The sequence below is a fragment of the Misgurnus anguillicaudatus genome, chromosome 5 (genome assembly GCF_027580225.2).
Source record: "Misgurnus anguillicaudatus chromosome 5, ASM2758022v2, whole genome shotgun sequence".
NCBI lineage: Eukaryota > Metazoa > Chordata > Actinopteri > Cypriniformes > Cobitidae > Misgurnus > Misgurnus anguillicaudatus.
The window spans coordinates 12,500,477-12,644,655 of record NC_073341.2 but is presented as its reverse complement, the minus strand read 5'-3'; the positions used below and the strand labels follow the sequence as shown (position 1 = coordinate 12,644,655).

Below are 144,179 nucleotides of genomic sequence, written 5' to 3'. Positions count from 1 at the left end.
TGTCAAAAATTACAATAATAATCAATTTTACTTGGGTAATATTCCTAGGTACCAAAAACGTATTTAAAAGAACAAAACGGTAGATTGGGGATTAATTTGATGTATTCTGCCCTACAAAGGCAAAGTGCAGTAACTATGCAAACATTGAATCTGAGAAAAAATACTTTACAGTTTATACACCAGCCCGTCAAACATGTTACTACAATTTTGACACACTTGTTTCTCTGAAAAAGGACAAAATTTAACCAGGGGACTTTGTCACAAAACAGAACAGATGTCACAAAGCCCATTTCAAGCCTTAAAGGGGACAAATCATGAAAATCTGACTTTTTCCAAGTGCTATGATTGGGTCCCCAGTGCTTTTATCAACCTAGAAAATGTGAAAAAGATCAACCCAGTAACTTAGCTTGGTAAACCATTCTCTACAAGCATGTGGAAAAATACCTCATTGAAATTTGGCTCCCCTTGTGATGTCAGAAGGGGATAATACCGCCCCATAATCTGCACTATCCAACCATGGCACTGCCATTTAGTGCAGAGATCAGCGCATTTGCATTTTAAAGGACACACCCACAATGGCACATTTTTGCTCACACCTACAAAGTGTACATTTTAACATGCTATAATAAATTATCTATATGATATTTTGAGCTAAAACTTCACATACGTACTCTGGGGACAACAAAGATTTATTTGACATCTTTAAAAAGTCTTGTGAAATGTCCCCTTTAACTCAATTTCGAACAAATTTGTAAGCAATACAATTTGGTAAAATACAGTATTACAAAGACTAGAAAGACAATCAATGTGTATAAAGAAAATAAATAAGGTCATTTTTTGCTAACATTAGTCCTGAGAGCACTAAAAAATCTAGACCGTAAGGACCAGCAGTTTCACATTAGATCAGTAAGGCTGTAGCCCTGCCATGCTGTACCCTGCGGGTGGATGCCAGAGCGGTAATGGGTAAGTATACGAAGGCAAAGCGGCCTCATATGGACCAGGAAAAGATGTTCCCACTGGTGGGCAATGCATGGAATGCGTAGCTGGAGGGATGGTTAGATGGGTAGGAAGAAGTACAGGTTGTAGTGGTAGACCTTTCAACTGTTCATTCAAGTCTCCCCGAGGTCTCTCTAAGGCTGGGAGGTAAGGCATTGTCAGACCACTATGGTGGTGGAAAAGGTACTGCTGAGTTGGCAGGGGCTTGGGCAACATTGACTTTGACTTCTCCTTGTCCGTAATACGAAGTGAAGGTGCCACTGGCATCTTCCTCAAGTAGGCTTCATCCGTAGTGGGCCTTTTAAGGAGGTGCTGGTGGTAAGGCATGTGCTGTTTAAATCCAGGCTGTAGTGACAAACGTGGGTCACGTGGCAAGACTTTGGAGAAGCTAGAGACATGAGGGACCCAGTAGGCTTTGGTGTTGTATGAGGCAGGTGAGGGTAGCCTGAGGGAAGCAAGTCTGGTGCTGGTTTTCCACGCCGAAAGACTCCTCCGGGCCTTTTCGGAATGTGCTTCAGCTGACAGGAATTCCTGGTAATGATGGCGGTGGTAGTTGGGGAGTTCTTTGCTGTTGGGGTAAAAGCTGAGGGGTTTGCAAACTCCGGTGCTACTAGCTTCTGACGTGGGGACAGTGGATACACGGGATGGTGTCTTATTCTCTGTCTCTTTGACGGGGGACTTTTGGGTTGTCACAGCTATGCAGTCTTCAGAAGAGACTGAGTAAGGAGAGGGGCTACGGGAAAAGGAAGAAGATGGAGATGAGACAGGAAGAGGTGAGCCATCGGAAGAGTGCCGGGTACGAGTCGAGGATGGGCAAGTAGGGGATTGGGAGGAGTGGGAAAGCTGAATCACAGAAGGTCTCTCTAGTTCTGTCCCATCATCTGTACTTCCAGATAAAGGTACTGAAAGACTGGCCTGAGCCAGTCTCTTCTTCTTCTCCAAAGGGGAGATGACCTCGGACGGAGTCGGAGTCTGAAGGAAGGGGTTCTCCCTTGAGCACGTGCTAGGGTGGGTACCATGGACCGGGGCTGTTGGGGACTGGTCAGCATCTGGACGATCGGAGAATGTTGCCCACTGACTAAGATGGGAACATATCCCTCTATCACTGCAATGTTCGGATCCTACCTTATCCTATGAACCAAAGCAAAACAGACACGTATTTGTTATTCATTCTTTCATTATATCACCCAGCCCTCATTTTATATCTGCAAGAGGTTTTACCGAAAGTTTGCCCACCTCACATTCTTCTCTCTCCATTTTTCTCTTCTTCTTGTTCTCTGTCTTACTCCCCCTGTTCTCAGGGCTTCTCTTGTATTGTTTGCGAGGTTTGGCGGGTGGGAGCGGTTTGTCCTCCTCTCCCCTCAGTTGTCGCTCAAAAGGCAACACCAACCTGCACAAAGAAAGTTTCACTGTAGGAGTCTTGGCTAACACTGAGTCAAGATGCTCATATGGTTAATGTGGGTTACAGTCGGGTGCTTGCCTATGCAAACATCAGCACCATGATGCAAATGTGTTTTGATTGGCAGTCTGAACATTGCAAAACAGTTGCAAAGGTGTTCCGAGTGGTTGCCAAAGCATTCGAAAGCAGTTGCTAAGGTGTTCTGGTTGGTTGTTTCTGTAGGGTATTTCTAATAGTTCCCTTTCTGACCAATTTCGAAAGAGCTAGTAAGCTAATAATTAAGTAAGTTTACCTTTCATAATGTCTGCGTGTACAGGTGGCTGCGCTAGTACTGCCTGGACTCCCACCCAGCTCATCATACACATTCTTCCATAGCCTACGGGCTGTGACCTGCGAAAAACAAAGTTGTTAGTATGCTCCCTCAGTCACCATGTTTCTACAATGTGAACCAAAATGTGTTTTATGGGGATTTGAAGCATCTTGGGCCAGATTTACTAAACGGGGCAATTTAGCGTGAAAAATTCCAAAAAGGACCAATGGGAGTGGTAATATCTTCGGGTTTTTTACAAAAAAAAGCAAATTAAATAACACAAGCGCAACAGCTGATTTCCATAATGACCAACACTATCTACAAACAGCAGTGCAAATTAGTTCAGGGTCAAAAATAAGCTTGAGTTTAGGACATCGCAGCAAAAAATTTGGGGTGTGTAATCCCAACTAACGAAGCCATAGTACACGGAAAAGAATGTGTCCTCTGCTCTCTGTGATGCCTCTTTTTTTTGTTGCAATAATTGCAGTCATTTCGAGCGCAAAGTAATTAAGACATGCTTTTTTCGGCGTTAAATAATGGCGCAAATAGCAGTCATAACACATGCACAACATTAGTAAATTGCGTTGCGTGAATCATTTAAATAATCTCCTCCCTCGAACTCCAACAAATGCATACTCAATAAGGTCAGTCGCAAAAATAACTAGACCACACCTTTTCAGCGCTAATTATACACTGCGCGTCTTTAGTAAATCCTGACAGTTATTATTTAACGCTAAATGATGGTTTGCGCTGGCGCAAGCTGTTAGTAAATCTGGCCCTTAGTAAATCAGGCAACTTCCTAAGAGGCTAAATGACTGATGGGTAATGCAACCAATTACATTTCGTTTTGTGCCCTGTTATATTTAGGGATGCAGAAATGTCCCCACAGTAACAGACAGGTGTGCATGACTGAAGTTTACAAAAACGTTTAAGCCGTGAACCTTGCATACTTTTAGGAATTCAGAATTTAGTCGACCAATGAATTGTCATTGTCACCGATTCAGACATGATAGCTTTTTTTCCGATCAGACAGCTTTGTGTTGTTTCCAAAGCGGACTGTTTTGAGAACTGTTCATGCACGTTTCCCGTAAATCCAGTAGGATTTAACCAATCAGGGGACGGCTTTGAATCTGCTGAAGTGTTTCCAGTTAAGTGCGTCGTAGGTATCAGACATTCAGCTAATGGCTGATGGGCGTATAAGGTCTAAGGCTTAGATTGGGCTGTATTTAGTTCACAATTGCTTGCTTACTGGTCAACTCTCATGTCTCTTCAGTGTAACTTTATGGGCAAATGATGCAAAGGAAAAAATAATACAAAATATCATACTTGGGGAAAAACATATTATGTTGCAAGTGTGTATTGCGTGCATTGCGTTATCAGTCTGATCAGCTTTTGTCATTGTGGAACTTCAGATTAGTCACTAGTTAGTTTCAGAGGTTGCCTCTTATGTGTCGAAGAACATACCCTAAATTAACTTTCACAGGCCTATAAAGGTTTTCACTCTTAATATGCTAATACCGCCCTGACTGTTTGCTAAATTCAGATAATGGCGAGGTACTTTTCTCAACTTTTAGTTTGACTTTGTTTACAGAAACCAACGATTATCGGTTATTCAGTTATGTTACTAAAATAAAGTCTGAGTTATGCAATAATGCATTTTTAGCCCGACTCTTTTTAGTGCATTGGGTCAGACTTTCCACTCCCAGACCTAGAAAACAAAAAGAAAAAACAGAGATGCAAACTGCTTCGGACTATAATCGCACGTGGACGGATAGGCATTGTTTTGTCTGACCACACGCACGCTCACAAAAAATACAAAGACTTTAGCACCTCGCACTGAATGGAAACTTGAGTGTGAGAGAACAAAGCTTTGTAGTAGCAGGTTTGGGCAAAGAGCGCTATATGAAAGATGGACCCTCTGTTCTCATTGTGGTCATAACGGTCACTGCTATAAACAATGGTGTGAGCTAAAACCATTCATAGTTTCCACTGTGCAAGAGCAATGAGGCAAAAGCATGACCTTCTTCTCAACTTCCTCATAGGGGGCTGAAGTGTTGGGCAGTTGGCGGAAGGTGTGGCATACCCGTGCTAGGTATCGGTAAGATATACATGAGAGACCTATTTTTGCCATAGGTTAGATAGCCTAGCGGTAGATTGTGAAAGAAGCAGCTGGAGGTTTGCATGCTCGAGATTGCGTGAGGATACCTACTGCATCATATCCTCCCAGCGTCTCCACAGCTTTGTAGATTTTCCACAGGTTGACTGAAAATGAGAAAGAGAGCCATGCATATGTCAACACACATCTTTTAGGGTAAAATCCAAGCGATATATATATATAGATGGTATGTTTTTTTTAAATCAGTGGTTCTTGACTGGCAAGTCACACAAGAATGGTTTCAGCGTGAGACAATGGTCAAAAAATAAAGCTATACGCTGTTACGTTGTTTCATCACTTGGTAAACGCTAAACAAATTGCGCACATCATGCATTTTTACTTAAGAACCATAAATGCAAAGTCATTCAAAATACTCAGACGGCATTAAATATGGATTTACTCGCAACGGGGGTCCCGACCGCAATGCATTCCGTGTGTTGAATCACTGGCTGCCAAGCAGATGAAATCATTACAGGCATTTTGAAATCGAATACATATGGGTTTACTTGCGACGAAGAACCACTGGTTTAGATGGTGTAATGCTGCATGAAACTTTATGGACTTACTTTGTTTAAAACCAAGGTGAGGAATTCTCTCGATAGGCGTCCCTCTGTCCTTCATAAAACGGTAGAGATTGCTCACAAATGTCCTCTCTTCACTCTCTGATTGGTCGGTTCTGGATGCCTCCTCACTGTTATTAGTAGATACTGAATTCTCCATCTCCTTGCTGGTCTGGTGATAAAAAAGTTTCACGGTTACATTTTTATTCACCTGTAGTTAATTTAAACAACTGAGGTTATGATATATGATGTTCACATTACTATTACGATATTGAGCAGCTTTAGCCTGACAAGCATGAACATTTGGTTGTAATGAAAAAAGCACTATTTAAAATTAATCTCAAGCTAAAGAGGTAAACAAGTTTAAGAGATAAACAACACCAAAAATCTAATAATTTTCAGAACATACTCATAAAAAAATATATAGGAAATTCATATTCTTATTAATATACTGCAAGCAAATATACGAGATGCACATATATAAATAGCGATTATTCAGACGGTCGATACGATAGTTTCGTTTTTATATTAACTTAATTTTCTAAATGTTATTAATTCATATAATAACCATTAATATTGAACATTAAACTAATGATGTACTAATGTAGTCTTTACATTTTCTATACACAGAGCTCAAATTTTTTGCATTTTCCTGTTCTCTTTTGATTGAGAGGATATATCATCCATGACTATCGGTAATATATAAATATATTACAATTATTTAAATGTATTATCTAGATCTAGATTGTAAACTTTTTATACATCTTGGTAATATTTATTGCACTGCCTTTAAATTATGCTATAAAATCACAATCAGTTATGACATTAATTTTCTTGAATTCAGTAAATATTGTTAATATTAATATTTTAATACTGAATATCATTATTAGGAATTATAAGAATAAAAAAACATGATCTCACATATTTTACGAGTTGGCTAATTTGTATAAGGTGAAAAATGTACGATTATTATATAAAAAAAAAAAACAATAATAATACCCCACCCTAAACCCAATGTCACGGGGCGAAAGCAAAATATATTGAAATGTATGACGTTTGTTTTACGAATTCATACATATTAGCCAATTTGTATTAAAAATTGTTAAAAGAAGATAAATAACATATTTGGGTGCATTACGGTACTAATAAATCAGGAGGAGTGCAAAATAATTTTTATTTTATTTTAATCTCCTAAGACCTGGATGTCCACATACGTGGACATCACATTATTTTGTTGTTTGCACCATAATACTTAATTCTGTGTAACGTGTACCTGTTGTACACAAACGTGGACAATTGCACTGCTTCATGTTCTAAGAAAAATATTTGGTTTTTATTTTTATTGGTTCTTCCTAACCCCAAAATAGCTGGAAGAAATCTGAACAAAAAAGACAAACCAAATCTCGGGTCTTAGGAGGTTAAATGTATTATCTAGATCTAGATTGTAAACTTTTTATACATCATGATAATATTTCTTGTACTGCCTTTAAATTATGCTACAAAATCACAATCAGTTATGACATTTATTTTCTTTAATTCAGTAAATATTTTTAATATTAATATTTTAATACTGAAAATCATCATTAGGAATTATAAGAATTAAAAAAACCTAATCTCACAGGAATTTGTACATATTTTACGAGTTGGCTAATTTGTATAAGGTGAAAAATGTACGATTATTATAAGAAAAAAAACAATAATAATACCCCACCCTAAACCCAATGTCACGGGGCGAAAGCAAAATATGTTAAAATGTATGACGTTTGTTTTATGAATTCATACATATTAGCCAATTTGTATTAAAAAAAATTATTAAAAATTGTTAAAAAAAGAAATAACATATCTGGGTGCATTACTGTACTAATATATCAGGAGGAGGAGTGTAAAAGATATATTTTTTATTTGAACCTCCTAAGACCTGGATGTCCACATACGTGGACATCACATTTTTTGTTGTATGCACCATAATACTTAATTCGGTGTAACCTGAACCTGTTATACACAAACATGAACAAATATACTGCTTCATGTTTAAAGAAAAATATATTTGGTTATTATATTTATTGGTTCTTTCTAACCCCAAAATAGCTGGAAGAAATCTGGAAAAAAAGACAAACCAAATCTTTGGACTAATGAGGTTAAATGTATTATCTAGATCTAGAGTGTAAACTTTTTATACATCTTGGTAATATTTATTGTACTTCCTTTAAATGATGCTATAAAATCACAATCAGTTATGACATGAATTTTCTTTAATTCAGTAAATATTTTTTTAATATTAATATTTGAATACTGAAAATCACCATTAGGAATTATAAGAATGAATAAAAACCTAATCTTACAGGAATTTGTACATATTTTACGAGTTGGCTAATTTGTATAAGGTGAAAAATGTACGATTATTATTTTTTTTAAAAAACAACAATAATAATACCCCACCCTAAACCTAATGTCACAGGGCAAAATCAAAATATATTGAAATGTATGACGTTTGTTTTACGAATTCATACATATTAGCCAATTTTTATTAAAAATGTTAAAAGAAGATGAATAACATATCTGGGTGCATTACGGTACTAATAAATCAGGAGGACTAATAAATCATACGTGGACATCAAATATTTTTGTTGTTTGCACCATAATACTTAATTCTGTGTAACTTGAACCTGTTGTACACAAACGTGGACAATTACACTGCTCATGTTCAAAGAAAAATATTTGGTTATTATATTTATTGGTTCTTTCTAACCCCAAAAAAGCTGGTAGCTAAAAGACAAACCAAAGCTCGGGACTTACGAGGTTAAGATATAAAATGACCTGGATATGTTATCTCACATAATCCCATGTTCACACAGATATTACAATAATTTCTGTTGTGTTGCTTTTGCTCAATTGGGTTGGCACCACAAAAGGTTGTGGGTTTGATGCGAACACACGGATAAAAACACATATATGTTTTGCACATAATATCAGTTTCTTCATTTCTGTCCGATTTGGGAGTTCCCATCATAATAGTTAAGCGACAAATAAATGTACTCACGTACACAATATAGCTAGTCAATATATGAATACATGTGGGTAAGTTTGTGTCATTTACAGGAAGCAGTGTAAATCGAATTTCACTTTCACACAAACAGTCCTATAAATCTCTCTCACTGATTCATTTTCTCAGAGCCTCATGCAAAATTGCAGGTGAAATATGTGTTCATGCACCTCCGTAGCGAGCGCAGTCATATTGAGACTGTGTGACACTGAAAACACAACAGCTTTGGCTTTCACCACCACTTTCAATAAGTAACCAGACATCCTGTTTGAAGGGAAACCGAACCACTGGTGGGGTTTTCACAAAGGACAGGCTGCACCGGTGCTGTACTACACGCTGTGATAAAAAAAATCGAGTGATGCAAACATGAGAAACTTTGCAGTTACTGCAAGACAGGCAGGGGATGGGTGAGAGTTGCGGGGTGCCCGCAAATCTTGACATTTTCCGTTGAACCGCGACTTCAAATAGGAATGCTGGGAAAAATTTGAGCGATGAACTGCTTCCTTATCTACATCATAGTTAAAAAAGTGAAGTGGGATTAACAGTGCCACACTGTAAAAAATAATATCAAATCAACATATTAAGCTAGAACTATTTTTAACCTTTATTAGCTATGTCAACTTATCATAAATCAAAACTGCATGCTGCATTTTTTTTTTTTACAGTGAACTGCATAACAAGAAAAGGACCAAAGCTCATAGAAAGAGGAAAATTAATAAACGTTATTCAGAGAAAAAGCATATTCACCCTTTGTGGCAAAGTGGAAGTGCTAACATCTAACACGTCGGCACAGAGGACAATGACCCATGGTTAAATGCATGCCACAAGTGGGAAATGAAAGACACAATGTATGCAAAAAACGAATGCCAGCCGTCACAGGATTGACCACTCGGTAACAATACATATGATTTATGAATGACAGAGAAGCTGGTAAACCACGGTAAATATGTTTATGTAATCAAAGGATCATTATTTCAAAACTTTGTACAAAGATCCACAGTGCAGTACTAAGGAAAAACAGGATTCGCGTTGCAAACTTTTCACCGCAGTCCATTTACTGAAACTGACATTGAAACCACAACACTATGAGCGCTTTAAGACCTGACCTCTCATTTTTATTAAAATCGCTTTTCACCAAAATCGGTCCGACGTCCAATGTATAATACTGGAGGTTAGGCAGTTTTTTGTATGTAATAGAAAATAATAACGTAAACCTAAATCATCTGATATTATAAAACTACTTAAAGTGAAAAACATGAGTGAGTGTTTGTGGGAATCGTTTATGTGATGCATAATACACCCACCATACCAAAAAAGCAACGAAGACACAAAGATAAAACAATTTCTGCAGATGAGAAGCGAAATTCCCCACACAGAAAGCTTTGGATTTCCATTTGACTTGAGCGGTTGTGCTGGCTACGAGCCATCTGCTGCCAAAGCAACGTTCAGTTTGTAAGTTTCAGACTGAATCGAGTTCCACAGACTGGGTAACTTCTTCCAAGAATAAAGCCTTTACAATGACTAATATTGAACATATCAGGCTTTATTCTTACCGCTGAGTAATACAGAAGATAAGAAGGCCCCTTTTCAGTCTACTGAAATGAGTAAACATCAAGGCCTAAGTGTAAATCTCTCTTCTCTAAAGGGAATAATATTGTGCACGTTGGTCCAAAAGCCGGGGCGATCTAAAAGTCGACGCGTGATTCATATTTTCCCTCGCTTCGCCGGTGAATACTGAAGGAGATCTGACACATTTTTCTTTTGCTGTGGGCACTGCTGATCTTCAATCTTCATCTTCGTGTCATCTTCACTGAAATTTCATATAGAGGCTTATCTGATTGGCATCTAGCCAAACACTTCCTGTTATATTGACAACACAGATAAGCGGCTTCGAGGAACGACGTGTTAGAAAATCTTCTTGGAATACATTTTTTTAATAACTAAATATCAAGAACGGAAACTTTCCCATCATAGCAAAAAGACATATTTGTATATTCTGTAAAATACATCAATACGCATCTCATGACATTGTTCAGATATTTAATTATTGAAGAGATTTAAAGATGTAGTTCACTCAAAAAAATTTGAAAACAGATCTGGGGCACCATTCACTTCCATTGTAGGGAAAGTGAATGGTGCCCCAGATCTTTTTTTTTTTTTAAATACCTTACTTTGTATTCAGCAGAACAAGTATACAAGTTTGACAACTTGAGGGTGAGTAAAAAGGACAGAATAAAAATTTTTAGGTGAACTATCCCTTTAAAAGTGAATGTAAATCTAATTTAAGATTTCAAGCACTCGATACATAACAAACGATATTACAATTTTATGTGTTACGATCAATTTCAATTATTCATACAGTATGAAGACCGCAACAGGGAAGAGCTTAGCTCTTAAACGTTACACTTAAGTTTCAAACAGGAAGAGTTGTTTGCGTCTCTTAACCATGGCTATAAGTACCTCAGACCCCCATGTGAGAGACTTTGTGTGAGCTGTAGCTCTAAAATTTCCGCCTCATTCAAATTTCGGAAAAGTGCGTGGGTTGCTGTGCTGAGGATTTGTCAATAACACTCTCAGAATGAGAGTTGATACGCGCTGATGAAGTCGCAGTGGTATGGCCAGCGCTCGCCACCAAAACCACATGGCTTTCAACTTCTGACGCCACCCTGGAAATATGATGCATCTTCGCACCAGCAAACAAAGGCTGTTTTCAATTACCAGAAGTGTGAGAAAAAAGCTATCTGTGATTGTTTATTTGCGCATCCGTGCACAAAGAAATGACTATACGTGATGCTCTTTACCAACCCTTTACAATGCTCAAAACTCCCTTATTCACTTGCTATTTTGGCACACGCCATTATGTAGAACTGAAAAGCGTAAGCACCGAAGTGATAAAACTGATCTGAGTCAATGCATGTAAATATACTGGAATATGGATTTTCCTGCACACATTGGTAAAAAAAAAACATACTTCTTGCTAAATGAATGTTAAATGAACAATCTAACCACAGACTGGCACTGTCATGTGTCAAGTGACAAGCTGTTACTGACATAAGCATTTCTCTGTAACTGAAATATTGCAACAATACCAAAAAACAATTTGGCAACAGTCATTATATCGAAACGGGATGTAAGAAGTTATTTTTATGAATTCAAAAGGATGAGATTAAGAAAAGCTTAGTTTCATCTACACACACACACAAAAACTCATGATAAAGCATATCTATTTTACGTGTTAGCGATTTTGTTGAAATGTGTACAGTGCGAATCGTAAAAAAACGAGCATAAATGAAACCCCGCCCCTATCCCCAACGTCAGAGCAGATCGGATTAAAACGTACGAATGAGATTGATACAAATTAGCCATCTCAAATAATAGGTATTCCCATAAGGTTGTGTTGGATGAACTTAAAATAAGCATATTATATATTGTGCATAAAAAAACCTATTTAATTCTTTTAGATAGTTAAAGTAAAGCACACTTGGAATGATACGACAGTGAGTAAATAATGAATAATCAGTTTCATTTTTCAGTTTTCAAGAATTTCCCACGCTGCTAAATGTCCCACCAGATATCTGCTCTTACCAGGTTTGGTGAATTCAGCTCCTGGATTTTCTTATCACACTCCTCTATTTGCTCTCCGCACACATCGACTTCTCCACGTGGGTCCAACACTAAAACAAAAGCACTCAGATCAGTTACGCACGAACACAGTACTTCAAAAGACAACTACACATGCACACACTGATATACATTTTCCATTACTGCTTGTCGGTTTTTTTGTGGCTGACCAGATAATGCAAACATTTATCGATAAAGCAAATAAGACCACAAATATGCAGAAGATTTACTTTAAGTATACTTGCGTATACCTTAGCAGTATATTTAGGTACTGAGAGTAGTATATATTTTTTTAAAGAATATAAATCTGTTTCTATAAACTTCAATGTCTTAAAACAACTTTATAGAGCCGCAAGACCATATACTGTACTTTTTAAATGACATCATATCTAATCTGACATACTGTTTTATTGATGACATCTAACATTCTAGCAATGCATTCAAGCTATATGAAGCTCCCATCATCGTGATGCCCACCGATGTCTGACCAGCGACCACTTCCCTTTATTTCAAACATTTAAATTTTTAATAAATCTTAACGTATAACATTTTCTTTTTTTAATGGATCACCCAACCTCTTCCTTTACCTTTAATTTTAAATTATTAAAATGTTTAATTCCCATACATTTTTATAATATGGTACTCAATATAAAAGCACATTTGTTTTAATTGTGCTATACAAATAAATTGTCATTGTCAAAATTGTCATCATATATCTCCTATACTATAGGATCAGCTATGTTTGGGTTTTTTCTCCCAAGGACTTTTCCCCACAGGGTTTTTTTAAACCCTTGACATTACGTTACATTACATATACATTGCATTACTCCGCTCGCTAAATTAATGTACTTTTCTGTTTTGTTGTCCTAGGATTTATCTGTTTCTCTGTATGTTTTCATTGTGAAAGCGCTATAGAAATCAAATTGAATTGAATTTTAGTAAACCGACTTTCGCTTACCTTAATTCAATCAATGGCCTAGCATTAAAGACTTAAGCATAAATATCTCTGTTTAGAAAACAAGTGCAGTCTTGACTCTGTATTTCCTTATTAAACATTGAATTAAATAAGGTGTGAGTGAGTGAGAGAGAGAGAGAGAATGAGAGAGAACATTCTAATATGAAACCACATGATTACAACACTATTTCCTGTCTGTATGCATAAACCACAGCTATGTGATATGAATATAAAAAGACATACGTGATCTATCTAACAGTATGGACATTTCAGTCCTCTCGTCATTACACATGAATGTGTTAGGTTTATGCATTTGACAGATGCATTTATCCAAAGTGACTTGCGATGAATTTTATCAGTATGTATGTGCATGTATGCCCGGGCATCGAACCCATGACACTGTGCGCTGCTAACACAATAACTGTGCTACTTGAATTCGTCACCTATTGCTCTAAAAATTCAATGATTTCACAATCATTTAATCCTCCTTTCATTTCTTTAAAACCTGCAGAACAACACTGTATTATTAAACTTCACTTTGCAGATGGTCTAGAAACAATTCACAAAAGAAACCATCTACTGTTCGGGCGTTTGGTTTAAACACGAACAGAATCGGCACAATGTGCTCAGCACCTGACAGCTTTCTTATTTACAAAAACCACACAAGCATTGAATTATATACTGTCCCCGGGCAGCCTCTACCTCAAAGTCTCCACTTCCCTTTCTCATCACTCTTTACACTCACATCTCTGTCTGTAACATCCAGCTACGCTTCGCTTTCGAGATCAGACATTTCCTGTGCCAGGGCACAAAACAGTCTTCTGTTATTTTACTTCCCTTTCTGAGCCACAGTGCAGAAAGGTTGTGACAAGTTTGACTGATATTATCACCGGTGTGATAGCTGACTTCTGCATTGTCCTTCAGTGTCTCTTTCAGGCATTTCGGGTTGATTCAAAGTCCATTCAAACCAAAAATCCTTAACCACCAAGCTCTTACATCCTGAATCATCTTTGCATGCTTGAAACATAGGACCATAATATAATATAAGTATCATAAAGGCATTGAATTGGACACGTGCGGGTATAAAATAGGCTAGATAGTCATTGACAAACTAATAAAGGCGCATATTAGATATTATTTCTCGATCAATGTGTGATGTTTTGTCATTATCTGCCCCAGTAAATTTATCAGATGAGGGGTTTTACGCTTTAACAGCAATGTGTTGCTATTTCTCTAAACCACTTCCTTAACCAGCACGACTTGTTAGGGTTACTCATATCTAACCCTTATTACTGTCACTTAAATGACTGCAGTAACAGAAATATGTCCCTATTGCTATTTTTATACCTTATTTGCCACAACTGTATATAGCTTTATAATGAAATAAGTTTGAATACAAAATGTTATCGCTGTATTACACGTATAGCCTATACACGAATTTGGAAGTCAATTTGATGTAAACATGAACGAATTTCTAGTCACAATCTTCACGAAGTTTCTAAAGTGACTAAAACAACTTCATAGAGACGCATCATTTTGTCTTAGCCATACCATACAGCATATCTAGAATAAGCTTTTAATGATTATCTTGATACACAGGTATATTATTGTTAGAAAAGAGACTCACCCATCATTTCAGAAATGCGCGAAGAGTTTATCGCGCGTCCCGCGCGTGTGACAGCGCGATCTCGCCTGATTGACCGTTGAGTGTTTTGTCTCGCGCTTTCGTGAGATTCAGCTTTCTGTCTCTCATTGGACAAACAATTTTTGTATGACTTCCTCATTGTGTTAAACGAGGAACCTTGGGACTTTGAGTTTTGTAGCTATAAGCGCTACTTTTGAATTATTAATCTTCATTATTGATCGCTCATTGGCACATATTGCAACGTATTTATATTCACATGTAAGTTACTCTATTAATATGTCCTTATATACTATTGGTTTTAAAAGTTTAAGGTCATTTTCTTTTTATGTTTCTTCGTGTTTTAGAGTAGTAGTATATTATGGAATTGTATTAGGAATTCTGTTGTGAGTAAAAATACGAAATAAGTCAAAACTAGATATTTTCGAAGTAATCATCAAAGTATTTGCCTAAAATGTATACAAATGTTCTCTTGTCATTTTATCAAGCTTTTCAGTTTAGAAAGCTTTTTAATCTACTGGAGTTTTTTTAGTCTGATTTATCTTCAATATTTGGCGCAAGTCATTCATAAAAATAATAATAATATGCAAATAATTAATTGAAAATTAATTTAAAGGGGACATTTCACAATTTTTTTAGGATGTCCAATAAATCTTTGGTGTCCCCACAGTACGTAGCATATGTAAAGTTCTAGATCAAAACACCATATAGATAATTTATTATAGCATGTTTAAATTGCCACTTAGGTATGAACAAAAATGTGTAGTTTTGTGTGTCCTTTTAAATTCAAATGAGCTGATCTCTGCACTAAATGGCAGTGCCGTGGTTGGATAGTGCAGATTAAGAGACCATTATCCCCTTTTGACATCACAAGTGGGAGCCAAATTTCAACTACATATTTTTCACATGCTTACAGAGAATGGTTTACCAAAACTAAGTTACTATGTTGATCTTTTTCACATTTAAGCACATGGTACCCAATTATAGCACTTAAACATGGAAAAAGTCAGATTTTCATGATATGTCCCCTTTAAGATCATGAAAACATTTCAGGCAAGTGACCCTAAACTGTCCTGAAGTTTTGTATTGTATCCTTGAATATTATTATGTTTAGCTACATTAACTTTTACCCTGCAGAAATAAAGGTCCAAGAAAGTTGGTGTGGAACTTTTTTAAAAATGACACGTTTAAACCTAAAGGGTGCATATTGGTACCTCAAATGTACACAATGGTACATTTAGAGCAGGGGTGCGCCCAACCCTGCTCATGGAGGGCTACCGTCCTGCAGACTTCAGTTCCAACCCAGCTTCTACACACCTGTCTGTAATTATCAAGTAACCCTAAACACATTGATTAGCTGCTTCAGCTGTGTTTGATTGGGGTTGGAGCTAAAATCTGCAGGACGGTAGCTCTCCAGGAACAGGGTTGGGCACCCCTGCTTTAGAGGTTCATAGTGGTACCTCAAAGGTACCAAAATGGTACATATTAGGACCTTTTTGAAAGGTACCGTCAAAGTGACAACTTTTGTACCTTATTTCTGAGAGTGTGCAATTAAACATTTATTATCATTCATGTTGCTGTAGTTGTGCAGCTGTTTGCCAGTAACTTACTGTAGATTTAAATTGATGTTAATTACTGGCAACAGTTTGTTCAAAGTTAAATGAACATGAAACTTTATCAAGTCTTTATCTTTACAGAATGAAACTAAAACAGCCTCATGCAAAGCGTTCTGGGAAACAGAAATCTTCATCAACTTTTTTTGTTTTTTCCTTCAGATTTTGGTTCCCAGAATGCTTTGCATGAGGCTATTATTTTAGTTTTATTCTGTACAGATATAGACTTGTTAATGGTTAATATTCATTTAACTTTTTACATTTAAGAAATTATTTTGCAGTGCACAATATACCAGTATGTTTTTGTTTATGTATTTATTAATTAATTTATCGATTTATTGTTTTTAATAAATGTAGTATTTTTTTGTAGTAAAAAGTGAAAGTTGGATCTACTTAACCAATTAACTGTCACCCACCCTTTTTGAGTGGGGGGGTAAAAAGTTGATGCGCACATTCAAATGAATATAACTCTGGCATTTTTTGGTCAATAAGCCTATCATTGGTATTCTGGAGGTGACAATATGAAACAGAAAAATTGTTATAGCAGTTGACATTTATTTTTGTAATTAAAAATAATGCAATAACATATACATTTTATTAATAAAATTATAAAAATGATCGAAATTCAAGTTAAAATCACAAAAAAATGAGGTTTGTGTTACACTTTTAGTGGTTTTTCCAACAGCGGCCACTAGGTGTCAACGGTTTCCTGCATAGTGCATACTCTTGTCACAAATTAATAAATTACTGTCACTGCATTATTATTACTGCAAAAACGTTTTTAAAACTACATTCTTAGAGCTTTTCAATTATATATAATTTGCCAACATTTCTGTAGATTAATACTAGGATATAGTGTTATATGAAAATATACAATTAATATGCATTCCTATGCGGGGGAGGTCATCTAACAATTAAACGGTCACTACATTTTTTCTATCATCAGATGACCTTGAAATATGAAAACTACATTCTGAGAGCTTTTAGTGATATATAGTTTATCAAGATTTTTGGGGTTTAGAGCAGGGGTTTAGTATTAGAAATATGTAAAAACAAATTGAGCCTACATATGGGCTCTTGACCTTTTAGATATAGACTTTCACTACGTCATTTCTTTCCCAAAATGGTGATGATAAAAACTACCCACTTAGAGCTTTCCAGTGATCTATAGTTTGTCAAGATTGTTAAGGTTTAGAATAGGGCAGTGCTATACATATGTAACAACAAATTGTGTCCACCTGTGCCCCCGTGACATTTTAGAAACTGACTCTCACTACATCATAATTTTAGAGCTTTCTAATGATATATAGTTTGTCATCATTCAATAAGAATTTATATGCAAAACAGTGAAGTAATTGTAGGCATCCTGCTGGTGGGACTGGAGTGGTACCTTTAGCAGGATTATCAATGTTTTGAGGCACACTCTTATCATAAATGAAGCGCTTAATCTCCAACCATAATTTATGAAACACTGATTGTATATGCATTCTACAGGCTTAGATCTTTCCAACGATATAAAGTTTCACATGATTCAATAAACATTTACATCCCAAATATTCAAGTAAACCTAGGTGTTCCTAGTGACACTTAAGTGTTAAACAAATTACTTCAATATAACACTTAAAAATTCTGTTTTGTCAACTTAATCCAAAAAAGTTTTGTCAACTAAGTTATTCCAACTTTCACTTTTTACAGTGTATGGTTTAGTCTTGTATAGGCAATATTTTAAAATGATGAATTTGTCATCAGACTCACAGTCTACTGGAAATGAACAACAGGGGTTTGCCCTGCTGTAGACTCAGAGTGCTGGTGAAAGTATTTCCCCCTTTATGTTTATTATGAAAATGATAAGCATGTAGAGAGTTGTACTGAGCAAAACCTCAGAAACTGTGAAAGGGGATATAACTAGTTATATTTTAGCATGAGTGAACACCTCTGTTGAGCACAAACAAAGACAATGACATTAACAGCAACAACACTGTAAAACATCTGATAAGTTTTAACATCAACCAATAAAACTAAAAGAAGGCTTAGCAGATATTTGGATATATATACATTTTCTGTGTTTTAAAATATATATTCTGTATTTAAATTTCCTATATTTTCTGTTTGTATTCTAATGAAGAGAAATAATTATATACGATCACTATACCACTGCAAAAACAACTTGTATAATTGTGGCATGGTGGCCTAAGATTTCTTTGTTACATGCATATATAACATTTAGGAGCACTGCATTTATAACACACTAAAAGTGAAAGCTGCTCTCACTGTAAAAAATTGCTGTAATTTTGCAGCTGGTTGCCAGTAACTTACTGTAGAAGATAAAGACGGAAAATATTTCACGTTCATTTAACTTTGAACAAACTGGTGTCAGTAAATAATTGTAAAAATAAATGTAAAATCTACAGTAAGTTACTGGCAGCTAGTTGCCAGTAATACCCAGTAATACTGTAATTTCTACAAATTTTTTACAGTTGAAAACACTTCATTTTTAACAGTAAGTTTTAAGTTGATTCAACTTTTATTTTTTACAGTGCAGTGATGATGAATGATATGCAGTATGTGATGATGTAGTGATGAATGTGATTTGTGGTGGAATGCCCCTGTTAAACTCAAAACACCAACATTACACCTATCAATTTGTCATGAATTGATTGTGATTATATAGCCTAGTATGTGCGTTCATCATATTAAATATGAGTTATGAAAAAGAACAGTGGAAAGCCCCACTTCATGATTTTTGAGATGAGAAAACATGTGTCTTTGTTTTGAAGCTGTCAGATGTTATGTACTGGTATTATATTCTAAGGTTGACGATTAGCAGAGTTTTTCTCTTGAAGTTTCGGATGTCTCGTCTATGGATGGGGCCTCACTGTCTCTTTCACCTGCCCGGATAGTCCCTGACATTTAATCGTATTTAACCTTTAAATGTCACAATAACAGTGTTCAGCCCGGAGCCAATCGCTCGGAGGGAGTTTCTCAGGTAAAATATTAGACAAAACATCCGTCCTGCATGCGTGCTGTTGGGAGCGAGAGTACGAACATCTCTGCGCCGCGTGCATCCGTTTTTCAAGTAACACTCATTCGGCGCGTGTCACGAAATTCAATTCGTTTTAGGAGTGCTACGAAATTGCCTGTGTTGATATCAGAAATGGAAATTAGGGAATTTATGATGCCTCGTATTCAGTTTGAGAGGTTTATGTTTTACTCAATCTGAGATCACACCACAGTTTCACAATACATCAGATGGTTACCAGTTCTGTATTAGGTGGACTAATCCGCCTCAAAGGGTTTGACCAGCTGTCCATAACAAGATATACTGTATGAATGCCAAAAATACAGTTTTGGCTATACATTTATGGTATATAGGCTATATGTTTTTATACTTTTTTTTTTGAGTTTGAGTTTGAACCCATGATCTTTTGCACTGCTAATGAAATGCTCTACCACTGAGCTATTTAGAAAACTCAAACAAGGTTAAAGTCAAAGGTTCTTCTTCAAAGAATCAATAACCAGTCCTTCTAGAGTAGATTATTTCTGATAACAAGCTAAATAAATAACCATTAAATTACCTTCAAGTTCTAACAAGTATCAACCATCATACTGAGGTAACCTACTGTGTAGGGTTAGATTTAATGTATAGACGGTTTCATCGGACGCACGTGCATTGTCCCGGTTACGCGTCTGGTCAGAACTTTACATCCTGTTTCTGTTTGTTTAATGGTCTGACTGCTGGCTAAAATAAACTCTGGAACAAATACCTCAACAAAAATAACAAATGTTTTGGTTTCCTAAAGACGGGGAGACAGCGATCATGTATCAACACTATGTGAAGTGAGGTTTAGCAGCCGGTATGTAGTTAACATTGTATACATTATAGTACACATTTTACACAGCAATGTTAGCTCGGTGTTTTTTACACTTTAGCTATGAAATATAAACTAAGGTAATCTACTTGTTATTTATTTTGCTTGTTAGAAATAAACTACTCAAAAAGGATCTTGTTGTTATTGATTCTTAGTGGAGTTTACCGGATGTTATGTTTGTTCCACGAAAGTTGTTTGTTTATGTTGTTACTGCTGAAACTGTCTAAAGATGCTTTTATGGACCGCACGTGCGTTGTCGCGGTTACGCGTCTGGTCAGAACTTTACATCTGGTTTTTGTTTGTTTAATGGTCTAACTGCTGGCTAAAATGAACTCTGGAACAAATACCTCGACAAAAATAACAAATGTTTTAGTTTCCTAAAAAGACAGGGGGAGACGGCAATCATGTATCAGCACTATGTGAAGGGAGGTTTGGCAGCTGGTTTGTAGTTAACATTGTATACATTTTACACAGTATAAATATGGTGGTATAAATATGAACATATTAACAACTTTGCCTCTGAAAGAACAAACATAATGCATGGTGTGCCACAGGGCTCTATACTGGGGCAAAAGCTGTTTATAATGTACATAAATGATATTCCGTATAAGTTAAGGTATAAGTTAAATTGTATCTTGTTTGCCGATGATACTAGTCTCTATTTCTCTGTACTATATTTAGATTTTCTTTTGAAGATAGTGGAAAAAGAGCTTTCCAAATTAAAAACTTGCTTTGACTATAACAAACCAATGTATTTAAATAAAACTAAATATATTATTTTTGGAAATAGAAAAATTGAGGAACCAATCAAAATTAAAATGAATCATATACAAATTGAGAGTGTGTAATACAAAATTTTTGGGTATCCATGTTGATGATAAACTCAATTGGAAATTACACATAAATTATTTAAAGACAAAAATATCTAAAACTATTGGTATAATGTGTAAAATTAAATCATTGATAAATCAAAATTCATTATATTTATTATACAATTTGCTCATTCTTACTTACTTAAACTATTGTGTGGAAATATGGTGGAATAATTATAAATCTATTATCAAACCTATATTGCAGAAGAAGGCTATTAAAATTGTTAACAGATTTGATTATTACGCCCCAACTAACCTATTGCTTATTAAAATGAATGCATTGAAATTACAGGATTTGATTGATCTAAGCACAGCTGTAATGATGTATAAGGTTCACAATCTTAAGCTCCCAGTCTATAGCCAGGAGAGGTTTAAGCCAAGAGAGACTCGATATAATTTGAGAGGAATCGCGGTCTATCAAAAAAATAAAGTTATGACCAATACTAAAGAGAGATGTCATTCTAATGCAATATAACTACCAATCACTTTTAATTTGAAGTTAGAGGAGTCAAGATGACAAAATAAAACAATCTATATCAATAAAGGTGTTAAAAAAATTCAAATTAAAAGTGATTGGTATTTATATTGCATTAGAATGATATTGTTTAGTTTAGTTTAAAGACCATTAAAACTAGTAGAAGGCCGGTGTATTATGTAATGATGCACGGCAGTATTAGGGTAATGGAATGTTTAGAGGATAATAGACAAGGTGATTTGTGTAATGTTATTTGTAATAGCTTATATTTGAAAAATATTTTTATTAATATGTTATCTGTATGCGCTGTTCATATATAGCTGGTAATATTCTTATATCTGTTTTCACTTTGCTGCTTTCTGATTATGGTTGCCACATGTTGGGTATTTAAAATTGGTTGTAAATAGGGTTACGCATCAAAAGTGTTTCACTTCAGCCTAAACCACTTCAGTCATTGCTGTACTATAAAACTTCTGCTTGTGTTTGTTGTTATGTTTGAATGATTGAAGAAAAAAATAAACTACCACTAAAAAAACTACACAGCAACGTTAGCTCAGTGTCGTTTTTTATACCCTTTAGCTATGAAATATGAACTAAGGTAATCTACCTGTTGTTTATTTAGCTTATTATCAGAAATAAACTAGCCTACTCTAAAAGGATTTTATTGTTATTGATTCTTAGCGTAGTTTACCAGAAGTTACGTTTGTTCCACGGAAGCCGTTTGTTTATGTTGTTACTGCTGAAATGGTCTATAGACGCTTTTATGGACCGCACGTGCGTCGTCACCGTTACGCGTCTGGACAGAACTCATTCTCATGAAATGCGTATAAATAGCATGCAGTGTGAATATTGTGCAATATATACATACGCCATCTTCTCGTTCACTTATATGGCATCTTTTCGTGTCATTTTATTTATTGGTTTCTTATTTGTTTTCTGTTTTATAAACCATTGTCGTTTGTGGTTAGATTTGGGTTATGCTTTAGGATGTCATTTAATTTACCCAGTCTAACAAAATTATGTACCTCACGTAATTTTTTTATTCTTTTCGTGATACTGTCACGAATTTCCGCGTTTTAAGTGATCGTTTCACGAATTTCTGTTTATGTGTCATTGTCACGTATTGGTTACTCAACTGCTTTTTCCTATTTCCAAACCATTTTCGCTTCGGTTTTGATTTGGTGTTTGCGTTAGGATGTCACTTTAAGTATTGGTTTATAAAAAAATGTCTGATTTATTTTTTATATTTTCTAAATTTTAAAACATTGTCCCCTGGCGTTAGGGTTATATTTGGGTTTGGGTAAGGACGTCATTTTATGTAAATCTAACCCTAAACCTTAGCGACAATGGTAAGAAGACAAAACAGTTGAGTAACCAATACGTGACAATGACACATAAACAGAAATTCATGATACGATCACGAAGAAAGGGGGAAATTCGTGACAGTATTACGAAAAAGAATAAAAAAAATTATGTGACTATAGGTACGTAATTTCATGTGACTGGGCTGCATTTAATATATAGGTTTCTCCATATTTTGTCTATTTTTAAACCATGGTCATGCATTTCATGAGAATGGGCTGCAGAACTTTACTTTGCACTTCACTTCCAGTCTCTGTTTGTTTAATGGTTTGTAGTGGCTAAACTGAACTCTGCAACAAATACCTAGTTAAAGGTGCAGTGTGTAATTTTTAGAAGGATCTCTTGACAGAAATGCAAAATAATATACAAAACTAAATGATCAGGGGTGTATAAAGACCTTTAAAAATGAACCGTTATGTGTTTATTACCTTCAAATGAGACGTTTTTATCTACATACACAGAGGGTCCCCTTACATGGAAGCCGCCATTTTGTGCAGCCATGTTTCTACAGAAGCCCTTAACAGACCAACTTTTTAATAAGTTGTCTCCAACGATGACATGTTTGTCCAGTGGGGGCTACCGTAGCTTCTCTATGTGTTTCAAAAGCGAGAGGTGAGCAGTGGACTGAGCCATTGGTTGCAATTCACAACCTCACCACTAGATGCCGCTAAAATTTACACACTGCACCTTTAACAATACATTAATTTTATACAGTAACATTAGCCCAATGTATTTTATATGCTTTAGCTATTATGTGAACTTAGGTAATTTATTTTACTTGTTATTAAAAATACACTACTCTTAAAGGACTGTCTACACAATGTGAGCTTACAGGTCCTTTAATTCTTGACTGGATGCCAAATCCACACAGCAGTGATCCATGTTCATCATCTCCCCTCATCTTTTTTTTCCACAAGGAGGTCAGTTTAGTCGCTAGCCACACCAATAAACAACAAGCACAGACCAGAAGTTAACTGTTGGACAGATGCGTTACTGTGGCATCTAAATAATATTTATTCACCTCAAAGAAGCAAAGAATGTTAATCTGATGTTAAAGGTTATGCAACCATGCCATCGCTGTGAGGAAACTTTTAAGCACCTTAATTTTTAAATGTGTTGTAAAAACCACCCAGGGTTCCTCACATGATACTTGAACCCTGGATTAACCAAGAGATTACTGCCCTTGTGCTCCACAAAGTAGATGAAGATGCTGAGCAGTGTGGAAACATCAAAGTCAGCATCTGAAGCACGCAATTCTCGGCATAAACTTCTCATTAACGCCTTTCCTTTCTACTGTTTTTAGCTCAGTACCTCAGCAATAATATCCTTCAGCTTCCCAGTCTGTAATATTAGCGTGTGCTGAGCGTTATATTGATGACTAGAATCTAAACCTGTAGGTACTAAGAGTTGAGTGGGCAGGTGAGGAAACGTCAAAGTCAAACGTACACAGGAGTGAGTCACCTGGAGAAAAACTGAAGTCAGAGCTTTGAAGGAGAGTGGAAGATCAGAGATTTACAGACAAGTGAATTTCCCCATTTATTCATGTCAGAGAGAGAGAGATAAAACAGAGAGTTAACAACAAAGAACGAGATGCGAAGGGGAGGGGGGTACTGGACCCGCCCAACCGAAAACAGACGTTAGCAAGAAGTGAAGTGCGAAATGTTTGTCATATTGGTCTAAAGCTCATTGAGACTGATTTGACTCATGCTTTATCTCGGGAACGGCAGAGTACATTTTTTTTTACAGTAGACATTGCACTACAATTTCACTTGCAGCATATTTAATCAATATTATATTAGATAAAGGTCAGAAAAAATGGATAACAATCTGATAATAATGCAAAAAAAGTCAAGTAAATAATGTTTTCAAGGTTTATAAATTATTTTATAAACAATACAGTATTACAGTACAGTGTAAAAAATTCCTTGCTGCCTTAAACTTTTTTGTTGAAGCAACTCATCAATAAGTAATTTCAACTTTTATCATTTAGTCATTTATCTTGACTAGAAATGAGTTGTTATAACTACAGATGAGTTGTTATAAAATGTAGTTGAAAATAGTCAACTTTATTTGATAAGTTGTAGCAACTCATCTCTTGTCAAAATAAATAATAGTAAGTTGGCATGACTTGGAAATCTTGAAAAAAAATTTAAGGCAGCAGAGATTTTGGGCTCTATCATACACCCGATGCAATGCGCGACGCAAGTTTCTTTTGCTAGTTTCAACCTGGCGCAATGATCATTTTCACGTTTAGCGCCACGTTGTAATAGCAAATGCATTTGCGCTCAATTTTGCACCCATGGGCGTTCTGGTCTGAAAACGAGGTGTGTTCAGGCACATTGTTGGCGCGTTGCTATTTTGAGGCAACTAAAATAGACATTGACCAACTAAAATCTGGTCTAAAGTCTTGGTGCAATACTGTTTTTGTTATTTAAATAATGCATTAGTAATATGCGCCTACGGTATAAACGGGACTACAACGTAGTTTGCTTATCACATGGATGCACAGCAGCACAAAAAAGCTTTTAAATACAAAAGATTAAAGGATTAAAATGTAAAAGATTATTATTGAGTCTCTTGGACATAAATGAGGATCGATTATGAGATGTTAGAAGGCATAAAGAGCTGCTTCACCTGCAGCCTGGTAAGTAAATTAATACTTTGCTTTAAACAAATGCATCTATTTTTAAATCTTTTTTAAATGCTACCCTACAGAATTATTGTATTTGATGACTACCTGTAGATATGGTGAGATGTGAAATATTTTAAGTAATGCATTTAAAAAAAACTCACAGCGCTGTCCGAGTGCTGAAACGCTTCGGCTCTCCGCACGTTTGTAAGTTTTTTATCTCTTGTTTGTATTTTTAGAGTACAAACCTTTTCTTGCATATTTGCAAATTATTTTTGAGATTACAATGATTATGTAGGATATCAATACATTTACAGCAATTAAAAGCCTGCTATTTGTACTTCTATGACTGAAAGAAAACGTCTTTTAAAGGTTTTAATAAAAAAATTACAATAATAAAAATGAAAACAACACAATTATTTAACATTATTCTTAAACTGAATAAATTCTTTTCAGTTTACAAAGTCCGTCATCTAAATAGAGGGAATCGGCATGGCCCAGGTGCTACTGGCTTTTAAAGGGGATAAGAGCTGAGACTCTCATTGGTTTATTGCATGTAACGCCCAAAACACACCCATTACTCATTAGGAGAATAGGAACAACGCTTTTAGGCCGTGCACTTGGCACATAAACCATTTTTCCGGTCGTTAAATTAGCAAAAGTGGAATTGGACACGCCTGTTTAGACTGTGCGCTTTGGACAATGCGCTTTAGACAATGCTCTAGATCTCCTTTGTTTTACAGTTTAGGCTATTACAAATAATTTAAGTAAAATCCCAATTGGGAAAAGGTGTAGCTACAACATTTTTAAATATTCTGTAAATCTTCAGATGCATTATTGAGAATTTAGGGGATTTTTTTTCTAAATGGCATCTGAATAGTATCACAATGCAAAAAAATCCATATAATATGATGCTTCATTTTATGTATTCAAAAGATATCAGGGACCTTTAACACTATAAAAAATTATATCACATCAACATATGAAGAGTTTGGTTCCAAAGCGTGATAAACAAATTACAGCGCAACATTCCACACATTGTAAACAAACAATGGGGGCGCGTTGAGTACACGGAATCCTAGTTTTCCTCATCTTGAACTTTGTGATCAACAAACAAACAGAAACAAAATAATACTTTGATGGCATTAATAAACCTGTGGTGGTTTTCTGTGACGGGAAAGAAGCGTAAGCCATCAACATCTAATAATTTACGCGAGAGGCACTCGGGAGACGGGTGCTTGTTCTCTCGACAGCATCAAGCTTCTGTCATGCTAACACATTGACCCCAGGGGATCTTATGAAAAACTTTACATTATTTTACTCAAAGACAACGAAAATCGATCAAGACCAAAACATTTTACAGCTGACCGCTGTGAAAAATGATAAGCGACGACATCCCAAGTATAACCGCAGCAATGACAGTGTTCTTAATATGACAAAGTAGGTGTTTTGATTAATGCCATTAATGTTTTTTTTAGTCAGTGGATACCACTAGTCAACTAAATGAACACAACATGGCAAAGATGAATGCACATCCACATATTGATTCAATAGATTTACAGCACTTTGAAAAAAAACCTTGTAAAAAATAATTTATTTTTATTATAAGTCTTTGAAAATCAAATTATGGATTCGAAGTGGTTTTCATCTTGTCACTTTCTTGGTATAGAAAACACGTTTTTACCGAAATGAGTCAAAATGGATTTATTGCGTTTTGGAACCAAACCATTCATATATTTTATGTTACATTAACTTGACAAATTAAGTTAAACAATTTAAACTTATTTTTATAAGTTATTTCAATTTACCTTATCCATAAGTCCAAACTTAAAGGTTAAATTAACTTGCATAATCAAGTTGTGTAAACTTCAAACTTTATTTAAATGATAATTTAAGAAAATAACATCTAAAAACAAAACTAATATTTTAATAACAATTTAATACTAATGTTTTATTACAGTATCTTTTTATAGGCAATGCAAGTTTATTTGCATAGCGCATTTCATAAACAGAGGAAATTCAAAGTTTTACAAGCTTTACATACACTTTAAAAAATGCAGCATGAAGTTAAACCAACTTGGTTTTGCAAGTCAATTCAATCAACTTTAAGTTTTATCTGGTGATAAGTTGGCGTAACTTATAAAATCAAGTTATAAATAAATATATGTTTATTTGACAAAAATGCTGCCTTTTTGTGTAGAAATGAGAAAACACACATGATGAGAATTTAAAATGACAATTAAAAAATGCCTTTTTATAGTATCAGTTTAAAATGTATTAAAAAGAATACCACAAGTGACTGAAGTTGGATTTATACAATTAATAACCTGGTACTTTCTGAATATACACTGTCAGAAAACATACAAAATGATAATAATGTTACATCTATATAGCACTTTACATATGAAAGGGGGATTCTTCTCAACCACCACCAATGTGCAGCATCCACCTGGATATTATTGCGGCAGAACACAGCTTATAAGTGGAAAGGAGCAGTTTATATGGGGATGAATTTGGACAGGAACATGATAAAAATGGCCCTTAGCTGTCACTAGGGCGGTACCCTGTCAAAAAATAGGAACCTACACTGTAACAAGATTTGTTGTTTCAACTTAAAAAAGTGTTTATGCTGCCTTAAAATTCTGAGTTAATTCAACTTATAAAATATATAATATTTTATACCACAGGTCTGTTGAATGCTTTATTCTGATTGGTTGAGAAATGTTCCATGGGTCTTGATTATTTTTCTTTAAACTGCACACCTAACCTGTTAAATGTCTTAAAATAGGTACCAGAGTGATGTTTGTGGTAGCCGTGGTGTAAGAGGAATAATTGGTCTTTTGAATTATTTGGAAATAATGCACACCCGCGATTGCATTACCACCCTGGGTGTGCATTATTTTTAACATTATTCTTAAACGGCCCGTCGTCAATTAATCCTAACATTAATTGCTCCTAACAGCACTTCTCAGGGTGACAAATGACCTTCTCATGGCAGCTGATTCAGGATCACCATCATTGCTCATTCTACTCGACCTAACAGCCACATTTGACACAGTGGACCATGTCATCCTTCTGGATCGCCTCCAAAATACAGTTGGACTAACAGGAACAGCACTGCAGTGGTTTAAATCCTACCTTTATGGTAGGACTGAACGAGTTATACTGGGAGACTATGAGTCCAGGCAGCTCCTTGTTACATGTGGTGTTCCGCAGGGGTCGCTTCTAGGACCGATTCTAATTATTCTCTACCTGCTTCCTCTTGGCTCTGTCATCAGCAGATATAGACTGTCCTTCCACTGTTACGCCAATGACTTACAACTTTATATTAAAACTGCCCCAAGCCCCTCCACAGTCTTGTCACGACTCAACACATGTCTTCTGGAAATAAAGGCATGGATGGAAAGCAACTTCCTCCAGCTTAACTCTGAGAAAACTGAGGCATTACTCATTGGAACCCCGCATAAGATCCACTCTTCTCTAGTATCTCAGTTCACCTTGGACGGCCAAGCCATCACGTTCTCCTCCTCAGTTACAAACCTAGGGGTTAGGTTTGACCCGCAGTTGACCTTCTTAAATATATTTGTAAAAGTTCCTTCCACCATCTTCGAAATATCTCAAAACTACGTCCTTTTCTAACTCTTTTGGATGCCGAGAAACTTGTTCATGCCTTTATTTCCACCAGGTTGGATTATTGTAACTCTTCACTAGGATTTCTGCCAGAAACATGCAGAAGCTACAATACATCCAAAATAGCGCTGCCAGAGTCCTCTTGTGAGTCCGAAAATATAATCATATAACACCCATCTTATATTCACTGCATTGGCTACCTGTTTCATCCCGGATTGACTACAAAATGTTACTGCTCACACATAAATGTATCACTGGGCATGCACCACCGCACTCTAAAATCATCAGCCCATACTTCTTCAGATCCCAAAGACTAATCTTCATACTATGGGGGACCGAGCATTCTGTTCAGCTGCACCACGACTTTGGAATCATCTCCCATCTGAGCTGAGAGAAATAAAGAGCTTGGACATGTTCAAGGCTGAACTAAAGACCTTTTTATTCAGAAAGGCTTATTTGTGCTGATTATTTGATTGTTTTTATGGTTTTACTTATATATTATTTGTAGTTACTATTGATGCTGTCCTTTGTAGCACTTTGAGATTCTTCAGAATGAAAAGTGTGTTATAAATAAAATGTATTATTATTACATATATAAGGCAGCATGCAAACTTACTTTTTTGAAACAACAAATCTAGTTTCAAAGTGGTCAAATTACCATAGAGGGACATACTGATACCAATACATATCTGTGCTTAAATGGACCTTTTAGGGTACTGCCCCAGTGACAGCTTGGGACCATTCTGACAGTGTAGTCATGGGTGAAGGGGTTACGAACATGACGCCCATCTTTCAGACTTTATCTTTGTTTAATTATAATTTTGTAATTTTAACAGTTTATCATTATTAAATAAATGTTTCATAACGGATTACGTTATGCCTGAAATATTCAACTTTAGAAGATATGGTACAGATATGACACGACAAGGCTTGGTATGATTTGATATTGGCGTAAGAACATAATGTCTGTGTTAGGAATCAAATGAACAACACATAAACGCGCTCATATGTCAGGTGTGGTTTTGTGTGACTCGATTCAGAAGTCTGATTATTGCGAAGAAGAGTTTTACATTGACTGGCTATTTAGTTGAAAGAACGTATTTGCTCGCAAACTCTCACGGGACACACACCGTCACCTCTCTCTCTCTCTCTCTCTCTCTCAGCATTTTTGCACATTTAAAAATTTGGTCGCACACAATGCAAACACAAAGAATCCAAATGAATCAACGGCGGAATTAAACTAAGCACTATATTCACAATAATAAAAACAGCTTTGCTCAGTCAGAAAAAAAGCTGACAATCACCCTGTGAAGACATTAGGTCTGGGTTGTCTTTTTGCAGAAGTGAGTTGATATTTTCCATCAAGACGTTTCTTACTTCCCTTTATGAAATAAAAGTTAATATTGTGCTCGAATGCATCACACCCCACAGTTACCCCTCAGTGTCTATAAATACCAGATCTGATTCAAGTAATGGCCAGATGAGATATAAGGTAAATGTGAATAGTAAGTGAAACCTTATCTGAAGGACTGAGAACATCAGTTAAAATTTCAGTTAAAAAACAAGATTGTCATCTCTGAACAGGGGGGAAAAGTACAGTCGTTTTTTTTCTTTTTCTTCTGAAAATGAAACTGGGGGTGATCAAGCAAAGGAAAAAAATCCCCAAACCGTCATGTTGATTTTACTTATTCCAGGAAACTCGTTGTGTGACACATGCAGGTCACAAAATTAAAGCCTTTGCCATAAATGAACATGGAAGAAGAAAAAACTCATTGGATGGATCGATTTTTACAAGCATTAAAAACATGTCATGTTCATCATCAAAAAATTTTTTGAAAAAACTTGATTTCTTGAACATGATGAATATGCAGTAGTTTCTTTTAAACATGCATGTGACTTTTCTGTTCAGTTTCTATTTAGACATAAGCAACTTGTTGAAAGAGGAACATTGAGAGTAAATGACCGTAATCTACTGTGAAGGAGGATGAAAGTGAATGTATGACATGAGCCAAAAAATATTTTAATATTGAACTAGATTAACTTACAATAGGATTAGTATAAAATTGTAGCTTCAGTACACTTTTCAAAGCAAAACTAGTCGATTTGTAACTTTTGTTGACCGTAATCATAAACATCCGTAATATTCTCGGATGTTTATTTGCATGCTCGTGTCAGAAAAAAGGCAGTGATGCATTGAAAGGGTTTTGTCAATGCACTGCTAAGCAAAAAGGATCACTTTTAAACACATGTTGCACTCATCAGTAGTTTCAATTATTTCGAGAAAATAGGAAGTGAATCAAGGGCGTTAAAGTGCAATTTCATTACAGAGAAGCAATATACTGTGAAAAAACTTTTTTTTACTTCTTAAAGGGATAGTTCAACAAACATTTTAATCCTGTCATCATTTACTCGCACTAAATTTCACAAGACTTTTTAAGATGCCAATTTGATGTCCCCAGAGTACGTATAAGAAGTTTCAGCTCAAAATACGCCATGGATAATTTATTATAACCTGTTAAAATTGACACTTTGTTGGTGTGAGCAAAAATGTGCCGTTTTTGTGTGTGTCCTTTAAAATGCAAATGAGCTGATCTCTGTACTAAATATTAGTGCTGTGGTTGTATAGTGCAGATTAAGGGCATGATTATCCCCTTCTGACGTCACAAGGGGAGCCAAATTTCAATGACCTATTTTTCACATGCTTGCAGAGAGTTTACCAAAACTAAGTTACTGGGTTGATCTTTTTCACATTTTTGCACTGGGGACCCATTTATAGCACTAAAACATGAAAAGTTATGTCCACTTTAAGTTTTTACAAACCTGTATGAGTTTCGTAATCAATGTTTGTTATCAAAGCACTATTGAATTCCATTGTATTTTCTTCCTAATATGAAAGTCAATGGTGCTCCGGCGATTACAAATATTTCCTTTGTGTCCAGAAGAAACTCAAACAGGTTTGTAACAACTTGAGGGTAAATAATGATTTCCTTTTTTTTGGTGAGCGATCCCTAAAAATGGGATAGTTTTTGGATAGTTCATCCAAAAATGAAAATTCAGTCATTTACTCACCCTTAGGGTCAAGGTCAAGCTTTATTAGAACCCCTTTCAGGCAATTTAGGTACAAAAACTCAACAAAGGACCCATACAATACAATACAAACATACATATATTTAAATTTAAATATACATTAAGTTTCCTAAAAAGTATCCTCAAGGCCATTTAAAGGTGCAGTGTGTAATTTTTAGAAGGATCTCTTGAAAGAAATGCAAAATAATATACAAAACTATATTATCAGTGGTGTATAAAGACCTTTCATAATGAACCGTTACATGTTTATTACCTTACAAATGAGACCTTTTTATCTACATACACAGAGGGTCCCCTTACATGGAAGTCGCCATTTTGTGCCACCATGTTTCAACAGAAACTCTTAACTTTTTTTACCAAGTTGTCTCAGGTGACATTTTTGTCCAGTGGCGGCTACCGTAGCTTCTCTATGTGGTTAAAAAACGAGGAGTAAGCAGTGGACTGAGCCATCGGTTGCAATTCACCAGCACCTCACCACTAGATGCCGCTAAAATTTACACACTGCACCTTTAACAGCCGAATAGCACAGGGGACAAACAAATATTTATAATGGTTACTTTTCACCATTGGAGGTCTGTAACATAAAACCGAGGGGAGCATAGAGATGTGGTTCTTAAACTTTTTGTATGGGGCATCCATTCAAAGGAAAACTTATGACATAAACTTAAAATTTGACTTAAACAAAACATTAAATTATAGTCCTCTTAGTTAGTACCCTTATTTTCTTCCCCAAGGTTTAATTACACAGAATTTATGATAAATAAATGCATTTTATAAAATGTCATTAAACTGGCATTATCTCAGGGCGCCCAGTTTGAGAACCACTGGCATAGAGAACTCTGGGTACAATGATTCAAAATCACAGATTGGGCACGACTCTTTACATTTCTGTTGAACAAAAATGGCAAACTGCTTTGTTCTTTACTCTTCCCACTTAGGGTAACTATTCGGTTTAATGCATTTTTGTGTTTAACACTCAGATATCCAAACAAGCAGATAATAGAAAAGGACAAAATTGGCTCAATGTAAAATTTATAAAACGATTCCATCAGATTTTCTTCAACAATATAGACGCTGCTATCCCTTTATACACTCTCAGAAATAAAGGTACAAAAGTTGGACAGTACCCTTTCAAAAATGTACACCTTTGTACCCAAAGAGTGCATATTAGTACTTTAAAGGTGCATATTGGCAGTTCAAAGATACATTTGTAGAGTTTAGTTGCAAAACGAGATAAATACGTTTTTAACCTTTTTGTCAAAACATGTTTATTATTATGTTATCATGTTTTTATTTAGTTTTATGGTGCTACTTATCTGTATTTTTTAAGTTATGAAGGTTTAAATCAAAATAAACCAACTGCAGTTGAATTGATATTAATTGGAATGCACAACCAAAAAACCAGATTTCTGAAAAATTTAAATCTCATTTTGCAACGAAACTCTTAATTTGTACCCAAATGGTACATATTAGGACTGTTTTTAAAGGGTACTGCCCCAGTGACAGCTTTGTACCTTTATTTTTGACAGTGTAGCTACATAATAACTCTGTGTTTACATTAAAACACAATCTGTTATCAGTAGTGGCCCCCAGATGGTCCACACATTTATAACGGTTCACCCCTAATAAGGGGGGCTTGAGAGGAATCTAGTTTTCCTTTAAAATCAATAGTCATATCATTTGTCTTACACACATTCAATTGCAGACATGCATTATCACACCATTGCACGAAGTCATCAATCACAGGGTCGTGACACATTTCATTATTTTCCAAAGACTCACAATGAAGGCGTCATCAGCAAACTTTAAAAAGAACCCATTTTTGTGTTTGCTTACACAGCAAATTTAGCAGAGTTAAAATTACGGTGTTAATGGAAATAAAAAGAGTTCAGAGTTAATTTAACACTGGATTGAGTTAAAACTATTTTATTTAACTCTATAAAAATAAAGAGTTGGTGTCAAAACAGAGTGTTACCACTTTTTTTAAAAAATCAACTCCCACAGTGTTTTCTTAGTGGAGTTTGTTAACTCTTAGGGTGTTAAATAGAGAAGACCTCCCACTTTTTACAGCACACACTGAACCGTGTTTTTGGATGATGCAGTTCAAGCAGAAGGTCATCTCTTTTACTGTAAATGGTAAGTAAATGTTCAATAAATAACATTTTGATCAATAATATTTGTGAGTTGTGAGGTGTTATGTTTTATATTGCTGTTAGTTTAACATTGAGAGTCATGTGTTATTGTCATTATATGAATTCGGCAGTTGAGTTTAGGTCTTAGCCTCAGATGGAGCAATTCATACTCGTATAATGTTTTTGGAAGTTTTTTTGTGGTTGTTTTTTTGCTTTATATGGTGTTTAAGTTTAATATATATATTTTTAAATCCATTAATGTGTGCAGGAGATTTGCTTTGGGGACTTTAGAGGAGCACAGAAATAGGCCTACATGAAAAATTCTTCAGACGAAGAGCAATTTTATAACAAAGTGAGTATTTTGTGCAAAACATAAATTGTTTTTTGCATTTTGTATTGTTTTTTAATACTGAAATTTTCCCTTTTATTTTTGTTTTATTAACAGAAAAGTTCAATATCCAGTCTGAAAGTCTGACCGTTGAGGATCATATCCCCTCCTTACAGCTACTGGTTCATCATAATTCTGCTGTTAATATGTGAAGACCAACATGGATTTTGGATTAAAATTAAGTCAAACTTGTTTGTATGAACTGAAGCATCCCATAAACTGTGTTTATAAATATCTGTACTGTTGTTATACATTGGGAATGTGCTTTTTAGTTGTCTCGGATGTTAATATGTTAATTTAATGAACACTTAAATGCATGATACATTGAGGACAATTTTTCTGTCATAAATAAATTTTGATCAGATGACATTTTAAAAAATCATTAATAGTTTTAAAATGAGAATGATAGATTATACTGCTGTATTTGTTACATTAAAAAAACTGTTTAAAATAAAGTTTTTTGTCCCAAAAGTACCTTAATATGTTTCCGTCTTTACATTTACCATATTAACACCATATTAAAAATATAACACTACATTGGAGTTAACAAATTACACAGAGGGAGTTAATTTTTAACAAATAAAAAATATTTAACACTGATAAGTGTAAATTTATAGTTAGATTTTTAACTCTGTATAGTGTCAATTGCTAACACTTTAAAAGAGTCAATGTGCCAACACTTTCAAAAGTGTTAAAATAACTCTATTGGGAGTGGACCCCATGAGACACTTTTAAAGTGTTGAAATTAACTCTTATAGAGTTATTCTGAGGTTCCAGATTTTGCTGTGTACACAATCATTTGTATATAAAAATAAACAGTAGAGCGGACAACACACAGCCTTGAGGGGTTCCTGTAGATGTTCTCAGGGGACATGAAAAACTTCCATTAACTCTCACCATTTCAGTCTGTTATCTAAAATCCAAGCTACCAAATTAAAACCCAGAGCGAAATCAGTGATTAACTTATCCACTAAAGTTAGGAATTAAAAGCAGATGAAAATCCACAAATTAAATCTTGACATGTGTTTTACTTCCTTCCACATGCTTTAAAACCAAATTTAATAAAGTTGCTGTTGCATCTTCGACACCCGCTTTGTTCTATAAGCAAACCTGAGGGGGTCTAGAAGACTTTTAGTTTTAACCAGCATTAAATTTTCAAAACATTTCATCAAAAATAAAGGTACACAGCAAAATCACTGGTGTTAAAATAACACCCACGGTGTCAAATTTAACACCGGCAAAGTGTGTATGTGTGTCCACACTACACTGTGTTAATTTAGTCAAAAGTGTAGTGTTAATTTAACAACACCCATTATATGTTAATTCAACACTGAATATTGTTAAATTTTACACTTTGTTCAACACGATTCATTGTTGTTTCCACACTACACTGGTGTTGGCACACAAATACAGTGTTAAAAATTAACACTCTTAATTTAAGGTCAACACCAGTGTAATGTGAATTCAACAATGTTAAGTGTTAAAATACTGATTAATAGCCACTTTTGTTGCTAATGGGTTGTTTCTATAAAAGACAAATGACAAGAAATATTGCAAAACCTCTTTTTATTAAAGTACATCACATTTAATATTTACATTGATACACACAACACTTTGCATTTAATACTGCTTATTTAAATACCTCAGCTACAATTAGAATACAGAATACAGTATGGAATAATGAAAGTTATCTTATACCACAGCGCAGTGACATGAAAACCACTTATTATAAGGTCTTTAATAAATCAAATGAGAGTTAAAAAAATTAGCCACCCTACTCAAAACTTGAACATTAAAATACATGCAATTACCTTACTGGCAGGCAGAAATGCTTATCCTTCACAATATAAAGATTTTTCCATAAAAAAACAGACATTTCAATTCAAAAGACGTTTAATTTTTCTTAAATACATTCCAACCTGGTATTAAGTTCTGTAGTTGTTTTGCTCATGATGTAGTGGAAGGCTGCATCAGTGGTCTTCATCATGCAGGGAATAGCTTTTTGGTCCAGAATGATGCAAAAACTCTGGATGCAACTTCTGTTCCCAACGCAGAGCAGGCAGGGCTGTGCTGATTCATCCCCCTCAAAGCATGGATTGATGCTCCTCACCTAAGTGTTTTAAAAGAGTGTATTTGATGTGTATTTATGAACTTGTATGCATTTACATGGGGTGAACAATGCAAGCAAACTAACTGCTGAATAAACAACTAGAACAAAATACCAAAAAAAATTTACACAGCACAATCAGTAGCTTCAGTTGCACATTAACCCTCTCCAGTCTTTCTTCCTTTCACAAATGAAGGCAAGAGGTGAATGAGCTAGGGAAGAGCTGCCACATCACTGTCCCATCCTAGCAAAACAGAATTTAAACACCATGAGTATACAGTTAAACTTTAAAACCGTAAAAGTAGCAAACCCATGTACACTTACCATATTTAAACTATTGTTGACCAGACAGAGGGTCATCCATATATTCATCAGGATGTAGTCTGCAATTATCCTTTAATTGTTGTATGTTGGCTATTTTGCAATACATCACCTCAGCATATTTCTGCAGATTATCAAAGACAAAAAGAGTCAAGAAAATACCAAAAAGGGTGCAGTTTTAACCGTTATTTGAATCAAAATCATCTCAGTATAATCATGTTAGAGACAGTGTACAGTACTAATGTACTCTGTGTACTCACATAACTAGTTGATAAGCTCTTATCCTCCAAACTGGGTTAAGGAATAACAGTTCAGAATTCATGGGTATGCCGTATTCAAATATAGTCTGGTAGAGTCCTATCACAAAAAAATGACAATAAAGACTCTGAAAACTCAACATTCTTTTTATATTAAAAACAGCACTCAAGACAATATGAATCTTTATTTATACATTTCCAAATTAGTAATCAATTTGATTGCTATTTAATATGATATCAATAGCAAAACGATGTATGAGAAGATAATATATTTTTATTAAAGTTGGCAGCAGGTCATGTGACTTTCTTGCCAGATTAATAACCATAATATGTACAAAACTACATATACTAAAAAGATTGGTTAACTGTTCAGTTATGTTAAATAAAATGATTTATATGTATAAATATATAAACTTACCTTCTGTAATGAATTTATATAAGTATTAGCAGTCGATTCTCACTGGAAGTCATCCATGTCAGGTCTTCTAATAAACTGCCCTAAAAACAGCATCTCTTCTGAATGATTTGAAGCACTCAGTGTGTACTTTCACCAAACTAGCATCTATAATGACAGAAAAACAAATGTTCGCCATACACGTTTTACACTTTCGTATGTATTTGCCATTTGCATCTGTCTGACATCTAGCGCCACGAAAAGCTTACAACACTGCATCCAATCCAGCAATCTGTGCATACAAATGAATGAGTGAGAGGGGGAGACAAGGTTCACAAGACCAGAACGGTGGCCAAGAATTCGACCTCTTTATTGCAACAAGCCTCTGACTGGGAGTTAAGAGTGGACCTGAAAAGAAAGCTTGTCTTCCCACAGGACATTGCAGTGACCTCCCTCCGACCAGATATGGTCCTGTTATCAAGGAGCACGAAAACGATCGTAGTTGCGGAGCTCACGGTGCCCTGGGAAGAGAGGTTAGCCACATCCCACCAGCTAAAGAAATCTAAGTACCAGGATCTGGTCGACGAAGCCGTTGTAAAAGGGTGGCATGCAATCAACTACCCTATTGAAGTCGGCTGCCGCGGATTCCCAGCAAAATCGTTGCGCTGTTTCCTACAAAGGGTGGGCTTGGAGGCTAAACAGCTGAAGAAAGCCACCAATGATATAGCCGAAGCAGCCGAGTGTAGTTCAAGATGGCTGTGGCTGAAGAGAGCCCACAGTTGGACCCCTTCTGCAGGTGAAGGCTAGTTAGTCTTTGCTGCCCCACTCAGGTGAGGTGTTTAGGTTAAGGGGCGAAACACCCGGGACCCTGAGATCCCTGCTGACGATGCGGAAGGGTTCCATTCAATGTGGATGCTCCAAGGAATACCAGCTTGGAAGAAGATCTACATCACCAGTGTGTGGTTCCGGTAGTAGTAGCTTCTGACAAGCATCTCTGATGTTTATTTCACCTTATTGTCGAGACCATGGGGAGAGGCCCATTGGCGGTGGGGAAAGACCCATGGACATCCGTGAAAGAATGGATGACAGCTCGGAAAAGACGGCATGCAATAGTGTTAGGGCTAGCACCCCGAAGCACTGCGTAATAAGCTACGAGTTCTGAACCAAGAGAATACCCCCAGGCAGACCGAGGAGGCGGGGAGGATAATCTGCCATCGGACGGATCGATTGTTAAAGACCTGGAAAATGGAAAAAGGATTACGAGAATGGATGTGGAAAGACAGAAGGTCGAAGCCAAAAGAAGATGCAACATCTGCGGAGGACTTTTCAAGAATGAGCGTGGTGTTAAGATCCACCAAGGCAAGTCCAAGTGCAAAGAGCAGAGTCAGCAACGCAGAGCACCTGAGCTTACACAGAGTAACCTCTCCAAGTTTGTTAAGGGTGTTCATCAGTCGGTGGAGGAGGTCCAGGGCCAGGAGGCAAACCACAGTGCCCCAGACCTCTCTGCTCAATCTACTCGGAGCATAGGAAGAGACTGTGAACCTGAAAGTCCAGAAGACTTCAAGAGGAAACCACGCTTGAATTTACCACCAGCAACAGACAGCAGATGGGCTCAACTGGATAATGATTTAAATTCCATCTTGGAGAACACCCTGAAAGGAGATGCAGTCAAGAAGATAAAGATCATGGTTGAAGTTGTGTACCAGGCTTGTTACGACACCGTTGGTGTAAAAGAAGACAAGAGCCCCAGGAAGTCGGCAGGGCCTAGTAGGAGACAACGGCAGATTAAGGAGTTGCGAGAAATACTAAAGACATCAAAGAAAAGGTGGCGGGAAGCAAGTGATGAGGAAAGAGTGGCCCTGGATGAGATCAGCGTAGAGACGCGGAAAAAACTAATCCAGCTTCGTAGAGCTGAGAGCATACGGGAGAAACAGAGGGAGAAGCGCCGGAAGAGGAAAGCCTTTTTTAACAACCCTTTCCAATTCACAGCGGACCTATTAGGAAAACCCAAGGGGGGGACCCTGTTATGTGCAAAAGAGGAAATAGAAAATAGCGTGGCGGCTGCACATGGAGACTCCTCCAGATGTCTTCCTTTGGGGGAATGTCCTTCTCCATTGCCGATTCTTACACCACACACCCCTTTTAACATGGCAGATTTTACTTTGGAAGAAGTGAGGGCGGTAGTGACAAAAGCACGTGCGGGATCAGCCCCAGGACCATCAGGCACCACCTATAAAATCTATAAATGCTGCCCACTGCTGCTGAAGAGGCTCTCAAAGCTTCTACGGACACTGTGGAAGAAGAAGCTGGAACCCGGGCTCTGGACTCTTGCCGAAGGCTGCTTTGTACCAAAAGAGCTCAATTCCACAAGACTTGACCAGTTCCGGGAGATTTCCCTGCTGGATGTAGAGGGGAAAATCTTCTGGTCCATCATCGCCAAAAGGTTAACGAAATACCTGCTTGCCAACGAGTTTATTGATCCCAGCGTACAGAAAGGAGGAGTACCAGGATATTCTGGCTGCCTGGAGCATACGGCAGTCATCAGTCAACTTATTAATGAAGCCAAAAGTAACAACAACACACTCTCTGTTGTTTGGCTGGACCTTGCCAAAGCCTACCCAAGTGTCCCACATCAGTTGATTCGAAAGGCATTGGATCACTACCGAGTTCCATCAGAGGTAGTTGAGCTTGTAATGGCACACATGAATGCACTGCAGATGAGGTTTACTGTGGGAAACATCACCACCAAATGGCAACGGCTTGAGAAGGGCATTATGGCAGGATGCACAATTTCCGTGACCCTTTTTATAGCGGCTATGAATTTGTTGCTTAAGGCAGGGGGAATGCAGTGCAGAGGCCCAAAAGCAGACGATGGCACAAGACACCCCGCCTGCAGAGCTTTCATGGATGACGTGACGGTAATGACTCCATCTATCCAGGGGACACAGTGGATCTTGAGTGAACTGGATAAGATGGCAACATGGTCACGCCTGCAGTTTAAACCAGAAAAGTCAAGGAGCCTTAGTATCTTGAAAGGAAAGTTAACAGGAAACATCTTTAGCATTCAAGGCTCTAAGATTCCGACAATCCAAGATCAAAGGATCCGATGCCTCGGAAAGCAGTATGACAGCTCCTTAAAGGACAGTGGTAATCTTTCCGATACCAAGGCCCAGTTGAATACCTGGCTCAAGGCCATTGAGCAAAGCCAACTGCTCGGGAGGTTCAAAGTCTGGTGTTTTCAATTTGGCATCATACCTCGGCTGCAATGGCCTTTTTTGCTTTACGACTTTCCTGTATCTCAGGTGGAAGGAATGGAAAGACTGTGCAGTAAGTTCTTGCGAAAATGGTTGGGAGTCCCCCCATCATTCAGCGCAGTCAATCTGTACAGCAGGACCTCCAAGCTTTCTTTGCCAGTTTCATCGGTGGTCGAGGAGTTTAAAGCTGCCAAAGCAAGGGCAGTCAGTACACTCCTTTCGTCTGAGGATGGGAAAGTAAGACATGCAAGCAAGACCATCAAATGTGGTAGAAAGTGGAAGCCTCAACAAGCTGTGATGGAAGCAGAATCTCACTGGAAACACCAGGAAATCGTGGGCGTGGTATGCCAGGGACGCCTGGGCCTTGGACACTACAGCGAGAAGAGGTGGAGCAGGGCTGATGCCAGAACCAGAAGAGGTTTAGTGGTACAAAGAGTCCGTGAGGCAGCAGAGGAGGAGCGGCAGGTGAAAGCGATCGGACTTGCCTCTCAGGGTCGCTGGACGCAGTGGGATCAGGCACAGGAGCGATCGTTGTCATGGAAAGAACTGTGGCAGATCGACCAAGGGAGGTTGAGCTTTCTCCTGCGCTCGGTGACTGATCTGTTGCCAACACCAAGAAACATAAAGATATGGGGCGGAGAGGAAGATCCATCGTGCATTTAATGTGGAGCAGTCTCCTGCACGCTAAACCATATCCTGACTGGCTGTCCAAAGGCATTGGCAGAGGGGCGGTACAGATGGAGGCACGACAAGGTCCTCACAGAAATCGCCAAATGGGTGGAACAGCAACGAGTCAAAGCCAACAAGCAGGTCTACCCACCCAAAGCTATAACTTTTGTGAGAGGGGGAGACAAGGTTCACAAGACCAGAACGGTGGCCAAGAATTCAACCTCTTTACTGCAACAAGCCTCTGACTGGGAGTTAAGAGTGGACCTGAAAAGAAAGCTTGTCTTCCCACAGGACGTTGCAGTGACCTCCCTCCGACCAGATATGGTCCTGTTATCAAGGAGCACGAAAACGATCGTAGTTGCGGAGCTCACGGTGCCCTGGGAAGAGAGGTTAGCCACATCCCACCAGCTAAAGAAATCTAAGTACCAGGATCTGGTCGACGAAGCCGTTGTAAAAGGGTGGCATGCAATCAACTACCCTATTGAAGTCGGCTGCCGCGGATTCCCAGCAAAATCGTTGCGCTGTTTCCTACAAAGGGTGGGCTTGGAGGCTAAACAGCTGAAGAAAGCCACCAATGATATAGCCGAAGCAGCCGAGTGTAGTTCAAGATGGCTGTGGCTGAAGAGAGCCCACAGTTGGACCCCTTCTGCAGGTGAAGGCTAGTTAGTCTTTGCTGCCCCACTCAGGTGAGGTGTTCAGGTTAAGGGGCGAAACACCCGGGACCCTGAGATCCCTGCTGACGATGCGGAAGGGTTCCATTCAATGTGGATGCTCCAAGGAATACCAGCTTGGAAGAAGATCTACATCACCAGTGTGTGGTTCCGGTAGTAGTAGCTTCTGACAAGCATCTCTGATGTTTATTTCACCATGATATATAGTGAGGATTTGGTAAAATGAATTGTTGGTTTGGTGATATTTTCGTTTGCATACATCTTAGAAAAACACATGGCAATGCGGTTGCGGTTTTCTCCGTGTTTTTCAGTAATTTGAATAATTAACCGATATCCGTGCACTCACGTGCATGTAAACGACCTCGTTAACTCACGGTATCTAGCCTATATGATTACCTCATAACGAGCATCATATGGTGAATAAACGAGCTTTCATTTAACTTAATTTCATACCTTCAATTTGTAGTGCATGTCGCGTTTTATCATGGTTCAATTCTTTCATTCATATCTCCTGTTAATATTATCCTTCTTGGTTAAAACTTTTAGCTAGCAGTTTAACTTTATACTAAAAGGGAACAACGTAACACAAGGTAGCTCTGATTAAACTGAACCAAATAACGAACAAAGGGGAAATAAAATGGGGAAAATATCTTATTTAGGTTTTTTGGCATATGGCTGCGTAGAGTCAGACAGAGAAATAACAGTTTAATTTAGCTAAACCATGTGAATATTATGAGATTTACCTGCTCTCTTCAGTCCTCCTTTGAAAGAAAATGGCGGTAAAATCCCTGACAGGATATGTTTAGTGAAGGCGTGGCTTGATTTACACCGCTCAGAGTGAAATCTGATAACACCCTGGTTTTACACTGACACTGTCGTGAATATAACACTGGCCTAGCAATGGCAGTGTTATTTTATTACCAGATAGTGTTAAAACAGCATCAACACTGTTTATTTAACACCATCCCTGAAAATTTAACACTGGTGATTTTGCTGTGTACAAAGCTGTCACTGGGGCAGTACCCTTTAAAAAAGGTCCTAATATGTACCATTTAGGTACAAATATGTATCTTTGAACTATCAATATGCACCTTTGAGGTACTAATATGCACTCTTTGGGTACAAATGTGTACCTTTTTGAAAGGGTACTGTCCCGGTGACAACTTTTGTACCTTTATTTCTGAGAGTGTAAGATGTAAGTGCTATTGGCTTAAGATCATTAAAGGATTAGTCAATTTTCTTAAAAGAAAAATCCAGATAATTTACTCACCACCATGTCATCCAAAATGTTGATGTCTTTCTTTGTTCAGTCAAGAAGAAATTATGTTTTTTGAGGAAAACATTGTAGGATTTTTCTCATTTTAATGGACTTCAATAGAACCCAACACTCAATACTCAACACGTAACAGCCTCTTCAACAGAGTTTCAAATGACCACAAACGATCCCAAACGAGGCACAAGGGTCTTATCTAGCAAAACGATTGTCATTTTTGACAACATACACCTTTAAAGCACAACTTCTCGTCTAGATCCGGTCGTGATGCGATAGCGTGACCCGACGCAATACGTCATGACGTCAAGAGGTCACAGAGGACGAACGCGAAACTCCGCCCCAGTGTTTACAAGTGTTGAGAAAGAGGACTGTTCCTACATTGTTGTATGTCAACTGATACTAATTAATGTCGTTGTGTCAGTTTATTGTTTACAATGGTCCGCAAATGTGCGTTTTATATATGCAACACATGACCTCCCTACGCATTTACGTTAAGTCGTGCTGGACCGGTCCAAGACGAAAAGTTGTGGTTTAAAAGAGCATATTTTTTATTTTTCTTGTCAAAAATGACAATCGTTTTGCTAGATAAGACCCTTATGCCTCGTTTGGGATTGTTTATAGTCCTTTGAAACTCCGTTGAAAAAAACCGTTACGTGTTGAGTTAAGTATTAAATGTTGGGTTCTATTAAAGTCCATTAAAATGAGAAAAATCCTGCAATGTTTTCCTCAAAAAACATAATTTCTTCTTGACTGAACAAAGAAAGACGTCAACATTTTGGATGACATGGTGGTGAGTAAATTATCTGGATTTTTCTTTTAAGAAAATGGACTAATCCTTTAAAGGTTGGTGCTTTTGCAGTTTTAGGGACAGGCACCACAGTAACATGTTTCCACATTTTAGGAACTCTCTGGAGAGCAAGAGACCTTTAAAATATCTTACAAAACACTGATCCCAATGCTCAGCACAGCTGTTATAAACCTGTATACATTTCTTTGTTCTGCTGAACACTAGAGATGCTCTGATCAGGTTTTTTTGCAGCCGATACCGAATACCGATTTGTTATCTTCGTGATCAGCCAATACCGATTTTTTAAAGCTGATATGCAAGCTCTTTGATGACTTTTTTCTAGATAAAGTAATACCACAGATTAGGTCTGTAACGATTAATCGTGCAAATTCGCGTTTTCTTAAGGATTGAATTTGAATGAATTACGGTGAAATCCCGGCACATCCAAAAGCCAGAGGGCGCTCTCTTGCAGAAACTCCAATTGTGCCACAGAAGAAGCACCATTACAAACACTATTGCTGCGTCCGAAACAGCCTACTACTTACTATATAGTACGCGAAAAGCAGTAGGCGAGGCGAGTAGTATGTCCGAATACATAGTATTCAAAAAACAGTATGCGAAAAGTACCCGGATGACCTACTACTTCCGGTTAGATTTTGCAGTGTGCATACGATGGACGCTTCACTATCCCATGATGCCCCGGGAGAGGAGTTATCCAACGAAGAAGACGAGGCATGCGGTTGTTTTCGCGCTGAAATGACATGACGTGATGACGACGTATATCACGTGATGTAGCAACATGGCGGATGTAGTACGTCCAAATCTCATTCATACTACCAGGATTCATACTATACAGTACCTACTGTTTTAACGCTAAGTAAGTAGGTACTTCATCTAATTCAGTACCTACTATACAGTATGCGGTTTCGGACGCAGCCTATTCAAGGAAATGTAGAAGAATATAGATAGATTGATCGGCGGCCGACCGATCCAAGCATCCCTACTGAACACAAATGAAGACATGTTGACAAATGTTTGAAACCAAATAGATCTGGGGCACCATTGACATCCATATCATTTTTTCCAACTGTGGAAGTGAATAGTGCCCTAGATCTGCATGTTTACAAACATTTTTCAACATATCTTCATTTGTGTTCATCAGAACAAAGAAATGTATACAGGTTTGTAACAGCTGGTGTCCCACAGAGTTGAAATTTCCCTCAACACACCTGCCTGAATGCATAGTAAGAGATTAATTAGCCGGATCAGGTGTGTTTGATTAGGATTGGAGCAAAACTCTGCAAAGACACCAGCCCTCCAGGACTGAATTTGGACATCCCTGCCTTAAAGGGATAGTTCACCCCAAAATTATAGTTCTGTCATCATTTACTAATTCTTAGGCGAGTACAAACCTGTATAAATTTCTTTGTTCTGATGAGCACAAAGGAAGATATTTTGAGAAATGTTTATAACCGTTAGTGGTCCCCATTTACTTCCATAGTATTCTTTTTTCCCTACTATGGAAGTCAATGGGGTCCATGAACGGTTTGATTACAAACATTTCTCTAAATATCTTCCTTCATGTTTATCAGAACAAAAAAATGTACACAGGTTTGTAACAACATGACAGAATTTTTATTTTTGGGTGAACTATCCCTTTAAAACCTGTGACTTGGACAGTTGTACACCACCGAGGGAAAAACACAAAAACGCTGCTTTCGATCCATCTTAAAACTCATTTATTTATTCTTTTAATGGAAATTACAACATTGTGCAGACTAGTTAGATATTCACAACAACCTCTAACAACACCACTGTTGAGTTATGATGTTTTTCAATATGGGTCTTTGTTAAACTCCTTTTCTCAAAAATACTCCATCCATCAACACTCTCTTATTGGCACAGCAGTGACAGTATACTATATGTGTGTGTGTATGCAAACAAATAAACGCAAGGGTTGAAAAACAACTGAAATGATTTTCTTTGAGTTTTTGCAAAGTTAATGCAGAACGAAAGGCAGCACGATGACAAAATGAAGGTTCCCTGAAACCTAAAAATCACAGTATTAAGATTCTCCACATTTCTGAGTAGACAAGAAAGCTGTGGTATAACTTACCATCCCAGTCTGATCCTAAATAACTTGCTTATCACTGAAGAGTGATGATAACATCAGAAAAGTGCAAATAAACTTAAAGTTTCAGTCCGAACTCAATAAACACTGCAACCAAACATCTGCGCTATGTTCTTCAAGAATGCAAGGCAGTCCAACCCGGTCTTGTGGAGAAATAAAAGGCAAAAATCAAGGCAAAACAGGACCGTTATACCACAAACTTACGGTAGATGCACTGAATATCACTAACGCAACAAATATTTTCCATTTAAAAAGTGCAGCATGTTGTTGAAATGCTGTTTGAAATGTCTTCAAATAAAAAAAAAGATTAAGGAAAGGTTCAGTCTAAAAAGATATTTGCACACTGTAAAAAAAAGTTGGTTCAACTTAAAGTTACCTGGTTTTTGAGTGAATTCAACTTAAAAATAGTAGTTTTACACAACATTTTAAGGCAACCAGATAACTTACTTTAAAGGGTTAAGTTAAACAAACAAGCCTTTTTTACAGTGTATGAACCCTGTTGTATCTGCCGGCATCAGCCATCAGTATTTTGTGAAATGAGCAGACCGTTTGAAATGAAATAAATTGAACAACACAAAGCTACCAGTACAGTATAGATAATTCTCAGAGTTTTAAATACCCCCCGATCACACCACTAGCACTCTTTTGGTCCATGATTTTAATTTGAGTCTTTTCAATCAAATATACTGATCCCATTGTGCTCCCAGCACCAGAGATTTGTTATAGTCCGACTTTAATGGGAGATGCGGGACGTTAGATCAGTTCTACGTAGTTAGCCGGAAACATCCCGAAATGACCGTCCTGGCTGTATCCTCGCCACCAGCCTTCATCGATCATCTCGATACCGGTAATGATCTCATCGGGGTCAAACGAAATCTCGGTGTCATCGGCTGAGGAGATACACACATATAGTTTACTTTTACAAGCCAATATGCATGTAATATATTTATCATACGCTTTTTGCAAAGGCGTGATGTGATAAAATATTGTGCAGGATTAACAAAGCTGCAGCGTAATTGCGAGAGTGAAAAAGGAGAAGTGTGGGAAAAAATGTGCACGTCAGCATATACGGTATATCATGTGTACACGTACTCACCAGCTTGGTAGTCATATAGAGCCCTGGCACAGACGCCACGATCACCAGCCTGATCATATGTGTTCTCTTCCTCCACCTGTATGGAGATCATTACACCACATCATTTAAAATCATTCATGGTGTGCGCATTATTTTAAAGGCATAAATGTTTGTTTATTATATCCTAAAAATTTAATAACTATCTCATGAAACGACGTAGGCAGCGAAAATAAAATGAGGCAGTAACATCTTAGCCTAACATCTGCTATCCAATCAAATGTCAGATGAGAAAATCAAGTCTACATTATTTTCTGACTTAATTTAGAATTGTGTGAAAATATAGACATTAACTGATGGTAAGCACACAGTAGACAGTACCCAATGACTTCCATAGTATTTATTTTTCCTACTATTGCAGTCAATGGATGCAGTCAACTGTGTGCTTACCATCAATTACCAAAATATCTTCTTGTGTGTTCATCAGAAGAAAGAAACCATTTTTAAATTATTTTTTTGGTGCACTATCCCTTTAAATGCTTTATAAATCATCGTTTGAGTCTTTAAAGGCGGGGTGCATGATCTCTGAAAGCCAATGTTGATATAAGAAATCACCTAAAGAAACACGCTCCTTCCCCAATAGAATTTGGACCTTCTTTTGATAGACCCGTCCCACACATACGCAACCCATGCAATGATGTCGGTTAGTAGACACGCCCCTTATTGCTGGTTGGCTACAAGTGTGTTTTGGTAGTCAGCCAGACTCCCTTTTCCAAAGTGTTTTTCAAAAATCATGCACCCCGTCTTTAATACGTCTAACATTTAAACACACGCTTTTTGTAACAGTTTGTAAGAACTTTTGGGTTCTGGTACTGAGTGATGTACCTGTCCCGGATCCTCATAGACATTGACAGGTTCCACTACTGCCTCATACTCTGCTTCTGGCTGCTGAGGTTTTATGTGCGTTTCATAATGAGTTTCAGGCACTTGTACATCTGAAACATCAATGACAATGAGAGAATCATTAACAGTCTCTTGCAATAACACAATCTCCCCACAGAGTGACGCTGACAAACAGCTTACTGACCGAACACAAAACATGAGGCTGATGAAGCTGGTGAATCTTATGAGAACAAAAAAACCCTAAAGGGTTTTGCTCACCCTTGAGTCGTTCCAAACTTGCATGAATGTCTAATGAATAAAACCCTACAGATCTGGGGCACCACTCACCCCCACAGTATTATTTTTTTCCAACCATGGAAGTCAATGGTGCCCCAGATCTGCCTGATTACAAACATTCTTAAAACTATTTCATTTGTATTCAGCAGAAATGTATGCAAGCTTGGAACGACTCGAAGGTGAGCAAATGATGACGGACGTTTCATTTTTGGGCGAATTATCCCTTTAAAGGATTAGTTCATTAGTCCAAATTAGATAATTTACTCACCACCATGTCATCCGAAATGTTGTTTTTTGAGGAAAACATTCCAGGATTTTTCTCATTTTAATAGACTTTAATGGACCCCACACTTAACAGTTTAATGCAGTTTAAAACTGCAGTTTGAAAGGACTTTAAACGATCCCAAATGAGGCATAAGGGTCTTATCTAGCGAAAGATTGTCATTTTTGACAAAAAAAAAACACAACTTCTTGTCTTCCTCCGGTCCTCTGATGCGCCAGCGCGACCTCACGCAATACGTCATGACGTCAAGAGGTCACGAATGGCGTATGCGAAACTCCGCCCCAGTGTTTACAAGTGTGTTGAAAGAGGACCGTTCCGACGTTGTTGTATGTGGAATGATAATAATTAATGTCTTTGTGTCAGTTTATTGTTTAAAATGGTCCGCAAATGTGCGTTTCATATATATAACACGTGACCTTTCTACGTCATTACGCAATTACGTTAGGTCGCGCTGGCGCACCACAGGACCAGAGGAAGACGAGAAGTTGTGGTTTAAAAGCGCATATTTTTCTTGTCAAAAATGACAATCGTTTAGCTAGATAAGACCCTTATGCCTCGTTTGAGATCGTTTAGAGTCCTTTGAAACTGCAATTTTAAACTGCATTAAAACTGTTAAGTGTTGGGGTCCATTAAAGTCCACCAAAACGAGAAAAATCCTGGAATGTTTTTCCCAAAAAACATAATTTCCTCTCGACTGAACAAAAAAAGACACCAACACCCCGGATGACATGGTGGCGAGCGAACCATCTGGATTTTTTTTTAAGAAAATTGACTAATCCTTTAAAGACGACAAAAAATATATCCTATTTTTACGACAATTCACATATTATTGTATTAAAATAAAGCATAAGTTACAGCCAAATACTAGTACAGCAAATACAACCATGATATATACATTTTGGAGCATTTTTGTATGTTTTACCTTGTTTGCAATAATTAAAGGAATAGTCCACCTCCTTTCAATATTAAAATATGTTATTACCTTAACTAAGAATTGTTGATACATCCCTCTATCATCTGTGTGCGTGCACGTAAGCCCTGGAGCGCGCTGCGAGGCTTCGATAGCATTTAGCTTAGCATAACATATTTTAATATTGAAAATGAGTAGAACATTCCTTCAAACATACAAGCTAAAACTTTCTATTTTTTTATGAAATATGACAAATGTCATGAGATTTAAGGAAATGTTGCTAATACATCCGATACAGCGACCGAAGTGAGAGGAACTGAAAATTTTTGTGTTTGTAAATCCCACCTTCATATTCTGGCTCAGGTTCTGGCTCTGGTTCCACATACTGAGTTCTGGGCGGTTCATCAAAACTGGTCTCTACTGAAGAACACACACATGCATGGACACGCAAAACACACACATGCATTGTAACACGCACAAACTGGGACAACTCAATTTTCAGTTTTACATACAGAGGTGGAGTGAAGAGTTCAAACTAGGAGTTAGCAGTATGACCAATATCTTAAATCATGATATGAGTCATTTAAATATTGAGGTTACACATCATTTACATATCAAGCGATTTATAGTGCATTACAGCTATATATTAATCTTTTGGTGAGTTTCCTGAGAATCAAACCCCTTTCACATTCAAATCAGTGTAACTGTGGTATTTTTTGGTCTAGAAGCCTAATCTTGGTCTTTTTTTAAATAGAACACTTTTAAGTTTTTCAATTAATTGTCTGGAGTTGTTCAAATGAAATAATAAAGTTGTTATAGCAGTTTAAGTTTGTTTTAAAATCTAAAATAATGTTATATTAACTCTTTTCCCGCCAGCGTTTAAAAAAAAAGTTTCCAGCCAGCGCCAACATTTTTCATGATTTTCACAAAAGTTCAATGCCTTCCAGAAAATGTTCTTCTTTAAATATATAAACAAACAATATATCAAATAAAATAACAGACCCTCCACTTTCAAAAAAAAAATTTCATCCAACCTTGATTAGTTCTCTTTTTATCACCTCTCAAATATGGGTAAGTTTCTTCAAAAACACCAAATTTGAACAAAAATCTGAGATAATTCCATATTTATGAAGGACTTTTTATAGAGATCAGATTCAGAGCGATCTTCAAAACATACACCAAGTTCTTACTCTTTCATGCTTCTGGGTTGTATAAGTTGCAGAAGAGCGCCACCTGGTGGATAATAGCTGTGTTACGGATTGCTGGAAAATAATCGTCAAAGGCAGGAAAGCGTTTTTTCTTACTTGACGAGTTAACTTGTCAATGGTGGGGAAAGAGTTAAGTATATATTTTCTATAAAAATCTTTAGAAAAATTAAAAATGTTTCACATAAAAAATGCACTAGTTTTGATCCAAATTCAAGTTTAAAATCACAAAAAATTAGGTTTTTGTGACACTTTTAGTAGATTTTCCAACAATGGCCACTAGGTGTCATTGGTTTAATGCATACTCTTATCACAAATTAATAAATTACTGTCACTGCATTATTATTAGTGCAAAAAGCTTTTTTTAGAGCTTTCCAACAATATATAGTGTTTGTCAACATTATGTTAGGTTTGGAGTAGGCTATTAGTGTTATAAATATGTAATAACAACCAGATATTTTACAAAATGACTTCCACTACATCATTCTTTTTGTAAAATGGTGACAAAATATATAATCTAAACTCCAAAAGCTTTCCAACGATATATAGTGTGTCAAGATTATTTTAGTTTTCGAAAAGGCTATTATCGATATCATGGTTACGTAAAAAATTTGGGCCCGGTTGCTTTTGTTTTAAAAGCATGCATTAGGTTTTATTTCAATGCACAGTGTATTTATGTTAATTTTATGCAATAAAAATTACATTTGCACCATTTTTATGAAAGTTAAGACCTGAAAAAATGTCAAATGATGTAACCGGCAATTGCGCCAAAGAATGAGAAATAGAAAATATTTTATCCACCTTGATGGCATTTAAACGTAATCATTTAAAAAATATATTTTAAAATCTAATTTTATTAGGTATTTCTTAATGTAAATTTTTCTTAATGTTTTTGTAATATTTGTCCTGTCATATGCTGAAAACAGTTCTTTTTTTTAAAAAAAATCTTTGACAAATGATTTAAAATGTATGTTAAAAAAATCATATTACACTAAACTAGATAATTATATTTTATTACACATTTTTTATGAATATATTTATATTTTCATTTAAAAAATACTAGTTACACCAATTGACGTTTTTTAAATTATCCCCCAAATATTCTTTCAAAAAGAAGTAAAACCAGAAATTTTAGACTTGGTCTTAAAAAAAGAAAATGTATGCAAGTAATCTGCAAATTTATTTTGCAATTTTAACCCTTTTAATTGAACCATAAAGACACAAAATAATGAACCGCCTATGGGCCCGTGACAGTTAAGCAGTTAAACAGAAAGATACAGTTTCATACTAGTTTATTATTTATCCTCATGGAAAAAAACTAAAAGATAAGATCATTCATAACAAAATGACAAGTCTGGTGAAGGCATCAGTATGAAAGGTAAAGAATCTGAATGCTGAATCAGCATGTTCAAACCTATTGCAACATAGCCGACACGCATACCTGTGACCGTAAATCAATTAAATTCACTATTAGTTTTGCAAGCGGTGTGATGTTGCAAGCAGCGTGCCATGACAAGTCAAACCTAAATCAGTCCTGTAAAAATATTCAATGATATCTACACTAAAGTTTCTTGGATGCACTAGTTTGAATAGTTTTTTTTAAATGCGACACTGATATAACATAATTTGAAGGGTTTAGTATGTTTTCTGGTTTATATTTCTACTCATGCACGGTGTGAACTACTGTATCATACTGCCCAGACCTAGCGTGAACCGTTCGGCACTGCAAATATATGCAAAATCCAACACACACACACACAGTAACCTGGGAATCAAATGGTGAATTTCCAAAACATGTAGTGTAAAATCTTAAGCATGCACAGAGAACGTGCGAGTGACTTGGTTAGATGTTAGTCTCACATAAAAGCATTAAATCAAGAGAGAAATAGCAGAAAGTATGGAAACACCAAACCTTTGTAAAACGAATGATAAGGTCTGTGTACCTCTGGCTCGCAAGGGCGACGAAGCCTGACGCACAGGAGAACGTAATGGCTCTGGATCACATGACTGCTTGGACAGAAAAGGGCTGTTCAACCGCCCTGAGATACACAGAACAGAAAGCGACAAAGAGAAAGTCGAGCTGACAGATGGCTGACGGGGAGCGTACACAGAACAAGAGATGTCACAAATGTCGTTTTAGACAGAAGAACTGCAGGGCGGACAGACACAAACACGGTTGAACGGTGTAGAGAAGAATAAGAAATACCATTCAACAAACAACATTAAACAGTTAGATGCTGCATGCACAGAAAACAATACATCCAATACATACAGCGTCTCCAAAACATTATGCCTGACCTGACCGCATGTAGTTAAATATAACATGCAAATAGAAATAAAACCCTTTCAAATTGTGTGTTGAGATCTTATCACAGAAAACCACTGACCTTGGCATTGCTACCTGTTTCCTGCTAAAGGAAATCACTATAGTGTACACTCACCTAAAGGATTATTAGGAACACCATACTAATACTGTGTTTGACCCCTTTTCGCCTTCAGAACTGCCTTAATTCTACGTTGCATTAATTCAACAATGTGCTGAAAGCATTCTTTAGAAATGTTGGCCCATATTGATAGGATATCATCTTGCAGTTGATGGAGATTTGTGGGATGCACATCCAGGGCATGAAGCTCCCGTTCCACCACATCCCAAAGATGCTCTATTGGGTTGAGATCTGGTGACTGTGGGGGCCATTTTAGTACAGTGAACTCATTGTCATGTTCAAGAAACCAATTTGAAATGATTCCAGCTTTGTGACATGGTGCATTATCCTGCTGAAAGTAGCCATCACATGATGAGTACATGGTGGTCATAAAGGGATGGACAGAAACAATGCTCAGGTAGGCCGTGGCATTTAAATGATGCCCAATTGGCACTAAAGTGAGCCAAGAAAACATCCCCCACACCATCACACCACCACCACCAGCCTGCACAGTGGTAACAAGGCATGATGGATCCATGTTCTCATTCTGTTTACGCCAAATTCTGACAGAAATCGAGACTCATCAGACCAGGCAACATTTTTCCAGTCTTCAACTGTCTAATTTTGGTGAGCTTGTGCCTCTTTTTCCTATTTGTAGTGGAGATGAGTGGTACCCGGTGGGGTCTTCTGCTGTTGTAGCCCATCCACCTCAAGGTTGTGCGTGTTGTGGCTTCAAAAATGCTTTGTTGCATACCAACAAGCATGCCACGCTTAAAATTGCTTAAATCAAGCAATTTGCTTAAATCAAGCAATCAAGCAATTTCTTTCCCATTCTGACATTCAGTTTGGAGTCCAGGAGATTGTCTTGACCAGGACCACACCCCTAAATGCATTGAAGCAACTGCCATGTGACTGGTTGATTAGATAATTGCATTAATGAGAAATTGAACAGGTGTTCCTAATAATCCTTTAGGTGAGTGTATTATAGTAATGAAACGCAGAAGTACCTTATTATTCTCCGGGAGTGCTACTACCCTAAAGAGTTTGTGTGTATACAGAGGAATGGTACCTGGTTTCGGACTGGATGGAGAGGTGTCTGTTTTTGTCGGTTTGATACCCATCTCTCTCTGTTTGAACATTTCTCTGGGATTAACGGAGCGCTGCGAGATGAGAGACGCCGCTTCCTGTTACAAACACACAGGGATAGATACATTACTCGACTGATAGCACTGGTAGTGACCTTTATCAAAATGTGGTATTAAGAGTGACATCAGAGGATACGAGCCAGATTGCAGAGAGTCAGCGGTACAAGGAAAACAGCGTGATAGGAAGCAAGAGAGATCTTAACGCATCCTATAATGCAGATAAACCGAGATAAAATCACAGAGAAAAACAGTAGAGGCCACATTTGGTTAATAAAACAGTATTTAAGCTGTATGGTATGTAATATAAGACAAAAAAAAGGTAGAAATAAAGAAAGAAAAAGTTATGCCCTCCAGATTTCCTCTCACTTACGTTTGCCTTTTCCACCGATTCTCCGCGTTTAAAGGGTTTCTGCGGTGCTGCATGCTCCCTCTCCTGCTCCTCCTAATAAACATTATACACATTATATCTCTTACATGTGGCCCGTGTCTTAAATCCCACAGATCTGTCTGATTCCAAGTACTAACTCGAGAGACACTAGCTTTTATAATGGCTTTTATAGACGATAACCTTTATGCATAGCCACAGAAAACCAGACTAATTTAACAACGATAAAGCATCAGTGTCCTGTGTGCATTTGACCTACATACAAAACCACAGATTCAGCATGTATCATTTCTGTCACTGCTTCTCGGTTGTATGTTTTGGAAATATGGTTTTGAAGGTTATTAATGTGAAGAGAGGACTGTTAAACTGATCTCGTAATGGAAAGTGTATGACAAAATGCACTGTACTAGGAAAAAGAAACCCATGACTTATACTGTATGTAGAACTAGAGATGCTAGTTTTTAGTCAAGGATTGACCAGTTTCAGCCTTCTGTACAAAATGGAGAAGTGGATTGTCTAAACACGATTTTCAGTATGCAATGAACTTTTTTAAAGTGAAATCCACCTCTCATAGGGCTCCTGAATGCGGATGCAATTAGAGAGCATTTTTTAAGTAGTGCTAGCATTTTTATAACCTGTTGCTCATGTGCGACATGCAGATTTGGATTTTTCTCTCTTTGCCTTTATAGAGATATGTGTATTTTCTATGAGGAAGCGCTCTGGTCAAAGCGCGGCACGTCTTCACATCCCCATCACACAGCGTATACAACACATATCTATCCCGGACAATTGGATCCTCATACCAAAAGTTTATTATTTGCATGCGTTTTAAAGTTTCGACCGTTTAAACTTTCATATTCCTCACAGATGCTCTTGTCCACGTACACCCACAGCTGCCTGTCATCAGTGCACGTGAAGAGAACGATCTCTCCCACGTCTTAAAGCTACAGTAACCTAATTCATCTCTCAATAAAATCACTCTCTGCTCTTCACTAAAAGAACTGTTGTACTTCATATGAATGCGTGTATGTTTAATTCAAGTGTTTCATTTTCATTACTTTTAACAGACATAATTAATTTTTTTAAATTTCTCTTTTCAGAAGAAATATTTGTTGTGCTAATTTATTTCATTCTCTATTTAAACAATAATATAACTAAATATAGCTGCAAGCAGCAATGCCGGGGTCAAGCCAAAAAGGGCACAGAAGAAGGTAAACTTGAGTCCAGTTGAGCAGTTTAAAAAACCTAGCAAAACCTCCTGATTTCAGACAAATTAATATAACAGTCATCAGCTAAAAAGCTGTGTTCTTATTCAGTGAAATCTCTCCCTCACGTCTTGAGGAGCATTGACAACTAGAACACTGAAGGAAATGTGAGTGGTGCTTGCAGTGGTAATACTCAGCTCACAAAATGTTACAGTGGTGTTAATAAGTCAAAAGAGCCCACCCCCATGTCTCTACGCTGTTCTGATGAAGAGATATAGCTCTTGCAAAAACAGTTGATAAGGTATTCTCATTGGTTGCTAGACAGTAAATTGACATCCACCAGTGATTATAATCCAAGCCATGAAATGAATAATCCATGATGACTTGTGGTTTTAGATGTGTTGTTGCAGTAGTTTTAGGCAAAATTTTCAATTTTCTATCTCAAAACCACTAGGTGGCGCTGTGACAAAATTGTGCATGCAACTTCAGGTCATGATTACGTTACATCGAGCTAGTTTTATGACTATACACTTTAGTTTAGTGAAGAAACAGTTGTATGACCATAGGGCTGGCTTGATATCACAGGTTTTGTTCAATTATAACGCCAACTAGTGGTGCAAGCAAGCAATTTTTTTTGTGTAGCCTCAGACTGTGGTCGTACATCAGCGTATCAAATCTCGTGAAAAAATCTCTTTTCGTTGCGAAGTTATAACCATTTATGTGTAAAAAATACAAAATTTAAAAGGTAATTTTTCGTTTTTTGCATTTTTCGGTCATTTCTGATGAAAATTTTAATATAACGCCAATAGAACTTTTTGTTCAGAAGGTAAGGTTAGTTTCTTCCTATGGTGTTTTTGAGTCGATCAGAATTACGGTCGCGGAGATATTCGCGCGTGTTTTTTAAGCACTATTTTGCCGCACAGGGTTAACCGTAAGGCGAATCCTGGCATGTTTGGTATCGTTGGACTCGGCAACTATTCAAAACTCCAAGGAAACCAGTCCCTTGTAAATATGATGATCATAGCCAAAGTTATAGGCCTATAAAACATTCGTCTGGCCACTAGGTGGCGCTGCAACGAAACTGTGCATGCTCCCTCAGTTCCTGACTGGCATCTCAAGTACCAAGATTTGTGTCAATAGGCCTAAGTTTGGAGAAGATACAGCCTAAAATCTGTTTTTTTGCGCTCTATGTAAAATTTGTTGACGCGCTATACGACAACGGATTGGTTTATCGAAATTCTTTTAATAACTTTTTGCCTTGAGTGTCTCTAGATGCTGCATACCAATTTTCGTGGAAATCGGGAAAAAGCTCTAGGACGAGTTCGCAAAAGTAGGTTTTACGAATAATTCAAAATGGCGAAAAAATTTCATGACGGAAAATGATGTCATAGGGTCCAATCGAATCGTCTTGAGCCAAGGAATCAGAAGAAGCAAGAATTTTGTTTCTAGGGCTTACAGATCACAAGTTATAAGCAAAAACAGAAGTCCAACTTTGGACTGTTGGTGGCGCTAGTGGGTTAGACATAGAGACTCCAAATTGGCTGTGTGGACACATTGGAGTGTCCTTTATCAGTATGCCAAATTTCATAACTTTCCTACGTACGGTTCTATGGGCTGCCATAGACCGCAATGGCGGAAGAAGAATAACTAATAATAAATATAGCTGCAAGCAGCAATGCCGGGGTCAAGCCGAAAAGGGCACAAAAGGATGTAAAATTGAGATTGGATAAGCAGATTGAAGAACCTAGGTAAATCTAATAATTTTAGATGAAAAAACAAAAAAGTTATCAACAAAATTAATCTAAGTTCTTGTATACTGCAATCGTCCTTCTGTTATTGACAATCATGGAACATTAGAACACTGAAGGACATGTGAGTGGTGTTTGCAGTGGTCACATCATGTTACAACAAGTTTAATTAGTCAAAAGAGACCATCCCCATGTCTCTACGATGTTCTGATGCAGAGATATAGCTTTTGCAAAAACGGTTGATAAGGTATTCTCAATGGTTGCTAGGGAGTAAATTGGCAACCACCAGTGATTATAGTCAAAGCCATGAAAGGAATAATCCATGATGACTCATGGTTTTAGATGTGTTGTTGCAGTAGTTTTAGGCAAAAATACCATATTCCATCTCAAAACCAGTAGGTGGCGCAATGAAAAAATTGTGCATGCAACATCAGGTCATGATTGTGTTACATCTAGCTAGTTTTATGACTATACACTTTAGTTTAGTTAAGAAACAGTTGTATGACCATAGGGCTGGCTTGTTATCAAAGGTTTTGTTCAATTATAAGGCCATCTAGTGGTGCAAGCATACAATTTTTTTTGTGTGGCCTCAGAATGTGCTCATGCATCATCGTATCAAATCTGGTGAAAAAATCTCTTTTCGTTACAAAGTTACAACCATTTATGTGTAAAAAACACAAAATTTGAAGGTAATTTTTCGTTTTTTGCAATTTTCGGCCATTTCTGATGAAAATTTTAATATAACGCCAATAGAACTTTTTGTTCAGAAGGTAAGGTTAGTTTCTTCCTATGGTGTTTTCGAGTCGATCGGAAAAACGTTCGCGGAGATATTTACGCGTGTTTCTTAAGTGCTATTTTGCTGCGCAGGGTTAACCGTAAGGCGAATTCGGGTATGTTTGGTATCGTTGGACTCGGCAACTATTTAGAACTCAAAGGAAACAAGTCCTGTGAAAATATGTCAATCGGAGCCAAAGTTATAGGCATGTAAAACATAAGTCTGACCACTAGGTGGCGCTGTGACGAAACTCTGCATGCACCCTTAGTTCCTGACTGGCATCACAAATACAAAGTATCGTGTCAATAGGCTTAAGTTTGGCGAAGATACAGCCTCAAATCCGTTTTTTTGAGCTCTACGTAAAATTTGTTGACGCGCTATACGACAACGGATTGGTTTATCAAAATTCTTTTAATAACTTTTTGCCTTGAGTGTCTCTAGATGGTGCATACCGATTTTCAAGGCAATCCGGCAAAAGCTCTAGGACGAGTTCGCAAAAGTAGGTTTTATGAATATTTAAAAATGGCGGGAAAATTTTCATGACGGAAAATGACGTCATAGGGTCCAATCGAATCGTCTTGAGCCAAGGAATCAGAGGAAACAAGAATTTAATTTCTAGGACGTACGGGTCAGAAGTTATAGGCAAAAACATAAGTGCAATTTTGGACTGTTGGTGGCGCTAGTGGGTTAGATATAGAGACTCCAAATTTGCTGTGGGGACACATTGGACTGTCGTTTATCAGTGTGCCAAATTTCATAACTTTCCTACGTACGGTTCTATGGGCTGCCATAGACCGCAATGGCGGAAGAAGAATAACTAATAATAATAATAAAATTAAGAAAACTAACAAATACAATAGGGTTCTACGCCCCTTCGGGGCTTGACCCCTAAATATAGCTGCAAGCAGCAATGCCGGGGTCAAGCCGAAAAGGGCACAAAAGGATGTAAAATTGAGATTGGATAAGCAGATTGAAGAACCTAGGTAAATCTAATAATTTTAGATGAAAAAACAAAAAAGTTATCAACAAAATTAATCTAAGTTCTTGTCTACTGCAATCGTCCTTCTGTTATTGACAATCATGGAACATTAGAACACTGAAGAACATGTGAGTGGTGTTTGCAGTGGTCACATCATGTTACAACAAGTTTAATTAGTCAAAAGAGACCATCCCCATGTCTCTACGATGTTCTGATGCAGAGATATAGCTTTTGCAAAAACGGTTGATAAGGTATTCTCAATGGTTGCTAGGGAGTAAATTGGCAACCACCAGTGATTATAGTCAAAGCCATGAAAGGAATAATCCATGATGACTCATGGTTTTAGATGTGTTGTTGCAGGAGTTTTAGGCAAAAATACCATATTCCATCTCAAAACCAGTAGGTGGCGCAATGAAAAAATTGTGCATGCAACATCAGGTCATGATTGTGTTACATCTAGCTAGTTTTATGACTATACACTTTAGTTTAGTTAAGAAACAGTTGTATGACCATAGGGCTGGCTTGTTATCAAAGGTTTTGTTCAATTATAAGGCCATCTAGTGGTGCAAGCATACAATTTTTTTTGTGTGGCCTCAGAATGTGCTCATGCATCATCGTATCAAATCTGGTGAAAAAATCTCTTTTCGTTACAAAGTTACAACCATTTATGTGTAAAAAACACAAAATTTGAAGGTAATTTTTCGTTTTTTGCAATTTTCGGCCATTTCTGATGAAAATTTTAATATAACGCCAATAGAACTTTTTGTTCAGAAGGTAAGGTTAGTTTCTTCCTATGGTGTTTTCGAGTCGATCGGAAAAACGTTCGCGGAGATATTTACGCGTGTTTCTTAAGTGCTATTTTGCTGCGCAGGGTTAACCGTAAGGCGAATTCGGGTATGTTTGGTATCGTTGGACTCGGCAACTATTTAGAACTCAAAGGAAACAAGTCCTGTGAAAATATGTCAATCGGAGCCAAAGTTATAGGCATGTAAAACATAAGTCTGACCACTAGGTGGCGCTGTGACGAAACTCTGCATGCACCCTTAGTTCCTGACTGGCATCACAAATACAAAGTATCGTGTCAATAGGCTTAAGTTTGGCGAAGATACAGCCTCAAATCCGTTTTTTTGAGCTCTACGTAAAATTTGTTGACGCGCTATACGACAACGGATTGGTTTATCAAAATTCTTTTAATAACTTTTTGCCTTGAGTGTCTCTAGATGGTGCATACCGATTTTCAAGGCAATCCGGCAAAAGCTCTAGGACGAGTTCGCAAAAGTAGGTTTTATGAATATTTAAAAATGGCGGGAAAATTTTCATGACGGAAAATGACGTCATAGGGTCCAATCGAATCGTCTTGAGCCAAGGAATCAGAGGAAACAAGAATTTAATTTCTAGGACGTACGGGTCAGAAGTTATAAGCAAAAATGTAAGTGCAACTTTGGACTGTTGGTGGCGCTAGCGGGTTTGAGATAGAGACTCCGAATTTGCTCTGGATATTATTTGGACTGTCCTCTATCAGTGTGCCAAATTTCATAACTTTCCTACGTACGGTTCTATGGGCTGCCATAGACCGCAAGGTGACAGGAAGAATAATAAATAAGAATAAATAATAATAAGAAAACTAACAGATACAATAGGGGTCTTCGCCCATTCTGGGCTTGACCCCTAATAATTATTATTATTATAAAAAGAAAACTAACGGATACAATAGGGGTCTTCGCCCCTTCGGGGCTTGACCCCTAAATATAGCTGCAAGCAGCGATACCGGGGTCAAGCCAAACATGGCAAAAAATGATTCATACGTGATGACTGCCATGATTTAACATCTAAGTTTGCATTAGTTTTATGAAAAAAAGCAATTTTTTCGTATCTTGAGACCACTAGGTGGCACTGTGCCGAAAGAATAGATGGTGACTCAGGTCATGACTGTGATGACACATACCAAATTTAGTCTAAATACAATAAAGCGATACGGAGATATAGCCTTAAATGACTTGACCACTAGGGGGCACTGACCAAACAATAAATTATGACTCAGGTCTTGATTGTGATGACACCTACCAAATTTGGTGTAAATACGATAAAGAGATGCAGAGATATAGCTTCAAATCTCTTGACCACTAGGGGGCGCCGAAAAGTTTACAAGTCCCCTCTGAACATGTTGCTGATGAACCATACCAAGTTTCATGACAATACGCAATTGCGTTTCTGAAATACTTGAACTTAAAGAAAAAAATCAAAATGGCCGACACACAAAATGGCCGACCAAAAACCATTTGGTATCGTTTGACTCAGCATGCCTCAAGAAATCTAACAAGACCAGTCTCATAATTTTACATTCAAGTTTGCAATAGTTATAAGCAAAAGTAGACATTTTTTATATCTCGTGACCAGTAGGGGGCAGTGTGACGAAATGGTGCATGCACCCTCAGGTCATCACTGGTATGACATATACCAAGTCTCATATTAATACGCAAAAGTTTTGCGAAGATACAGGCTCAAACACATTTTGGCGTGCTCGCCCTCGCATTCTTTGATGCGTTATACGACATCGGATAGGTCTACCGAAAAGCTTTTGATAACTTTTTGTCTAGAGTGTCTCTAGATGATGCATACCAAAAATCAAGCCAATCACACGAGCGCTCTAGGAGGAGTTCGAAAAAATAGGTGTTCAATATAATTCAAAATGGCCGACAGGAAGTAGGTTTGACTCAGACATATTTGGTACAGTCGGACTCAGCATGAGCCAAGGAATCAATAGAGTGAAGTCTTATGTCATAGTGGCAATTTAATCAAATGATATAAAGATTTTAAACAATTTATTTACATATCCTGACCACTAGGTGGCGCCGTCCTAAAGATTTATAGGTGCGCTCAGAACATGTCACTGATAAACCATGCCAAATTTCGTAGCGATACGCCATTCTGTTTGTGAAATACTGAACTTAATGAGAAAATTCAAAATGGCCGACACCCAAAATGGCCGACCGAAAACCGTTTGGTATCGTTTGACTCGGCATGCCTCAAGGAATCTAACAAGACCACCTTCATGATTTTAGGCTCAAGTTTGAAGTAGTTATAAGCGAGAATAGGCATTTTTCGAATCTCGTGACCACTAGGTGGCGCTGTGACGAAACGTTGCAGGCACCCTCGGGTCATGACTGTAATGACATATACCAAGTTTCGTGTCGATACAATAAAGTTTTGCGAAGATACGGCCTCACGTCCGTTTTGGCGTGATCGCCGCCATATATGTTGTCAATTTATACGAGAACGCATTGGTCTATCAAAAAGCTTTTGATAACTTTTTGTCAGGGGTGTCTCTAGATGCTATATACCAAAGGACATGCAAATCGGACGGACGCTCTAGGAGGAGTTCGAAAAAGTAGGTTTTACGGAAAATTCAAAATGGCGGAAAGATGTGCATGACACAAATGACATCAACATGTGCAATTGAATCATCATGAGCAAAGGATTCAGAGGAAACAAGAATGTATTTTCTAGGACTCACGGGTCAGAAGTTGTGAGCATGAACATAAGTGGATTTTTGGACTGTTGGTGGCGCTAGAGGGTTTGAGTCAGACACACCAATGTTGCTATAGTAACTTCTGTGACTGTCCTCTACATGTGTGCCAAATTTCATAACTTTCCTATGTACGGTTCTATGGGCTGCCATTGACTTTTGGGTGGAAGAACGAGGAACAAGAATAACAATAATAATAATAATAAATATAGCTGCAAGCAGCGATACCGGGGTCAAGCCAAACATGGCAAAAAATGATTCATACGTGATGACTGTCATGATTTAAGATCTAAGTTTGCATTAGTTTTATGAAACAATAGAATTTTTTGTATCTTGAGACCACTAGGTGGCGCTTTGCCGAAACAATAGATGGTGCCTCAGGTCATGACTGTGATGACACATACCAAATTTAGTGTAAATACAATAAAGCGATACGGAGATATAGCCTTAAATGACTTGACCACTAGGGGGCACTGACCAAAAAATAAATTGTGACTCAGGTCTTGATTGTGATGACACCCACCAAATTTGGTGTAAATACAATAAAGAGATGCAGAGATATAGCCTTAAATGACTTGACCACTAGGGGGCACTGACCAAAAAATAAATTGTGACTCAGGTCTTGATTGTGATGACACCCACCAAATTTGGTGTAAATACAATAAAGAGATGCAGAGATATAGCCTTAAATGACTTGACCACTAGGGGGCACTGACCAAAAAATAAATTGTGACTCAGGTCTTGATTGTGATGACACCCACCAAATTTGGTGTAAATACGATAAAGAGATGAAGAGATATAGCTTCAAATCTCTTGACCACTAGGGGGCACCTGAAAGTTTACAAGTCCTCCCAGAACATGTTGCTGATGAACCATACCAAGTTTCATAACAATACGCAATTGCGTTTCTGAAATACTTGAACTTAAAGAAAAATTCAAAATGGCCGACACACAAAATGGCTGACCAAAAATCATTTGGTATCGTTTGACTCGCCGTGCCTCACGAAATCTTACAAGACCAGTCTCATAATTTTACATTCAAATTTGCAGTAGTTATAAGCAAAAATAGACATTTTTTATATCTCGTGACCAGTAGGGGGCAGTGTGACGAAATGGTGCATGCACCCTCAGGTCATCACTGTTATGACATATACCAAGTCTCATATTAATACGCAAAAGTTTTGCGAAGATACAGGCTCAAACACATTTTGGCGTGCTCGCCCTCGCATTCTTTGATGCGTTATACGACAACGGATAGGTCTACCGAAAAGCTTTTGATAACTTTTTGTCTGGAGTGTCTCTAGATGATGCATACCAAAAATCAAGCCAATCACACGAGCACTCTAGGAGGAGTTCGAAAAAGTAGGTGTTCAATATAATTCAAAATGGCCGACAGGAAGTAGGTTTGACTCAGACATATTTGGTACAGTCTGACTCAGCATGAGCCAAGGAATCAAAAGAGTGAAGTCTTATGTCATAGTGGCAATTTAATCAAATGATATAAAGATTTTAAACAATTTATTTACATATCCTGACCACTAGGTGGCACTGTCCTAAAGATTTATAGGTGCGCTCAGAACATGTCACTGATGAACCATGCCAAATTTCATAGCAATACGCCATTCTGTTTGTGAAATACTGAACTTAATGAGAAAATTCAAAATGGCCGACACCCAAAATGGCCGACCGAAAACCGTTTAATATCGTTTGACTCTGCATACCTCAAGGAATCTAACAAGACCACCTTCATGATTTTAGACTCAAGTTTGAAGTAGTTATAAGCGAAAATAGGCATTTTTCGAATCTCGTGACCACTAGGTGGCGCTGTGACGAAACATTGCAGGCACCCTCAGGTCATGACTGTTATGACATATACCAAGTTTCGTGTCGATACAATACAGTTTTGCGAAGATACGGCCTCACGTCCGTTTTGGCGTGCTCGCCGCCATATATGTTGTCAATTTATACAAGAACGCATTGGTCTATCAAAAAGCTTTTGATAACTTTTTGTCTGGGGTGTCTCTAGATGCTACATACCAAAGGACATGCAAATCGGACAAACGGTCTAGGAGGAGTTCGAAAAAGTAGGTTTTACGGAAAATTCAAAATGGCGGAAAGATTTGCATGACACAAATGACATCAATGTGTGCAATTGAATCATCATGAGCAAAGGATTCAGGGGAAACAAGAATTTAGTTTCTAGGACTCACGGGTCAGCAGTTATGAGCATGAACATAAGTGGATTTTTGGACTGTTGGTGGCGCTAGAGGGTTTGAGTCAGACACACCAATGTTGCCATAGTAACTTCTGAGACTGTCCTCTACATGTGTGCCAAATTTCATAACTTTCCTACGTACGGTTCTATGGGCTGCCATTGACTTTTGGGTGGAAGAACGAGGAACAAGAATAATAATAAGAAAACTAACAATAACAATAGGGTTCTACGCCCCTTCGGGGCTTGACCCCTAAATATAGCTGCAAGCAGCGATACCGGGGTCAAGCCAAACATGGCAAAAAATGATTCATACGTGATGACTGTCATGATTTAAGATCTAAGTTTGCATTAGTTTTATGAAAAAATAGAATTTTTTGTATCTTGAGACCACTAGGTGGCGCTGTGCCGAAACAATAGATGGTGCTTCAGGTCTTGATTGTGATGACACCCACCAAATTTGGTGTAAATACAATAAAGAGATGCAGAGATATAGCCTTAAATCACTTGACCACTAGGGGGCACTGACCAAAAAATAAATTGTGACTCAGGTCTTGATTGTGATGACACCCACCAAATTTGGTGTAAATACGATAAAGAGATGCAGAGATATAGCTTCAAATCTCTTGACCACTAGGGGGCGCCGGAAAGTTTACAAGTCCTCCCAGAACATGTTGCTGATGAACCATACCAAGTTTCATTACAATACGCAATTGCGTTTCTGAAATACTTGAACTTAAAGAAAAAATTCAAAATGGCCGACACACAAAATGGCCGACCAAAAACCAATTGGTATCGTTTGACTCGGCATGCCTCACCAAATCTAACAAGACCAGTCTCATAATTTTACATTCAAGTTTTCAGTAGTTATAAGCAAAAATAGACATTTTTATATGTCGTGACCAGTAGGGGGCAGTGTGACGAAATGGTGCATGCACCCTCAGGTCATCACTGTTATGACATATACCAAGTCTCATATCAATACGCAAAAGTTTTGCGAAGATACAGGCTCAAACACATTTTGGCGTGCTCGCCCTCGCATTCTTTGATGCGTTATACGACAACGGATAGGTCTACCGAAAAGCTTTTGATAACTTTTTGTCTAGAGTGTCTCTAGATGATGCATACCAAAAATCAAGCCAATCACACGAGAACTCTAGGAGGAGTTCGAAAAAGTAGGTGTTCAATATAATTCAAAATGGCCGACAGGAAGTAGGTTTGACTCAGACATATTTGGTACAGTCGGACTCAGCACGAGCCAAGGAATCAGTAGAGTGAATTCTTATGTCAGTGTGGCAATTTAATCAAATGATATAAATATTTTAAACAATTTATTTACATATCCTGACCACTAGGTGGCGCCGTCCTAAAGATTTATAGGTGCGCTCAGAACATGTCACTGATGAACCATGCTAAATTTCGTAGCAATACGCCATTCTGTTTGTGAAATACTGAACTTAATGAGAAAATTCAAAATGGCCGACACTCAAAATGGCCGACCGAAAACCGTTTGGTATCGTTTGACTCGGCATGCCTCAAGGAATCTAAAAAGACCACCTTCGTGATTTTAGACTCAAGTTTGAAGTAGTTATAAGCAAAAATAGGCATTTTTTCGAATTTCGTGACCACTAGGTGGCGCTGTGACGAAACGTTGCAGGCACCCTCAGGTCATGACTGTAATGACATATACCAAGTTTCGTGTCGATACAATAATGTTTTGCGAAGATACGGCCTCACGTCCGTTTTGGCGTGCTCGCCGCCTTGTATGTTGTCACTGTATACGAGAACGCATTGGTCTATCAAAAAGCTTTTGATAACTTTTTGTCTGGGGTGTCTCTAGATGCTACATACCAAAGGACATGCAAATCGGACAAACGGTCTAGGAGGAGTTCGAAAAAGTAGGTTTTACGAAAAATTCAAAATGGCGGAAAGATGTGCATGACACAAATGACATCAATGTGTGCATTTGAATCATCATGAGCCAAGGATTCAGAGGAAACAAGAATTTAGTTTCTAGGACTCACGGGTCAGAAGTTATAAGCATGAACATAAGTGGATTTTTGGACTGTTGGTGGCGCTAGAGGGTTTGAGTCAGACACACCAATGTTGCTATAGTAACTTCTGTGACTGTCCTCTACATGTGTGCCAAATTTCATAACTTTCCTACGTACGGTTCTATGGGCTGCCATTGACTTCAATGGCGGAAGAACAAGAAGAAGAAATATAGCTGCAAGCAGCGATACCGGGGTCAAGCCAAACATGGCAAAAAATGATTCATACGTGATGACTGTCATGATTTAAGATCTAAGTTTGCATTAGTTTTATGAAAAAATAGCAATTTTTTCATATCTTGAGACCACTAGGGGGCGCTGTGCCAAAACAATAGATGGTGCCTCAGGGAATGACTGTGATGACACATACCAAATTTAGTGTAAATACAATAAAGCGATACAGAGATATAGCCTTAGATGGCTTGACCACTAGGGGGCACTGACCAAACAATAAATTGTGACTCAGGTCTTGATTGTGATGACACCCACCAAATTTGGTGTAAATACGATAAAGAGATGAAGAGATATAGCTTCAAATCTCTTGACCACTAGGGGGCGCCGAAAAGTTTACAAGTCCTCCCGGAACATGTTGCTGATGAACCATACCAAGTTTCATAACAATATGCAATTGCGTTTCTGAAATACTTGAACTTAAAGAAAAAATTCAGAATGGCCGACACACAAAATGGCCGACCAAAAACCATTTGGTATCGTTTGACTCGGCATGCCTCACGAAATCTAACAAGACCAGTCTCATAATTTTACATTCAAGTTTGCAGTAGTTATAAGCAAAATTAGAAATGTTTAATATCTCATGACCAGTAGGGGGCAGTGTGACGAAATGGTGCATGCACCCTCAGGTCATCAGTGTTATGACATATACCAAGTCTCATATCAATACGCAAAAGTTTTGCGAAGATACAGGCTCAAACACATTTTGGCGTGCTCGCCCTCGCATTCTTTGATGCGTTATACGACAACGGATAGGTCTACCGAAAAGCTTTTGATAACTTTTTGTCTAGAGTGTCTCTAGAAGATGCATACCAAAAATCAAGCCAATCAGACGAGCGCTCCAGGAGGAGTTTGAAAAAGTAGGTGTTCAATATAATTCAAAATGGCCGACAGGAAGTAGGTTTGACTCAGATATATTTGGTACAGTTGGACTCAGCATGAACCAAGGAATCAATAGAGTGAAGTCTTATGTCATAGTGGCAATTTAATCAAATGATATAAAGATTTTCAACAATTTATTTACATATCCTGACCACTAGGTGGCGCTGTCCTAAAGATTTATAGGTGAGCTCAGAACATGTCACTGATGAACCATGCCAAATTTCGTAGCGATACGCCATTCTGTTTGTGAAATACTGAACTTAATGAGAAAATTCAAAATGGCCGCACCCAAAATGGCCGACCGAAAACCGTTTGGTATCGTTTGACTCGGCATGCCTCAAGGAATCTTACAAGACCACCTTCATGATTTTAGACTCAAGTTTGAAGTAGTTATAAGCGAAAATAAGCATTTTTCGAATCTCGTGACCACTAGGTGGCGCTGTGACGAAACGTTGCAGGCACCCTCAGGTCATGACTGTAATGACATATACCAAGTTTCGTGTCGATACAATAAAGTTTTGCGAAGATACGGCCACACGTCCGTTTTGGCGTGCTCGCCGCCATATATGTTGTGAATTTATACGAGAACGCATTGGTCTATCAAAAAACTTTTGATAACTTTTTGTCTGGGGTGTCTCTAGATGCTACATACCAAAGGACATGCAAATCGGACGGACGGTCTAGGAGGAGTTCGAAAAAGTAGGTTTTACGGAAAATTCAAAATGGCGGAAAGATGTGCATGACACAAATGACATCAACATGTGCAACTGAATCATCATGAGCCAAGGAATCAGAAGAAACAAGAATTTAGTTTCTAGGACTCACGGGTCAGAAGTTATGAGCATGAACATAAGTGGATTTTTGGACTGTTGGTGGCGCTAGAGGGTTTGAGTCAGACACACCAATGTTGCTATAGTAACTTCTGAGACTGTCCTCTACATGTGTGCCAAATTTCATAACTTTCCTATGTACGGTTCTATGGGCTGCCATTGACTTTTGGGTGGAAGAACGAGGAACAAGAATAACAATAAATATAGCTGCAAGCAGCGATACCGGGGTCAAGCCAAACATGGCAAAAAACGATTCATACGTGATGACTGTCATGATTTAAGATCTAAGTTTGCATTAGTTTTATGAAAAAAATAGCATTTTTTTTGTATCTTGAGACCACTAGGTGGCGCTGTGCCGAAACAATAGATGGTGCCTCAGGTCATGACTGTGATGACACATACCAAATTTAGTGTAAATACGATAAACCGATACGGAGATATCGCCTTAAATGACTTGACCACTAGGGGGCACTGATCAAAAAATAAATTGTGACTCAGGTCTTGATTGTGATGACACCCACCAAATTTGGTGTAAATACGATAAAGAGATGCAGAGATATAGCTTCAAATCTCTTGACCACTAGGGGGCACCGGAAAGTTTACAAGTCCTCCCAGAACATGTTGCTGATGAACCATACCAAGTTTCATAACAATACGCAATTGCGTTTCTGAAATACTTGAACTTAAAAAAAATTCAAAATGGCCGACACACAAAATGGCCGACCAAAAACCATTTGGTATCGTTTGACTCACCATGCCTCACGAAATCTAACAAGACCAGTCTCATAATTTTACATTCAAGTTTGCAGTAGTTATAAGCAAAAATAGACATGTTTTATATCTCGTGACCAGTAGGGGGCAGTGTGACGAAATGGTGCATGCACCCTCAGGTCATCACTGTTATGACATATACCAAGTCTCATATTAATACGCAAAAGTTTTGCGAAGATACAGGCTCAAACACATTTTGGCGTGCTCGCCCTCGCATTCTTTGATGCGTTATACGACAACGGATAGGTCTACCGAAAAGCTTTTGATAACTTTTTGTCTGGAGTGTCTCTAGATGATGCCTACCAAAAATCAAGCCAATCAAACGAGCGCTCTAGGAGGAGTTCGAAAAAGTAGGTGTTCAATATAATTCAAAATGGCCGACAGGAAGTAGGTTTGACTCAGACATATTTGGTACAGTCGGACTCAGCATGAGCCAAGGAATCAATAGAGTGAAGTCTTATGTCAGTGTGGCAATTTAATCAAATGATATAAAGATTTAAAAATTTATTTTTACATATCCTGACCACTAGGTGGCGCCGTCCTAAAGATTTATAGGTGCGCTCAGAACATGTCACTGATGAACCATGCCAAATTTCGTAGCGATACGCCATTCTGTTTGTGAAATACTGACCTTAATGAGAAAATTCAAAATGGCCGACACCCAAAATGGCCGACCGAAAACCGTTTGGTATCATTTGAGTCGGCATGCCTCAAGGAATCTAACAAGACCACCTTCATGATTTTAGACTCAAGTTTAAAGTAGTTATAAGCAAAAATAGGCATTTTTCGAATCTCGTGACCACTAGGTGGGGCTGTGACGAAACGTTGCAGACACCCTCAGGTCATGACTGTTATGACATATACCAAGTTTCTTGTCGATACAATAAAGTTTTGCGAAGATAAGGCCTCACGTCCGTTTTGGCGTGCTCGCCGCCATATATGTTGTCACGGTATACGAGAACGCATTGGTCTATCAAAAAGCTTTTGATAACTTTTTGTCAGGGGTGTCTATAGATGCTAGATACCAAAGGACATGCAAATCGGACAAACGCTCTAGGAGGAGTTCGAAAAAGTAGGTTTTACGGAAAATTCAAAATGGCGGAAAGATGTGCATGACACAAATGACATCAATGTGTGCATTTGAATCATCATGAGCCAAGGATTCAGAGGAAACAATAATTTAGTTTCTAGGACTCACGGGTCAGAAGTTATGAGCATGAACATAAGTGGATTTTTGGACTGTTGGTGGCGCTAGAGGGTTTGAGTCAGACACACCAATGTTGCTATAGTAACTTCTAAGACTGTCCTCTACATGTGTGCCAAATTTCATAACTTTCCTATGTACGGTTCTATGGGCTGCCATTGACTTTTGGGTGGAAGAACGAGGAACAAGAATAATAATAAGAAAACTAACAATAACAATAGGGTTCTACGCCCCTTCGGGGCTTGACCCCTAATAAATATAGCTGCAAGCAGCAATGCCGGGGTCAAGCCGAAAAGGGCACAAAAGGATGTAAAATTGAGATTGGATAAGCAGATTGAAGAACCTAGGTAAACCTAATAATTTTAGATGAAAAAACAAAAAAGTAATCAACAAAAATAATTTAAGTTCTTGACTACTGCAATCGTCCTTCTGTTATTGACAATCATGGAACATTAGAGCACTGAAGGGCATGTGCGTGGTGTTTGCAGTTGCAAAACATGGGTCACATCATGTTACAACAAGTTTAATTAATCAAACGAGACCATCCCCGTGTCTCTACGATGTTGTGATGCAGAGATATAGCTTTTACAAAAACGGTTGATAAGGTATTCTCAATGGTTGCTGGGGAGTGAATTGGCAAACACCAGTGATTATAGTCAAAGCCATGAAAGGAATAATCCATGATGACTCGTGGTTTTAGATGTGTTGTTGCAATAGTTTTAGGCAAAAATACCATATTCTATCTCAAAACCAGTAGGTCGCGCAATGACAAAATTGTGCATGCAACATCAGGTCATGATTGTTTTACATCTAGCTAGTTTTATGTCTATACACTTTAGTTTAGTGAAGAAACAGTTGTATGACCATAGGGCTGGCTTGTTATCAAAGGTTTTGTTCAATTATAAGGCCATCTAGTGGTGCAAGCATACAATTTTTTTTTGTGTAGCCTCAGAATGTGCTCATGCATCAGCGTATCAAATCTGGTGAAAAAATCTCTTTTCGTTACGAAGTTACAACCATTTATGTGTAAAAAACACAAAATTTGAAGGTAATTTTTCGTTTTTTGCAATTTTCGGCCATTTCTGATGAAAATTTTAATATAACACCAATAAAACTTTTTGTTCAGAAGGTAAGGTTAGTTTCTTCCTATGGTGTTTTCGAGTCGATCGGAAAAACGTTCGCGGAGATATTCACGCGTGTTTTTTAAGCGCTATTTTGCTGCGCAGGGTTAATCGTAAGGCGAATTCTGGCATGTTTGGTATCGTTTGACTCGGCAACTATTCAGAACTCCAAAGAAGCAAGTCCCATGAAAATACGTCAATCGGAGCCAAAGTTATAGGTGTATAAATCATTTCTCTGGCCACTAGGTGGCGCTGCAACGAAACTATGCATGCACCCTCGGTTCCTGACTGGCATCTCAAGTACCAAGTGTCGTGTCAATAGGCCTAAGTTTGACGAAGATACAGCCTAAAATCTGTTTTTTTGCGCTCTACGTAAAATTCGTTAAGGCGGTATACGACAACGGATTGGTGTATCGAAATTCTTTTGATAACTTTTTGCCTTAAGTGTCTCAAGATGATACATACCAATTTTCGTGGCAATTGGACAAAAGCTCTAGGACGAGTTCGAAAAAGTAGGTTTTACGAATAATTCAAAATGGCGGAAAATTTTCATGTCGAAAAAAGACGCCATAGGGTCCAATCGAATCGTCTTGAGCCAATGAATAAGAGAAAGCAATAATTTTGTTTCTAGGGCTTACGGATCAGAAGTTATAAGCAAAAACATAAGTGCAACTTTGGACTGTTGGTGGCGCTAGCGGGTTAGACATAGAGACTCCAAATTTGCTGTGGGGACACATTGGACTGTCCTCTATCAGTGTGCCAAATTTCATAACTTTCCTACGTACGGTTCTATGGGCTGCCATAGACCGCAATGGCGGAAGAAGAAGAAGAAGAATAACTAATAATAAATATAGCTGCAAGCAGCGATACCGGGGTCAAGCCGAACATGGCCAAAATCGATTCATACGTGATGACTGTCATAATTTAAGATCTAAGTTTGCATTAGTTTTATGAAAAAATAGCAATTTTTTGTATCTTGAGACCACTAGGTGGCGCTTTGCCGAAACAATAGATGGTGCCTCAGGTCATGACTGTGATGACACATACCAAATTTAGTGTAAATACAATAAAGCGATACGGAGATATAGCCTTAAATGACTTGACCACTAGGGGGCACTGACCAAACAATAAATTGTGACTCGGGTCTTGATTGTGATGACACCCACCAAATATGGTGTAAATACAATAAAGCGATACGGAGATATAGCCTTAAATGACTTGACCACTAGGGGGCACTGACCAAATAATAAATTGTGACTCAGGTCTTGATTGTGATGACACCCACCAAATTTGGTGTAAATACAATAAAGAGATGCAGAGATATAGCCTTAAATGACTTGACCACTAGGGGGCACTGACCAAAAAATAAATTGTGACTCAGGTCTTGATTGTGATGACACCCACCAAATTTGGTGTAAATACAATAAAGAGATGCAGAGATATAGCCTTAAATGACTTGACCACTAGGGGGCACTGACCAAAAAATAAATTGTGACTCAGGTCTTGATTGTGATGACACCCACCAAATTTGGTGTAAATACAATAAAGAGATGTAGAGATATAGCCTTAAATAACTTGACCACTAGGGGGCACTGACCAAAAAATAAATTGTGACTCAGGTCTTGATTGTGATGACACCCACCAAATTTGGTGTAAATACGATAAAGAGATGCAGAGATATAGCTTCAAATCTCTTGACCACTAGGGGGCACCGGAAAGTTTACAAGTCCTCCCAGAACATGTTGCTGATGAACCATACCAAGTTTCATAACAATACGTAATTGCGTTTCTGAAATACTTGAACTTAAAGAAAAATTCAAAATGGCCGACACACAAAATGGCCGACCAAAAACCATTTGGTATCGTTTGACTCGGCATGCCTCACGAAATCTGACAAGACCACTATCATAATTTTACATTCAAGTTTGCAGTAGTTATAAGCAAAAATAGACATTTTTTATATCTCGTGACCAGTAGGGGGCAGTGTGACGAAATGGTGCATGCACCCTCAGGTCATCACTGTTATGACATATACCAAGTCTCATATTAATACACAAAAGTTTTGCGAAGATACAGGCTCAAACACATTTTGGCGTGCTCGCCCTCGCATTCTTTGATGCGTTATAAGACAACAAATAGGTCTACCGAAAAGCTTTTGATAACTTTTTGTCTAGAGTGTCTCTAGATGATGCATACCAAAAATCTAGCCAATCACACGAGCGCTCTAGGAGGAGTTCGAAAAAGTAGGTGTTCAATATAATTCAAAATGGCCGACAGGAAGTAGGTTTGACTCAGACATATTTGGTACAGTCGGACTCAGCATGAGCCAAGGAATCAATAGAGTGAAGTCTTATGTCATAGTGGCAATTTAATCAAATGATATAAAGATTTTAAACAATTTATTTACATATCCTGACCACTAGGTGGCGCCGTCCTAAAGATTTATAGGTGCGCTCAGAACATGTCACTGATGAACCATGCCAAATTTCGTAGCGATACGCCATTCTGTTTGTGAAATACTGAACTTAATGAGAAAATTCAAAATGGCCGACACCCAAAATGGCCGACCGAAAACCGTTTGGTATCGTTTGACTCGGCATGCCTCAAGGAATCTAACAAGACCAACTTCATGATTTTAGACTCAACTTTGAAGTAGTTATTGGCGAAAATAGGCATTTTTCGAATCTCGTGACCACTAGGTGGCGCTGTGACGAAACGTTGCAGGCACCCTCAGGTCATGACTGTAATGACATATACCAAGTTTCGTGTCGATACAATAAAGTTTTGCGAAGATACGGCCTCACGTCCGTTTTGGCGTGCTCGCCGCCATATATGTTGGCAATTTGTACGAGAACGCATTGGTCTATCAAAAAGCTTTTGATAACTTTTTGTCTGGGGTGCCTCTAGATGCTACATACCAAATGACATGAAAATCGGACAAACGGTCTAGGAGGAGTTCGAAAAAGTAGGTTTTACGGAAAATTCAAAATGGCGGAAAGATGTGCATGACACAAATGACATCAATGTGTGCAATTGAATCATCATGAGCAAAGGATTCAGAGGAAACAAGAATTTAGTTTCTAGGACTCACGGGTTAGAAGTTATGAGCATGAACATAAGTGGATTTTTGGACTGTTGGTGGCGCTAGAGGGTTTGAGTCAGACACACCAATGTTGCTATAGTAACTTCTGAGACTGTCCTTTACATGTGTGCCAAATTTCATAACTTTCCTATGTACGGTTCTATGGGCTGCCATTGACTTTTGGGTGGAAGAACGAGGAAGAAGAATAATAATAATAATAATAATAATAATAAGAAAACTAACAATAACAATAGGGTTCTACGCCCCTTCGGGGCTTGACCCCTAAATATAGCTGCAAGCAGCGATACCGGGGTCAAGCCAAACATGGCAAAAAATGATTCATACGTGATGACTGTCATGATTTAAGATCTAAGTTTGCATTAGTTTTATGAAAAAAAAGCAATTTTTTCGTATCTTGAGACCACTAGGTGGCGCTGTGCCGAAACAATAGATGGTGCCTCAGGTCATGACTGTGATGACACATACCAAATTTAGTGTAAATACGGTAAACCGATACGGAGATATAGCCTTAAATGACTTGACCACTAGGGGGCACTGACCAAACAATAAATTGTAACTCAGGCCTTGATTGTGATGACACCCACCAAATTTGGTGTAAATACAATAAAGAGATGCAGAGATATAGCTTCAAATCTCTTGACCACTAGGGGGCGCCAAAAAGTTTACAAGTCCTCCCAGAACATGTTGCTGATGAACCATACCAAGTTTCATAACAATACGCAATTGCGTTTCTGAAATACTTGAACTTAAAGAAAAAATTCAAAATGGCCGACACACAAAATGGCCGACCAAAAACCATTTGGTATCGTTTGACTCGGCATGCCTCACGAAATCTAACAAGACCAATCTCATAATTTTACATTCAAGTTTGCAGTAGATATAAGCAAAAATAGAATTTTTTTATATCTCGTGACCAGTAGGGGGCAGTGTGATGAAATGTTGCATGCACCCTCAGGTCATCACTGTTATGACATATACCAAGTCTCATATTAATACGCAAAAGTTTTGCGAAGATACAGGCTCAAACACATTTCGGCGTGCTCGCCCTCTCATTCTTTGATGCGTGATACGACAACGGATAGGTCTACCGAAAAGCTTTTGATAACTTTTTGTCTGGAGTGTCTCTAGATGATGCATACCAAAAATCAAGCCAATCACACGAGCGCTCTAGGAGGAGTTCGAAAAAGTAGGTGTTCAATATAATTCAAAATGGCCGACAGGAAGTAGGTTTGACTCAGACATATTTGGTACAGTCGGACTCAGCATGAGCCAAGGAATCAATAGAGTGAAGTCTTATGTCATAGTGGCAATTTAATCAAATGATATAAAGATTTTAAACAATTTATTTACATATCCTGACCACTAGGTGGCGCTGTCCTAAAGATTTATAAGTGCGCTCAGAACATGTCACTGATGAACCATGCCAAATTTCGTAGCGATACGCCATTCTGTTTGTGAAATACTGAACTTAATGAGAAAATTCAAAATGGCCGACACCCAAAATGGCCGACCGAAAACCGTTTGGTATCGTTTGACTCGGCATGCCTCAAGGAACCTAACAAAACCACCTTCATGATTTTAGACTCAAGTTTGAAGTAGTTATAAGCAAAAATAGGCATTTTTCGAATCTCGTGACCACTAGGTGGCGCTGTGACAAAACGTTGCAGGCACCCTCAGGTCATGACTGTAATGACATATACCAAGTTTCGTGTCAATACAATAAAGTTTTGCGAAGATACGGCCTCACGTCCGTTTTGGCGTGCTCGCCGCCATATATGTTGTCAATTTATACGAGAATGCATTGGTCTATCAAAAAGCTTTTGATAACTTTTTGTCTGTGGTGTCTCTAGATGCTACATACCAAAGGACATGCAAATCGGACGAACGCTCTAGGAGGAGTTCGAAAAAGTAGGTTTTACGGAAAATTCAAAATGGCGGAAAGATTTGCATGACACAAATGACATCAATGTGTGCAATTGAATCAACATGAGCAAAGGATTCAGAGGAAACAAGAATTTAGTTTCTAGGACTCACGGGTCAGAAGTTATGAGCATGAACATTAGTTGATTTTTGGACTGTTGGTGGCGCTAGAGGGTTTGAGTCAGACACACCTTTGTTGCTATAGTAACTTCTGAGACTGTCCTCTACATGTGTGCCAAATTTCATAACTTTCCTACGTACGGTTCTATGGGCTGCCATTGACTTTTGGGTGGAAGAACGAGGAAGATAAATAATAATAAGAAAACTAACAGAAACAATAGGTGTCTACGCCACTTCGTGGCTTGACCCCTAAATATAGCTGCAAGCAGCGATACCGGGGTCAAGCCAAACATGGCAAAAAATGATTCATACCTGATGACTGTCATGATTTAAGATCTAAGTTTGCATTAGTTTTACGAAAAAAATAGCTATTTTTTTGTAACTTGAGACCACTAGGTGGCACTGTGCCGAAACAATAGATGGTGCCTCAGGCCATGACTGTGATGACACATACCAAATTTAGTGTAAATACAATAAAGCGATACGGAGATATAGCCTTAAATGACTTGACCACTAGGGGGCACTGACCAAACAATAAATTGTGACTCAGGTCTTGATTGTGATGACACCCACCAAATTTGGTGTAAATACAATAAAGAGATGCAGAGCTATAGCCTTAAATGACTTGACCACTAGGGGGCACTGACCAAAAAATAAATTGTGACTCAGGTCTTGATTGTGATGACACCCACCAAATTTGGTGTAAATACAATAAAGAGATGCAGAGATATAGCCTTAAATGACTTGACCACTAGGGGGCACTGACCAAAAAATAAATTGTGACTCAGGTCTTGATTGTGATGACACCCACCAAATTTGGTGTAAATACGATAAAGAGATGCAGAGATATAGCTTCAAATCTCTTGACCACTAGGGGGCACCGGAAAGTTTACAAGTCCTCCCAGAACATGTTGCTGATGAACCATACCAAGTTTCATAACAATACGCAATTGCGTTTCTGAAATACTTGAACTTAAAGAAAAAATTCAAAATGGCCGACACACAAAATGGCCGACCAAAAACCATTTGGTATCGTTTGACTCACCATGCCTCACGAAATCTAACAAGACCAGTCTCATAATTTTACATTCAAATTTGCAGTAGTTATAAGCAAAAATAGACATTTTTTATATCTCGTGACCAGTAGGGGGCAGTGTGACGAAATGGTGCATGCACCCTCAGGTCATCACTGTTATGACATATACCAAGTCTCATATTAATACGCAAAAGTTTTGCGAAGATACAGGCTCAAACACATTTTGGCGTGCTCGCCCTCGCATTCTTTGATGCGTTATACGACAACGGATAGGTCTACCGAAAAGCTTTTGATAACTTTTTGTCTAGAGTGTCTCTAGATGATGCATACCAAAAATCAAGCCAATCACACGAGCGCTCTAGGAGGAGTTCGAAAAAGTAGGTGTTCAATATAATTCAAAATGGCCGACAGGAAGTAGGTTTGACTCAGACATATTTGGTACAGTCGGACTCAGCATGAGCCAAGGAATCAAAAGAGTGAAGTCTTATGTCATAGTGGCAATTTAATCAAATGATATAAAGATTTTAAACAATTTATTTACATATCCTGACCACTAGGTGGCGCTGTCTTAAAGATTTATAGGTGCGCTCAGAACATGTCACTGATGAACCATGCCAAATTTCGTAGCGATAGGCCATTCTGTTTGTGAAATACTGAACTTAATGAGAAAATTCAAAATGGCCGACACCCAAAATGGCCGACCGAAAACCGTTTGGCATCGTTTGACTCGGCATGCCTCAAGGAATCTAACATGACCACCTTCATGATTTTAGACTCAAGTTTGAAGTAGTTATAAGCGAAAATAAGCATTTTTCGAATTTCGTGACCACTAGGTGGCGCTGTGACGAAACGTTGCAGACACCCTCAGGTCATGACTGTAATGACATATACCAAGTTTCGTGTCGATACAATAAAGTTTTGCGAAGATACGGCCTTACGTCCGTTTTGGCGTGCTCGCCGCCTTGTATGTTGTCACGGTATACGAGAACGCATTGGTCTATCAAAAAGCTTTTGATAACTTTTTGTCTGGGGTGTCTCTAGATGCTATATACCAAAGGACATGCAAATCGGACGAACGCTCTAGGAGGAGTTCGAAAAAGTAGGTTTTACGGAAAATTCAAAATGGCGGAAAGATTTGCATGACACAAATGTCATCAATGTGTGCATTTGAATCATCATGAGCAAAGGATTCAGAGGAAACAAGAATTTAGTTTCTAGGACTCACGGGTCAGAAGTTATAAGCATGAACATAAGTGGATATTTGGACTGTTGGTGGCGCTAGAGGGTTTGAGTCAGACACACCAATGTTGCTATAGTAACTTCTGAGACTGTCCTCTACATGTGTGCCAAATTTCATAACTTTCCTACGTACGGTTCTATGGGCTGCCATTGACTTCAATGGCGGAAGAGGAAACATAATAATAATAATAATAAATATAGCTGCAAGCAGCGATACCGGGGTCAAGCCAAACATGGCAAAAAATGATTCATACGTGATGACTGTCATGATTTCACATCTAAGTTTGCAATATTTTTATGAAAAAATAGCAATTTTTTTGTATCTTGAGACCACTAGGTGGGGCGGAGCCGAAACAATAGATGGTGCCTCAGGTCATGACTGTGATGACACATACTCAATTTAGTGTAAATACGATAAAGCAATACAGAGATATAGCCTTAAATGACTTGACCACTAGGGGGCACTAACCAAACAATAAATTGTGACTCAGGTCTTGATTGTGATGACACCCACCAAATTTGGTGTAAATACAATAAAGAGATGCAGAGATATAGCCTTAAATGACTTGACCACTAGGGGGCACTGACCAAAAAATAAATTGTGATTCAGGTCTTGATTGTGATGACACCCACCAAATTTGGTGTAAATACGATAAAGAGATGCAGAGATATAGCTTCAAATCTCTTGACCACTAGGGGGCACCGAAAAGTTTACAAGTCCTCCCAGAACATGTTGCTGATGAACCATACCAAGTTTCATAACAATACGCAATTGCGTTTCTGAAATACTTGAACTTAAAGAAAAAATTCAAAATGGCCGACACACAAAATGGCCGACCAAAAACCATTTGGTATCGTTTGACTCGGCATGCCTCAAGAAATCTAACAAGACCAGTCTCATAATTTTACATTCAAGTTTGCAGTAGTTATAAACAAAAATAGACATTTTTTATATCTTGTGACCAGTAGGGGGCAGTGTGACGAAATGGTGCATGCACCCTCAGGTCATCACTATTATGACATATACCAAGTCTCATATTAATACCTAAAAGTTTTGCGAAGATACAGGCTCAAACACATATTGGCGTGCTCGCCCTCGCATTCTTTGATGCGTTATACGACAACGGATAGGTCTACCGAAAAGCTTTTGATAACTTTTTGTCTAGAATGTCTCTAGATGATGCATACCAAAAATCAAGCCAATCACACGAGCGCTCTAGGAGGAGTTCGAAAAAGTAGGTGTTCAATATAATTCAAAATGGCCGACAGGAAGTAGGTTTGACTCAGACATATTTGGTACAGTCGGACTCAGCATGAGCCCAGGAATCAATAAAGTGAATTCTTATGTCATAGTGGCAATTTAATCAAATGAAATAAAGATTTTAAACAATTTATTTACATATCCTGACCACTAGGTGGCGCTGTCTTAAAGATTTATAGGTGCGCTCAGAACATGTCACTGATGAACCATGCCAAATTTCGTAGCGATACGCCATTCTCTTTGTGAAATACTGAACTTAATGAGAAAATTCAAAATGGCCGACACCCAAAATGGCCGACCGAAAACCGTTTGGTATCGTTTGACTCGGCATGCCTCAAGGAATCTAACAAGACCACCTTCATGATTTTAGACTCAAGTTTGAAGTAGTTATAAGCAAAAATAGGCATTTTTCGAATCTCGTGACCACTAGGTGGCGCTGTGACGAAACGTTGCAGGCACCCTCAGGTCATGACTGTAATGACATATACCAAGTTTCGTGTCGATACATTAAAGTTTTGCGAAGATACGGCCTCACGTCCGTTTTTGCGTGCTCGCCGCCTTGTATGTTGTTATTGTATACGAGAACGCATTGATCTATCAAAAAGCTTTTGATAACTTTTTGTCTGGGGTGTCTCTAGATGCTATATACCAAAGGACATGCAAATCGGACGAACGCTCTAGGAGGAGTTCGAAAAAGTAGGTTTTACGGAAAATTCAAAATGGCGGAAAGATTTGCATGACACAAATGGCATCAATGTGTGCATTTGAATCATCATGAGCAAAGGATTCAGAGGAAACAAGAATCTAGTTTCTAGGACTCACGGGTCAGAAGTTATGAGCATGAACATAAGTGGATTTTTGGACTGTTGGTGGCGCTAGAGGGTTTGAGTCAGACACACCAATGTTGCTATAGTAACTTCTGAGACTGTCCTCTACATGTGTGCCAAATTTCATAACTTTCCTACGTACGGTTCTATGGGCTGCCATTGACTTCAATGGCGGAAGAGAAAACATAATAATAATAAGAAAACTAACAATAACAATAGGGTTCTACGCCCCTTCGGGGCTTGACCCCTAAATATAGCTGCAAGCAGCGATACCGGGGTCAAGCCAAACATGGCAAAAAATTATTCATACGTGATGACTGTCATGATTTAAGATCTAAGTTTGCATTAGTTTTATGAAAAAATAGCAATTTTTTGTATCTTGAGACCACTAGGTGGCGCGGTGCAGAATTAATAGATGGTGCCTCAGGTCATGACTGTGATGACACATACCAAATTTAGTGTAAATACGATAAAGCAATACAGAGATATAGCCTTAAATGACTTGACCACTAGGGGGCACTAACCAAACAATAAATTGTGACTCAGGTCTTGATTGTGATGACACCCACCAAATTTGGTGTAAATACAATAAAGAGATGCAGAGATATAGCCTTAAATGACTTGACCACTAGGGGGCACTAACCAAACAATAAATTGTGACTCAGGTCTTGATTGTGATGACACCCACCAAATTTGGTGTAAATACAATAAAGAGATGCAGAGATATAGCCTTAAATGACTTGACCACTAGGGGGCACTGACCAAAAAATAAATTGTGACTCAGGTCTTGATTGTGATGACACCCACCAAATTTGGTGTAAATACGATAAAGAGATGCAGAGATATAGCTTCAAATCTCTTGACCACTAGGGGGCACCGAAAAGTTTACAAGTCCTCCCAGAACATGTAGGTAATGAACCATACCAAGTTTCATAACAATACACAGTTGCGTTTCTGAAATACTTGAACTTAAAGAAAAATTCAAAATGGCCGACACACAAAATGGCCGACCAAAAACCATTTGGTATCGTTTGACTCGGCATGCCTCACGTAATCTAACAAGACCAGTCTCATAATTTTACATTCAATTTTGAAGTAGTTATAAGCAAAAATAGACATTTTTTATATCTCGTGACCAGTAGGGGGCAGTGTGACGAAATGGTGCATGCACCCTCAGGTCATCACTGTTATGACATATACCAAGTCTCATATTAATACGCAAAAGTTTTGCGAAGATACAGGCTCAAACACATTTTGGCGTGCTCGCCCTCGCATTCTTTGATGCGTTATACGACAACGGATAGGTCTACCGAAAATCTTTTGATAACTTTTTGTCTAGAGTGTCTCTAGATGATGCATACCAAAAATCAAGCCAATCACACGAGCGCTCTAGGAGGAGTTCGAAAAAGTAGGTGTTCAATATAATTCAAAATGGCCGACAGGAAGTAGGTTTGACTCAGACATATTTGGTACAGTCGGACTCAGCATGAGCCAAGGAATCAATAGAGTGAAGTCTTATGTCATAGTGGCAATTTAATCAAATGATATAAAGATTTTAAACAATTTATTTACATATCCTGACCACTAGGTGGCGCCGTCCTAAAGATTTATAGGTGCGCTCAGAACATGTCACCGATGAACCATGCCAAATTTCGTAGCGATACGCCATTCGGTTTGTGAAATACTGAACTTAATGAGAAAATTCAAAATGGCCGACACCCAAAATGGCCGACCGAAAACGGTTTGGTATCGTTTGACTCGGCATGCCTCAAGGAATCTAACAAGACCTCCTTCATGATTTTAGACTTAAGTTTGAAGTAGTTATAAGCGAAAATAGGCATTTTTCGAATCTCGTGACCACTAGGTGGCGCTGTGACGAAACGTTGCAGGCACCCTCAGGTCATGACTGTTATGACATATACCAAGTTTCGTGTCGATACACAAAAGTTTTGCGAAGATACGGCCTCACGTCCGTTTTGGCGTGCTCGCCGCCATATATGTTGTCAATTTATATGAGAACGCATTGGTCTATCAAAAAGCTTTTGATAACTTTTTGTCTTGGGTGTCTCTAGATGCTACATACCAAAGGACATGCAAATCGGACAAACGGTCTAGGAGGAGTTCGAAAAAGTAGGTTTTACGAAAAATTCAAAATGGCGGAAAGATGTGCATGACACAAATGACATCAATGTGTGCAATTGAATCATCATGAGCCAAGGATTCAGAGGAAACAAGAATTTAGTTTCTAGGACTCACGGGTCAGAAGTTGTGAGCATGAACATAAGTGGATTTTTGGACTGTTGGTGGCGCTAGAGGGTTTGAGTCAGACACACCAATGTTGCTATAGTAACTTCTGAGACTGTCCTCTACATGTGTGCCAAATTTCATAACTTTCCTACATACGGTTCTATGGGCTGCCATTGACTTCAATGGCGGAAGAACAAGAAACAGAATAATAATAAGAAAACTAACAATAACAATAGGGTTCTACGCCCCTTCGGGGCTTGACCCCTAATAAATATAGCTGCAAGCAGCGATACCGGGGTCAAGCCAAACATGGCAAAAAATGATTCATACGTGATGACTGTCATGATTTAAGATCTAAGTTTGCATTAGTTTTATGAAAAAAATAGCACTTTTTTCGTATCTTGAGACCACTAGGTGGCGCTGTGCCGAAACAATAGATGGTGCCTCAGGTCATGACTGTGATGACACATACCAAATTTAGTGTAAATACGATAAACCGATATGGAGATATAGCCTTAAATGACTTGACCACTAGGGGGCACTGACCAAACAATAAATTGTGACTCAGGTCTTGGTTGTGATGACACCCACCAAATTTGGTGTAAATACGATAAAGAGATGCAGAGATATAGCTTCAAATCTCTTGACCACTAGGGGGCGCCAAAAAGTTTACAAGTCCTCCCAAAACATGTTGCTGATGAACCATACCAAGTTTCATAACAATACCCAATTACGTTTCTGAAATACTTGAACTTAAAGAAAAAATTCAAAATGGCCGACACACAAAATGGCCGACCAAAAACCATTTGGTATCGTTTGACTCGGTATGCCTCAAGAAATCTAACAAGACCAGTCTCATAATTTTACATTCAAGTTTGCAGTAGTTATAAGCAAAAATAGACATTTTTTATATCTCGTGACCAGTAGGGGGCAGTGTGACGAAATGTTGCATGCACCCTCAGGTCATCACTGTTATGACATATACCAAGTCTCATATTAATACGCAAACGTTTTGCGAAGATACAGGCTCAAACACATTTTGGCGTGCTCGCCCTCGCATTCTTTGATGCGTTATACGACAACGGATAGGTCTACCGAAAAGCTTTTGATAACTTTTTGTCTGGAGTGTCTCTAGATGATGCATACCAAAAATCAAGCCAATCACACGAGCGCTCTAGGAGGAGTTCGAAAAAGTAGGTGTTCAATTAAATTCAAAATGGCTGACAGGAAGTAGGTTTGACTCAGACATATTTGGTACAGTCGGACTCAGCATCAGCCAAGAAATCAATAGAGTGAAGTCTTATGTCATAGTGGCAATTGAATCAAATGATATAAAGATTTAAAACAATTTATTTACATATCCTGACCACTAGGTGGCGCTGTCCTAAAGATTTATAGGTGCGCTCAGAACATGTCACTGATGAACCATGCCAAATTTCGTAGCGATACGCCATTCTGTTTGTGAAATACTGAACTTAATGAGAAAATTCAAAATGGCCGACACCCAAAATGGCCGACCGAAAACCGTTTGGTATCGTTTGACTCGGCATGCCTCAAGGAATCTAACAAGACCACCTTCATGATTTTAGACTCAAGTTTGAAGTAGTTATAAGCAAAAAAAGGCATTTTTTGAATTTCGTGACCACTAGGTGGCGCTGTGACGAAACGTTGCAGGCACCCTCAGGTCATGACTGTAATGACATATACCAAGTTTCGTGTCGATACAATAAAGTTTTCCGAAGATACGGCCTCACGTCCGTTTTGGCGTGCTCGCCGCCATATATATTGTCAATTTATATGAGAACGCATTGGTCTATCAAAAAGCTTTTGATAACTTTTTGTCAGGGGTGTCTCTAGATGCTACATACCAAAGGACATGCAAATCCGACGGACGGTCTAGGAGGAGTTCGAAAAAGTAGGTTTTACGGAAAATTCAAAATGGCGGAAAGATGTGCATGACACAAATGACATCAATGTGTGCATTTGAATCATCATGAGCCAAGGATTCAGAGGAAACAAGAATTTATTTTCTAGGACTCACGGGTCAGAAGTTGTGAGCATGAACATAAGTGGATTTTTGGACTGTTGGTGGCGCTAGAGGGTTTGAGTCAGACACACCAATGTTGCTATAGTAACTTCTGAGACTGTCCTTTACATGTGTGCCAAATTTCATAACTTTCCTACGTACGGTTCTATGGGCTGCCATTGACTTCAATGGCGGAAGAGGAAACATAATAATAATAATAATAATAATAATAAATATAGCTGCAAGCAGCGATACCGGGGTCAAGCCAAACATGGCCAAAATCGATTCATACGTGATGACTGTCATAATTTAAGATCTAAGTTTGCATCAGTTTTATGAAAAAATAGCAATTTTTTTGTATCTTGAGACCACTAGGTGGCGCTTTGCCGAAACAATAGATGGTGCCTCAGGTCATGACTGTGATGACACATACCAAATTTAGTGTAAATACAATAAAGCGATACGGAGATATAGCCTTAAATGACTTGACCACTAGGGGGCACTGACCAAACAATAAATTGTGACTCGGGTCTTGATTGTAATGACACCCACCAAATATGGTGTAAATACAATAAAGCGATACGGAGATATAGCCTTAAATGACTTGACCACTAGGGGGCACTGACCAAATAATAAATTGTGACTCAGGTCTTGATTGTGATGACACCCACCAAATTTGGTGTAAATACAATAAAGAGATGCAGAGATATAGCCTTAAATGACTTGACCACTAGGGGGCACTGACCAAAAAATAAATTGTGACTCAGGTCTTGATTGTGATGACACCCACCAAATTTGGTGTAAATACAATAAAGAGATGCAGAGATATAGCCTTAAATAACTTGACCACTAGGGGGCACTGACCAAAAAAAAAATTGTGACTCAGGTCTTGATTGTGATGACACCCACCAAATTTGGTGTAAATACGATAAAGAGATGCAGAGATATAGCTTCAAATCTCTTGACCACTAGGGGGCACCTGAAAGTTTACAAGTCCTCCCAGAACATGTTGCTGATGAACCATACCAAGTTTCATAACAATCTTAATTGCGTTTCTGAAATACTTGAACTTAAAGAAAAATTCAAAATGGCCGACACACAAAATGGCCGACCAAAAACCATTTGGTATCGTTTGACTCGGCATGCCTCACGAAATCTAACAAGACCACTATCATAATTTTACATTCAAGTTTGCAGTAGTTATAAGCAAAAATAGACATTTTTTATATCTCGTGACCAGTAGGGGGCAGTGTGACGAAATGGTGCATGCACCCTCAGGTCATCACTGTTATGACATATACCAAGTCTCATATTAATACACAAAAGTTTTGCGAAGATACAGGCTCAAACACATTTTGGCGTGCTCGCCCTCGCATTCTTTGATGCGTTATAAGACAACAAATAGGTCTACCGAAAAGCTTTTGATAACTTTTTGTCTAGAGTGTCTCTAGATGATGCATACCAAAAATCTAGCCAATCACACGAGCGCTCTAGGAGGAGTTCGAAAAAGTAGGTGTTCAATATAATTCAAAATGGCCGACAGGAAGTAGGTTTGACTCAGACATATTTGGTACAGTCGGACTCAGCATGAGCCAAGGAATCAATAGAGTGAAGTCTTATGTCATAGTGGCAATTTAATCAAATGATATAAAGATTTTAAACAATTTATTTACATATCCTGACCACTAGGTGGCGCCGTCCTAAAGATTTATAGGTGCGCTCAGAACATGTCACTGATGAACCATGCCAAATTTCGTAGCGATACGCCATTCTGTTTGTGAAATACTGAACTTAATGAGAAAATTCAAAATGGCCGACACCCAAAATGGCCGACCGAAAACCGTTTGGTATCGTTTGACTCGGCATGCCTCAAGGAATCTAACAAGACCAACTTCATGATTTTAGACTCAACTTTGAAGTAGTTATAGGCGAAAATAGGCATTTTTCGAATCTCGTGACCACTAGGTGGCGCTGTGACGAAACGTTGCAGGCACCCTCAGGTCATGACTGTAATGACATATACCAAGTTTCGTGTCGATACAATAAAGTTTTGCGAAGATACGGCCTCACGTCCGTTTTGGCGTGCTCGCCGCCATATATGTTGGAAATTTGTACGAGAATGCATTGGTCTATCAAAAAGCTTTTGATAACTTTTTGTCTGGGGTGCCTCTAGATGCTACATACCAAAGGACATGAAAATCGGACAAACGGTCTAGGAGGAGTTCGAAAAAGTAGGTTTTACGGAAAATTCAAAATGGCGGAAAGATGTGCATGACACAAATGACATCAATGTGTGCAATTGAATCATCATGAGCAAAGGATTCAGAGGAAACAAGAATTTAGTTTCTAGGACTCACGGGTCAGAAGTTATGAGCATGAACATAAGTGGATTTTTGGACTGTTGGTGGCGCTAGAGGGTTTGAGTCAGACACACCAATGTTGCTATAGTAACTTCTGAGACTGTCCTTTACATGTGTGCCAAATTTCATAACTTTCCTATGTACGGTTCTATGGGCTGCCATTGACTTTTGGGTGGAAGAACGAGGAAGAAGAATAATAATAATAATAATAATAATAATAAGAAAACTAACAATAACAATAGGGTTCTACGCCCCTTCGGGGCTTGACCCCTAATAATAAGAAAACTAACAATAACAATAGGGTTCTACGCCCCTTCGGGGCTTGACCCCTAATAATAATAAGAAAACTAACAATAACAATAGGGTTCTACGCCCCTTCGGGGCTTGACCCCTAATAATAATAATAATAAGAAAACTAACAATAACAATAGGGTTCTACGCCCCTTCGGGGCTTGACCCCTAATAATAAGAAAACTAACAATAACAATAGGGTTCTACGCCCCTTCGGGGCTTGACCCCTAAATATAGCTTCAAGCAGCGATACCGGGGTCAAGCCAAACATGGCAAAAAATGATTCATACGTGATGACTGTCATGATTTAAGATCTAAGTTTGCATTTGTTTTATGAAAAAAATAGTAATTTTCTTGTATCTTGAGACCACTAGGTGGCACTTTGACGAAACAATAGATGGTGCCTCAGGTCATGACTGTGATGACACATACAAAATTTAGTGTAAATACGATAAACCGATAGGGAGATATAGCCTTAAATGACTTGACCACTAGGGGGCACTGACCAAACAATAAATTGTGACTCAGGTCTTGATTGTGATGACACCCACCAAATTTGGTGTAAATACGATAAAGAGATGCAGAGATATAGCTTCAAATCTCTTGACCACTAGGGGGCGCCAAAAAGTTGACAAGTCCTCCCAGAACATGTTGCTGATGAACCATACCAAGTTTCATAACAATACGCAATTGCGTTTCTGAAATACTTGAACTTAAAGAAAAATTCAAAATGGCCGACACACAAAATGGCCGACCAAAAACCATTTGGTATCGTTTGACTCGGCATGCCTAACGAAATCTAACAAGACCGGTCTCATAATTTTACATTCAAGTTTGCAGTAGTTATAAGCAAAAATAGACATTTTTTATATCTCGTGACCAGTAGGGGGCAGTGTGACGAAATTGTGCATGCACCCTCAGGTCATCACTGTTATGACATATACTAAGTCTCATATTAATACACAAAAGTTTTGTGAAGATACAGGCTCAAACACATTTTGGGGTGCTCGCCCTCGCATTCTTTGATGCGTTATACGACAACGGATAGGTCTACCGAAAAGCTTTTGATAACTTTTTGTCTGGAGTGTCTCTAGATGATGCCTACCAAAAATCAAGCCAATCAAACGAGCGCTCTAGGAGGAGTTCGAAAAAGTAGGTGTTCAATATAATTCAAAATGGCCGACAGGAAGTAGGTTTGACTCAGACATATTTGGTACAGTCGGACTCAGCACGAGCCAAGGAATCAATAGAGTGAAGTCTCATGTCAGTGTGGCAATTTAATCAAATGAAATAAAGATTTTAAACAATTTATTTACATATCCTGACCACTAGGTGGCGCTGTCCTAAAGATTTATAGGTGCGCTCAGAACATGTCACTGATGAACCATGCCAAATTTCGTAGCGATACGCCATTCTGTTTGTGAAATACTGAACTTAATGAGAAAATTCAAAATGGCCGACACCCAAAATGGCCGACCGAAAACCGTTTGGTATCATTTGACTCGGCATGCCTCAAGGAATCTAACAAGACCACCTTCGTGATTTTAGACTCAAGTTTGAAGTAGTTATAAGCGAAAATAGGCATTTTTCGAATCTCGTGACCACTAGGTGGCGCTGTGACGAAACGTTGCAGGCACCCTCAGGTCATGACTGTAATGACATATACCAAGTTTCGTGTCGATACAATAAAGTTTTGCGACGATAGGGCCTCACGTCCGTTTTGGCGTGCTCGCCGCCATATATGTTGTAAATTTATACAAGAACGCATTGGTCTATCAAAAAGCTTTTGATAACTTTTTGTCTGGGGTGTCTCTAGATGCTACATACCAAATGACATGCAAATCGGACAAACGGTCTAGGAGGAGTTCGCAAAAGTAGGTTTTACGGAAAATTCAAAATGGCGGAAAGATGTGCATGACACAAATGACATCAATGTGTGCAATTGAATCATCATGAGCCAAGGATTCAGAGGAAAGAAGAATTTAGTTTCTAGGACTCACGGGTCAGAAGTTGTGAGCATGAACATAAGTGGATTTTTGGACTGTTGGTGGCGCTAGAGGGTTTGAGTTAGACACACCAATGTTGCTATAATAACTTCTAAGACTGTCCTCTACATGTGTGCCAAATTTCATAACTTTCCTACGTACGGTTCTATGGGCTGCCATTGACTTCAATGGCGGAAGAACAAGGATGAATAATAATAATAAGAAAACTAACAATAACAATAGGTGTCTACGCCACTTCGTGGCTTGACCCCTAATTACTGCAAGTAATACAGCAACATCTGTGGTATTACTTTATCTAAAAAAAATGTTAACAGTTACAGTCATCAAAGAGCTTGCATATCAGCTAAAAAAAAATCGGTTTCGGAATCGGCCAATCACGAAGATAACGAAACGGTTATCGGTATCGGCTGCAAAAATCCTGATCGGAGCATCCCTCCGACGTCATGAAATAAAGTTTTAAAATCGTTACATTATAATGTAAGCCAAAAATGTGACTTGATTAAAACAACAGGGGTGTGCTCAACACTACAATACGACGTGGCACTTCACAGATCGATCCGTGTATGATTTTGGATTGCGATACTATGATGTCATACACCAATCGGTCTGCGCAGCACTTGCATGAAAACCAGCCAAATATAGTCTTGTGTGTTTCTGTGCACCCATTAAGGCTTTGGTTCAATGGGATTTCATGCATTCTGACTTATTTACACAGTTATAGAGTTGTTTCCTCATGCTAAATGTAGACAAAGTGTCAAAAAAGCAGTTGGGTGTGTTACAGAGTATTTCTGTGCCGAATGCACTTCGCCAGGGTTCATACAAGTTTCAGAAAGTTTTTTCAATTACAGGTCCAGCTGACGTTTCAGGGGTTTCTATACGCATCACTTCTTTATATGGGCAGTTCTCCCGGAAAACCCCGCCCATCCGTCAATCAGTGGGAGACGCTAGAACTTACAAACATCACATCACACGACAGCTTTGTTTAATTTCAAAGCTCAACAATGGCACGAAAGAGAAGTGTGTTTTTGGATGTAAGGAGAAGAAATCCAGCCTTATGAAAACAATGGATATAGTTTATTATCCGGATTAGCAGCGGAGTTCTGCGTGTGTGTTTGATGCTGTGGATTTTTAATTGAAAAGTCCCAACCGGGTCATGAGTTGCATGCGGTAAGTAAGACTTCTGTGTTATGTAGGAAATAGGCGCATGCATATTATATAAATGACACCAACATGTAGTGAATCATAAGTTAAACAGTGTTGTATAGATGGTTTCATCGGACGCACATGCGGTGACCAATACGAACTAGTCCGAAGGAAGGATAAAAATGTTAATTTAAAACAAATATGCCAATAAAATGTTTCAAATTCATATTCATGTCCAGTTTTTTTTCTTATGTGGCAAGTAGCCGTGTAATAAGCGGGATAATGTAGAGGCAGCCGGTAGTTATTGGGAAATAAGCCCCTTCAGTGTGATACAAGACCCTCCGCTTCGCGTCGGGTCCTGATCACACTGTCGGGGCTTATTTCCCAATAACTACCGGCTGCCTCAACATTATCCCTTACTTAGCGCAGTTTACCGGAAGTTACTTGTTGACCACAAAAGCCGCTTGTTTATGTTATTACTGCTGAAACCGTTAATAGTGTTGCATGACTCGTACTCGCTCCTCCCGCGGTAGTAACTCCTTCTTCATTTTTTCGCCCGTTATCGAAAAGATTCGGTAAAGCTAATCTTTCTTTTATAAATCTGATTAAACTAAAGACTCTTCAGAGATATTAAGGATGTAATACTACTCCATAGGTACTCCAGATTAACATCAGAAATGCAGAAACAGTGTGTGTTATGTGAGCTTTAAGGCTACAAACATATGTTCATGTCATCACAAGATCTGTGTCAGAACACGTCCAGAGATAACGAATCACACAGATGTGAGAGAGAGAGTAGCTCACCCTCTGCTGTTTCTCATGGGATTGAGTCTCCGTCTCTTGTTGCTTCCTGTAACACAACACACATAATTTAAAAATTAACACATACCAAAGGCCAAATAGGATTAAAAACTGGCTTTGGAGAGACAAATAAACAAATGTTATTCTCCAGTTGGCCAGTAACATCTGACACAAGCCATCTACTGTATGTGGTAAACACAAATGTGGAAGATTCAAACTAAATGAAATTATACAACAGTTCTTTCTGGTTCTCGAACCTGATTGGCTAAGAGCCATGTGATATTCTACTGATAACGACACAGTCACGCTTCACCTTTCGTATCATTCCGCCACCTAGTAAATGGAGGTCCTTTAAACAGGCTCATCTCTGAATGGAAAAACTGCACGCACACACGGACAAACACAGATGCGCTGTTTTTAAACTCTCCGTGTGTCTCATTAGTTCACTAGCTCGTAAATCAGTCTGTGAATCCCAATCGGAAGCGACTATTCCGTCAAAGATCAGCGCTCTTGGATGTTACGTTAAAGTTAATGGGAGTAATGTCTTGTCACATCGTGTGGACGATTAACACTTGGAAAGAGGAATGTAAACAATATTTTTTCTGGAGCGATATCTCTTTTCAGAACCCGAAAACACTGTGGAACTGCAGGTAAGCCCCGCAGCTTTTAAATGTTGACATTGACAAATTATTTTACCATGACTTCTAAAAGGTGTTATGAGATATCGCCACTGATATATTTATAAGCATCATGCAAAAACATCTCTCTGACACTTATAAAAAACCGTTTTATATAGTACTGACAAGAACAAAGTTTAATAATAAAAATCGAGTGCTCGTATCGTGTTAAGAATAAATGGGAAAGCAATAGTAACATTATATAAGTATAGTTTTATTAACTTTTACCTCGCGCCAAAACAATAACAACACAAAAGACACTAAATATGAATAAAAAAACAAGTAAAAGTTTGATCATGACACCAAATACTGCTGATTTGATCTCATTTTGACGATCATAAACAAACAAGGCCAACATGAGACTGGGAATCCCTGTCAGAGATGTAGCCCAGAGAGGGCGGTGGTCAGCGGGGCGAGTGAACCCTGATGTCCGCTCATGCTTTGGTTCTCATACGTACCGAATCTCACTAAGCAAACGTTCAAACAGGCGCTATCTTTACTAATCGACTGCAGATTTAAATATAATACATATATATTCTCGACTGAACTAATCTTAAAACTACACTTTGTTACCAAGAAACGGTAATATAAAGAAACGGCTTTTCCGTCCATTGAGTTATTATGAGATTCAAAGCAGCCGAAAGTGTTACATGTCATTCTGGCCGCCCTTAAATCCGTGTCGGAAGAAAGTAGTTCCCAAACAAAGAGGCTTTTAAAATAACTCCGTTGTTGTTTTCTAGTTTTCTTTTTTCAAACGTGTGCCGTCGAACTGTTGTATAAAAGCAATATCGCTCTCGGAGTCGTGTGATATAGCTCTATATCATCACGGCTGTGATTGCCTCTGGCACTCGGCTATATAGAGCTATATCACACGACTCCGAGAGCGATATTGCTTAAGTATAACATATTAACAAGCATACTTCTTACTTAAGGCAATAGAAAGGCTGAAGAATTTTGTTGCGAAAAGGGAAAATACACATTTTTCCAAAAACAAATTCTCCACCATTGGCAGGTGTAGGAGAAAGTAAATTTTGAAACCTGCCAATAAATTTTTGTTAACTCCAACAAACATACAAACAGTAAAGTTGCTGACCTCTGTTGGTCTATCTGTGACGCTCTCTCTTTAGCTTTCTTATCCCGTAACTCCGCCTCTTTCATCTCTCTGTCCTTTCTTTCCTTCTCCAGTTTCTGTCTATCCTCCTCTGCCCTCCTCTTCTCCTCCTGAATACGTTTCTCCTCATCTTTCTGAGAAAGAGACAAATGCATTTAGTAAAACAAAAACAGAGGACTAGCGAAACACTGAACTTAATTGCTTATGCATGCTGTATTACCTCTGCTTGGGCCCAGAAATTGTCTTTGTTCGTCTTTTTAATTTCCGACATGGCATTAGTCTTCTGGTAAACTGATCCCTGTGTGGGAAAATAAATTATTAGCAGGACAAATGAAATATCTCTTTTGTGCTGATTTTGGTGAGAAACCTCCAGGGAAAATGTGATAAATTAAATGTAATTATATTCTTCAAATCAGTTTGACTTACTTCCCTCAGTTTCAGGAAAAAATTTGAAAAAAGGGCTTATCAGTCTTTTGCATACAACTACAATAAATAGGAACTGTAGCTTTAAAAAGTTAAAATTTCGTTTATAAAACTCATGCAGTATATTACAAGTCTTTAAAAGTCATACGATAGGTTTAGGTGTTACACAGAGTAAATGTATGTTGTTATTTTTAGAAGCTCCCAAAAGCTGCTGGTTGAATAATGGCTTAGTTTTGAGTTTGTTTATCACATAAAGATATTGTATTTATGACTTCATAAGACTTATGATATCGTTGCTTTTGCACCATTTTAAGAGCTTTAAAGCCCCTTTCATTATTATGGATAATACCAAAAAGTCTGTTTTTGCATTCCATGACAGAAATGGGTTTCGAAATCCATGAGGATGAGTAAACAATGACAGATTTTTCATTTTTGGTGAACCACCTCTGCAAACAAAGCTGAAATACCGATTTATCAGTAAGCAAATGCTTTAAAACAAGCTTTCTCTGTAGTTCAGTGGTTGCTTTTTGTACGGTACTGATTCTGACCAATGAAAATGTCAAACATGCAACCATTAACAATACATACATTATCTACTTAATCATAATGCACTATAGAGGATAACGCTTTTAGAAGTGAAGCGAATTAATTATTTCAAACAACCAAAAAATTTTCCATATTCTGAGCATCCCGGCTCATTCCCTGTGATTGGCATTTTAAATAAACAGGCCTTGGGCCGGCACTGATCCATTCACTATTGTGCCATCATAAGACCTGTCAGATGCATTCTGCTGTTAGAATACAAATATTAAATAATTCTGACATGTGTTCCAATGACTAAACAAGAGGTGGGCGATAAATGGCCTGCGGTTTTCATTCGTATCTCATCAGTAAAGCCATCACCTGCTTTCAAATGGAGCAGCATTTACTACACAAAGCCGTATTTCACAAGAGAAGCTAGGCAAAAATCGCATACATTATCGGAGGCGATTTGTCCACGATTATGAACGTGATTTTGCCTAGCCTTTCGGTGAAATACAGCTCTGTGTAGTAAACGGTACTCCATTTGAATCGCAGGCCATTTATCTCCCACCCCTAGACGAAACTAACCAAAGTCAAAAACTTGTTTCCACCGTCATGCCGAAACGTTCTCATGCTGCGTTCAGACCAGCCACGGTGGAGGCGTCAAGCACGAGTGATTTCAATGTTAAGTCAATGTAAAGACGCGTTGACGTGCGTCTGGAGATCTCGCGATGCGAATGAGGCGTTTAGCGCGGCAGACATGATTCCGCCTCGTTTACATGAATTGCCTCGTAGGCAATTATTTTAAAGTGGAGGGGCAGTTAGATGCCTGTGGTATCATAAGCATCAGTTTTTTCAGGGCTGTTTTCTGGCTGACATTTCTAAAAGAGGAATTTCTATGAGACTGAGATGTTTAGCATGTTTAGCACTTTTTGTATGTTTGTGAATGTGGGTAGACTACCATTATTCAACAAAGACAAGGTAAAAATGGTTTTTCATTCTCTGTCCCCTTTAACACCGCAGTTTTACAAGCGCCCAAGCGTCTGTCTCTTATGCACACAGACTCCGACTCTTTCATACATTTTGTGTCTCTCTCTTGCACACACAGACTCCGACTCTTTCGTACATTTTGTCTCTTTCGCGCGCACAGACTCGGTCTATTTTGTGCATTTTGGCGCTCTCTCGCGGCATTCGCGTCACATTTGTCCACAAACGCGGCTCATAGTTAAAGCCGTTTCACACGGTACACGGCAAGCGGCTGAATCGCCACGTGGCTACAGCTTTCTCATGTATAGTGGAAGCATTTTGTGCAGCATTTAGTGCAAATATGTTTATTTTTAACGCCGCCTGCCGTGAAGAGCCATGTGCTTAAAAGGGACAGTTTTTTGGGGTGCACAGGCAAGGCACGTGGACCAACTCCGCTTCCTCTGTATCCGCCCCCGTTTTGCCGCTTTCCGCATGTCTCCTATTTAAAAAGAACTAAACACTCGCCGTTGCTGCGTACTGTGTGTGAAACGCCCATAATGAGGGAGGGAGGTGTCCACCCTTCACTATGTGATTGGTTAAGACCACGGTGTACATCTGTTGTTGAACCTGAAAAAGACTTTCGAGTTGCGGAGACTTTTTTCACTTGAACGGCTGGCCGCACTTGCGACCTAATTTTTCAATGGTGCGACTTATTTATGTTATGTTATGTTTGGCCATTAGGGCATTACATGATACATAATACATTAAACTCTTTAACTCATCTAAAGAACAGCATTTGTAAAACCTTTTTTCATTGTTGTCCAACAATAAATTTTATGTGGGTTAGTGTGTGTGTGTTCTAGGGACAGAAATAAAACAAAATAAAAATATCTGTGTGTTTGTGTGCGTTTAAGACACTGACCACAGGCCCCTGCGGCCCCGAGTCTTTGAAGCGGCTGGACTCTTTGTGGAAGCTGTAGTTAGCTCCTGAGGCTTTAGCCACTTTCTCCATGATGACTTCAGGCTCCACATCTTCCTCTGCCCGCGCGTTTATGGTCACGTGAGCTCCCTTGAGAAACATCACAGCAAACTGAATCCCACACGCTAATATCAAACACAAACCTGGTTTTAATGCTTAAAATGAATCACAAGCTGGTTTCACCCGAAACACCCACGTACAGATATATTTCCATCAGTTTATTTATTAGCAACCCTAGTTCGGTTTTTAATCAAACAAATACACCGTAAGATACAACATAAACAAATAACACTGCAGTTAACCAAACACAGTTAGCTTAGCCAGACTACAAAACAAATCAATTAGATGTAATTACACGGGAGGTTCTCTAACCGTTTTCCTGTTTACACTAAAATTTCTGATCTAAGCAAGTTGCTTACATGTATGGCAAGATTAAAATATAATGAAGTTGCGTCTTTATTGATTTATTATCTGAGGTTTTTAACCTGCTGAAAAAAACAGCCCACTCTTTTGTCTTCATGACATTCTGGTCACTAGATACAGCTTTCATGCAAGTCTATGGGATCTTTTTAACAAAGCACACAATTCATAGATCACTTATGTACAAACATGTGCAGGACATTTGTGACTCTGCCAGTGAAAACCCAGCTTAAGTCTTTTTTTGTGATTTACTGTTTTCTTCCTATGTAATGTGAGGAACATTCTGTCAAAATTTAAAGGAATAGTCTACTCATTTTCAATATTAAACTATGTTATTACCTTAACTAAGAATTGTTGATACATCCCTCTATCATCTGTGTGCGTGCTTGTAAGCGCTGGAGCGCGCTACATCAACGTTTTTCCTATTTAAGACGAGTAGTTATACGAGCAAGTTTGGTGGTACAAAATAAAACGTAGCGCTTTTCTAAGCAGATTTAAAAGAGGAACTATATTTTATGGCGTAATAGCACTTTTGGGAGTACTTGGACGTGCCTGAAAAGTCCGCTCCCCTTCTCCCTCTCATAATGGGAGAGGGAGGGTGTTACTGCGCCAAGTCAAAGTACTCCCAAAAGTGCTATTTCTTCTTTTAAATCCACTTAGAAAAGCGCTACGTTTTATTTTGTACCACCAAACTTGCTCGTATAACTACTCGTCTTAAATAGGAAAAACGTTGATGTGTTTGGTCACTTCTAACTTTATCTCTAAATGGTACCATTGAATGAATGGGGCTAAGCTAAATGCTATCGTAGCGTTGCAGCGCGCTCCAGCGCTTACGTGCACGCACACAGATGATAGAGGGATGTATCAACAATTCTTAGTTAAGGTAATAGTAACATAGTTTAATATTGAAAATGAGCAGACTATTCCTTTAACCTTGATATTTTTAATATTGACTCAGCAAGACTGAAATTTATGTAAATCAATAATTGAAATCAAACTTTGATGCTTCTTATCTCAACATTAGCTCTACAAATAAACATTCATGATGTCATAACCTGTTGATAAGAGCGAAAAACTGCAGAACTGTGACTCATTGTGTGAGTTCACTTATCATTAACCTAATCAAACAAACACACACACACGCACGCACACACACACACACACACACACACACGCACACGCACACACACATCTATATTTATATACACATACGCACATATATTCAAACATGATATAGCCAAATACCTTGAGAAAGTTAGCCATGGTGCTCACATGGTTCGCACACTGCCCTTTTCTAGCATCTTTGACACCTTCTCCTGTCTGAAAACACAGTGACAAAAATATCAACAACGGCAACTGCATTTTAATGAAATAAACATACTGAAGAAAAGATTTAAAGATTTTTAAGACTCTAAGAAACGTACATGATATACAGAATAAATATTGTGTTTTCTATGTTCACATTTCAAAATAAGATTGTAAATATGCATTTGTAGTATAGTAGGATAGTTCACCCAAAAATCCTTAATGCATGTGATTATCTTTATTCAGACGAACACAATCAATGTTATATAATAAAATGTCCTGGATGTTCCAAGCTTTATAATGGTACATTGAAAAAAAATGATCCTTTTTTGTGTATCAGGTGTATCACATGTTTAAATCAACCTATGTGAACTTAAATCATTTAAGTTGGGACTAAATGAATTATTTTTGTTGTAATATTGCTAAAACTGGGCAGGGATTTCCAGTTCCAAGCATGCTTTGCATGAGAGTGAATAATGGGTGTGAATATCAAAATAAAGGGTAATTTTATGCATTTAATTAACTCTTTCCCTGCCATCGTTTTTTTTTTTTAAAAAGTAGCCAGCCAGCGCCAGCATTTTTCATGATTTTCACAAAAGTTTAATGCCTTCCAGAAAATGTTCTTCTTTAAATATATAAACAAACAATACATTAAATGAAAGAACAGACCCTGTGCTTTCATCCCACCTTTATTAGTTCTCTTCTTATCACCTCTCAAATATGGGTAGATTTCTTCAAAAACACAAATTTTTGAGCAAAAAGCTGAGATAATTCTATTTTTGTGAAGGACTTTTGATAGAGATCAGGGGCCTCATTTATAAAGCGTGCATACGCACAAATTTGATCGTAAAGTGTGCGTAGGCAAAAATCCACGGCAAAGTCCATATTTATAAAAACTGTCTTTGACGTGGAAAAGTGCTTAGCGCCACGTCAGGGTCTGGGCAGACGTACGCACTTTTGCTTGTCTGATTGCTGCAGGTTTTTGGAAAATAAGCCAATCTTGCTGCTCGAAAATTGGGTTTAAACATTGAGAAGTGCTCTTTTATATGTCTGTGACATTAATTAGGCATCGTTTAAAGGTGGAGATCTGAAACTGCTCAGCTGCGCACAAGTTCAAGATCATTTGCGATTGATAGATTTGAAAGGGGTACGCGCGTTTTCTGCGCGTACGTTCGGTTTATGAATCACACGTACGCATTTTTGTTAAATGATCGTAAGATCAAATGTAGGATGGTTTTTACGCAGCATTTTATAAATGAGGCCCCAGATGCAGAGCGATCTTTAAAACATACACAGAGATCTTTCTCTTTCATGTGAGGCATTACTTCCGGGTTGTAAAAGTTGCGGAATAAAAGCGGCATTGCGGAAAGCCGGAAATTCTCATCATTGGCAGGAAAGCGTTTTCTCTTAAAGGCGTGCACAATGTTTAAAAGCCAATGTTGATATTTGAAATCACCTACAATCACCCCCTACCCCAATAGAATCTGGACCTTCTTTTAAAAGGCCCGCCCCACACATACCCAACCACGGCAAGAAGGTCGGTTAATAGACACGCCCCTTACTGCTTATTGGCTACAAGTGTGTTTTGGTAGTCGGCCCGTCTCCTTTTCCAAAGCGTTTTTCAAACATTGTGCACTCTGCCCTTAATTGACGAGATAACTCGTCAATGGCGGGGAAAGAGTTAAGATCAGAAAAAAATGGGAACTTATAAATTTTTAATATGTTGTTATATAGATGGATTTCATTCATGTGAACTTTTACGTCATGCCGCCATCTTGAGTACCTACCGAGTACCAGTAGGCTATTGACAAGCATTGGCTACCTTGCTACGATTTACGGATTTCTTATCTTTTACAGTCTATGATTCTTACGGATCCAGTAAATGGCTACGAAAGACAACATGTCGCACATTGACTGTCATGAAAAGAAACGCTACTTTAAAAAATATATCTTGGTTAGGGTGTGATGCCTACTCGATCCCTGATGCGTTCTTCCAGCCGCTGTTCGCTGCTACCGAACTACCACTATTTTAAAACATAAGAAGGCACGACACAACATGAAACTTTGTTCGAAGTATCACCTGGATCTCTACACATGAACGCGAGCATTACTAAAAAGAAAGGTTTTGTACAACTGACTTTGGCAGTTATGGTGTCCGCTCGTCATCTCTGCCAGACGTAAATAATCGATTTCCGAATGCGAATGAATGAATCTCATATGAGGCTCCTTTTTCAATTAGAAGGCCAATATTGTTTTCACTTGCGACAAAACAACGAATTATCTGTGCATTTATATGGAACTATGCTTTAGGAGCTATCCATCTTTACTCTCCTCCCTCCTTACGTCGCATTCAAAGATCGATACATCTTGACTGGAAAGATGGCGGCGAGCAGAAGCCAAATCAACCAAAGTCAGTTGTTCAAAACCTTCTTTTTCACAAACATTGTTCTCGATGCTCGAGTTCACGTGTAGAGACACAGGTGATACTTCAAGCAAGTATCATGTTGTGTTGAGCCTTCTTAGTGTTGTAAAAATGTTGATGCTCACAACATATTGAAGGCATAGCTTCTAGTTCTTTTGCGGCCACTTCAGGTACTCAAAATGGCGGAAGACAAGTGAGTGACGTCAGCTGATATTCATGTATTAGTATTTTATATACAAGTTTCTGTTTTGTTGTTGGGTTTCTAAATGGTTACCATTGTGCAGACGACTAGAGTATTTGCTTAGAATGACGTCCGCATGACGTAATTTTCGTGTTGGTGCACAGACAGTACACGTACAACACTGTACTGTGTTGTAAATGTCGCAAATCAGTGCTGTCCTGCCGGACTGGTAGAGTAATAATTTGAATAAGAAATCATTTGTATTGCCTACGTGTTGAACACGGCCATCTGGGCGTAGCCGCTGTGAGTATACTTTGAATGCTGCGCGGATGCGTGCGCGCATGAGCTGGACGTGAAAAAAGGTATACCTGACCCTATTTTGTGCAACCACTAACCTTAAAAAAATAGAGCAAATTCAATGAATTTTTTTCACATTTTTTTCATGGGTGTTTGTCATGTTTGAAAGACGTAGTGATAATTTATTTGTGGTTACGTTTGATTTTGTGGCGGACTGAGAAATAAATGAATGTATGGGAACGTATGGCATTCCAACGACGCTCTCACTTGTATGATGTCACAGCAGTAGACAGCACAAATATAACGACATGGCTATAATCCCTCCCACTGCGAAGTGATACTAAACTTGATGGAAAAAGCTAACCAAGTCAAAGTGAGGTGTGCTGACCAGACCTGACCCGTGTGGTAGAAAAGTGCCATTAGGGAGCAAAAGCAGTCGGGTTCCTATTTATGGCCGGTCGATTGGTGCATCTCTAAGTTAGAGTTGAGGAAACATGAAGAAACAATTACCCAGTTGATGAGGGCGTATTTGGGAAGGCCAGAGTTGGGGTCTTGAACACGACAGAAACCGTACATCACCTTCCCGCTGTTCAACTCCTCAACCATCTCCTCTAGACCTCCATCTGAAAATACACACACATGCTGGATCATATTATCACACACTAACATAAAGAGCAATACCACATTAAAACAAGCTTAGACACTCTACGTTTAGACTAAATGGGTTTATTGCTTCAAAACAGCCCCTCACCAAGGTAAAGTCAATGTAACACAGCCTTTTGTGATTTATCTTCATTTTCCAGTAAGAGCTTCTGACAAATCTTTAAATAAATCTGTTTCAATCTTTGATGGTATTGATTTCGCTGAACTGTCTAGTTTCTTATTGAATTTATTCAAATAATGTGGCACACATCAAAACCACAGCTGCTGGGTAAAGATGGACGTAGGCTTGCCGTAACCACTTTGGTATTTTAGGCATCCTACATACATAACACTCAAGCCAAAAACAACAATTCACTATTTGTGTCTCTATAAGATCAGTGCTTTAGGAAAACTGACCTCCTTTCTCAGCCAATCGGATGTCATTGGTGTTGCCTTCATATGTGAAGAGAACCCTGTAGAAATACAAAAGTTGTTGGCAATGTCAAATCTAGCAGCAACAAATCAAACTGTACAGTATTTTGATGCAAATTCATCTGCCACACTTAAAAAAAAACATGTTTTACTACAATAAAAATGATGGTTACTATGGTTAAACCATGGTTATCACAAATTAACCATACACTTTGCTACAAAAACCATGGACAAACCAATAGTAAAACCATGGTTTTATCAATGGAAATTCATATAAAAAACATATTTATTACATAAATGTAACTTGTTAGAAGCTAACCAAATCAGAAAGAGACCTACAAGGACAAGTAGTATGACATTCTTAGGGGCCAGTCACACCAAAAGCGTTTATGGCAGTTGCAGGCGCCTTTTTTGAATGATATTCTATAGGCAGGGCGCGTTTGCGCGCTGTTTATGCGCGCCGAGCACCTTGCGGTTTTTTGCCGCCTGCCGCGCACGCGTTTTTGAAGGAGCGCTGAGAGCGGAGAAGCGGCCGACGTCATTCATGTCTTTCCATTGTCCAATCGAATGAGGGGAGAGGCGGGCCTTACGTTGTTGTGAAGGAAGTTTACAGTTGCTTTGAAGAACCGGACTCCACTCGCTCACTCTCTCCTGCGTGTTTGTTCACCTCTCACCCCCAAACAAGGTCAGAGCAAGTGTCCTCTTTTTAAAGTTTCTGCTAATATGACAGTTAACAGCAAAAGAGCGCTCACGCTTCAATATTTGATTGACAAGACAGCTGACTCGGTGGTTGCTTAGCAATATGAAAAGCCGCGTCGCACTGCTCTTTTTTTTTTTTTTAAAGGCAGTGCGTCGCGCCTTGCGTTTGCAAGCGTTTAAAGCGCTTTTGGTGTGACTGGCCCCTTAACCACCAGTGGCTGCTCCTGACTGCTCATCCGAGGGGCGCCAATTCAAAATAAGTGTTCGGAGTGTCACGTGTGTGGTTCCCTTTTTTAAAATATGTGTTCTGGGTGTTGAGAGATCCTGTGTGCATCACATGTTTTGTCAAAATAAGTGCCTGCTGCACACGCATCAAAATTGTTTATGATAAAAGAGACGCCCACGTCGTTCACAACATACACGCAACGCAAGACAGATTATGCGAGTATCTGGCAAATGCGAGCGTCTCTTTTATCATAAACCCTATATTTTTTCCGGTTGAGGAGGACGCTGGCGCGTTTTGGCTGCCGCTTCTTCTCCAGAGCTGTTTTATTAATCTATGTTTTAACGTTGGATTTTATTGTTTTATTTGTTCACTGTACTGTCACAGTTTTAACTTTGTACACCTGATATGTGTGTACTCTGTGATGGTTGAATCGGCGGCGTGCAGCACTCCAGAGCACTGTGTAGCGTGGTCGGGGCTGACTTGTCGGTGTGCAGTGCACCGTTGTGTGGCGTGACTGTGGTCCTACTCCGCTCGTGCTCCGGATTTAATCAGCCTTGGTGCCTGTGGATTCGTCTGCCCTGTCCTGGATTTTACTTTGCTCTGGTGGCATCTCCACTGTTTCCGGCTGGGTGTCGGACTGTTGACGTGTTTACTTAGTCTGCTGGAGTTATTGTTCCATCATGCGATGCTGTTGGATTTTTGCAGTTATTCTCGTTTTAACCTCACTTGGACTCTGTGGTTATCTGATCTTGCCAGTTCTATTTGTCCAGCTATGGTTCTTCTAGGTGATATTAATATTCATGTGGATAATAAAACATGTTTAAACACAGTTAATTTTATGGACACGTTGGATTGTTTTAACATTACTCAGCATGTTAACTTTCCCACCCATAATAAAGACCATACACTTGATTTAGTGTGTTCAGTTGATGTGGACATTAACCAGCTTGAGAGCCACGATTTACCTATTAGTGACCATAAGCTTCTTTCCTTTAACCTGCCTCTCCCTTCTTCAAAACTAGTCTCTCAAAAGAGAGTGAGTAGTTTTAGAAATGTTAAGAACATCAACTGTGACAAGTTTGCTTGTTTAATTTCAGAACATCATGATATAAAAACTGTGGAAGATTATAATTCTGTCCTATCTTCTACCTTGGAGGTTCTTGCTCCTAGGAAAGAACGTGTTGTCTCATTTTCAAAAACATCACCTTGGTACACAAGTGAACTGAGATTACTTAAAGGGAAAAACAGACAACTAGAACGACAATTTAAGAAGTCAGAACTAACTGTGCACAAGCCAATGTACAGTATGATGAGCACTTCTCTCACTATAGTGAAGCACTCAAGGTGGCAAGAGTCGAACATTACTTTATCAGTAATCACATTATCAGTAATTGTGATAGTAACTCAAACAAGCTCTTTAAGACTATTAATCAAATCATTATACCAAATAAGCCCTCCATATGTCCATCTGTGCAACAGTGTAATAGGTTCACAAATAAAGTACCAAGTTGTTTTACATTGTGACAAAGCAAGTTTTTTAACATTTAAAAAAGAATAAAAGTATCAGAACAAAAAACATTATGTATGTAACGAGAACGAGACTTTTTGCCGTATGGTCTAGAAAAGGAGGGAGGAGTCCTCAGCTATCACAGAAAGCGTGTTACAATACAATACAATACAATACAAATCTCAATAATAAAAAACTTTTATTTTTAATTACAATATATTTCCTTTGTGGCGCATCAATAATGTTGTGTTTGTGATGACTGCTGTGGTTTTCCTAAACCTTCTACAGAAAGGAAGCTGTATCAACTTCCTCTTTAAACACTCACTCTCTTAGCTTTAGAAACAGGAAGTGTAGTAATAAGGAATAAGAAGTGCAGACATTTATTTCTAGTAAAGCTTACAGGACAGTGCATTCATTTAGTCACATGATTAAATGTGGTTTACCAGAGAAATAACAGTTGTAAATGTTAAAGCAGAGCTGGTGATTTAATCAGCATTGCTAATTTGAGCTCAGCTGAAAGGGATAGTTCACGCAAAAGTGTCATCATTTTCTGATCCTCATGTTGTTCTAAATCTGCATGATTTTTTTTTTTTTTTGATGAACACACAAGATGATATTTTGATAAATGATGATAAGCACACAGCTACTGCAAAATAAAAGTTGTAATCTGTTAAAATTGCCTCTTTGTAGGGGTGTGAGCAAAAATGTGCTGTTTTTGGGTGTGTCCTTTTAAATGCAAAGTAGCTGATAAAATGCAAATACCAATCAATTGAGCGGTCAATTATTTTCTCTTTGCACTAAATGGCAGTGCCGTGGTTGGATAGTGCAGATTAAGGGGCGATATTATTATAATAAAATCCACTAGTTCTGACATCACAAGGGGAGCCAAATTTTAATGACCTATGTTTTTCACATGCTTGCAGAGAATGGTTCATCAATAGGACTGTGACGATTAATCGTGCAAATGCCCATTTTCTCAATGAACGAATTTTAACGAATTATGGTTATAAATGCCACCACATCCAAAAGCCAGAGGGCGCTCTCGTGCAGAAACTCCATTTGCGCTGCAGAAGAAGTACAATCACACGCTTTTCCAGGAAATGAGGATTATTTATATCGCAGTTCTTATAATTGTTTAAGGTATTTTCATGATAATAAAGAATATTTTGAATGATTTTGTTTGCTCTTTAAATGCGCATACTAAACGATTTTAGATTGAAAAGGACTTTCTATTGATCACAGAGCCGTAGTATATGCACCAGCTGTGCATGAAACACAGAATCACACCCTTGACGAGATGTATCGCCACAGCCCCATTTTTCAACGCTCAGTATGAACGCTCTGGCGACGTACGTCCTGCCTTATAGTTAAAAGAACCAATCATTAATCAATAAAGGGCCCTGTACAGAGTCATGTGAGGCGCTTGCCAACCTGTGCGCATGTGCAGTAGCCGAGACGACCTGGAAAGGGATAGTTCAGCCAAATATTTCTTCCTTTGTGTTCATCAGACCAAAGAAATTTCTGCAGGTTTGTAAAAACATGAGAGTGAGTAAGTGATTAGAAAATAAAAAATGTTAAGCTTAAAGCCCAGAGTATAGTCAGTTCTTTTATGTGTATGTGAACGTACGCGCACAGCTGAATGCACAGCCTTGCAAAATATAGACTGCATCCAAAATCGCATAATGTAACAGACTCATTGACCTTTATAACAGATTAAGCGTCTGGTCAGAACTTTACTTCCGGCTTCAGTTTTAATGGTCTGACTAGTTGCTAAACTGAACTCTTAAACAAATACCTCGTCGAAAATAACAAATGTTTTGGTTTTCCTAGGTAATCTATGTGTTGTTTGTTTTGTTTGTTATATAAATAAACTACTTTAAAAGGACTTTTTTAATTTTTTTTAGCGGAGTTAACCGAAAGTTACGTGTTGACCACGAAAGCAGCTTGTTTATGTTGTTACTGCTAAAACCGTCTATCTATATATAGTATTAATAAATCCGGACGCACTACATCCGCCATGTTGTTACCTGAAATGACGTTAAACAAACGCAACTTAACCACAATAGACAGCTGTTTAATATATGTGTTTCAATAGAACAACGTTACCGCTTTCAGACATTTTTTTAATAAAACCACGCCCCTCTGTAGTCTTCTTCGTTGGGTAACTCCTTTCCCGGGGATAGCAAAGGGTCCATTGAATGAACACTTTGGAATCTTGTCAGAAGTAGTGGACCATCAGGGTACTTTTCGCCTACTTTGAATTTGGACATACTACTCGCCTCACCTACTGCTTTTCGCCTACTATATAGTATGAAAGTAGGCAGTTTCAGATACAGCCATAGTTTATTTGACTCATACATGTACACAGACGTTCGACGCATCCGCATTGCGGCAACATGCAATGCATCTCCAGGGCTACATACTACATTCTCCTGTAGGTGCATGCACAAACTATGCTGGGTTTCAAAAATCCTGCGGTGCACATACGCGCGCACTCTTCCAAATGTTTACTATACTTCAGCTTTTAGAAGTAAATGTAAAGGTAAAGTTGATGTCAGGTTACTTGTTGGCCTGAAAGATGTTGTTTAATTGTGATTTTAACATTTTAAATTAAAGAAATCCCGGTCTTTTCCCATTCGGCTAGATAGGACTTTAATCTTGCATGCTTGGAGGCGTTGCAAGCATGGCTGCCTAGTGGCACAACTTCCCTAAAGGGACTTTATTGACACAATGTGAATATTACACTTGTTTTATGTTAGATAAAAAATATAATAATATATCAAATTGGTAGATTATTAGAGGTTCAAAGGTCGTGGGTTCGACCACCAGGAAATGCACATACTGAGACTAGAAAGCAGTATCTCTCTCTCTCTCTCCATGTGTGCGTGTTATTTTTTAGCAATTTAAAGGGGACATATCATGAAAATCTGTATTTTTCCATGTTTAAGTGCTATTATTGGGTCCCCAGTGCTTCTATCAACCTAGAAAACGTGAAAAAGATCAACCCAGTTACTAAGTTTTGGTAAACCATTCTCTGCAAACATGTTAAGAAATAGGTCATTGAAATTTGGCTCCCCTTGTGATGCCAGAAAGGGATACCGCCCCTTAATCTGCACTATCCAACCACAGCACTGCCAATTAGTGCAGAGATCAGCTCATTTGTATTTTAAAGGACACATACCTACAAAGTGGTAATTTTAATAGGCTATAATACATTTTCTGTGGGGTATTTTGAACTAGAACTTCACATACGTACCCTGGGGACACCAAAGATTTATTTTACATCCTAAAAAAGTCTTGTGAAATGTCCCCTTTAAGAAAAGTCCTTTAGCTGTACACGATTTCATCCAACCGGGATCTTGAATGTAATTAATTAATGTAGGCCAATTATAATCACTCCTACATACTAAACTCCCAGCTCATCTCATCCTCAAGAGTATATCGTCTAATCTTCATATTAAAAATGAAAGTTTACAGTTCGAGCATACTTTGCCCTGGTGGTATTTGGTCAATATTATATAAGAGGACATGAACTTTATGAAGTAAAGGCCTTCCCCCAGTACCATTAGCAAACAGGAAGTGTCTCACAGAACAGTATACTTACAGTAGGCTGATACAAACACCTTAATAAACTAAATGATCTTTTATAATCTTACGTATAAACTTGCAGGAGTTACAGACAGTAGGCAGGGAGTTGCCAACCCCAGGAGCCATATATAGATAGACAAGGAGGATAAGAGGTTAACGAGGCACTTCTTAAAAGTTCAGATCTTTCTAAACGGATAAGATCAACTGATCTTATACTTTAAAATGTTGCAAAGCAAAAAAACTGTATGAAAAACGTGAGCATTAATGTACGTTAACCTTAAAGCATACTGTATGTGACCTGAGAGCAACAGAGCGAGGAAATGAGAATACTGTCCTCTCACTGTTTTGTTCACGAGATGTGGACGAAAAATTAAAACGTATACAGAAATTCTGCACGAGAGCTAAGCAATATAATAAATGGGCGTTGCATTGATTTAGATAAGCAGAAGTTATGGCGTTTCAGGGCGTATATGAAGCCGCAGCAGCAGCTAACATGCTACACATGAAGATGTCAGTGAGTGTAATAAAGACACAACCATTAACTCACCAGTTAGTCTCAGATTTCTCATTAACCACCTCGTTGTAGGCCGCGGTGAGGGCCGGGCCGTTTTTGCTCAGGTTCACAGACATGATGAAAATTTGGTGTGTTTTGACCGCCTGGCTCCGGGGACAGACGCTGAACTCCGGGGGTTGAGAGATGGAAATCTCTGGACTAAACGCATACAGGAAGCGCGCGGCGCCACATCACGTAGCGAGCCTCACCAAATCTACTACGGCGAAAGTTCACCTCATGAATATTTATTACGCAAGAAAAGCGAGATTGGCTGAAATACTGACGTTTGAAAGAGGGTGGGTGCCGGTTGGCGAATAGATGCTTGGCTTTTGAATATTTATTGAGTTATGTGAGCCGACGCTTTGGGTCGTTACCAAGCAATGTTAGCTAAACCGGATTAATATTCATAAGCTAAGCCTTTGTTATAGTAGGAATCGAATATTAGAAAGCGAACAGCGGCGGCATCTGCTGGATAGATGTGAAACAGCGCACGTAGATTGTCTCGTGCTGAGTTCCAGACAACTCGGATTTAAGATATATCCCACCTCAACCGCTCTTTTAACGTTACTAAATATTTTTAATGTGAATTAATTTAGAGGTTATTTCCAGTTTTAAGTTGGGAAATCCGAGTTGTCTGGGACCCGCACGAAAACATGAAAACTATTTTAAATCATAAATAATAAAATTGTATTATGCAAATTAAAACGAGGTGATGGAGAAAAATTAAATTTAGATAACAAAGCACATTCCTGTACAGTAAATTACTGTTTTGCTGTGTTGTATTAATATTGAAAAAATGTAATATTAATAATATTAATATTGAAAGAATTTGAGCAAAAATGTTGGGGGGGGTGTAAGATTTCTTATTAAATTGATAAATGTCACAAGCCAAAAACCTTAGTGGTATTAATAATTTACTTTTCTACTACATACACTGTAAAAAGTAAAAGTTGGATCAACTTAAAGGCGCAGTGTGTAATTTTTAGAGGCATCTCTTGACAGAAATGCAAAATAATATACAAAACTATATTATCAGGGGTGTATAAAGACCTTTCATAATGAACCATTATGTGTTTACCACCTTAGAACAAGACCTTTTTATCTACATACACAGAGGGTCCCCTTACACGGAAGTCACCATTTTTCTACAAAAGCCCTTAACGGACACATTTTTTTACTATGTTGTCTCCGACGATGACATGTTTGTCCAGTGGCGGCTACCGTAGCTTCTTTATGTGTTTCAAAAGTGAGGGGTGAGCAGTGGACTAAGCCTTTTGTTGCAATTCGCAACCTCACCACTAGATGGTGCTAAAATTTACACACTGCACCTTTAAAAAATTGCTTCAATAAAGGCTAAAAAAATTAAATCTAACTTTAAAGCGTAACTAAACCCCTGGTCAGAGCCTGACTCCACCCACTGGCAATATTTGAAAAATGCAAGAAAAGTAGGCAGATCCCAACGGAGATAGAGGAGACGAACTAAGCTTGTACCAAGCATGTGGTGAGATCGTCACAAGGGCGTTGTGAGCTTGAACCTGCTTACGTCACGAGTTACTTTTTGGACCCAACATCCAATAGGAAAATTCAACTGCAGTAGCCACCGTTCAACCTGAAGAGGGCAGCACTCAAACGTTTTTACACCAAATATTGTAGTATTGAAACACTTTACATCCAAATGTCAAAAAACTTACTAAAATCAATGAACAGCACTAATAAAGCATCATTCTTACAGATCATTAACTAAAAAAAGTTGGTTAAGGGTTTAGTTACTCTTTAAGTGACTTTTAGTTAATTTTAAGTGTTATCTATTGAAGTGATTTTTTATCTTTAAACCTTAAATGTTCACTTAAAATGAGAACATTTTAGTAAAAAAAATGAAGTCTGTTTTTTCAAGTTGAGCCAACTTATACTTTTTTACAATGTAATACATAAATCTAAATGCAATGAACCAATGTACCAAAAATATATCAACAGTACTGTTTTAAACATGAAATATTCAAACTCTGTAGTGTTGACTACAAAGTATGTGAGTGGAAGGGGAGCGGCAAAAACTTCCAATTTCATAATCGCTCCATGCTTACCATTTCCTGCTCCTCGCTCCATGGAAAATTTGCACCTAATTACTCCACTAAACCTGTAAATATTCATGTTTTTTTTAATTCACAAACCTCTGTGTAAAAGATGTATTTTTATGTAAAATTAATATGCAATATAAGGAGAAAAACATAAATGTGCTTTATTGGAGCAGTACCATTATCTTAAGGAGATATTTTTCATGAGATTTTCCAAAATTAAAACACTACTTAGCTAACAGGCTTTATGTTTTAGATTATGTTCAAATTTAAATGGTGGCTTGTAAACAATTTAAAATCAAAAATTTTGTCTGTATTATTTGTACCCCCATCAAAATATGCTTATCCAAAATGCCCCAACTGTTGATGAGATTAACACCCATGGTTGCATTATGGGCTGTTAACATGAGCTGTACAACAAAAAATCCACTCCTCGCTCCAAGCAAAATCAGACCGCTCCATGTCTGCTCCTCTCAGATATTCTGGTGACTACAAAATACATTGAATACAGATTACAAAACTACTGGTGTTGTTCATACAATAAATTCACAAGAGCGTATAAAACAAAAGGAGCTTTATTCACTAAAGTTGACACCTTGGAGGTTAGTCTCAGCTATACTGAGTCTGGTTTTCATGAGAGAGCAGGTTAGATGACAGGGCCTTTATAGCACATACAGTTATCAAGAAGAAATTATGGCTCTGTGTGTGTTACACAGAAAAGTACAGTACCTATCCAATAGTTAAAACCCAAATCCAAATGTAAAACACAAAGGTGAACAATACAGTACAGCTGCTTATACAATGATGTTAAGGCTGGAGTTTTATTGAAGGTCTCGGGGGAGGTGAATGGACAAAAATATCCCTGATATCTTGCAAATAGCTGCGGGAGAAGGTTGTAGCCCACCAGAGTGCAAAGCATGCATACTGCCTTATAGCGCAATCTCATAATAATGTTGTAGCTCGAATTGCCAGATGAACCATTATACAGAACACGACACATAAATCCAGACCGAATGCATTTAAGCCAATAACTGGAAGACAACAAATAAATAGCGAATAAATAAATAAATTTAAATGTTCTAAAAGACATGTAACCATTAAGTAATGAAAAAATCAGGTTAAAAGATGGCACCTAAGCCTTTGAGTCAAGCTAAGGGAAAGTTGGCATAATTTTAAACATTTTTAAAAATGTAATAACAATTTGACACAATGGAAACGATGTCCTCCTAAAGAAACAATCAGTCATTTACTCACTCTCATGTTTTTAAAAACCTGTATATCATTCATTTTTGAGAAACACACAGAGTTATTTACTAGGGCTACATAACAACTACACTGTAAAAAAAAATCTGTAGAAATTACAGTATTACTGGGTATTACTGGCAACTAGCTGCCAGTAACTTACTGTAGATTTTACATTTATGTTATTTACTGGCAAGAGTTCGTTCAAAGTTAAATGAACATGAAACATTTTCAGTTTTTATCTTCTACAGTAAGTTACTGGCAACCAGCTGCATAATTACAGCAAATTTTTTACAGTGTAGTCGCAATTAATCATTTGCAAAATAAAAGTTTTGTTTACATCAAATACGTGTGTGTATAATATATATATATATATATATATATATATATATACACACACATTCATGTATATATTTAAGAAATATTTACATGTCTATATACTTGTATATATAATTTATATTGTATATAAATACTTAATATATACACATATTATTTTCTTAAAATTATACATGCATGTGTATTTATATATACAAAATTATTATACATACACACACACACACACACACACACACACATGATGTAAACAAAAAATCTTTTATTCTGCAAACGATTAATTGCGACTGTAAGCTGCTTATTTTATCAGGTGGTTCTTTGCGTCCGTGTCATGAAGTTAAAATCCTATAATGCAATGCAAGCTGTTGATTATCCCTTACTTAACAAATCAAACATTATTGTAAAGCTATACTGAAAATAACTGCAGTAACTTGAGGTTGAGTAAACGATACACTATTCCTTTAAAAACACATCCAAAACAAAATCTGACACGAATGTCTTGTGTGGCAGTACACAAATATGGTGATAAAAATGAACCTGACAACATTTAGCCCTTTTCAGGGAGTCTAGTAACCTAGTAAAATAGAGGCATGGGCTTTTCAAGAGCAGCACCGGGGGAAAGTGAGATGTTCACACTTTTCAACAGAGATCATTCAGAGACTTTCTAACCTTACAGCTTCTTCCCTGTTGGGTGTAAACATCTTGATAAACAATAAATCTACAGTACAAGTACTTTAGTCTAGCACCTGCGCTGGTCACATTAAACGTACCATCTACTCAGTTAGTTATATTAGTAACTACAGTAACAAGAGTATCTAAAGATTAAGAATTACACTCTTGCAGATAGATCTGTAGAAGAGATAAACGCTAAATAAGTGAAAAATATTGCATTCATACGCTATGACCGACCCTTTGCCTGCAAATATGAAAGGGGATTTATCAAATTTGGCAGAAATGGTGGCGTTTTCTTATTTTTCTATGCCAACGTTCAGCATTTTTCTCCCCTATTTTGTTTCTTTTGCAAGCAATTGTGGGCGAATTTTTAAGACACGTATAAAAATCTGCTGATTTCTAAAGCAATTTTACAATAATTATCAAAACAAATACGTACACATCTGCCATATCATGCACATGCAGCTGAGGTGAATATCAAATGAGTTAAATCTGAAACAGATTAAATGAAAAATATGTTGAAAAGAGATATGAATATAACCAACGAAACGCATTTAAAACAGTTTAAATTAAAAATGTCAAATATTTCCCTTTTTTTACAGCACAACGTTGTAGACCAGCTCATCCATTTTTTGACCGCAGCCTGTCAAAATGTCCATTTGCTCAATTACATTTAGCTTTTAATCACATTCATAGTGTTTCATGAAATGTCATGACTTGAAGTTGGCTGGCGGAGTCGCAAGCGAGGTCTGTTTTTCTTTAAAACAAAGTAGTTTTACATTCTGTCTGAATCTGTTGAACTGAGTCAAATGTGTCAATTTTAGTACCCTAGTCAAAATGATTCCCATAAACTCCAATGAGATGACCAGGCCTGCCTCACCAGCATTCCTTCAACTTCCTGACATTTCATCATTCGGCAAAACATAATAGTGACATCAATAAGAGCACATTAACAGAGATGACAATTAAAGAATGGCAACATTAACACGAAGAAAATACACAATAATAACAATAATAGAACTAACAGTAGTACAAGTCTAACATCCTGGGTTGTGGTACCCCGAGGTTTGTCCGGTTTGACAGTTTTCCTGGAATATTCCAGGTTAGGCCGCTCTGACACTGGGTCTGGGAGAACGGCACATGACAGCGGATTCGCCAGCCTCCTCACCTCCGCTTTCTCCTGGCTCCTCTCTCCAAGGGTTTGTTGTTTAGTTGTCCCCACCCCTCAACATTCATTTATTTTTACTCCTCTTGTTAAAAGTAAAAACACGTTTCTTTGTCCTTTTGCTTCTTTAGTGTTTTAGTCACAGGCACTCTCACATGGCGTATTTTTGCGTCCATTCTCTTGCTAGTCTGTTGTACCTGAGGACAAAAAAAGGCAAACACCCTCATGTTTTACAGCATACATTTGTGTGTCTACAGAAATATGTTTACGTGCTACTGAATGGCTTCTGCTCTGAAAACCCAGCATTTGTTATGATTTGCTGTTTTAAACATAAAATCATCCTACATAATGTAAAGAACAGTCTGTAAACATCAGGACTGGCAAAAGATTAATCGCGATTAATTGAATACAAAATAAAAGTTTGTTTTTGCATAATATATGTGGGTGCCCTCTGTGTAATTACTTTGTGTGTGTGTGTGTATATATTAGAGCCCGACCGATTTATCGTTTTGCCGATTTTATCGGCCGATATGAGCATGTCGCAGATATATCTGTATCGGCGTATTAGCCGCAGATATGAAGCCGATATGAACGTTCCTTACAGAACACATTAAATGCTTTTGAAAGATGTAAGTACTTGTTTGTCCAGCAGAGTGCGCCCTATTGGTTGCTAATGGTGACCCAGATCACTCACTGTAGTGACACCAGCCACTCCCCCACCCCCTTCACTTCAGTCAGTCTCTCAGTTCAGGTGGCGCCCGCGGCAGTCACGCGGTTTCTTCAAAACATTTTACACCTGGTATTAAGACGCGCTTTGGTCGATTGGATTATAAGTGGACGAGAGAGACACATTCCTGTTTACATTTGGTGGTTTTAATCAGTCTTTTTTGTCCACTTGCGAGTTGTTTCAAACGCAAGCGGAAGAAATGACGCGAGGCGGAGAAAGGACGCGCTTAAACTGACGCGCAGTCTGTGGGAGTACAGCTGCTTGTGCTGTTACATGCTCATTTCAAAGCAATTGATTAAATAAGCTCGCGCAACTTTACACCCTTTCTTAAATAAAAGAGGCGGAGAGCAGACGCTTTAGTTTTATAAAAGTTTAAAGTCCCGGCAGAACACTGTGGGTTCGTGTTATAAAAACGTTGTGCAGTACATTAAACATTAGCCTACATCAGTATCTGTTGTCAGTAATTCAAGCATTGTCGTCTTAACGGTAAGTTTTTAATTAATTTGTGAAGTCCATAACTTACTCTAAAGCTAATAAACAATGACTTTATAAGTTTTCATTTTTTAAAATAAGCCCAATATAACATTATTCTTGTCAAAACTGACAATGATTTAAGTTATATGTATTTTGTTTTGTTTGTGTTTTAAAGTTATTTATAATAAGTCAAATTTACTGTTTTGTGCACTTATATCAGAATCATTTTGGATAATAAAGTTTATTGTTAACTTGTAAAACACACCTGCCTATATTACATGTCTTTGTCATGTCATTTTAAGTGTTTGATCACCACATTTGTGGTGTGATCATAGAGTGATCATTGCAAAAAGTATTTATATATAGTATATTCTGTTAATGTATATAGTGTATTCTATGTACAGTACTGTAGTAGTATAATATACTGTAGTATATGTGTACTGTACTATAATATGCACATAATGAATATCGGCAGATATATCGTTATCGGTCTTTTTTTACTCTGTAATATCTGTATCGGCATCGGCCCCAAAAAATGCATATCGGTCGGGGTCTAGTATATATATAAACACAAATAAATAAATAAATAAATAAATTTATAAATAAATAAATAAATAAATAAATAAATAAATAAATATATATATATATATATATATATATATATATATATATATATATATATATATATATATATATATATATATATATATATATATATATATATATATATATATATATATATATACATAATAAATATATAAATACCCTCTGTGTAATTACTTTGTGTGTGTGTGTGTGTGTGTGTGTGTGTGTGTGTGTGTGTGTGTGTATAAAACACAAATAAATAAATATAAATATATATATATAAATATATATATAATAATATATATATAAATATATATATAAATATAAATATATATATATATATATATATATATATATATATATATAAATATAAATATATAAATATACACACATGCATGTAGGTATTTAATAAACGCACGCACACACACTTTTTATATAGTTTATATTATATATAAATTAAAAATATATATACATAAATAAAACATTTTCATTTATATATATACACATAATAATTACACACAATACACACGCATATATTACGGAAACACAAACTTTTATTTTGTATGCGATTAATCTTTTGACAGTTCTGGTAAAATATAACCTTGATATATTTAATATCGAACTCAATGAGTGAAATCAAACTTTGATGATCCTAATCTCACCATCAGATTATGAGACTTTCGCCTGGAATTTGCAATTCGTCCTCCATCTGTGAGTGTGTGTGTGTGTGTGTGTGTGTGTGTGTGTGTGTGTGTGTGTGTGTGTGTGTGTGTGTGTGTGTGTGTGTGTGTGTGTGTGTGTGTGTGTGTGTGCACGCACGTTTAACATGAGACGCGTTTCAGAAAGCAAGCAAACATAAAATCTTTTTGTTCTTGACAGGGCACATACAAACAAAATGATCTCCACAGATCATTTTTTCCACTAAACATTTGTTTATGTCTTAGGTTTATGTATAGATTAGGCAGAAACCAGGTCCGTGCTTCTCTTAAAGAGACAGTAACCTCAATTAACCTACTAAAGTCTGTGTCATTGATGTTAATCAAACAATCTAAGACAAAGAGAAAATCACTTCTGTAGCTCTAAAAAGAGTTATTATATTTAATTTATACAATAAATTATTCATTTGATTTGATTTCTGTACCTAATGCTAATTTTAGCCCTTACTTAATGTGTAACTTTGTTCTTTTTATAAATGTTTGTAATTTCTTTATTTTTTTATTGTCATTGTTGTACAATTGTCCTTGTTGAACTATTGCTGTTTTTATGTTTGCTTTCATTATTCTATGTTTGATTATAGTAATGTTTGTCTATTTTGGTTTTATTTAACCCTGATAAGCCCCTATTTTAATCTGTATACGTTAGAGTTCCCTGGGGGTAAAAATGACCCCAGAAATCATGAGTGATTACAAAAAATATATACATTTTTAATGATAAAAATAATATATAATTTTTTGTTTGTTTACTTCTCATCTATACATTAATGCTGTGTTTTGGGAGATATGAAGTACTTTTGTACCTGTTTACCACTCAATTCCTCAACTAATCCATTAGCTTGCCCGTAAAATATCAATTTTCTATGAAAAATTCACATAAATTATGCTCTAAATTTGATTTAAATTGTTTTTAGATATTGATCAGATGTTATGTGTTGAATTCGACCATTTGGTGTTTAAAAAAAACAGTTTTCTGGTTACAGTTTAGGAAATAAATCATTTTGACCAGCAGATGCCCATAGAGACCCATTTATTTTACTGGATGTGGCCAACTGCTCAACATCAATACTTTAATGAAACATTTTGTGAATTCATTTTTATATAAACATTAGAAAGGTCAAATAGTGGAATTTTTTTTAGTTTTTGATGCATTTTGAAATGTCTGTTTTTACAAAATGCCACTGAAATTTGACTAAATGGAAGGGTGTCCGTGTGTGTGTGTCTGTCTGTGTGTCTGTCTGTCTGTGTCTGTCTGTCTGTCTGTCTGTCTGTCTGTCTGTGTGGGGGTTGGCTTATGTGGTTTACAGGGACATCAATAGTGTATAATGACATGTTAACTATGCTATAACCATTGTTTACGAGGACACAGGAAGTGAAACGGTAAAAAACATACTAAATGTTAGTTTTTCATAGATTAAAAACTGGCAACAGGTTTTTGTGACATTTCGGGTTAGGGACTGGGGTATGTTAGGGGAATAGAATATAACAGTTTGTACAGTATAAAATGCATTGCGTCTATGGAAATGCCCCCGTAAACCACATATGCCAACATTTAATTTATCTTATTTTTTGTCTTAAGAATGTTTTTGTGAATCCGGCCCCAGGTTACAAAAATTCTTCAAAATATCTTCATTTATGTTTGGCAGAATAAAGAAATGTATATAGGTTTGGAACAATTTGAGGGTGAGTAAATGATGACAGGATTTAAATTTTTGGGTGAACTATAAAATAAAATATATAATATAAAATAATAATATAATACTACGTCTAATATTTAAAATGTACTTATTCATTAACAAAGCCAAACAACCTCTGTTAAACAATCAAACTGCAGACAGATAAACATAGATAAAGATAATAAAATGGTTTCTGATTCAATAGCTGCAGTGAAATAAACGTTACAAGTACTCACAATGTCAGATTAATCAATCAAATCAAGTGTGATTTCACATGCGCATGTAAGAACAAGTCACTTACTTTTCTCTGTCTGCTTTATATGTATGTGCGATCTCAGGTACAAGCGGGTCGTCTGGGTTTGGGTCGCATAACAGGGAACAGATGGACAACAACACTACAAAAATGTATGAGAAAAGATTAAATACAGAAAACTGAAACATCAATACAATCTCTCACACAGCTACTGTGTTCAAGCAAGAGACAAAGTAAAGTTTAGGTATCTTAAACAGTTCAGGTACAAAATTAATTTTGGTGCTATTTATACAGTAGTTCTCAAACGTCTGCATTATTGTGCTTTATACCACGGGTCTGTTGAATGCTGCATTCTGATTGGCTGAGAAATGTTCTATGGGCGTTGATTATTTTTCTGTAAACCGCACACCTAACTTGTCAAATGTCCTAAAAATAGGCGCCAGAGCAATGTTTGTGGTAACCGTGGTATAAGCGAAATAATTGACTCCGGTCCTTTGAATTATTTGAAAATAATGCTTCGCGTCGTGCCGCATTACCACCTCGGTGTGCATTATTTTCTTATAATTCAATGGCCCGTCGTCAATTATTCCTTACAAAATTGGTGAATAATGCACTCATACAAGCTTTTCAATGAATTTAACAACTTTAGCCACAAAATCAGATTGAACTATCATATAAAAAACACCACCGTACTTCAACCATATAAAAAACTCTGTATAGAAAAAAAAAATAATAATACTATACTGGTCATTTTGTTTTCTTTGCACACAAAAGTGTTCTTGTTGCTTCATAATATTATTATTAAGCTACTGATGGCACATGGATCCTTTTGTCAATGTTTTTCATTCTTTTCTTGGCTTGATTGTAAAAATCAAACTGCAGTGTATGGGACAGTCACACGCCTTCCAGTCAAAAATATCTAAAAATGTGTTCTGAACACAATCGAAAGACTTGGTGGATTAGAACAACACACGGGTAAGTGATTTAAAATTTCATATTGTGGGTGAACTAATCTTTTAATGGAATCATTAAAGATCCAAAATGGTCCATGTGATAATGAACCAATGTTTACAACACTGAGACACATAATTTTATGTCTCACTCAAGCATGTCTTTGCTTTTCTTACTCACTCTCTGTTTGCTTGCCATAACAAACAGTTTCCCGTAGACTGATTTAAACTAGGTCATTGCTTAGAACAAAGAGTAAACACTAAGGTCCAACAGCATCGCCCACACTGGCATCAGCTATTAGTCATAGATGCCAAAGATTTACAGTACCCAAAACAAAAAGTGATTCCAACAAACGCTCATGACGCATGAGACTATTACAATTGAGCAATGTTGCCTTTAAAACAAACAGAAAAACACAGATTATTTGTTTGCATACCGACAAATGTGCCAGTATGTTACACAGCGTTATATACAGAATAATACAGTTCAGTATTCATATCTCAAATATTTATGTTCCACGCAATAAAACTTTCACGGCGAAAACATACATGGTCTTTTGCGTGCACTTCAAAACTTTAAGAGTGCTTTCATACCCGAGTTTTCTCTCTTGGTTCGGTTCGTGTAGGCATATATGAACACAGCAATCATGCTTGAATTTACACCAGAACAACTGATCTGAGACCACCTGAATGAGGTGGTCTCGGCCAATTGCAAACAAACAAAATCTAGAACGGTTCGCTTTTGGTGAGAAAACAATCCAACCCAAAGCACCAATAAACCAGGCTGCATCAGCTGTGAAATTATTGTTATTTAAGCAATATCGCTCGAGTAGGAGTGTGATATAGCTCTATATCTAATTGTATACTAAACTTGTACTTGTTTTTTAATTCATATTTAGTGTCTTTTGTGTTGTTATTGTTTTGGCGCGAGGTAAAAGTTAATAAAACTACTTGTATAACGTTACTATTGCTTTCTCATTTATTCTTAACGTGATACGAGCACTCGATTATTATTATTAAACTTTGTTCTTGTCAGTACTATATAAAACGGTGTTTTATAAGTGTCAGAGATATGTTTTTGCATGCTGCTTATAAATATATCAGTGGCGATATCTCATAACATGTTTTAATAGTCAGGTCACAATAAAGTAAATGATCAATGTCCACATTTAAAAGCTGCGGTGCTTACCTGCAGTTTCACGGTGTTTTCGCGTTCTGGTAAGAAATATAGCTCCAGAAAAAAAACGAGTGTTTATATTCCTCTTTCCAAGTGTTAATAATCCACACGATGTGACAAGACATTTCTCCCATTAACTTTAACGTAACATCCAAGAGCGCTGATCTTTGACAGAATAACTTCTGATTGGGGATTCACAGACTGATTTATGAGCTAGTAAACTAATGAGACACACACACGGAGAGTGATTCAAACAGCACGTCTGTGTTTTTCCATTCAGAGATGAGCCTGCTTAGGACCTCCATTCACTAGGTGGCGGAATAATACGAAAGGTGAAGCGGTTACAGTGCCGATATCAGCACAATATCGCACAGGTCTTAGCCAATCAGATTCGAGAACCAGAAAGAACTGTTGTATAAAATTATTTATATTTTATTTAGGGCTGTCAATAGATTAAAAAAATTAATCTAGATTAATCGCATGATTTCATGAGTTAACTGCGATTAATCGCAAATTAATCGCACATTTTTATCCATTCTAAATTTACCCTAATTTAACACTTTTCAGGTTTTTAATATTCTAATCATATATACATATATAGATGCTTTATGCACATGTATGTTAACAACAGCCTGTTTACATTTTAACAGAATCACCAGCCATTGTTTTGTATATGAATTTTCAGAAGATTTTTCTTTCTCCATTTTTGTTTGCTGCTGCATCATTTGTGACCTGTGCTGGCAAGTTGAGTCGGAATTAGCAAATTTAAAAAAAATAGTTGTTCATATTTTGACATTCTCTATTAAAACATAGAACAATGCATGATTTGTTGAAATATAACAAAATATGACAGAACTACACATGTTTGAAGTTGAAAGAGTCAAATTACCACAAACATTTCCACATCCATACATTATATTACCACATCAATACCTTCAAATCACTGGTAAAACTAATAGATTTAGCACACACAAAGCAAAAACATCATCAATGTATGTTCAACTTTTTTTCCTTTTGTTTGATTGACATTGAGACAGACTGCTTAAAATCTAAGTGATCTAATATAATGTTACACATCAGATAAGTTTTACCCAACAGTTAACCAAACATTTACTTAAAACATAACAGATTATAGAGCCTACCTGCGTAAATTCTTATCAAAACAGATATTTGTAAAACTGTAATTTTGTGTAGATGTCTATATATCCAGGTCGCGCACTCGCGCGTCTGTGTGCACGCACTTCAGATATCAGTCAGTCAGCGTGAGGGGATCGCTTTTGAGTCTTGTCGCTCTTAATAACTCTTTAACATTAATCAGGTACCGAACTTTATCTCTCTTAATGACTCTTTTAACATCAAGCAAGTCCTGCAGTCTATTTTCTAAGTCATGCATAAAAGCGAAACCAAAATGAATTGAGACGCATTTTTGTATTAGATTAAGCATTAGGAGGACGGTAACGTTACACCTCTCAGACGTATAAATAAAGATCATATCAGATGTCCAACGAGCATTTAGAGCATTGGATTTGGTAGACAATTTGCTTAATGTTCTTATTTCTATGAAAACCTTTTACTCATTTAGAGAGAGTCACATTTGTCTGCGTCTCTGTTCATTCAACTATGGGCTGGACCAAGGGTCAAACAGAAATTGCGCGTTGCGTTAATCTCCGTTAATAAAATGAGTGGCGTTAAAATGAATTTGCGTTAACGCGTTTTTAACGCGTTAATTTTGACAGCCCTAATTTTATTATTATATCAGTATTACTATGTCGCACATGTTGTGTTGCTTGGCAACTATTATGCCAAATCAAATTACTTATTATTATTATTTGGTTATCACTACAATTGCTTTTATGTTCTGGGGTCTCATTGCTTCATGAACATTTCAAATTTCGTTGTGCAATGCCACTAAAAAAACAAAGCACAAATTTTCATTTTAAAATGTCTTCTAATTGTCTTCTTCGCAATAGGTACATGGTAAGAATGTTGTACCATCAAAGCTTTGATTCCTGCTCAATGCAATAAAGTAATATTACAGCAATATAAACAGATACACTGTGACCAATGAAAGGAGAGATTACTAAGTTTTTTTAAGTTTGGAAATATTGCCTTGTGAAAGCGAACCAAACCAAGAAGAAATTGTAACATTGTAATGACTGAAGCCCCCGTTTCGATGTTAGGGTGTGTTCACACCAGACGTGAAAGAGGTGGCAAGCGGGAGTGATTTACAGGTTAAGTCAATGCAAAGACGAGAATAGGCATCCTGTGGTGAAGTAAGCACGTTCCTGCGCGAATTGAGCTGAAAATGTGGAAAAAATTTGACCTTTTAACCAATCAGGAGTTTGCTCTACGTGATTACAGGAAGCGAGCTGAGGCAGAAAAACAAATCAACAATGAAGGACAATCATCATCTCTACACGAGACATCTTCGTACTTTTACAGGAATTAAAAGGATCTTGTTTGGAAGAAAGTAAGTGAGGATGTCGAACAATCTGGTAAGTTTACTCAATTTGAGCTATTTAAGCCCCTCCCTTGACGCGAATTTACACGTGAATGTCTTGAATCACTAGAATGACTAGAATTTCACGTGCAACTTTCACACGCGAATGAAGCGAGTAAACTCAAAGGGCTCTATCTTACAACCGGCTCAATGCAGCGCAATGCGCGACGCAAGTGTCTTTCGCTAGTTTCCACCCTAATTTTCACGTTTAGCGCCGCGTTGTTTAAATAGCAAATGCATTTGCGCCCCCTTTGCGCCCATGGGCGTTCTGGTCTGAAAAACGAGGTGTGTTCAGGCGCATTGTTGGCGCGTTGCTATTTTGAGGCAACTAAAATAAACTACGCCATTGAGCAACAAATACGTGGTCTTTAGTCTAAAGTCAATTGCGCTATATGTTTTATGTTATTTAAAGATCGCATTAGTAATATGCGCCTATAATCGGGAGGACAACGCGGGTTTGCTTATCACAAAGTACATAAATGCGCAGCAGCACAAAAATGCTTTTAAATATGAAAGATTATAGGATTGAATTTAAGAGATTATTATTGAGTCTCTTAGACATATTTATAAATGAGGACTGATTATGAGACGTTAGAAGGCGCAAAGAGCTGCTTTACCTGCAGCCTGATAAGTAAATAAATGCTTTGCTTTAAACAAATGCATCTGTTTTTAAATGTTTTTTTTAATGCTACCTCACGGATTTATTGTATATGATGACTCTGTACCTGTGGATATGGCGAGATGAGAAACATTTGTAAGTAATGCTTAAAAAAAGTCTTTGCTAAAAAACCGATGTCCAAAGTGCTGAAACGTGAGGAGAGCCGTTTGTAATTTCTTTATCTCCTGTTTGTTACAAATAAAGTATTTTTAGAGTACAAACCTTATCTTACATACTTGTAAATTATTTTTTGATGATATTGGATAGCCAAACATTTAAAGCAATTACAAGCCTGCTTTTTACTTCCATGACTAAAAGAAAACGGGTTTTAAAGGTTTTAATAAAAAAATAACAATTTCAATATAAGGGAAAAACAACACAATTATTTAACATTAATCTTAAACTGGGGATCTTCTACCTCCGCTTAGTTTTTCAGTTTACAAAGTCCGTCATCTAAATAGGGATTAGACATAGCGCCAGCGCAACTTGCTTTTAAAGGGAATGAAAGCTGTGACTCTCATTGGTTTACTGCACGTTACGCCCAAAATACTCCCATTACAATAGGACCTACCCTTTTCGACCATGCGCTCGGCGCAAAAACGATTTTTCCCGTCGTTAAATTAGCAAAAGTGGATTCGGACACGCCCATTTAGACGTTGCGCTGTGCGCTTTAGACAATGCGCTTAGATCGTTAAAATAGGGCCCATCATGTTCAAGCGTCCAACCACACGCAAATTTTTGCCGCCTCTTTCGTGTCTGGTGTGAACGCACGGTAAGTACTTTCAGTCGTAAACATTTCAGCATTAAAAGTCCACTGTGTAGATTTTTTGTGGCATCTACTGGTGAGATTGTGAATTGCAACAAACAATTCAGTCCACAGCTCACCCCTTCCTTTTGAAACGCATAGAGAATCTACGGTATCCACCTGCCACAGGGCAAACACAGGGTTTCCCGCAGCACATCGCAGTTCAGGCGGCCCGCCTAAGCTGGGAAACCCTACCGCCTTAACTAGGTCATCCAAAAAAAATAATTCGCTCAAGTGCATCTCGGAGAATAGTGCAGACGTGCTTCACACCCAACGGGTTTGTCTTTTTAAGGTTTAATAAAAGCAATGTCAGATGAAGGTTAAAATAATGTACATTCTACTATTAAATACACTATTTTATTTTACAATTAAAAGCTCTCCGTTTTGACACCAAAAGCTTTTTAGACTCTAAAACTTATTCATTTAGTCAGTTTACATTTGTTAGTATGTGATTCAAGGCTCTGTGCCTGTGATAACTGCCGCAAATTGAGCATTCCATCCTAATCCAGTGACAGTATTGTAATATATCATTAGAGAGATTTATGCTTCCTGCCTGGAACACAACACTTCATTTCCTCTTACTTTCAGTGGTTACCATGGTGCTACAGCGAGCAAGGCTGTATAACACAATATCCACTCGCTTCATTCAACTCTATCAATAATTTATTTATTAATGCATTTGTATGTTGTTTATGAAGAAGACAGCATTAAATGTACCTTTGGAAACAGTAAGTGCAGGTGACCATTGAGATCGTAGGATATCCAGGCAAATACTCCCGTTACTGTTAATGTTGGGATGGTAGATTTTTGTTGTAAATGCAACCTGAGGATTCATTCAGATTACAGCAATGAATAAACAATGTTTATAAGTCTATATCTACTAAACACACCTGAATGTCACTAAACAACTGACCTTTGGTGGTTTAAAGGGATAGTCTGTTGGGAAATGAATTGTAAGAAAGAATACTCCTCCTTGATACGGACTGTCATTCTAGAAGAAATCAAAATGTTTTGTTAATGTTTTGTTTGTATTGTATGTATGGACAGGTTGATGGCTACAATTTCGTTGTACTTGTACAATGACAAATAAAGCATTATCTTAATTGTACAGTTTATAATGTTTTTTACACAACTGCAATGATATAAAATTAAAGGGACAGTTTACAAGAAACTAAAACCAAACCTGCATAAATTACACAAATAAAGATATTTTGAAGAATGTTCAGGGGCACCATTGACTTCCATTGTAGGAAAACAATGCTATGGAAGTGAATGGTGCCCCTGATCTGTTTGGTTACAAACAATCCTTAAAATATCTTCCTCATAACTAGCGCTGCCTCACGATTAGTCGTGACTAATCATTTGCAGAATATCATTTTTTGTTTACATAATATATGTGGGTGTACTGTGTATAATAATTATTTATAAACACACACACACACACACACACACACACACACACACACACACACACACAAAACAAATATAAATATTTATTATACACATTATTTTTTAAAATTATACATGTATGTGTGTGTATTTATATATACATAATTATTATACACAGAACACACACATATATTATGTTAATAAGAATGTTATTCTGCAAACAAAGTCATTTTTATAGGTTTTAAACAACTAGAGTGTGAGCGAATGATGACACAATTTAAATTATTATCCCATTAACATAATTCAAATATTTAATTTAAATGATTTCATATTACATTTTAACAATGTTGCATTGTTTCAAAGCATCTTTAAATAAATGAAAAGGAACCAAAGAAACAGGAAAATAATTAAATTAGGTGTTAATATAAAAATACATTTATATGCCAACAAACCACTTTAAATGTATAATGTATGTAAAGGTCAGCCAATCAAGCAGGGGTCGTTTCCATAAACATTTAAAAGAAAAGTAACCGCACAATATATACTACAGTTAATAATAAACATTTATTAAAGAGTGTTCATTTGAAGTGATTTGGAGAGAAATTGTCTACTTACCGGCCCCATTATTGTTGCCTGCCAGTGAAACACTGAAAAAAAAGTTTGACTATATAAAACCAATTAACAAATAACACTGAAACGAGTTAAGAACTTTCTGAGAAAGTTTCATTTGTATTATTAACATCAAAATATTATGTAGTTTTGATTTTAAAGTATTATCTCTTAAAATGCACACACTTTTAGAAAAAAAATTTACTTTGATGAAGCAAATGATTCCTTGTTGAACAAAGCCAGATCTTATTTTTACCAACAATACATCTCATTCCAGTGCCGCTGGGATGACGTATTTTGCAGGCCAACCTAGACGCAAGAGGGACACTGGTTCTCTCGCAAAAAAGCCCACTCACCCCTCCCATACACCTTTGGATTATTGCAAAATTATGCTCTTGCGTTTAAAAAAGGTAAAGACACTTACACATTTTGTTCAACTACAACATTAATAAAAGTTGTGTTCATCTGTGAAGACTTTTTGGACAAAATGAGCAAGTGTCATTAATTTTTCTTATTCTTAAACACAACACTTATTTTTTTGGAATAATCCAAAGGCCCATTGGAAATATGAATAGGCTCCCCTGCAAGGGAACCAGCGTCCCCCAACATCCGGTTAGCCCACAAAAATACATCATCCGTGAAGCACTCTAAATTACTGTCAAACTGTTTAAATACCAGGGTTATTTTTCATCAAAAGTATAGTCATTCAATTTTCTCCATTTGTTTTAAAAAAAAAAAAGTAAGTCAGGTTATTTTTGCTTTTTGGTAATCTGTTATTTTCATGGGAGATTTTCAGCGTAAATGTGTGTGAACACTGATCCAAACATCTAAAATGTAAGAAGTCTTTAATTCTTTATACTCACGGTCTTCTCCGACTGGTCCGGCTGAACACTGGGCTGGCGGATCTCTCTGTAGGTCTGTTAGTTCCTAAAGAAAAAGGCATAACACATAACAGTCATATTCTGAACTAATCAACATATGAGCACCCTCAACTGTAGATAACCTATAACATGTAATCCAGTATTTAACAACTTGGACAGAACATTCTTACCCATTTCATATGGCTAACTTAGTTGAAATCTACAAAAAATTTAAGCTACATGAGCAAAAAGTTGCTTTAAAGTAAAAATCTGACTTTTTGTTTAAGTGCTATAATTGGGTCCCCAGTGCTTCTATCAACCTAAAAAATGTAAAGAAAAATCAACCCAGTAACTTAGTTTTGGTAAACCATTCTCTGCAAGTATGCGAAAAAAAATGGTCATTGAAATCTGGCTCCCCTTGTGACGTCAAAAGGGGATAATACCGCCCCTTAATCTGCACTATCCAACCACGGCACAGCCATTTAGTGCAAAGATCAGCTCATTTGCATTTTAAAGGACACGTTTCTTTGCTCACACCTACAAAGTGGCAAATTTAACATGCTATAATAATTTGTCTATATGGTATTTTGAGCTAAAACTTCACATACATACTCTGGGGACACCAACGATTTATTTGACACCCTAAAAAAGTCCCCTTTAAAGTTACAGAGAGAACATAGTAATTGTAAACTAAATATTTTATGGTGCAAAAACCTTGTCTAACATAACATTTGGACTGCCATTTATATTTCCAAGCTGGACTGGTAAAAATACGTTAAATGTTACATATGAATATGACTGATTTAAAGGTAACTTATAAAAGAGTACTTACTGTAGTAGGGTTGTGCCGATATTCGGCTTATTTGCCTATTCATTTTTGTAACTATTAATAAGCATATTATTATTATGACCCCATCATAGTTTCACATCTACGTTGTATTTAAAAGGAACAGTAAGTAAGAAATTTATATCAGTTAATCATAAAATGGCCCTAATACGTCACTAGACATTAAGAAATCATTTTCATTTTAAATACTTATATCACTGACAACAGTGGTCTGGCCAGGATATTGACATTTAAAAAGTGAAGTTGCAGCCCTCAACTGATGTTTATGTTGTCATGTTGTGTATTGGCCACCAGTTGTGTAATTGCAGTACCAGTTTTAGCCACAAGTTTTGTGATTGCAGTACCAGTTTTGGCCACAATCCTACATACTGTTCCTTTAAATAAGGGCATGTTTATAACTGTTCTGAATCATTCACCTGAAATAGGTCCATTTCATCTCTCATTCCCATTGCCGTGCTATTGTTAATCTCTTAAGGTCCCCCTGATCGAGTTTTTATTTTTGTTTATTTGTCTATGTGGTGTTTTTATTATGCATTATTTGCAAATTCATTTGCAAATTCATCATTCAACACCATTTCCTCCATAAAATTTGAGTTTTCCAAAGACAGTCTCATTCCCGTGGTTTGAAATCGCATCAGTTTCCTATGTAACAAACGTAACCAATCACATCAACACATTTAAGCGGGTGAATCAGATATTTGAGCAATAGATATTATGTATGGATGCTGCATAGACTTTGAAACGATTCCAGCACATCTGCTTCAGCTCTGTTTCTGTGACGCTCACACATACAGCGTGAATGCACTAAACTGTTAACATCAGCGCTATTTTTTTTACTCCAAACGCGCAGTTCATGTATGCATTGTGTGAAAACGAATTTAGTAGTTATTTGTCATATACAGTATGCCTAATACAAGATACACACATTTGTAACAACATGAAGAAGATGAATAGCACATGTGGCTTTGCATGGTTAAACGATATACATCTATTATCATTTAGGGTGTTCTCACTTTTGTTGCCACATTAATGGCTGTATGTTAAGTTATTTTTAAAGATATAATAGATATACTAAACTATTTGCTGAAATGTGAGGGGTGTACTTACTTTAGTTACTGTATATATCTATAACCCCATTCACACAGACCTTTGGTCCCAGAAAATACCTGTAAAATTGCCAGACAAGCGTCTGTATGAACACAAACTCGTCCCGTTAATCTTCTGGGATCGTTGCCAGAGAGGACCTAGTCAGATACACGGAAAACCCTCTGTGTGAACAAGAAGCCGAAACGATGCCGTAATGGGCGTGTCGTAGTGAAGACGCGCGTGTCATCACAACAAAAGTTATGGTTTAGCTCTTTAAAACTAGAGATAACATGCATATAAACATTTACCACGAGAAATATTGCAAACTAGATTGAAGCAGTTATCAGGAAATGATAAATGAGACGCATAAACAACGGAGATCATTCAGCAGCATAAAAGAATATCGCGTGACATGCTCATTTGAGCTATAATAAATGAAAATTCCTGCGCGTCATCCCAACAATATCGTTCAGCTCCTCAAAATGCGGGTTTTAAATGCATATTAACAATCGTGATGAGAAATGTCTGAAAACTGTATTAAAGCAGAGATCAGGGAGCTCCTCAAATATCCACTCAGAAGCTGAAATCATAGAACTGTGCATTCACGCACTCCTTTATAATCTTATCATAAACAAAAATGCACGTGAGTTGTTTCTGGAGAGAGAAATAATAAATAATATGCAAACTTCAGACGCTGCGTAGAAGAGAGGGCAGGACTTTCAACAGATCACGTGTCTTTCCGGGACCATCAGATGCCGGCTAATCACGGCAGTGTGAATGAACAAAAAATCTAACCATTCCGGAAAAATCCAGGATGCCTTTCCCGTGTATTTTCCGGAATGTCTGTGTGAAAAGGGCTTATGGTTTGAGGTGGTACGAAAAAGTGGAGGCAGGGACTAATTTGCATATTCATATCTATGGTCTGGGCTGTGTGATTAAGTAGAGTTGGGAAGTTCCAGGCACTTATTTGCATATTATTAGATACGCATATACTGATTGATGCGAGGGTGAAGAGTTATATTCAAGTTGTTTTAAAAGCATGAAGGAAAAACATTGACATATGTTATTATAATACTTAAAGATGAGTTTTAAGTGATAAGATTATCAACTACGGGGGACTTGAAGGGGTTCTATTGCTAGAAGTTGCTGTGTGACTCACAGTGCCTGAAAGGGCTCTCTAAAGATAGACGTAGAGCTGTCAGCTGTTCACCAAAAACACTCTTAATAACAGGACACGTTAAACACACACACATTAACTTATTATGTTAAGCAATTTCAACTTGTTTTTAGAAGTTATGGCAACTAATCAGTAGTAAAGTCGCAACCATGTTTGCAACGCTAAAGCAAGACTTGTCAGATACTGCGCATGCGCAAACGCAGCGACTGCCACAATGAACAGGTACAGAGCCCACCTCCAGATGATGTCAGTCTTTATTGGTTGACGATTGTGTCAAAGTCAATTTATTTTTATTATTATTATTTTTCATATATTTGCATTAACAAATTTCCTTCAAATTTATTAAAAACAAGGTCTAATATGCTTAAAGGCATTAATTTCGAACCTTTTAGTGACAATATAATACAATTTTGAACATTTATTTTAAAAAGGTCTAAAAACTGTAACTATTTAAAAACACCATATAGGGCTGTCACGATTATGAAATTTGGCTGACAGTTAATTGCCTAATAAATTGTGACGATTACAACGATTAATTGCCTGTTTTGGGACTTTGACGAGTATGACAATTAATTGTGTTTTATTGCTTTGACATTTTATTTGCATATATTTTGTTTGTTTGTTCATGAAATATTTTTTTACATTGTTGTGATTATTTAAATTAAATCTCTTGCAAAATTTACATGGCAGTAAATATTCATTAATTTAATATATCTTTAAAAAACTTAAATTCTTTGTAAGAAAATTGAAATAAACACAAAAAAATACTACTAATAGAAATGCAATCAAAATAAACTAACTATACTAGAACAGGCCTTAAATAGTAGCCAATCCTACTAAGATCATATTAGTACGGGACCACGTGTCTGTAGTGGCCGCAAACAAATAATTTCCTTACAGTTTCTTAAGAAGAGCATCCTATACTTCCATAAATTTGGATTTGCTGTTTTGGAAATGTATGTTTTACCTTTTAGTTCATACTACTTATCAAAGTTTTGCAACATTTCTTTAAATGCAGTCTTTTCCACTGTATTGAATGGCTATGGCTTTGCAGTGTATAGCATTACACTCTCAGTTAAGGAGCGCCATCTGATAGTGTTTCATTTATACAGGCGCTGCAGCTCCCCCTTGTGTTTTAAAAGAGATGTGCAATCATTGCGGTGATCTGAAATCATTGCGATGAGGTCAAACAATCGCGATGAGACCTCACACCATAGCGTGTTTTACTAAGATAAAGAAAAGCCATGATGGCTTAGTTAGTTTTTATTAAGCATACATAACAAAACATAAATAAACTGCATTTTAATAGAAAATTATAAATGAAACATTTTTAAAAGGTAGAAAACTCGGTAATGAGAATCAAAAATCTTTTCACTGCAAAAATATTAAGTAATCTGTTAACCTGGTAGCCTTTTCAAATGTGTTTTTTGCACCCTTTTTGCAGATGTGTTTCTTTAAAAAAAATCTAACTTAATATAAATATCTGTGTATGCGTAAGCAGTCCCTTAAAGGTGACATAGAATGATTGAATGGGGTATTTATCCTTGTTCTGTGATGTGACATGTAGACAAAAGTGTTTTTGTTTGGGTCTGTAATGTCTTAGAAGCTTCCTAAAAACCCCTCTCAGATAGCTCTATTAGGGTGGGGGATTTTAAACAAGTGGTTTTGCACCTATTTGGCTCCCCCTACTGGCTTAACTTGCAATCTCATTACTGATTGGCTGACTTTGCTGCCACACAAAAAATGTAGCCAATTATTTTAAAGTGAAGGGGCAGTTAGATGCCTGTGATGTCATAAGCATCAGTTTTTCAGATTGGGCTGTTTTCTGGCTGACATTTCTAAAAGAGGAATTTCTATGACACTGAGATGTTTAGAAGGTCTAGAACTTTTTGTATGTTTGTGAATGCGGGTAGACTACCATTATTCAACAAAGACAAGGTAAAAATGGTTTTTCCTTCTCTGTCCCCTTTAAAATGTTATGGAGGATAAGAACAAAAGTCATGGACACTTCTTTCGTCCACTATTTCTTCTTTTTTATTAAATATACTTTTTTCTTTTTCATTATTTGTCATTTGAGAATATTTAGTAACATCCAATTATTATTTTATTGTACTTGGCAGAAAAAGCAATAAAATAATTCATTCCTATTAGTGTTGTCAAAATTATCGATATTTCGATACATATCGATACTGAAATTTTAAAACGATTCCAATACTCGTGTCCCGCGGAATCGATACTCCGAGACGAGCTGCGAGTTGTTTTTTATGTAACTCTGCAAACACCAGCTGCGCGCTCTCGCTCTCGAGTCTCTTTTTCTTTTAAACGGCACCGCCCACTTGCAGTCTCCGGGCTGCAGTGATACATACATGGAGACGCGCACACAGTGCACGTGAATGCAGTGCTCCGCCTCCTCTCCTCATCTCGTTCGCTCTGGTTTAACAGTACAAGAAAGCCCAGCAGTATTGCTGTGTTGAGGTTTTTTCAGATGTGAGTCAAATAAACATGCGAACCCGAAGTACACAAGTGAAGTAAGCCAAATATGCGTTGCTAACGGCGCTAGCAAAGCACTGAAGGACCGACACGCCGACGAGAGATTGATTCTCATCCCAAAATATTAATTCTAGACTTACCAAATTGTTGTTGATATGCATGTTGTCACGTTTTGCCTGTAATGACCCAAGTTAATACAATCGCCTCACAGTTATCAGTCTTAGGAAATTAAACAGCATTTTAGCTAAATTTACCCAGATACTGTTGTGCTTTAAGTTCACAAAAACATGTCATTTATTAACCCTCATGTCGTTCAGTGAGGTATATTTTCACATTTACACTAATCTGTTTATCATATAAATGTTAATGTATTAACATTATCAAACAAAAAGCAATGCATTTGTTTAAGTGCTTGTTTATTTTGTTACTATGCTAATGCTCACTAGAGAAAAACTGAGATAATGCTGCTAAAATTATTCTTTTTTTTTTACCTTGAATGCCATTGCTCTAATTTATTTTTTATATTTTGATATATTTTATATTTTGCTTAAATGTTTAATATATCTGCTGTTTATATGTTCATTTATTAGTGTGTTATATGATTAGAATGTTGTCCTGTTTTTAATATAAAGCACAGCAATGAGATTTGAGAGCGTTTCTCCCTTTTCAGAAAAAGTATCGAAAAAAGTATCGGAATCGAAACCATTGACATAGTATCGGTATCGAACCAATAATTTTGGTATCGTGACAACACTAATTCCTATGTTAAAATTATTATTTGTGCAAGGTAGAGAACACAATTATGTTTGTATGATCATTTTTGTTGGGTTATCAAATTATGTGTTATATTAAAAATCTTTACTGCCGTTATATTTTAGTGGTTTCATAAGAATGAACTTGTAATCTGGCTACTTCCAGTACCGCATCATGCCACAAAGCTCAGATCATCTAAATCTGGTCTGTTGACAGTCTGGTGCACTCATACAACCTCCAGTCACCAGATGTCAATCCAATAGAGATTCACACAATGAATGTGGAATAATTGAAGAATCTGAGACATTTTTGTTGATGTTACAGAAAAACAAATGGGGTCCAACCTGCTCTATGCAAGAAAATAAAGTACTAATAAATTGGCTGATAAAGGTGTCTCATGTCCGAACTATAGGCTATATGTTGCAATAATACATATATAATGTTGTGCATTTTTTAGCATTTCAAAAAAGCTTCAGATACATACAAAAATACTTGCTTATTTCTAAAAGTGGCACCAAAACATACTTAAAAATGATCACCGATACAACAACAAAACATAAGATACTGTATCAAGGCAAAGCTATCATTGTCTATTGTTGACACTCTTTAGGTACCCATTGTTGATGTAACATGACATTAGACATAAATGGCTGCCCTTAAAAAACAGTGGGATATGGATGTAATATGGATTAAAATCCAGAGGGAACGTTTATTGTTGTTTGAGTTTTAATATAAATGCCGGATCAGGCTAAGAAATCCCTGATAGCAATAACCAGTTTCAATGTGATTAAAGTCGCCTGTTATTTCGTGCAGGGTGGCGAATCTGTTAAAAATACCCTCCGCTGTCCTAGTGCCCTATTTGCAGCGCCATATATGGACACACTGACATTGGGGTTCAGCATTTGGCAACTTGAAGCAGTTGTTGTCCATCACGCATGCGCATCAGATGCGCTTCTCTCATATGATGACCGACAACTAAAATATGTATTCTAAGAACCATTTTAACATTTCAGCAACGTCTGGTGCACTTACGTAACACAAATTATTCATGAAACCCCCGTCAAACCCCTAGTCGTATGTTAATAACAGTTACATCTAACGATACACATCCTTATTTCACAACATCGCATAACGATAATATAAGTTGCCGTTCCCAGATTGCGCAACGCGAACGCTCGCGATCAACCTTGTGTAAATAAAGCGGTTTATAAAAAGGGAGCAATGAAAATAATATAATGACTAGGAAAAACAATATTCGACTGTCGAGTACATACATCCACCATTCGTCTTTGTCTAACCAGATGGGAACAAAAATGAGAAAAGTGCGACTGCTTCACATTTACAAAGGCCTATTATGTGGACAATTACCGAGGCAAACACGCAATAAACACAAACTCACCTTCTGGATTCTTTTCAGCGCCATTTGCTCGCTTTACGACACACTGTTTGATCCAGTTGTGGTACTGTTGGCCTGTACAGTTTGGATGAGACCGCTGCTGTTGTCTTTCCCTCACGGTGTCACACGTCAGGTTTATAAAAACACAAATACAAAAGCTCAGATTTAGGCATTAACGAAACTAATTAAACACTAGTCTCTGGTTTGAGTGGTTTGGGAAATTGTTACCCAGTCTAACCTCACTGACACTTTCTAGTGCACAACTAGACATCAATACAGTGATATCGCGATAACTGCGGCGACGTTCGGTGACTTCGCGCATATAGAGCTGTGAATCCTGGGAAGTGTAGTCCTATCGATGTTACAAATACGTATTGTGAGGAAAATAATATACGTAATGTGAAGAAAGTTGTGATACAGAAACTGACAAATGTAACAAGAGACAAATAGTCAAACAATTGTGTTTGTACTGCTTGAATCAAAACAAGCACGATCATCACCACTGAAGAAACAATAAAATACGTATTTGCTGTGACAGGAAAGCCAACAACTCATATTAACTTCAATCATAAAAGAAATAAGTTATCTCACTAAAATATTACTAAGCGGTAGACCTATATTTTATTGCTAGAGTTTTTTATGTTTTTAATGCGCAATCGAATAAATTGAAAAATATTGTTAGACGTAGAAAATTAAGAAAATCACACAAAAAACATTTAGATAATCAAAGTAAAAAAAACATATTCTTTTTAGATTAAAATATGAATTATTTTTAGATTGTGTTAAATTATTTATTTAAACTACTGTACAGCAATAGCAAATTTGAGAGTTAAATAAAAAAAGAATAGCGAATAGAAAAGAGTAGAAAAGACAAAATGGAGATTTTAAGAACATATTTAAGAGCTAGCTAAATATGACCCTGGACCACAAAACTAGTCATAAGGGTCAGATTTTTAAACTGAGATTTATATTTTATTTGAAAGTATAAAATATAAATAAGCTTTCCATTAATGTATGGTTTGTTAGGATAGGACAATATTTGGTTGAAATACAATTATTTGAAAATCTGAAATCTGCTTCCAAATAAAGCAACACATATTTCTAATGATAAATAATTATTTTAAGAAAATGTACAAAATATCTTACAAAAATAATTTTGACCTATACAATGTATTGTTGGCTATTGCTACAAACGACTTGACTTGTTTTGAGGTTTTCGTTTAGACTTTTTGGTTATGTTAATGCATGCCATGTTGCTTTTACAATTCTCAGTGACTACACACATTTTCAGTTTAGTATTTTCCGATAACAAGCTGTATAGGACTAGCAAATGTTTACATTTCTGTAATCATCAATTGAAACGTCATCTTAATGGGGAGTAATGTTACAGGTATTTGCTGCTGGTTGTTGCAGTGACATCCCCATTGTGGTGACTAAAGGAGAGTTAAAGGTGCAGTGTGTAACTTTTAGAAGAATCCCTTGACAGAAATGCAATATAATCCACATAACTATATTATTAGTGGTGTATAAAGACCTTTCATTATGAACCATCATGTTTATATTATCTTTAAATGAACAGTTTTTATCTACATACACCGAGGGTCCCCTTACATGAAAGTTGCCATTTTGTGCCGCCATGGTTCTACAGAAGCCCTTAACGGACAAACTTTGTTTACCAAGTTGTCTCTGACGATGACGTGTTTGTTCTTCATTAGGAAAAAGTTTTTATAGTTAAGTTAGGGCATACAATGTGCTGTCTATAGTATGAGACATTTCAGCATAAACATTAGCTTCATCATTCAGTTTATTGCCATCTCTATTTACCCTCATTATTTTGAAACTATGTTGTTTCTCATAGATCTGATAGTGTTGATCTCTCATGTCACTTAATCCTTACTAGAATTGTAACAAAGCCACAATGTTTGTAAACGACCCATTTTGTGCACCATTTTCTTCCATAGTAGCATTTTTTCCTTTCTATGAAAGTCGATGGTGCTTCTGTTTCCTTTATTACAATTACAAATATCTTCCTTTATATTCAGCAGAACAAAGAGATTTATACAGGTTTGTAACAAGATGAGGGTGAGTAAATAATGACAGAATTTTCATTTTTTGATGGAATGTGCCTGTCACTGCCCCTTTTGAGTGGGGGGGGGGTGAAAAGGTGATCTGCACGTTAAAATGACTATAACTCTGGCATTCTTTGGTTTAGAAGCAAAATCTTGGTCTCTTTTTTAAGAAGACAATTTATAGTTTTACACTGAGGTGTTTGAAGTTGTAAATATTAAATGACAAAAAGGTTATACCCGTTTAAATTAATTTTCAATAATAAAAATAATGCAATAAAGTATATACTCTCTAATCAAATGTATATAAAAATTTAAATGTTTTACTCTCAAAACACCACACCAATAAAGACACAAGTCTCAACTAGTTCTGAACCAAATTTTAGGTGAAAATAACAAAAAATGAAGTTTCTGTCACACTTTTAGTGGTTTTACCAACCAAGGCCACTAGGTGTCAACGGTTAGTTGCAATATCTTGTCAAAAGTTGATAAATTACTGTCTCTGCATTGTGTTTAATGCAAAAAGGTTTTGAAATATGAAAACTACATTCTTAGAGCTTTCCAACGATATATAGTTTGTCAAGATTTTTGAAGATTCATATATTCATTTTGAAGAATATTAGAATTATGAATATATACGAATTCATATGGACTCCTACTGGGTCAGTGACAAATAACAAAATGACTGTCCCTACTAAATTTCCATCATCAAATGGCCTTGAAATATGAAAACTACATTCCTAGAGCTTTCCAACAATATATAGTTTGTCAAGATTATTTCAAGTTAGGGTATTAGTGTTATAAATTTATAATCATTTATATGTATTCCTATGGGGTGAGTGACATTTAACAAAATAACTATCCCTATACAAATTCTATCATCAAATGGCCTTGAAATATGAAAACTACATTCCCTGAGCTTTCCAACAATATATAGTTTGTCGAGGTTATTTCAGGTTAATGGGATATTTACAAATAAATATGTAATAACATTTTGGGCCCAACTGTTTGTCTGCGACATTTTAGAAAATGACTCTTACTACATACTTTTTTTTCAAAATGGTGTTGATATATTAAAACTACATTCTTAGAGCTTTCCAACGGTATATAGTTTGTCAAGATTGGTGTAGGTTTAGACTATGTAATTATTGTTTTAAATATGTAATGCCAAACGTCCCACCTGTGGGACAGTGACAGTTATAGTTAAGCATGAAAGTTTATAGTCTCTCTAATCACAAGATGGCGCAGTTTGACTATATAACAGGCATTCAACGAAAAGCTTAGCCCAAAGTAGGAAAACGCCATCAAGTTTCTATGAGAATGCATGTACCACATGTTTACAAAGCTTCTTGCAATTGATCCCATTTCTCACGCTCTTACGACCAAATCCATTTTCTCTCGCAGGCTCGTGTCCATTATTAATTATTTCAAGATGTAATAACAATCATGAAATAATTGCCTAATATATAACTTTACATACTGTGCAACGCCTCTATCTGTCTGCCTCAATCAGCAGTCTAGTGCTTGTCAAAATCAAAATGATGCGATAGCCAATCAAATCAAAGAAGGTGGAGTTGTTAGCCGGAGCGCGAGCTGCAAACTAGTACAGAGCGAGCACACGTCTGCGCGATGTTTCAAATTGTTAGCGGTGGTGAAAGTGCAAAACACGATATAAGTAACTAAACCAGTTATATTTAAGGGTTTCAAGCGTACCTTCACTTTCTACTAAGAACCACCTCACCACTTCTTATGTTGCTGGTACTTTGCCGTACAGAATCAAAGGGCGCTGCGCAGACCGTTCCGGCGTATAACGTCAGAGTACCGCGGGAGTACGTCGAAATGTTACAAAATGGTCCGCCTTTACCATTGCTCTCGCGGTACTCTGATGTCACATGTCGACCAGACAGCGCAGCATCATACAAAGCGTCAAGGTCTGGATAAAAGCATGCCTGCCCAGATTCCACGCACGCAGATACCATCAGAAAACTGCAGATTTAACCTCTTAATTAAGATTGATAAGTATTCATGCATGATGTTTGTTGTGGCCGTTTTTAAAAGAGAAAAATGTATTTGATATTTGACATCTGTAAACAATAATATCTTTATATAAAAGATATAATGTTCTTGACATTATCTGTTGCTTCAGTTTAATAAAAAGTGCTCATTTGGTTTGGTGTAGTATGTTGATTGGATTTGTATATAAACCATTTTTTCCGTAGACTTTTTCACCAATTCAACATAGAAATAGCTAAAAATCCACTTTATTATAAAATAAGTTTGGCAAATGGTTACTTTAGTAAACATATAACAGAAAAGACCTAAATCAATTTTAAACCATTCATAAAACCATTTGTAGCCTATGCTTTGTCTGTAACGTTACTACAGGTATTGATGTCAGCAATGGAGATTTATTTTGCTTGGCTGTAACGCATAGTCACAGTTAAAAAGATCTGACGGATAAGTGAGTATTTTCTGTTAAATTCTTTAAAAAAATATTTTTATTCATAACATATTAATTTAGCAAATGGTTTAATTTTTAATAAAAATCATAAACAGTCTCAGTGTTGATTTTGAAGTGTATAGTATCAGAGAAACTAAGAAAAAAAAAATTATTTAGTGATATGAGTAATATGGTCTTACTCATAGTAATTACATCATTATGTGGCATCCAGATTTGTAACCATCTCTTGTTTTATGATTTCTCTCAGTTTAGGTTGCATGATGTTAGAATCAGCAGCACATATTCGTCGGAGAGGGGCTCAGGACTTCGAGGGGTACTAAGATCACATCTATGCGTCTCAGCCCCCGTCCGTGCAGTGAAGACCGGCCTGTCCGGTGGGATGTTAGAGTTTAATGCCGATCACATCAGTTTGGCAGACTGGACACCCATATTGTCAGCCCTCGCCATCAATAAACACCTCCAGCATATTTCCATCAAGAGTTGCCATCTCACCAGCCTTGGAGCTCAAAGTTTGTTGACAGACTCATAGTAGAAGTGAAATATTTAGTTATTTGTATTGCTGGTCTGAATGAGTTTGTTGGATTAAAAGTGAAATGTATTTGTTTTTCTGCCTCTCAGGTTCTTACAGAACCCATATTAAGAAGAAGACCCCTGCAGTCCATTCAAAGACTATGACCCTTCAGTTGTGCAGAAGTGTCTGTCGGAGTCAAACAGTCTTAAAACCTTACAGCTACATGCTTTACCATTCAGAGAGAGGGATCATCTCACCAAGGTAAACTGTTCTCTTCTGTCTAATAGTAGGCCCATATGAAGTCTCTTGTTTGTTTTTGGTCTACATAACTCTGTATGTAATGCTTGCTGAAAGTTATTTTTAAAGCTGCAGTCCGGCACTTAAAAATAGCAACAACAAAAAAACATTATAACCAGCCAGTGTTCAAAACTATCTGCTTGCCTTAACTCGATTCAAAACGGTAAGCTGCTTGAAATAATGATTTTAATTCCAGTGGTACTGGTGAATTTTCGCGGGAAATTCGAGCACGTCTTTGCGTCATCAGCACACAAAAAGGAGACCCTTCTAGTAGGTTATATTGCGTGTGAGGATGATGGAGGTGGATATTTTAGCCTTTCTCGAAGCACTTGGTGAACATCTGCAGTGCTTAGTTATATAAAAAGCTGTTTTCAGATGCCCATCGACTGATTGGTTAGCTGCTGTTTGTAGTAATGTCTTAATGCGTGTGTTTCTGTAAACGCGTATAAACTGACTGGCATCGCGTCACGTGCAAACAACAGCGCAATGTATGGAATCATATTAGAGCACACACTTAAAATATCCTGTAGTGCATCCTTACTATCAAGATAACATAATAGTGAATGTAATACACCACATGTAGAGAAATACACAGCACGCGTAATGTTAAATGTAAATGAATGATTTACTTCAGGAATATTATCTTCCTCCAGTCGATATTTCGTTGATCTGTAAAGTTTTCCACTGCGAAAAATAAAGTATTTAACTAAGATGAACGCTTCTTTACTTTTCCTCATTGTCCAGACATAACTGAAGATCTTACTCATGTGTGTATATAAAGTTTATTATCCAAATACACAGTATTTAGTCTTTAAATCGGATTTAAAAAATCTGATAATGAAGTAAGCAGGATGACAGTATCCACAGCGACGCGGTGATTGACAGATTCTCCTCAATACATTGTGTTCATCCGCGCTGTTTCGTGCCGATGTACAACCCACGACGTAAAGTTGATTATTCCGCGAATAGCTGCAATTGCAGATTTCAAACAGAGATGGCGACAAAGAGGAAAAACGCCGGACTGCAGCTTTAACTATTTCACTGCCATTGACAAGTTAACTCGTCAATTAAGAGAAAATGTTTTCCTGCCAATTTTCAGGCAATCCCTATTTCCGCTATTATCCACCAGATGGCGCTCTTAACCCCTCAGGTCAAACTGTTCAAACTCAGTGTATGTTTTGACCATCGAATCGGATTTCTATCAAAAGTCTTGCACAAAAACAAGCTTTTTGCTCAAAATTTTTTTTTTTTAAGAACCTACCCCTATTTGAGAGGTGATAAAAAGAGAACAAAATAAGAAAGGGTGAGGTTCTGTTCTTTCATTTAATATATTTTATGTTTATATATTCAAAGAAGAGCTTTTTCTGGAAGTTTTAAATTTTTGTGAAAATCATAAAAAAATGCTGCTGCTGCTGCTTGATGGCTGCCAACTTTTATTTAAAAAATGCTGGCGGGGAAAAAGTTAATATCTGTTTCATTTTCAGTATATTTAATTATGTGAGCATGTTTATTGTATTTTTAATTTTGATTCCTGATTTAGTTCTTCTTTCAAAAAGTGAATAGGCGTTATGCCCAGCTGCACTACTTCAGACAGCTATTTGTTTCCTGTCTGCCATTATTGGACAAACTGACCAATCCAGGTGCGCCCGATTATTGTTGTTGTGACTACTGAGGTCAGGCACACCTGGATTAATCAGTTTGTCCAATAATGGCAGACAGGAAACAAGGAGCTGGCTGAAGTTCAGGAAGTAGTGCAGCTGGGCATAAAGCCTATTAAGGGGCCTTTTACATGACAAAATTTTCATTCCAAACTGCTAAGGTTTTTATGTGGTTTGGCTGTTCGTTTACACGTTTTGGGTGTCCTGAAAATGCAAACTTTTAAAAACGGGTTTCAAAGTGCAAGTTTCTGAAAATGGCTGTGGAGGCAAAAAATGACTGGAGTGTAAAGAAATGAATAAATGCATAAATGTATAAATAAATATAGAAATAAATAAATGAATAAACACAATGCATAAATAATTAAGTACATAAATAAATAATTAAGTGTAAATAAATAAATGTATAAATACATGTAGAAATAAAAATGGTATAACACAAATGGTATAAAAAATAATACAATTAAAAGTTTATGCTTTTGACAAAAAACATATTTATTTATTTATGTGT

The 144,179-nt window shown here is 37.4% G+C and overlaps 3 protein-coding genes and 3 long non-coding RNA genes across 15 annotated transcripts; 2 read left to right on the top strand and 4 right to left on the bottom strand.

Moving 5' to 3' along the window:
• Window positions 1-375: 375 nt before the first annotated feature.
• Window positions 376-14,779, bottom strand: arid5a (AT-rich interactive domain 5A). Its single transcript, XM_055167685.2, has 7 exons — window positions 14,667-14,779; window positions 12,049-12,137; window positions 5,427-5,592; window positions 4,915-4,967; window positions 2,688-2,785; window positions 2,233-2,386; window positions 376-2,127 (listed from the first exon to the last, which is right to left on the bottom strand). Exons 1-7 carry the CDS (start codon window positions 14,671-14,673, stop codon window positions 904-906), a joined length of 1,791 nt encoding a protein of 596 aa, XP_055023660.2. The 5' UTR covers window positions 14,674-14,779; the 3' UTR covers window positions 376-903.
• A 19,479-nt stretch (window positions 14,780-34,258) lies between these two features.
• Window positions 34,259-35,534, top strand: LOC141363833 (uncharacterized). Its single transcript, XR_012369412.1, has 2 exons — window positions 34,259-34,702; window positions 34,796-35,534. It is a non-coding gene; the product is annotated as an uncharacterized lncRNA (long non-coding RNA).
• A 753-nt stretch (window positions 35,535-36,287) lies between these two features.
• LOC141363832 (uncharacterized) lies at window positions 36,288-38,087 on the bottom strand. Its single transcript, XR_012369411.1, has 4 exons — window positions 37,842-38,087; window positions 37,427-37,523; window positions 37,170-37,290; window positions 36,288-37,089 (listed from the first exon to the last, which is right to left on the bottom strand). It is a non-coding gene; the product is annotated as an uncharacterized lncRNA (long non-coding RNA).
• An 8,106-nt stretch (window positions 38,088-46,193) lies between these two features.
• dbnlb (drebrin-like b) lies at window positions 46,194-110,301 on the bottom strand. 10 transcript variants are annotated; one of them, XM_055167957.2, is made up of 15 exons: window positions 110,064-110,296; window positions 103,482-103,537; window positions 102,933-103,045; window positions 99,463-99,537; window positions 97,741-97,887; window positions 95,128-95,205; window positions 94,890-95,041; window positions 93,123-93,168; window positions 55,190-55,261; window positions 54,744-54,858; window positions 53,195-53,290; window positions 50,392-50,463; window positions 48,560-48,669; window positions 47,699-47,774; window positions 46,194-47,492 (listed from the first exon to the last, which is right to left on the bottom strand). In XM_055167957.2, exons 1-15 carry the CDS (start codon window positions 110,144-110,146, stop codon window positions 47,356-47,358), a joined length of 1,428 nt encoding a protein of 475 aa, XP_055023932.1. In that variant the 5' UTR covers window positions 110,147-110,296; the 3' UTR covers window positions 46,194-47,355. The 10 variants fall into 10 exon arrangements, with proteins under 10 accessions (XP_055023932.1, XP_055023931.1, XP_055023933.1 ...); XM_055167956.2 differs by having other exon boundaries at window positions 50,392-50,466; window positions 110,064-110,295; XM_055167958.2 differs by lacking the exon at window positions 55,190-55,261 and having other exon boundaries at window positions 50,392-50,466; window positions 110,064-110,301.
• Window positions 110,302-112,698: 2,397 nt separating this feature from the next.
• ube2d4 (ubiquitin conjugating enzyme E2 D4) lies at window positions 112,699-136,985 on the bottom strand. The gene is made up of 7 exons (XM_055167971.2): window positions 136,682-136,985; window positions 128,933-128,996; window positions 128,076-128,107; window positions 126,985-127,062; window positions 126,789-126,894; window positions 120,030-120,123; window positions 112,699-115,750 (listed from the first exon to the last, which is right to left on the bottom strand). The coding sequence occupies exons 1-7, from the start codon at window positions 136,703-136,705 to the stop codon at window positions 115,705-115,707; spliced, it is 444 nt and encodes a 147-aa protein (XP_055023946.1). The 5' UTR covers window positions 136,706-136,985; the 3' UTR covers window positions 112,699-115,704.
• Window positions 136,986-140,246: 3,261 nt separating this feature from the next.
• On the top strand, window positions 140,247-141,930 carry LOC129414782 (uncharacterized). The gene is made up of 3 exons (XR_008634531.2): window positions 140,247-141,205; window positions 141,453-141,714; window positions 141,824-141,930. It is a non-coding gene; the product is annotated as an uncharacterized lncRNA (long non-coding RNA).
• Window positions 141,931-144,179: the final 2,249 nt, after the last annotated feature.

Excerpts from the sequence above, each read along its gene's own strand:
- arid5a (XM_055167685.2), bottom strand. Across the intron at positions 5,593-12,048 it reads AGCTGAATTCACCAAACCTG|ACCAGCAAGGAGATGGAGAA; the intron begins GTAAGAGCAGAT and ends TTTTATCACCAG. Across the intron at positions 2,387-2,687 it reads ACACGCAGACATTATGAAAG|GTTGGTGTTGCCTTTTGAGC; the intron begins GTAAACTTACTT and ends TTCTTTGTGCAG.
- dbnlb (XM_055167956.2), bottom strand. The coding sequence starts at position 110,146 with ATGTCTGTGAACCTGAGCAAAAACGGCCCGGCCCTCACCGCGGCCTAC. Across the intron at positions 97,888-99,462 it reads CCATGGCTAACTTTCTCAAG|GGAGCTCACGTGACCATAAA; the intron begins GTATTTGGCTAT and ends ATGTTTCTCAAG. Across the intron at positions 55,262-93,122 it reads CCCATGAGAAACAGCAGAGG|GAGGAGCAGGAGAGGGAGCA; the intron begins GTGAGCTACTCT and ends AATGTTTATTAG.
- ube2d4 (XM_055167971.2), bottom strand. The coding sequence starts at position 136,705 with ATGGCGCTGAAAAGAATCCAGAAG. Across the intron at positions 128,997-136,681 it reads CGCTGAAAAGAATCCAGAAG|GAACTAACAGACCTACAGAG; the intron begins GTGAGTTTGTGT and ends CTTTTTCTTTAG. Across the intron at positions 120,124-126,788 it reads TGCACTTACTGTTTCCAAAG|TGTTGTTGTCCATCTGTTCC; the intron begins GTACATTTAATG and ends ACATTTTTGTAG.